The 144,179-nt window shown below is 46.9% G+C and overlaps 3 protein-coding genes and 1 non-coding gene across 7 annotated transcripts; 3 read left to right on the top strand and 1 right to left on the bottom strand.

Annotated features, from left to right (window-relative positions):
- The first annotated feature begins 38,093 nt into the window (after positions 1-38,093).
- On the top strand, positions 38,094-38,166 carry TRNAV-AAC (transfer RNA valine (anticodon AAC)). Its single transcript has one exon. It is a non-coding gene; the product is annotated as a tRNA-Val (tRNA).
- Positions 38,167-38,335: 169 nt separating this feature from the next.
- Positions 38,336-72,097, top strand: MYNN (myoneurin). 3 transcript variants are annotated; one of them, XM_073578906.1, is made up of 8 exons: positions 38,336-38,486; positions 43,770-44,060; positions 54,746-55,500; positions 57,766-57,925; positions 62,157-62,335; positions 63,144-63,227; positions 63,407-63,493; positions 66,559-72,097. In XM_073578906.1, exons 2-8 carry the CDS (start codon positions 43,795-43,797, stop codon positions 66,828-66,830), a joined length of 1,803 nt encoding a protein of 600 aa, XP_073435007.1. In that variant the 5' UTR covers positions 38,336-38,486; positions 43,770-43,794; the 3' UTR covers positions 66,831-72,097. The 3 variants fall into 3 exon arrangements, with proteins under 3 accessions (XP_073435007.1, XP_073435009.1, XP_073435008.1); XM_073578908.1 differs by having other exon boundaries at positions 38,354-38,486; positions 43,775-44,060; XM_073578907.1 differs by lacking the exon at positions 38,336-38,486 and adding an exon at positions 38,497-38,533.
- Positions 72,098-72,867: 770 nt separating this feature from the next.
- On the bottom strand, positions 72,868-117,624 carry LRRC34 (leucine rich repeat containing 34). The gene is made up of 11 exons (XM_073578912.1): positions 117,067-117,624; positions 109,586-109,766; positions 108,830-108,948; positions 89,369-89,433; positions 89,197-89,280; positions 88,966-89,094; positions 83,467-83,562; positions 82,780-82,934; positions 81,713-81,868; positions 75,937-76,063; positions 72,868-73,069 (listed from the first exon to the last, which is right to left on the bottom strand). The coding sequence occupies exons 2-11, from the start codon at positions 109,687-109,689 to the stop codon at positions 72,869-72,871; spliced, it is 1,236 nt and encodes a 411-aa protein (XP_073435013.1). The 5' UTR covers positions 109,690-109,766; positions 117,067-117,624; the 3' UTR covers position 72,868.
- On the top strand, positions 117,132-134,431 carry LRRIQ4 (leucine rich repeats and IQ motif containing 4). Of its 2 annotated transcripts, none has more exons than XM_073578911.1 (6): positions 117,132-117,245; positions 129,915-131,034; positions 132,813-132,986; positions 133,220-133,358; positions 133,449-133,645; positions 133,966-134,431. In XM_073578911.1, exons 2-6 carry the CDS (start codon positions 129,940-129,942, stop codon positions 134,116-134,118), a joined length of 1,758 nt encoding a protein of 585 aa, XP_073435012.1. In that variant the 5' UTR covers positions 117,132-117,245; positions 129,915-129,939; the 3' UTR covers positions 134,119-134,431. The 2 variants fall into 2 exon arrangements, with proteins under 2 accessions (XP_073435012.1, XP_073435010.1); XM_073578909.1 differs by lacking the exon at positions 117,132-117,245 and adding an exon at positions 117,693-117,838.
- Positions 134,432-144,179: the final 9,748 nt, after the last annotated feature.

Genomic DNA, 144,179 nt, shown 5'->3' with positions numbered 1-144,179 from the left:
GATCTCTCTTTCAAACCACATATCCAAGCCCTTTCTGCTTCCTGCCGACTTCAACTCAAAAATATTTCACGGATCCGTACATTCCTCAACCAAGAATCTGCAAAAACCCTAGTCCATGCCCTCATCATCTCCCGCCTTGACTACTGCAACCTCCTGCTCTGTTGGCTCCCCTCTAACACTCTCACACCCCTCCAATCTATTCTTAACTCTGCTGCCTGACTAATCCACCTGTCCCCCCGCTATTCCCCAGCCTCTCCCCTCTGTCAATCCCTGCACTGGCTCCCCATTACCCAAAGACTCCAGTTCAAAACCCTAACCATGACATACAAAGCCATCCACAACCTGAGTCCTCCGTACATCTATGACCTAGTCTCCCGGTACTTACCTGCACGAAACCTCCGATCCTCACAAGATCTCCTTCTGTACTCCCCTCTTATCTCCTTTTCCCACAATCACATACAAGATTTCTCCCGCGCATCCCCTCTACTCTGGAACTCTCTACCACAACATATCAGACTCTCGCCTACCATGGAAACCTTCAAAAAGAACTTGAAGACCTACCTCTTCCGACAAGCCTACAACTTGCAGTAACCACCAATCCACCAAACCGCTGCACGACCAGCTCTACCCTCGCCTACTGTATCCTCACCCATCCCGCTGTAGATTGTGAGCCCTCATGGACAGGGTCCTCTCTCATCCTGTACCAGTCGTGACTTGTATTGTTTAAGATTACTGTACTTGCATGTATTATGTATACCCCTACTCACATGTAAAGCGCCATGGAATAAATGGTGCTATAATAATAAATAATAATAATAATATGAAAGATTATACCTTCGGTGTCTTAATACCCATCCGAGGTACTGTTCACCCCCTCCTGAGTCAAGTTGATATGGGACTGGTCCATAAAAATTTATGGGTTCGGACACCGTCAGACATTTTGTTAGTTATGTTCGGACTCCAGATGGTATTCAAAAAAATTCTACCACCTTATGTGGACAAGAACGTTCTGATTTAGTATGCCGTTATGGAGTTACTAATCCTGTCCAAAGCCGCCCCTGTTGGGAGAATGAGGAGACTACCTGTCCTCTCATTCTCGAGGAACTTAGAGGTTCTCTGTTTTGGCAGTTCAACAATGGAGAGATGTGTCTCCACGTTCCTACTAAACAATATGTCACTTTTCGCACTCCTTCTTGCATGATTACAGGTCTGGCGCGGCCAGCATTGTACTGTACGACCACACCAATTATTGATATTAGAGTTGATGAACAAAAATGGGTTTACCAGCCAGTAGTGTTGAGCAATACCACCCGATATTGAAAAATATCGGATCGATTGTATCGCCGATTCCGATCCCGGAAGTCCCATTCAAGTCAATGGAACAGAAATATCGGAATTGAAAAAAAACCCTTTCTTTCCTTGTAGGTTAATTCTACATGAGGAAAAACAACTAATAATAATGTAGAATGTATTGTGGGAGGTGTAGGAGACATTAAAGCCATAGAGGTTTAGCCCAATCAAATGGAATAGCAGGAATAATTTTTTTATTTTAAAGACGTTTGGAGTTACAAAGATATTGACTATGTTAACCTCTTTTATATTTTGTCAGATATGTATGTTTCACTACTTCCATGCTCTTCACCTTCTTTTTTTACTTCTCCCACACTTTCTCCTTCATCATCCTCAGCAGCATCTTTTTCATCAACTTCTTCTTCACCTTATTCATCTTCTTCTTCTTCTTCACCTTCTTCCTATTATTCTTTTTTTTACATTCTTCATATTCTTCTTATTCAACTATTATTCTTCTTCATATTCTACTTCTTCATCTTCTTCCTATTCTTCTTCATTATATTCTTATTTGTGACAGGCATTCCTGTAGTTGTTATCTATAAAAGTTTGAAGATTACACCTTCCGGTCTGCCTGTCACAAAATATTTACAACAGGATTTGTCCGCGTTCAGTTTGGCCTGCAGCAGCAGGCATTTTCCAGGGGCACCACGAGGAGGAACGGACTCACCTCCATACACTGCTTAGTCTTCTTCTGCTTATAATTTAGATAATATCATTTGCTCTTATTTTTAGTCTTATGCTTAATTTTCTTCTGCTTTTGGTTTTTCTGCTTCTTGGTCTTCTGTCTCTTGTTGTTCTGCATCTTGGTGGTTGTCTTCATGTTCTTTGTCCTCTTGGTCATCTTCTTCAGGGTCATCTTTTTGGTCTTCTTCGGTGTGGTCTTCAGGGTCGTCGTCTTCAGGGTCATCGTCAGGGAGATCCAGAGTGAGAATCAAAAAACAATTCCACAAGCTTGAATTTGGTAAAGTAGCAGAAAGTACAAGAAGGCTCAGGAACTGCCGAGAACCAGCTGACGGTACTGGAACCCGGATGGGTAGCAGAAGGAACAATAGCAAATGGAACTAGCGAGGACCAGCTGACGGTGCTGGAACCCGGAGGGGCAGCAGAAGGAACAAGAGCCAATGGCACAACCGTGGACCAGCTGACGGTGCTGGAACATGGTTACTAAGCAGGAGGTACCTGTGCTCCAAAGCACTACCAAGGACCAGCAGACGTTGCTGGAACTCGGATACCAAGAAGGAGGCACCTAGGCCAAAGGCACTGCCGAGAACCAGCTGACGGTGCTGGAACCCGGATGGGTAGCAGAAGCTACAAGAGTCAATGGAACTACCGAGAACCAGCTGACGGTGATGGAACCAGAGTGGCAGCAGAAGGAACAAGAGCGAATGGAACAACTGTGGATCAGCTGACGGTGCTGGAACACGGTTACTAAGCAGGAGGTACCTGTGCTCCAAAGCACTACCAAGGACCAGCAGACGTTGCTGGAACTCGGATACCAAGAAGGAGGCACCTAGGCCAAAGGCACTGCCGAGAATCAGCTGACGGTGCTGGAACCTGGATGGGTAGCAGAAGCTGCAAGAGCAAATGAAACTAGGGAGGACCAGCTGACGGTGCTGGAACCCAGAGGGGCAGCAGGAGAAACAAGAGCCAATGGCACAACCGTGGACCAGCTGACGGTGCTGGAACACGGTTACTAAGCAGGAGGTACCTGTGCTCCAAAGCACTACCAAGGACCAGCAGACGTTGCTTGAACTCGGATACCGAGGAGGCACCTAGGCCAAAGGCTCTGTCGAGAACAAGCTGACGGTGCTGGAACCCATATGGGTAGCACAAGGTACCCATAATCAACAAAGTTGCAAGGCCGCGAGCAGGACGCAGTTACCGAAACCCACAGTCCAACAGGGGGTGCTTGTCCTATTCGCACTACGGAACCAGCCTTTATTACCAGAACCCGCAGCCCACATAGGAAGCACCGAAACTGCAGGCACCATAGACTCGGCTAACCCGACCGCAACACGACAGGACAACGTATTGGTGGCAAAGTGACGTTGACACTACCCGGAAACAGCAGGCGTGCTGGAACCAGGCTGGGCAGGAGGGAGTGCCCGTGCCAAAGACACTTCCGAGAACCAGCTGACGGTGCTGGAACTCAGATGTGTAGCAGAAGCTACAAGAGTCAATGGAACTACCAAGAACCAGCTGACGGTGCTGGAACCCAGAGTGGCAGCAGAAGGAACAAGAGCCAATGGCACAACCGTGGACCAGCTGACGGTGCTGGAACATGGTTACTAAGCAGGAGGTACCTGTGCTACAAAGCACTACCAAGGACAAGCAGACGTTGCTGGAACTCGGATACCGAGAAGGAGGCACCTAGGCCAAAGGCTCTGCCGAGAACCAGCTGACGGCCTACTTGAAGCAAGTTTTATATCGGTTGTACACTACTACTGATTGTAACCGTGCTCCACTTATGCCTCTGGCTCTACTGTCTCCAGTATTTCCCCTGGCCTCCAACCCCACCAGTTGCTGCTCTGAAATGGCGTCTGCACAATCCACACTTGTTCCTGGGTTACAGGGGCTCTGTCACGTCAGTGGATCCCCTGATGTGTGTCAAGCAAGGTCTCCTGCTCTGTCCACATTCCCACTACTAGTAACTACTACTACAAGTGTTGGAGCAGGAGACTTTGCCGTCCAAACAGCAGGGGAGCAGCTGGCGTTACTGAACCCCACTAACACAGGAGCTAGTGTTTTTCTCTGTGCAGACGACACTTCTGAGCGACAACTGGCTGTGTTGAAGTCCAGGGATTATAGTTCAGGTGGTAGAAACATGAACACAACAGGAGACCTGGATACTGTTGCCAACCAATTATTTATTCGGGAAGAGGACTGGCAAATTCTGGCGCGATCCAGGCCTTGTTCATTTTCAGAAAAGTAAGCCGGTCAAGGTTATCGGAAGATAGTCGCGTGCGACGGTCTGTTAGTACACCACCTGCGGCACTAAAGACGCGTTCCGATAATACACTGGCAGCAGGGCAAGCCAGCACCTCCAATGCATACTGGCTAAGCTCTGGCCATGTATCCAGCTTAGAGACCCAAAACTTGAAGGGGGAAGAGCCATCTGGGAGTACACTGACAGGGCAAGACATGTAGTCTGTCACCATCTGACGGAAACGTTGCCTCCTGCTGACTGGAGCCGTCTGTGATGGTGTAGACAATTGTGGCGGACACACAAAACTTTGCCACATTTGGGCCATATTGGTCTTGCCTTGTGCTGAGGGGCTGCCTCTGCTCCCTCTTTGTGCCGAGTTTCCGCCACTGCCTCGACGCACAGAGCTGCTTTGTAAAGCACTAGCACCACTGCTGTTGGGTGGAATGAAAAACATGATGGATTGCACCAGTGTGTCTTGGTACTCCCGCAGTTTACGCTCCCGGGTCAGCGGTGGTATGAGGCTTTGTAAGTTGTCCCGGTAGCGAGGATCTAGGTGGGTGTACACTCAATAATCAGCCGTGTTGAGAATGTGGGCGATGCGGCCGTCGTTTCTCAGGCACTGCAGCATGAAATCAACCATGTGCTGCAGACTCCCAACTGCCAAAGAAACGCTGTCCCCTGCTTGATGCGTCATCTCTGCCTGCTCTGCATCACCCCACCCTCGCTGTACATACTGACTAGCGGATTGTGTACCTCCCTCCTCTGGAGAGATGTCTTCCTCCTCCATCGACTCCTCCTCATCCTCCTCACAAAGTGTCCCGTGCCTAGGCCTTTGTGAGGAACCACGTAGCGCAGACTGTCCAGAAGCAGATGGCATTTGGGACTCCTCATCCTCCACCTCTTCCAAAACCTCCTCCCTTAGTGCTTGCAGTGTTTTTTGAAGCAGGCAGATAAGGGGGACAGTCATGCTGACTAGTGCATCATCTGCGCTCGCCATCCACGTGGAATCATCGAAGGCACGCAAAACGAGGCAGATGTCCTTCATAGAAGCCGACTCAGTGGTGCTGAAGTGTGACCGGCGCACAGTGGGACTTGTTTGCGCCTGATGCAGCTGGTACTCCATGACTGCTGCCTGCTGCTCACACAACCGCTCCAACATATGTAACGTTGAATTCCACCTGGTGGGTAGGTCACATATGATGCGATGTTCCGGAAGGCGTAATCGGCGCTGCAGAGCAGCAAGGCGCGATCTTGCCGTGCTGGAACGCCGCAAGTGAGCGCACTCTATGCGGACCTTGTGCAGCAGTGCATCAAGATCCGGATAGTCCCTCAGAAAGCTCTGCATGACCAAGTTCAGCACATGTGCCAGACATGGGATGTGAGTGAGGTTGCCTAGGCCAAGAGCTGCCACCAGATTTTGGCCATTGTCACACACTACCAAGCCCGGCTGGAGATTCGCTGGCAGAAACCACACGTCGCTCTCCTGCTTGAAGGCATTCCAGAGCTCCTGCGCTGTGTGGCTTCGATTCCCCAAAGAAATTAATTTGAGTACGGCCTGTTGACGTTTGGCCACGGCTGTGCTCATATCGGTCGTAACAGGCTCCTGCTGCGCTGTTTCTGAGGAACTTGAGTAGGAGGAGGAGTCAATGTGTAGAGACTGGATTCCTGCAATCCGTGGAGTTGGCAGAACACGTACAGCGCCACTCTCCAGATCTGTACCCGGCTCCACAACATTGACCCAATGGGCAGTGAGGGAAAGGTATCGTCCCTGTCCATGGTTACTGGTCCACGCATCGGTGGTCAGGTGGACCTTGCTACTGACGGCATTTAGTAGCGCATGTTGTATTTTTCCCTCCACATGTTTTTGCAGGGCAGGAACGGCTCGACTGCTGAAATAAAAGCGGCTCGGCACGGTGTATTGTGGGACTGCCAATGCCATCAAGTCCCGGAAGGTGTCAGTCTCCACCAGCCTGAATGAGAGCATTTCAAGTGCCAGTAGTTTGGCAATGCCAGGATTCAGAGCCTGTGCTCGGGGATGGTTTGCCGAGTATGGCCGCCTTTTATCCCATGCCTGTGCTACCGATGGCTGTAGAGTGGCCTGGGAGTGTGAGGAGGACTGGGAACTTGGTGCTGTGGGTGGAAGTTCACTGGGTCTCCGGACAACAGTGCCAGAGGTTCTTCCTTGGCGATCCTGTGAGGAAGCCGAACCAGCTGTGTGTGAGCTGGAGAAAGAGGCCCCTCACGAGTTGAAGAGGTGGTAGGTGGTGCTGTACGTTGGCCTACATCTTCAGTGTGTCTGTGTAACTCCACCTCGTGCTTGGTCTGCACATGTTTCCACTTATTTGTGGTATTGAGGTTGCTGACATTTTTCCCTCTTTTGACTTTCTGATGACACAGCTTGCATTTGACAATGCAAATGTCATCTGCAACTGTGTCAAAAAAGGACCACGCACTGCAAGTCTTGGGAGCGCCCGTTTTGCCTTTTGAAAGAGGAATGCTCCTACCGGGTGCCGAAGTGGAGGCTACAGGCAACCAAGTCTGCCCCCTCCCTCTCCCTTCTGTTTTGGCCGTTCGGGGAATTTCTTCCTCAGAGCTGCTCCCACCACCTTCCTGTTCCTCACGCCATGATGGGTCAAGGACCTCATCATCTACACTCCCCTCTTCAAACACCTGCTTCTCCTGGGTTGTCTCGCCAGCACTGTATGCACCAGAAAGTGGTAGCTGAGTCTTGTCATCATCTGATGCGTACTGAGGTGTGTTGACCATAGGCACTGGCCCACCTGCCTCTTCAGATTCCGAGGGACAAAGAAGTTGTGCATCACTGCATACTCCCTCTTCTTCACATTCTTGAATGCTGCTTGGCTGGCCCCCTCTTTCCAAGCCAACAGATTCAGAGAACAGAAGTAGAGACTGTGATGGCTCCTGTGCAGGGCTCTCTGACTGCCTAGGCACTTTGGCAGGTGGTGAAGAGACAGATGGTTGCTCTTCGGTGCTCTGGCCCTGAGAGGATGTGGAAGTCATTGAAGTCGATGCGTTAGCTGCCATCCATCCGACAACCGCTTCAATTTGTTCCTCCCGCAGCAGTGGGGTACGGCGAGGTCCTACAAAGCTGCGCATAAAGGACTGTTGCCTGCTAAAACTGGGGGATGCTGACTCACTGGTGCCAACAGCAGGCACAGAATCCCCACATCCTCTCCCTGCAGAATCCCCACGTCCTCTCCCTGCAGAATCCCCACGTCCTGTCCCTGCTGAAACTCCACGCCCACGCCCACGTGCCTTACTCCCTGCCTTCTTCATCTTGCTAGACTGATAAAGATAGGCAGAAAAGTACAAAGGGGGGGCTTAGTGTGCTTATTCTTGAACAGCTGGTAACAGGTATAAGAAACACTAATTTTATGAAGTGTGTGTGTGGACTACACTTTAATAGGAGCTAATGTGGCCTACACAACTGTCAAATGTAGTGTTTGGTGAACTTTATTTTGTTTTTGTTTTTTTAAAAACTAAAAGGATGTGACCAAAGATTTGAAAGTGATAGTATCACAAACGTTTTGGAGCTATTACAATGCAGGCAGGTAACCTACAATGCACAAGATGAAGCTCCAAAAAAATTGGGTAATACTAATCTGGCTGCAGCTGAAGGGCACAAGCCAGAAAAAAGGCTCCTCTATCTACTCCTACATAGTGTTTGCAACCAACCAATGTAGATGGATACTGATGGATGCACACTAATAGGAGAAAAAAAAGGAGCTGCAATAAAAGAAAAATGTGTGAGGCAGTGACGCACGCTGAGCGGCCTACAACCAGACGTAGCTGCAGGACACACTACTCAGCGTGAGCTGCACTCACACACAGTCAGAGACCTCTCAGACAGCCGTGAACAGTGCAGAGAAGTGGGCACTAGCACTGAAAGGCTGCAGAAAGGCATGTTTAGGTTTTTTCCTCCTCGGTGACCCACTCATAACAGAATCACCAGCCTTACCGCAGATTCTAGGGTACTCAAAAGCAGGAAAAAGTTGTTAAAAAAAAAATTGTCAGAATTTTTTTTTTTATATGTATTTTTTCCTCTTTTTCTCTGGGGCCGTAGGAGGATTTTTTTTCCCTAATGGAGATTAAGCAATTGTCTGATCGTGTGGAGCAACTTGCTGCTGAAGTGCAGGGAATTTCCACCTACCTCATTCCAGTCACATGCTGCTGAACCTAAGATCCCTACTCCTGATGTGTTTTCTGGGGATCGGTCTAAATTTCTGAATTTTAAGAATAATTGTAAATTATTTCTTGTCTTGAAGCCTAACTCATTGGGGAGCTCTGCGCAGCAGGTTAAAATTGTCATCTCCTTGCTGTGCGGCGATCCCCAGGATTGGGCTTTTTCTCTGACACCTGAAAGTCCTATTCTGACTAATGTGGATGCATTTTTTCAAGCCTTGGGGTTGTTGTATGATGAACCTAATGCTGCTGATCAAGCTGAGAGAACCCTGTTGGCATTAAACCAGGGTCAGGATTCTGCAGAGTTATACTGTCAAAAATTCCGAAAGTGGGCGGTCCTTACTACATGGAATGATAGTGCTTTGGCATCTCTCTTTCGGAAGGGTTTATCTGAGACTGTGAAAGATGTTATGGTGGGATTTCCTGTTAGCTCTGGTCTGGATGAATGCATGTCATTAGCCATTCAAGTTGATCGGCGTTTACGTGAACGTAAAACTACACGGGAGGCGCTGCCACCTTTTGAACAAACGACTGAACCTATGCAATGTGATGGGGTTTTGTCTAGGGTGCAACATCAGGAGTTAAGAAGGCGTAATAAGCTGTGTTTTTTCTGTGGAGATGCCTCTCATACTATTTCTGTCTGCCCTAAATGAGAGAAAAGTTTTGCACACACATTTGCTGTGGGCAGTGTACAACCTAAGTTCCTTTTGGCAATTACTCTGATCTGCTCCTTATCCACGTTTTCCACTAAGGCTTTTGTGGATTCAGGAGCAGCGTTGAATCTGATGGATTTGGACTTTGCTAAACGTTGTGGTTTTTCCATGACGCCTCTGCGGACACCTATTCCTTTGAGGGGTATTGATGCTACTCATTTAGCGGAGAATAAACCTAAGTTTTGGACCCAGGTGATAATGCGAGTTACGCCAGACCACCAAGAAAATTGAAAATTTTTGGTGCTGCATAATTTGCATGATACTATTGTTCTGGGTTTTCCCTGGTTGCAAACTCATAATCCAGTTTTGGATTGGAAATCTGGGTCTGTGGTGAGTTGGGGTTGTCAGTGTGTTCTTAGGGACGCTCCTGTTTTCTCCACCTCTCCTCAGTCTCATGATATTCCTGATTATCTGGCCGATTTTTCTGATGTATTTAGTGAGAGTAAGTCTGCATCTTTGCCTCCTCATAGGAGTTATGACTGTGCAATTGAGTTGATGCCTGGGTGTAAATTTCCCAAGGGTCGGCTTTTCAACTTATGAGTACCCGAACATGATGCTATGCGATCCTATATTAAGGAGACGTTGGAGAAGGGTCATATTAGACCATCTTCATCACCTTTAGGTGCTGGGGGTTTTTTTGTGGCCAAGAAAGATGGTTCATTAAGACCGTGTATTGATTATCGTTCCCTTAACAAGATGATGGTTAAATATCAGTACCCGTTACCTCTGATGTCTGATTTATTCTCCAGAGTTAAGAGTGCCTGCTGGTTTACTAAGCTTGACCTCAGGGGGGCGTATAATCTTATTCGCATCAAGCACAGGGATGAATGGAAGATGGCGTTTAATACTCCGGAGGGACATTTTGAGTACCTGGTGATGCCTTTTGGGCTCACTAATGGCCCTTCTGTCTTCCAGTCCTTTATGAATGATATTTTCCGTGACTTTGTGGATAAGTTTTTGATCATCTATCTGGATGATATTTTGATCTTTTCTAGTGATTGGGATTCTCATGTGGAACACGTCCGGACTGTGTTCCGGATTTTGAGGGAAAATTCCCTGTTTGTCAAGCGATCGAAATGCCTCTTTGGTGTACAGAGGATGTCATTTTTGGGATTTATCTTGTATCCATCGACTATTGAAATGGACCCGGCCAAGGTACAGGCCATTTATGATTGGGTTCAACCTACTTCTTTGAAGGCCCTCCAGAAGTTTTTGGGTTTTGCTAATTTCTATCGTAAATTTATAGGTAATTTTTCTGGTATTGTCAAACCACTGACTGATCTGACCAAGAAGGGCGCTGATGTGCTGAATTGGTCTCCTGAGGCTGTCTCAGCATTTCAGGAGCTTAAGCGGAGATTTACTTCAGCTCCAGTTTTACGGCAACCTGATGTCTCACTTCCATTTCAGGTGGAGGTAGATGCTTCTGAGATTGGTGCAGGAGCTGTTTTGTCCCAAAAAGACCCTGTGACTTCTAAGATGAATCCCTGTGCCTTCTTTTCTCGAAAGTTCTCCCCATCTGAACGCAACTATGATGTGGGAAATCGGGAATTGTTGGCCATGAAGTGAGCATTTGAGGAGTGGAGACATTGGTTGGAGGGAGCTAGACATCAATTTGTGGTCCTCACCGATCACAAGAATCTGATTTATCTGAAGTCGGCCAAATGCTTGAATCCTAGACAGGCTAGATGGGCCTTGTTTTTCACGCGTTTTAATTTTGTGGTCTCTTTTCTTCCAGGCACTAAGAATGTTAAGGCAGACGACCTTTCTAGGAGTTTCTTTGCCGATTCTCTTAATGTGACTGAGCCTACTACCATCCTAGGTGAGGGGGTAGTTCTTTCTGCCATTTCGCCCGATTTGAGACGCGCCCTGGAGGAATTTCAGGAGGATAAACCTGAGCATTGCCCTATGGGAAAATTGTATGTTCCTGACCAGTGGAGAAAGAGAGTGATGTCTGAAATTCATTGCTCTGCATTGGCTGGTCATCCAGGTATTTTTGGTACCAGAGATTTGGTGAGTCGGTCCTTTTGGTGGCCTGTCTTATCTCGTGATGTCAGGAATTTTGTACAGTCCTGTGGGACTTGTTTTCGGTCTAAACCCTGTTCTCGTTCTAGTGGGTTGCTGATGCCCCTGCCGGTGCCCAAGAGGCCATGGACCCATGTCTCAATGGATTTTATTTCTGATCTTCCTGTCTCTCAGAGAATGACTGTTATCTGGGTGTTTTGTGATAGATTTTCGAAGATGGTCCATCTTGTACCACTCCCAAAGTTGCCATCTTCCGCTGAGTTGGTGCCCTTGTTTTTACAACAGGTGGTTCGGTTACATGGGATTCCTGAGAACATTGTGTCCGACAGAGGAGTTCAGTTTGTTTCCAAATTCTGGAAAGCCTTTTGTTCCAGTCTGGGAATTCCGTTATCCTTCTCCTCCACGTTTCATCCACAGACCAATGGACAGACTGAGAGAACAAACCAGACCTTGGAGTCTTATTTAAGATGTTTTATATCTGCTGATCAGGATGATTGGGTCTCATTTTTGCCCAAGGCCGAATTTGCGCTGAACAATAGAGCTAGTTCTGCCACTTTGATGTCACCCTTTTTCTGTAATTTTGGGTTTCATCCTCGATTCTCTTCAGGGCAAGTGGAATCTTCGTCCTGCCCAGGTGTGGACACTGTGGTTGAGAGAATGCAGCAGATATGGGACCAAGTGGTGGATAAGTTGTCACTCTCTCAGGAAAAGGCCCAGCGATTTTCCAACTGGCATAGGACCATTGGTCCCCGGTTAAAAATGGGTGATATTGATTGGTTGTCATCTAAGAATATTCCTATGAAGGTTGCCTCTCCAAAATTTAAGCCAAGATTTATTGGACCTTATAAGATTTTGGAGATTCTTAATCCTGTTTCTTTTTGATTGGCTCTTCCAGTTACGTTCAAGATCCATAACGTATTTCACAAATTTCTGTTGAAGAGGTTTGTTGAGCCAGTGGTTTCTATGGCAGCACCTCCTGACCCTGTGTTGGTTGAAGGCAATGTGGAATATGAGGTAGAGAAAATATTGGATTCTTGTTTGGTTAGACGGATACTCCAGTATTTGGTCAAATGGAAGGGTTATGGCCAGGAGGATAATTCTTGGGTCTCTGACTCTGATATTCATGCCAGTAGATTGGTTTGTGCTTTTCACCGGGCCCATCCGGATCGGCCTGGTGGCGTGGATGAGGGTTCGGTGACCCCTCCTCAAGGGGGGGTACTGTTGTGAGTTCATTTTCTGGTCTACCAGTTGTGAGTTCTCCTTCCAGGCTCCCTCTGGTGGTAACAGGAGGTAGTGAGGCTGATTTAATCAGTAGAGATCTGCTAATGAGGATGACGATTGGACCTCAGAAATCTCAGATTGGATTTAAGACAGCCGACGCCCTACTCTGGTGCTGGTGATTCCTTCAGCTTGTCAGGTCTTGTTTCTCAGCTCTGTTCCAGTCAGCTCAAGCTAAGTTTCTTTGCTAATGTTCACACTTGATTTTGTTGTTCTATTCAGTTTTTTGTGTGGTCAGCCAGCCCCGGCTGGGACTGTGCTGAATTTCCACTCTTATTTATCTGTAATTGCCAATTTGCTTTTTGTCCCTTATTAGGTTGGCCTCTTTTTGCTCTGTCTCAGAACATTTCAGAGTGCTGATATAGTGGGAGAAGTCTAGTGACTTCAGGGTTAATTTTGTTATCAGAAGTGTTGAACATTATTTTGTAGGGTTTTGGGGAGATTGCAGACAGTCTCTTTCCTTTCCTCTCCTTTCTAGTTAGTTTGGGCCCCATCGTTTGCTCAGCCTATTTTCCTGCCTGTGTTTGTGTTTTCATCTTGTTTCATCGTCAGTACACGTGTGGGGGCTGCCTATTCCTTTGGGGTCTGCTCTGGGGCAGTTAGTTTTCCCCTTTTCTTGCTTTTGGCTTATTTAGTCCTCCGGCCGTGACGAGGCGTCTAGGTTCATTGTAGGTACGCTCCACGGCTGCTGCTAGTTGTGTGGTTAGGATCAGAGATCTGCAATCTGCATAGTTACCAACCTCTCTGGTTTTTCTGGGCTTACCATGTTTAGGTTTTTTCCTCCTCGGTGACCCATTCGTAACAGTCAAAGTGTGTATACGTGATATTGTTGGTAGAGAACAAACTCATTAAAATGTCAAATGCATGAATTTATGGATCAAATCTGGAAGCAGTGATAAGATTAAGGACAGTAGCTATAGACAACAATGACTTTTATGGGTTTTAATGTTGTTTGGGGAAACGTTAATTAATGTCTTCGTATTATGTCATTATATTCTTTGTTTTAAACCACATGCTTCTCTAGAATTATCATGTAAACGCCCTCTGCGGCAAAATGCAACTTTCTCTGTATTATGTATAAAAAGGCACCCATAATTTAGCACGGGGCCTTTTCATCGCCAGACTTCTCAGTGAATCTTCGCCCATCTGGATTCCTGTTTTGTGCCTGCATGCTTCATCTCAACTGACTTTCTGTACCTGTTCTGCCGTGTGTCTCCTAATAAACCTCAACCTCAGTTTGATAAGAGGATTGTCTACATCTTTTTCCCGGCTCTTCCAGCTCTCAGTAAGGATTTTTTCTTACAGGCAGCAGTACTTACCTGCCCAGGTCTTCGAACAAATGCACTCAGGATGCAGCTGTTAGGGACGGCGGAACGCACTAAAAATATAAATAATAGAAAGTGCGTTCGCCGCCCGGGGTCCACCGTGCAGTAGGTGTAAAGACCGCTGCTAGACAATGGCAGATGCGCTATATGGCGGTACAACACACACGGGTTAATTGCCACTCGTTGTGCGCTGAGCGGACTCTGTTAACACACAGAGGTGCTGTAGGGAAAAAGAAACAAACGCCGAGCCTGTTAGCTTCACAGGTCTCAGCTGGATTGCACGCACGGTATATGGTCACAGGACACGGCCCAGACTGAGGTCGGTGTCCGACTAGACCTCCCCCATGTGCAGCGTTGCTACCGCGGACGCCGGTAAGTGCTGCTAACTGCAGCGTGGCGGTAACTACTGCTGCTATACGATAGTGCCGTGAGCCATGCGCTTCCGGGACCTTCTAGACCTCTGAGATGGACCAATCAGATCAGGAGAAGGACCTGAGCATGTGACCCCCGATCTCCACTGGGAGATTGTCTCGTGGGCATGCCCAGTAGCGCTGCGAGAGGACTTAGCCTCTGAAGTGGTTTCCTGCAAAGCAGGTTGCACTACCATTGCTGGTCCAGAGGTGGCAGCAACATCCAGACCCAGAGAGCTGGTCTGAGCAGGGCGCCTTGATCGCTGTGATTGCTGTGCAGGTTCCTGAGCGATCGGAAAGGAATGGGAGACCGCTGGATGTATGGCTCCGGATTCCTGCTGTGCAGCTGCAGAAACCAGACGCCTAACATTACCCCCCTCCTAGGGCCCCCTCCCCCTCTGAGCCTCACTATGCTCAAAGGCCGTGATCAGGAGCAGAGCGTGGATGTTCTCCACTGGCTCCCAGATCCGGGCCTCAGGACCATGACCCTTCCAGTCCACCAGATAAAACTTTTTGCCACGCACAATCCTGCGTCCCACAATGGTGTTAACCTCAAACTCGTCCAAAGACATGTCTGATGACCCGGCAGATGACTCAGAGAACCGGGCCATGTGAACAGGTTTGAGAAGGGACACATGGAAAACGTCAGAAATGGCTAAATGTGGAGGAAGAGCCAGGCGGTAGACCACCGAGCTGATTCGCTCGAGAACCTTAAAAGGTCCGATGTATAGCAGCCCGAACTTGGTGGACTCGGCCCGCAGCTTCATGTTTCGAGCAGAGAGCCACACCAAGTCGCCGGAGGAAAAGATTGGAGTGGGTCGACGATGTGTGTCGGCGGGTGCCCTCATTCTTTCTTTAGAGGCACGAATAGCATCCTGAGTGCGATCCCAAATGTCGTGAGCCTCCACTGCCCAGTCTGCCACCCTGGAGTCAGCGGAGAACACTGGCATCGGGACAAGGACGCCCGAATGTTGGCCATAATTTAGAAGGAACGGCGTCTGACCAATGGAATCAGCCACTGCATTATTCAGGGCAAATTCAGCCCATGGTAGCAAGGATGCCCAGTCATCCTGCCTGGCAGAGACAAAATGCTGCAGGTACGTGACCAAGGTTTGGTTGGCTCTCTCAACCAAGCCGTTCGTCTCGGGGTGGTAAGCGGAGGACAGGTTGAGCTCAATGCTGAGTAGGCTGCAGATCTCCCTCTAAAACCGGGACGCGAACTGGGGATCTCGATCACTAACAATTTTGTCCGGCATGCCATGCAGACGGAATACATGTTTTATGAACAGTGTGGCAAGACCACGAGCGGAAGGCAACCATGTGAGTGGCACCAGATGCACCATTTTAGAAAAATGGTTGGTGACCACCTAGATGACCGTACTGCCACCAGCAGTCCATGCCAACCATCTCCCAAGGTCTATCCGCCACCGGCAGAGAGTACAATAACCCAGCTGGTCTCTGTCTAGAGGACCTGTTCCGTGCACACGAGACGCATGCTTGTATGTATTCCTTAGTGTCTCGAGCCATGTACGGCCACCAATACGACCTTGCCAGGAGTTCTGTGGTCCGCTTATTGCCAAAGTGACCACCCACCCTGGACGCGTGTGCCCTGGCGAGAACCTCCGGCCGTAGCTGAGGAGGCACAAAGGTCTTGCCCGGTGGCACTGACTCGAGAGCAACTGGAGCCACGGTCGTAAAGCTCTCCAAAGGGAGAATTAGCCATGGCTCAGCCTCCCCTTCCACCGCTGAGACCACCGAGCGCGAGAGAGCATCCACACGGATGTTCTTCTCTACAGAAAGATAGTGCAAGATGAAGTGGAGGGGAAGAAGAGCTACAATCTAGCTTGATGAGAGTTCAACGCTGGGCCGTTTGTAAATAGACCTGATTTTTATGGTCCGTATACACCTGGAAGGGTAACCGGGCTCCCTCCCGGAGATGTCTCCACTCGGAAAAGGCCAACTTCATTGTTAGCAGCTCCCTGTCCCCGATGGAGTAATTCTTCTCCGTCGGTGAGAAGGTCTTAGAGAAGAAGAAGCAGGGATGCTTCTAACCTTGAGCATCCTTCTGGAAAGGGACTGCTCCTGCACCGACGGAAGAGGCAACCACCTCCAGGATAAACGGTTTATCCACATCGGGACGGTGTAAAGATGGGAGCGCCAGCAAAATGGGATTTTAGAGACGAGAAGGCCTTGGAGACCTGTTCAGACCAAGGGTTAGGATTAACTCCTTTGTGAGAGCAACCAAAGGAGCTACCAGTGTGGAGAAGTGAGGTATGAACTGACGGTAATAGTTGACGAACCCTAGGAAGCGCTGCACCGCTTTGAGTGAGTGTGGTTACTGCCAGTCCATTACCGCTTGCAATTTGGCAGGATCCATAGCCAACTCCTGGGCCAAGATGATGTAGCCCAGGAACGGCAAGAACTCCTGCTCAAACTGGCACTTCTCCAGCTTGGCGAAGAGAGAGTTCGCCCGCAGATGGTCGAAGACCCTGCAGACGTCTCTCCTTTGGAAGGTCAAATCTGGCGAGAAGATGAGGATGTCATCCAGATAGACCACCACCGAGGTGGAGAGCATATCGCGGAAGACGTCGTTGACGAAATCCTGGAAGACAGCAGGCGCATTACAAAGGCCGAAGGGCATGACCAGATATTCGTAGTGGCCATCCCTGGTTTTAAAGGCTGTCTTCCATTCGTCTCCTTCGCGAATGCGGATCAGGTTGTATGCCCCCCGTAGATCTAATTTCTTAAAGATCCGGGCCCCTCGCAACCTGTCAAATAGCTCAGAGATTAATGGGAGAGGGTATTTGTTTTAACTGTTATTTCGTTGAGACCTCTGTAGTCAATGCAGGGACGTAACTCTCCACTCTTCTTCTGTACGAAGAACCCTGCACCAGCCGGCGACACCGACTTTCTGATAAAACCTCTAGCCAGGTTCTCCCGGATATATTGAGACATAGCCTCTGTCTCAGGGAGTGACAGCGGATACACACAGCCTCTAGGACGTTCCATGGCTGATAGAAGATCTATCGGGCAATCATAAGGACGGTGCGGCCGGAGCATCTCCGCAGATTTTTTAGAGAAGACGTCCGCGTACTGGTGGTAAGGTTTAGAAAGCGCGGAGAGATCCGCAGGCACTTCAGTGGAAGCTACCTGAACACTGCCCCTCAGGCACCTTCCCTCACAGTCCTTGCTCCAACCCAGTATATTCCCCGAAGCCCAATCAATATGAGGGGAGTGACAGCGGAGCCAGGGAACTCCGAGAAGGACCTGGTCAATGCCATCTGGCAAAAAGAACAAGGACAGAATCTCACGATGAGAGGGTGAGATTGAGAGCCCGAGTGGGGCAGTCTGGTGGGTCACCTGAGATGGTAAAGGTGCACCATTAACCACCCTGATGGTCAGAGGCTGGGGCAGTAACACCAGTGGAATAGCGTGTTTCTAGGCGAAGGTCGAGGACATAAAGTTCCCCTCAGCCCCAGAATCCACGGTAACCTCTACCTCCCAGGTGGAGGCCCCGCTATCTAATGTCCCTTGGAATACCGGTTTGGGAGAAAAGGGTTTCATATTTGTCTGACCACCACCTACGACCACTGGACGTGATCGTTTTTCCGACTGCAGAGGACACGTGCTAGCCGAGTGACCAAACTGCCGGCACTGGTAACAACGTGAGGAGCTTCGCACCGGACGTACCTTGGGGCCGGCGCGAGACACCTCCATAGGTTCGGAGGATGTAAGCTCCTGAGCAGGAGATCTTAGCGGCTCGGTGAAGGTGGGAGCAAAGTTAACCCTTCGTCTGGATTGCGCACGTTCCAGCCTGCGCTCCATAAACTAGAGATCAATGCGGGTGGAGATGGCAATCACTTCCACCAGACTTGTGGGAACCTCTCTGGTTGCTAGAGCATCTTTGACATGCTCTGCTAACCCTCTCCAAAACACAGGGATGAGTGCTTTATCGGGCCACTCTAGTTCGGAAGCCAATGTCCGGAATCGGACGGCATAATGGCTGACCAAGAGAGACCCCTGTGTTAGGGCCAATAATTGGAGAGAGGTGTCGTGCGTGATCCATGGTCCCAAAAATACCTGCTTCAGAGCCGCGAGGAACTGAGCAGCCCCCTGAAGCACGGGATCATCACGCTCCCACAATGGCGTTGCCCACTCTAATGCCCTGCCAGATAAAAGAGAAACAATAAACCCCACCTTAGCCCGCTCTGTAGGGAACAGTGCAGCCAGTAACTCAAGCTGGATAGAGCACTGACTCATGAATCCCCTACAGGTGGCGCTGTCACCCGAAAACTTGTCGGGGAGCGGGAGGCGAGATATTGTCGGCATAGGCGTGAGTGTGGGCACGCATGAGACAGCTTCTGCGACTGCCTGAGCAGCGGCTAGCGTAGCATTCGCAGCTGAGGTGGAGCTCTCGATAGCCACCAACCTGCTCTCCAGCTGCCAAATGTACCGCTGCAGCTGATGCAGGTCTGCCATTACTAGCCAGACCCTGGCGCTAGTATAATGTTAGGGACGGCGGAACGCACTAAATATAAATAATAGAAAGTGCGTTCGCCGCCCAGGGTCCACCGTGCAGTAGGTGTAAAGACCGTTGCTAGATAATGGCAGACGCGCTATATGGCGGTACAACGTGCACGGGTTAATTGCCACCCGATGTGCGCTGAGCGGACTCTGTTAACACACAGAGGCGCTGTAGGGAAAAAGAAACAAACGTCGAGCCTGTTAGCTTCACAGGTCTCAGCTGGATTGCACGCACGGTATATGGTCACAGGACACGGCCCAGACTGAGGTCGGAGTCCGTCTAGACCTACCGTGCGTGCAGCGTCGCTACCGCGGACACCGGTAAGTGCTGCTAACTGAAGCGCGGCGGTAACTACTGCCGCTATACGATAGTGCCGTGAAGCTTGACACCATTGGACGCTAGTGCAGAGGTGCGGTATGCACTGTGGCCTATAGCTTGCCACTGACTATCTCTCTAGTTCCCTATCCACATACATAATATCAGAGGGAAGGGGTTTTATAATGAGTCAGTCACCATAATCATACATCCGTCACCATTCACACATAGCAAGTATACAGTCATGGCCAAATGTATTGACACACCTGCAATTCTGTCAGATAATACTCAGTTTCTTCCTGAAAATGACTGCAAACACAAATTCTTTGGTATTATTATCTTCATTTAATTTGTCTTAAATGAAAAAACACAAAAAGAATTGTCCTAAAGCCAAATTGGATATAATTCCACACCAAACATAACAAAGAGGGTGGACAAAAGTATTGGCACTGTTCGAAAAATCATGTGATGCTTCTCTAATTTGTGTAATTAACAGCACCTGTAACTTACCTGTGGCACCTAACAGGTGTTGGCAATAACTAAATCACACTTGCAGCCAGTTGACATGGATTAAAGTTGACTCAACCTCCGTCCTGTGTCCTTGTGCGTACCACATTGAGCATGGAGAAAAGAAAGAAGACCAAAGAACTGTCTGAGGACTTGAGAAACCAAATTGTGAGGAAGCATGAGCAATCTCAAGGCTACAAGTCCATCTCCAAAGACCAGAATGTTCCTGTGTCTACCGTGCGCAGTGTCATCAAGAAGTTTAAAGCCCATGGCACTGTGGCTAACCTCCCTAGATGTGGACAGAAAAGAAAAATTGACAAGAGATTTCAACGCAAGATTGTGCGGATGTTGGATAAAGAACCTCCACTAACATCCAAACAAGTTCAAGCTGCCCTGCAGTCCGAGAGTACAACGGTGTCAACCCGTACTATCCGTCGGCATCTGAATGAAAAGGGACTGTATGGTAGGAGACCCAGGAAGACTTCACTTCTTACCCCGAGACATAAAAAAGCCAGACTGGAGTTTGCCAAAACTTACCTGAAAAAGCCTAAAACATTTTGGAAGAATGTTCTCTGGTCAGATGAGACAAAAGTAGAGCTTTTAGGGCAAAAGCATCAACATAGAGTTTACAGGAGAAAAAAGAGGCATTCAAAGAAAAGTACACGGTCCCTACAGTCAAACATGGCGGAGGTTCCCTGATGTTTTGGGGTTGCTTTGCTGCCTCTGGCACTGGACTGCTTGACCGTGTGCATGGCATTATGAAGTCAGAAGACTACCAACAAATTTTGCAGCATAATTTAGGGCCCAGTGTGAGAAAGCTGGGTCTACCTCAGAGGTCATGGGTCTTCCAGCAGGACAATAACCCAAAACACACTTCAAAAAGCACTAGAAAATGGTTTGAGAGAAAGCACTGGAGACTTCTAAGGTGGCCAGCAATGAGTCCAGACCTGAATCCCAAAGAACACCTGTGGAGAGATCTAAAAATGGCAGTTTGGAGAAGGCACCCTTCAAATATCAGGGACCTGGAGTAGTTTGCCAAAGAAGAATGGTCTAAAATTCCAGCAGAGCATTGTAAGAAACTCATTGATGGTTACCGGAAGCGGTTGGTCGCAGTTATTTTGGCTAAAGGTTGTGCAACCAAGTATTAGGCTGAGGGTGCCAATACTTTTGTCCGGCCCATTTTTGGAGTTTTGTGTGAAATGATCAATGTTTTGCTTTTTGCTTCATTCTTTTTTGTGTTTTTTCATTTAAGACAAATTAATTGAAGATAATAATACCAAAGAATTTGTGTTTGCAATCATTTTCAGGAAGAAACTGAGTATTATCTGACAGAATTGCAGGGGTGTCAATACTTTTGGCCATGACTGTAGTCTATACTAGCGCATGGCCGAGCGGACATGCGGGCCTTTTATAGCCATGCGCTTCCGGGACCTTCCAGACCTCTGAGATGGACCAATCAGATCAGGAGAAGGACCTGAGCACGTGACCCCCAATCTCCACTGGGAGATCGTCTCGTGGGCATGCCCAGTAGCACGGCGAGAGGACTCTGGAGTGGTTTCCTGCAAAGCAGGTTGCGCTACCATTGCAGGTCCAGAGGTGGCAGCAACATCTAGACCCAGAGAGCTGGTCTGAGCAGGGCGCCTGGATCGCTGTGATTGCTGTGTAGGTCCCTGAGCGGTCGAAAAGGAATGGGAGACCGCTGGATGTATGGCTCCAGATTCCTGCTGTGCAGCTGTAGGAACCTGACGTCTAACAGCAGCAAACCCATGTAGTAAAGATGGCGGCAACAAAGGTGCAGAATACTAACAAGACAACCACTCATAGCTTGCCAATTCATGGAGGGGGTCATTGCTCAGTATATCATTGCACAAAAGAGGTTTGTATAGGGTGCTGTTCCTGAGCTATAGGAACATAAAGGCTTGTCAGTTTGCCATAAAACATGTTGATGATCCCCAAGACTTTTGGGAGAATACTTTGTGACATGAAGGAAGGTGCATGTCCCATTACATCTGGCGTAGAAGTAACATGGAATTTCAGAAAAGGAACATCATACCAAGAGTAAAATATGATGGTGGTAGTGTGATGGTCTGGGGCTGTTTTGCTGCTTCAGGACCTGGAAGACTTGCTGTGGTAAATGGAACCATGAATTTTGATGTCTACAAATTACTCTGAAGGAGAGTGTCCGGTCATCTGTTCATGACCTCAAGGTGAAACACACTTGGGTTATGCAGCATGACAATGATCTAAAACACACCAGCTAGTCCACTTGTGAATGGCTTAAGAACAACAAAATTAAAGGGAACCTGTCAGCAGTTTTGGCCAATATAAGATACGGCCATCACCTTTCAGGGCTTATATACAGCATTCTACAGTATAATGCTGTAAATAAGCCCCCAGTCCAACCTGGAGGAACTGAAAAATAAGTTTTATTATACTCACCAGCGGGGTGGTCCGGTTGGATGGTTGACGCTGGTCTTGGAGCGGCGCCTTCCATCTTCTTGCAATGCCGCCCTCCTGCTTGTTTCTTGTGGATGACGCGACCCTGCATCATTCACACAGGCTCCCCAGCATTGCGCTTCAGTGCAGGCGTACTTCTCTGCCTTGTTGAGGGCAGAGCAAAGTACTGCATAGGTGCCGGAAAAGTCAGGGAGGCATGGCACCTGCACACTGCGCTCTGTTTTAAAACCAAATGAGGGTATGTAAAGCAAAATCAGCTTTCTCACAACTCATCAGGAAAAGTTTTATGGAAATGTACAACCCCTTAAAGAAAATGTACAAGTCATTTAAGAAGGAGGAACATTTATACAGTGATTACAGTGCCTTGAGAAAGTATTCGGCCCCCTCAAAGTTTTCAACCTTTTCCCACATATCATGCTTCAAAGATTTTGTTTTATGTTTGGGATCATTGTCTTGTTGGAAGACAAATCTCCGTTCCAGGCTCAGGTCTTTTGCAGACTCCAACAGATTTTCTTCAAGAATGGTCCTGTATTTGGCTCCATCCATCTTCCCATCAATTTTAACCATCTTCCCTGTCCCTGCAAAAGAAAAGCATGCCAAAACCATGATGCTGCCACCACCATGTTTGACAGGGGGGATGGTGTGTTCAGGGTGATGAGCTGTGCTGCCTTTACGCCAAACATATTGCTTGGCATTGTTGCCAAAAAGTTCGATTTTGGTTTCATCTGACCAGAGCACCTTCTTCCACATGTTTGGTGTGTCTCCCTGGTGACTTGTTGCAAACTTTAAACAACACTTTTTATGGATATCTTTGAGAAATGGCTTTCTTCTTGCCACTCTTCCATAAAGGCCAGATTTGTGCAGTGTACGACTGATTGTTATCCTATGGACAGACTGTCCCACCTCAGCTGTAGATCTCTGCAGTTCATCCAGAGTGATCATGGGCCTCTTGGCTGCATCTCTGATCAGTCTTCTCCTTGTTTGAGATGAAAGCTTAGAGGGACGGCCGAGTCTTGGTAGATTTGCAGTGGTATGAGACTCCTTCCATTTCAATATGATCGCTTGCCCAGTGCTCCTTGGGATGTTTAAAGTTTTGGAAATCATTTTGAATCCAAATCCGGCTTTAAACTTCTCCACAACAGTATCACGGACTTCCCTGTTGTGTTCCTTGGTCTTCATGATGCTCTCTATGCTTCAAACAGATCCCTGAGACTATCACAGAGCAGGTGCATTTATACGGAGACTTGATTACACACAGGTGGATTTATCATCATTAGTCATTTAGGACAACATTGGATCATTCAGAGATCCACAATGAACTTCTGGAGTGAGTTTGCCGCACTGAAAGTAAAGGGGCCGAATAATATAGCACGCCCCACTTTTCAGTTTTTGCATTTCCACAAAAATTTAAAATAACAAGTAAATTTCGTTCAACTTCACAATTGTGTCCCACTTGTTGTTGATTCTTCACCGAAAATTTACATTTGGTATCTTTATGTTTGAAGCATGATATGTGGGAAAAGGTTGAAAAGTTCCAGGGGGCCGAATACTTTCGCAAGGCACTGTAAATCAAAGAGAAGGTGTGACCCTTCTACATCATGGTTGAGAGATTACCGTATGTTGACTCTGAATCCACTATAATCTACAGAAGCGTCACACCGTCTTGGGGAATGTGCACACGATAAGTACTTGTGCAAAGTTCCACCTGCAGCAGCCAGATGTTACAGTATAGCGGATGGTATTTCAGGAAATCCCATGCCCACTATGCATCCACAGACGCTCGCGGATCACCCGCAGACCGCAGCATGTCTATTTATCTTTCGGTTATATAGCAGGGGTATCTCAAACCAATGTCAGATATTTGGAGGTAGCAAATTGGTATATCATGAACTATAAAACATAACCTTTAATGATTCCTTAAAAACCATACATCAAATCAAGACAAACATGTGCCAAAGTGCAATTGTGTAGTGCTCTATTTAAAAACAAACCGTTATGTACTTTATGAGGTACCATATGGCCCTAGACATTACCGTATTTCTTGTCCAAATATTTGTAAACCTGGACTCTCGGACCTTATGGGCCTTATATATATATATTCATATGCCAAAGGGCCTTTATGTCATCAAAATTATTACTTGTTAGACATATACTCAGCCCGTATACAAATAGCATAGCGTGTGTACAGCACCGGTCAAATGCATAATCACCTCATCAGCAATTTACCACTGAAGAAACTAAAACCGCTGTACTTATCTTTGGACGCTTCTATAAATAACGGATGATCAGGTAAAGTCCATCTGAAAACCCCAGAATCATGACCCGATCTCCAGATTTGTCACCCAACGCGTTTCATCAATGTCTGACTCATCAGGGGTATTGTGACATCTTTTTCTAGCGCATAGTTCGGCTATTGTGAGATAGCTGCCTTTTATAATTCGCGGCATACCGCGGCTTATTGCCGTTTCCGGTTGCCCCGTTCAGTACTTCCGGTTTGCGCATGACGCCGGCATCTGCTCAGGTAACTTGCCCCACTTCCTGGGTTTTCCTACGCAGGCGCCGCGCGTCATGTTGGGACAGGAACCGACCCTACCCTGCCCCACTTCCTGGGCATAACCGGGCCTGTCGGTCTGCATATCAAAATATTGCGTGATTGGTCTAAGCAGTCACCTGACCATCACGTACCATTAGGAGCCGCTCACTTTGTTTTACTACATCAATCTAATAGTGCGGCTTCATTTACTCAATCATAAAATGTTGATTACGTCCCCCTATCATTATTTATACGGGATCTGAATTATTAGGTCATTTTATGATTGCATAGGCGTTATGAATCAGTACAAAACGCCAACACCCATATTATGGACATTGTCAAGGATTATCTTGTGAAAAAAACAAATTCTTAACACCCCATCGTAGGGAAAGAAACAAAAAAAAGGAAAAAGAAATATAATCAGGGTACCATCTGCAAATTATGTATAATGTGGAATTTGTTCAATTATTTTGTTGCATGCCTAATAGGGGATACCACCAACCTCCATGTATCTGTAGGAATTATAGAAAGGGTGCCCACTAAATCTGGCCCTAAATGTCCCTAACTGACTGTTCCCTACCTCACGCGGAGGTTGGCACCCTAAATTCCTGCGCAATGGCGCCCCCACTCCTCGTCGGCTCTCCCTGAACTAAAAAGCCCTATTGAAACTCCCTACAAGAAGGAAGAAAAGGATAGTGTCTCGTTCAGTCCTTTGGGATATACAGATTGTAATGAGAAAATCCAATATGCTTCTCTTTGGAGTATACGTTTATCCCAATCACCTCCTCTTGGATTTTGGGGAACCTTTTCTATGCCCATGAAGCTGACCGCCTTCACATCACCCTTATGTCTTTGATTGACATGAGTGGCTACCGGTGTATCACGTTTAAGAATTATATCTCTATGGTGTTCACCTACCCTCACCCTCAGCTCCCTCTTGGTCTTGCCGATGTATTCAAGGCCACAGCTACAGGTGATTTTATATACCACTCCTATTGATCTGCAGTTAATGAATTGACCAATACGGTAGATCTTTCCTGTGACATTGCTCTGAAATTCTTTACTTTGGTGAATAGAGGTACAATATTTACAGCTACCACATCTGTAACACCCTTTCGGCTGTGTACCTAACCATGTTGGGCTGTATGAGGTTTTCTGGGTATGATGGCTGCGGACCAACCTATCCCTCAAGGAGCGGCCCCTCCTAAATGTAATTTGTGGATTATCAGAGATCAAGCCTCCAAGATCTTTGTCCATACATAGAATTGGCCAATGTCGGTTCATAATGGCTCTCAGCTCATTTGCCCCATTGGAAAAAGTGGTGATGAACCTTATGATATTGTCTTCATTGGTTTGCTGTTTGGGTATAAGTAGTTCTTTTCTTTCCTTCTCTACCGTAGATTTATAAGCCCCTTTAAGAATGTCATCTGGGTATCCTCGTTCATGAAAACGAGATCTAAGGTCATCTGCTTGTCTCTTAAAGTCTCTCTGATCAGTACAGTTCCTTTTCATGCGTAGGTACTGGCCTTTAGGAATACCTTTTTTCAAGGGAACTGGATGGCTGGATTCCCATCTTAGAAGGGAGTTCGTAGAGGTAGGTTTCCTGTATGTTTCTGTAACTATACGGCCATTTTCTCCCCTCTTAATGACTATGTCCAGGAAGGGTAGTCTATTCACACTAACCTCACATGTGAAGCTAAGACCAATATCATTTATATTAAGATCTTTCACAAAGGTTCTAAAACTGTTCTCATCACCTCTCCAAATAACAAATACATCGTCGATGTAGCGGAGCCATAGCACTATTTTATCCTCCGCCACATCAACCTGCTCACCAAAAACGACATTTTCCTCCCACCAGCCCAGGAGCAAATTAGCATACGATGGCGCACAGGGATTGCCCATCGCAGTGCCCCTGAGCTGATGGAAGAACCTGCCATCAAAAAGAAAAAAATTTTTTGTGAGACAGAATTCTAAGGCTTGCATAACAAACAGGTTATGTCTCTTACATTGGACGCCCCTTGTCTTTAGGAAATAGTCCGCAGCCATCAGACCTTTATCATGGGGAATGGATGAGTACAAGGCTTCTACATCTATTGAACCCAATATCATATCGGTGTCCAATTCGATGTGGTCAAGTTTCAATAAAAGGTCGGTGGTATCCCTTGTATAGGAACTAAGTGATGTAACAAATGGTCTTAAAATTTTGTCTACATATATACCCAGATTTTGGGTTAGACTTCCTATACCCGATATAATCGGTCGGCCTTTCAAGGGCGAAAGGCCTTTATGAATCTTCGGCAGAGCATAGAATGTTGCCACAGTCGGGTGTTGTGGAATCAAAAATTCTTTCTCATTTTTATCAATGAGTTTTGCTTGGAGGGCCCCATTCACCAACTTCTTAAGATCATTCAAGAAAGTGTTAGTGGGGTTATGTTCCATTCTTTCATATCCCATAGATCTATCTAACAATGAGTAGCACATGGTTTTATATTGTGCTACATCCATCAATACTATATTTCCCCCTTTATCTGCGGGCTTCACTATTATAGTATCGTCTCTCTCTAGCTCCAGAAGCCCATCCATCTCAGACTTGGTAAGGTTATGGAATCGTCTTTTTTTCCTTTTATCCAATTCCTTGATATCTCTAGATACCAAGTTGGCAAATATGTCAAGGGCCCCTATATCGTTGCTAATAGGTGGCATTTGTTTGCTCTTATTTTTTAATTGTGTGAATGGTCCCTCACCCAAATCGTTGGGATTCATATCCCCCAAATTGAACAAAAATCTCACATCGTTAAGTAGGTCTCCCTCTATACCCAATTCAGTGCAGCTTTTTTTATCCATATTGATAAAATGTTTTTTCCACTTAAGTTTACGAATGAAGAGCTGTAAATCCTTAATCGTTTCAAAACATTCAAGATCTGATGTTGGGACAAAAGACATCCCCTTACTGAGAACCACCATCTGTTCCTTACTTAGGGATTTCGAGGAAAGGTTAATTATATGATTGTCTATACGGGGTTCCTGCCGTTGAACCTGTTTCTTAATGGGTAGCTTATGTCTAAAAAATGATCCCTCTGTGGGGAACCTCGACCAGATCCTCTCCCCGCACGTAAACTCCCCCTTCCCCTTACTCTCCCTCTTCCAAGTTTGTACCTCGTTTCTGAATCAGAAAACTCAGCCTCTGAAGATGATAAATCTGTCTCCTGCGATCTGTTAGTTTTTCCGTAATACACTGAATATGCTTTATTATCCCTGAATTCTTGTAAATCCCGGATAAAATATCTATGCTTCCTTTCTTTCAGATGATATTGAAATTTTTCTATAATGTTTTGTAGGCTAGATTCTTTCACCGTAAATTCGGCCTCTGCAGAAAATTTCTTCGTAACCTCTATCTGCTCTCTCAAACGTTCATTAATGTTATTTAACATACACTTCTCCTCCTCAAGGAGTATTTTCATAAGTTTCAATGAGCTATCGGTTGCTTCTTTCTCTAATTTGGCCAATAGTGTTGTATTCTTATATCTATAACCAAAGTTAATTGATATTCTAAGATGGCGGGGAACTATTCCTGCTTTTATATAACTTTCCAAGCTCTGTACCTCCCACCACGAAGTGACCTGTTCTTTATAAACCTTGGTCAACTCTTTAAAAGCAGCACTGAACGAGGGTATGTACTTTTTCTGTGTATAGGTACCATCTGAAAATACATCTTTCGCTTCATTGATCCACTGATTGGTGTCTATTCCTGTAACAAGAAATCCTGCCATGTCCAACTATTACAAATATATAGCAGGGGTATCTCAAACCAATGTCAGATATTTGGAGGTAGCAAATTGGTATATCATGAACTATAAAACATAACCTTTAATGATTCCTTAAAAACCATACATCAAATCAAGACAAACATGATTGAGGCTTGATCTCTGATAATCCACAAATTACATTTAGGAGGGGCCGCTCCTTGAGGGATAGGTTGGTCCGCAGCCATCATACCCAGAAAACCTCATACAGCCCAACATGGTTAGGTACACAGCCGAAAGGGTGTTACAGATGTGGTAGCTGTAAATATTGTACCTCTATTCACCAAAGTAAAGAATTTCAGAGCAATGTCACAGGAAAGATCTACCGTATTGGTCAATTCATTAACTGCAGATCAATAGGAGTGGTATATAAAATCACCTGTAGCTGTGGCCTTGAATACATCGGCAAGACCAAGAGGGAGCTGAGGGTGAGGGTAGGTGAACACCATAGAGATATAATTCTTAAACGTGATACACCGGTAGCCACTCATGTCAATCAAAGACATAAGGGTGATGTGAAGGCGGTCAGCTTCATGGGCATAGAAAAGGTTCCCCAAAATCCAAGAGGAGGTGATTGGGATAAACGTATACTCCAAAGAGAAGCATATTGGATTTTCTCATTACAATCTGTATATCCCAAAGGACTGAACGAGACACTATCCTTTTCTTCCTTCTTGTAGGGAGTTTCAATAGGGCTTTTTAGTTCAGGGAGAGCCGACGAGGAGTGGGGGCGCCATTGCGCAGGAATTTAGGGTGCCAACCTCCGCGTGAGGTAGGGAACAGTCAGTTAGGGACATTTAGGGCCAGATTTAGTGGGCACCCTTTCTATAATTCCTACAGATACATGGAGGTTGGTGGTATCCCCTATTAGGCATGCAACAAAATAATTGAACAAATTCCACATTATACATAATTTGCAGATGGTACCCTGATTATATTTCTTTTTCCTTTTTTTTTGTTTCTTTCCCTACGATGGGGTGTTAAGAATTTGTTTTTTTCACAAGATAATCCTTGACAATGTCCATAATATGGGTGTTGGCGTTTTGTACTGATTCATAACGCCTATGCAATCATAAAATGACCTAATAATTCAGATCCCGTATAAATAATGATAGGGGGACGTAATCAACATTTTATGATTGAGTAAATGAAGCCGCACTATTAGATTGATGTAGTAAAACAAAGTGAGCGGCTCCTAATGGTACGTGATGGTCAGGTGACTGCTTAGACCAATCACGCAATATTTTGATATGCAGACCGACAGGCCCGGTTATGCCCAGGAAGTGGGGCAGGGTAGGGTCGGTTCCTGTCCCAACATGACGCGCGGCGCCTGCGTAGGAAAACCCAGGAAGTGGGGCAAGTTACCTGAGCAGATGCCGGCGTCATGCGCAAACCGGAAGTACTGAACGGGGCAACCGGAAACGGCAATAAGCCGCGGTATGCCGCGAATTATAAAAGGCAGCTATCTCACAATAGCCGAACTATGCGCTAGAAAAAGATGTCACAATACCCCTGATGAGTCAGACATTGATGAAACGCGTTGGGTGACAAATCTGGAGATCGGGTCATGATTCTGGGGTTTTCAGATGGACTTTACCTGATCATCCGTTATTTATAGAAGCGTCCAAAGATAAGTACAGCGGTTTTAGTTTCTTCAGTGGTAAATTGCTGATGAGGTGATTATGCATTTGACCGGTGCTGTACACACGCTATGCTATTTGTATACGGGCTGAGTATATGTCTAACAAGTAATAATTTTGATGACATAAAGGCCCTTTGGCATATGAATATATATATATAAGGCCCATAAGGTCCGAGAGTCCAGGTTTACAAATATTTGGACAAGAAATACGGTAATGTCTAGGGCCATATGGTACCTCATAAAGTACATAACGGTTTGTTTTTAAATAGAGCACTACACAATTGCACTTTGGCACATGTTTGTCTTGATTTGATGTATGGTTTTTAAGGAATCATTAAAGGTTATGTTTTATAGTTCATGATATACCAATTTGTTATCTTTCGGTTGCTAGTCTCCGTAAGAGAAAGTTCACCCGTAAAATGTAGTGGACGTGGTGAATCCGCACGGTTCAGTGATCACATGCGGAATGTGTTCAAAAGAAGGCAGCGCTTTGGACGCAGCGGACATGCACTACGTCCAAAGCGCTGTTACTTCTGGATCGTGAGCTCCCAGCTGTAAGGGTATAATTAGATTTTCGGACCTCCTTGGGGCACTGTTTTTGGGATCGCTGGGGGTCCCTGTGATCAGGAAGTTATACTTGAGTTCTGGCCACTAGGACCCCCAGCAATCTCAAAAACAGAGGCCTGAAGAGCCTCATTCCCCATGTAAATTCATAGGTCCTGATTCATCAAAGCTTTCACAATAGAATTCTGGTGTAAAAGGTCTAAAAAGTCACAAAATTTAGGCGCAACTCCGAGTTGTTCCTACATTTTGTGAATTTTGGCATCTTCACGCCAATTTCTCCCAGCTCTGCCAAAATGGGCAAAGCTGAGGTGGGGCGGGCAGGAGCGTGACGCCACAGCCCCTCTAATCGATGATGACCTGTGGTGATCCATGCTGCAGAAATACAACTCCAGTACCTGTATGGATTGGAGATTTCCAATGTGGTGCACAGAGGTGCACGTCACTTGTCAGATGCTTCACATTCCTGAATGGCGGGCTCCTCTCTATGAAACAGGGGCATCTGAGTTTAGCAGCCTCTCATCAAGACTGGTGAGACTTACAATGGCGGTCTTGATGAATTGGGCCAATATTGTACTGTTAGGGTATGTTCCCACGGTCAGCAAATGCTGCAGGTTGGACACTGAGTACATCCGCAGTGTCCAACTCACAGTGGCCAGATGTTACAGCATAGTGGATGGGATTTCAAGAAATCAAATGCCCACTATGCGTGCACGGATGGCTCCGGCTTACCTGCGGAGACAGACCGCAGCATGTCAATTTATATTCACTATCATTTGATGTGGTAAAACCGCATTGTCTTCCTAGTCACATTGTTAGCGTGGCTGGTCTGGAGCCGGAATCTCCAGGAGTGGATCCTCTGGGCCGTGGCACCGAGGGGCCCCGGGCGGGCTGCCAGGTGGAACCGACCCCTATACAGGGACCGTTAGGAGCAGGCCCAGGGGTTCGAGTACCATGGTAGCCGGTACCGAGAGGGGCGGCTCAGGATGGACTGGAGTAGGAGTGTGGGACTGAAGTGTAGATGACAGAACAGAGCTGGAACACAGGAGACAGGAGTGGAGTAAGACTGTAAACTAGAACGTGGAGGGACTGAAGTGTAGATGACAGGACAGAGCTGGAACACAGGAGACAGGAATGGAGTAAGACAGTAGACTAGAACGTGGAGGGATGGCTGGGGCAGGAACACAGGAGACAGGATTAGAGGAGGATGGAAGGACTGGAGCAGGATGGAACTGGAACACCGGAGGCAGAACTGGAGTAGGACGAAGGACTGGAGCAGGATGGAACAGGAACACCGGAGGCAGGACTGGAGTAGGACGGATGGACTGGAGCAGGATGGAACAGGAACACCGGAGGCAGGACTGGAGTAGGACGGAAGGACTGGAGCAGGATGGAACAGGAACACCGGAGGCAGGACTGGAGTAGGACGGAAGGACTGGAGCAGGATGGAACAGGAACACCGGAGGCAGAACTGGAGTAGGACGGAAGGACTGGAGCAGGATGGAACAGGAACACTGGAGGCAGGACTGGAGTATAGCAGGGGACACGGATAGCTGGACTGCGAGGCTGGTGCAGGGAGCACACGAGAATGGGACTGTGAGAATGCAGAGAGCACAAGAAGAAGCGAGGCCCAGTGTGCTAGGAAACACAACGATCAGACGCCTCCCTCAGGGGGAAGCGGCCTGATATGCCCCTGTCTGGTCTGCCATTGGTCAGGGGGTGCTTCCGGGTCAGGGCATAGCCGGAGCACAAGAAGCAGAAGGGAGGCGTGGCTGTGGCCTATGGCGCATGCGCATTGCATGCAAAGACGCTGTCGGCTGCGCGCCTGTCAGAGGTGACCGCCGTGGCTGTCTGGCAGCGAGGGGCTGCGGCGTGGGAGCGATGGCCGGGTGAGTATGCAGAGACGGCGTGACACACATGTGTATTAACTGCGGGAAGTGCAGCTTACTATGCATGTGTACTAATTTACATAATGGTGAATCTCGTGACACAGCCGGATGTACACGACACAGAAAGTGGAGGAAAGTTGGTAAGGATCAAATAACCATGAACCTTACCAGCCTGATAATACCATGGTTTGCAAAAATAGTGGGATTCCCTCCCAAAAAAATAGTGTGCGGTCCCCCTATTTTTGTTAACCAGCCAAGGATAAAGCAGACACCTGAGGTCTGGTATTCTCAGTCTGGTGAGGTCCATGGATTTTGGCCCTCTCCAGCCTAAAAATAGCAGCCGCCTCACAATTGGCTCATCCAAAAAAGCACCAATTGTGGCACTTTACCCGGCTCTTCCCACTTGCCCTGTAGCGATGGCAAGTGGAGTTCGTATTTGTTGGATTGCTGTCACCTTTGTATTGTCAGGTGACATCAAGCCCATGGATTAGTAATGGAGAGGCGTCTATAAGACACCTATCCATTACTAATCCTAGAGTTATATGATAAATAAAGACACAGACACCCAGAATAAAGTCTTTTAATTGAAATAATGACGCACATTCCTTTAATAGAGCTTAAATAAACCATACTTACTGCATCGCCTATTCCACCGATGCCCTTGTCTTCTGTAAGATAATTAAAATAAAAAGGCAACAATAGCCTTACCTGTCCGCCAATAAGATATACATACTATCCCACGAAGAGTCCAGCTCTGCTACATCCGGATGGCATGCTGAACAGTGGCATTATGCCACCACTCACCCTGACATCCAGAACACAGCTGAGCTTGAAGATTATCACCGGAGATAGCTCGGTCCCCAGCAGTCACGTGCACTGCAGTTCTCGCGGTCAGCTGATTGTGTGAACTTGGCTAGTGACCGGAGACAACCCCGTTCCCGGCGGCCACGTGCATGGCAGTTCTCATGATCAGCTGCTTTACTTCCAACTGAAACAAGGTACATTATTTAAATTAGTACACATGTGTAGTAAGCTGCGTTCCCGCACTTAATACGCATGTGACTAAGAAGATAATGCAGTTTTACCGCATCTAATGATAGTGAATAGGTAATTTATGCAGCGGAGATTGAGCGTCTCCGCTATATAAATTGACATGCTGCGGTCGGGAAAGACGCGCCGCATGTCTGTCTCCACAGGTAAGCCGGAGGCAACCGTGCACGCATAGTGGACATGGGAGTTCTTGAAATCCCATCCACTATGCTGTAACAGCTGGATGCTGCAGGTTTGACGCTGCAGATGTAAGCATTGTCCAATCCGCAGCATTTACTGACCGTGAGAACATACCTCAATATATCTGCAAACAGGATATCACTTTTTTTCCTACCCTGAAGCCAACTTTCAATTAGCTTTACTTCAAGTGACAAAATAAACGCATGCAATGAAATAACGCATCAAAAACGCATGCAATGAAATAACGCATCAAAAACGCATGCAATGAAAAAACGCATCAAAAGGCATATAAAAATGCAGGTGACCTCAGCTGCAGATTTGGTGGATTTCACCACCAGATTCAATTTGAATCTGGTGATTTCACCTGCGCCAAATCCTGAGCCGTTCCTGACCGTGTGCACATACCCTTAACCCCTTCACCCCCAAGGGTGGTTTGCACGTTCATGACCGGGCCAATTTTTACAATTCTGACAACTGTACCTTTATGAGGTCATAACTCTGGAACGCTTCCATTGATCCCGGTGATTCTGACACTGTTTTCTCGTGACATATTGTACTTCATGTTAGTGGTAAAATTTCATTCAAATAACTTGCGTTTATTTGTGAAAAAAATGGAAATTTGGCAAAAATTTTGAAAATTTTGCAATTTTCCAACTTTGAATTTTTATGCCCTTAAATCACAGAGATACGGCACACAAAAAACTTGATAAGTAACATTTCCCACATGTTTACTTTACATCAGCACAATTTTGGAACCAAAATTTTTTTTTGTTAGGAAGTTATAAGGGTTAAAAGTTGACCAGCGATTTCTCATTTTTACAACACCATTTTATTTTTAGGACCACATCACATTTGAAGCCACTTTGAGGGGTCTATATGATAGAAAATACCCAAATTTGACACCATTCTAAAAACTGAACCCCTTAAGGTGCTCAAAACCACATTCAAGAAGTTTATTAACCCATTAGGTGCGTCACAGGAATTTTTTTGAATATTTAAAAAGAAATGAACACCTAACTTTTTTTCACAAAAAAAATACTTCAGGTTCAATTTTTTTTATTTTACCAAGGGTAACAGGAGAAATTGGACTGCAAAAGTTATTGTGCAATTTGTCCTGAGTACGCTGATACCTGATTTGTGGGGGGGAACGACTGTTTCGGCGCATGGCAGAGCTCAGAATGGAAGGAGCGCCGTTTGACTTTTTCAATGCAAAATTGGCTGGAATTCAGATCGGACGCCATGTCACGTTTGGAGAGTCCCTGATGTACCTAAACAGTGGAAACCCCCTACAAGTGACCCCATTTTGGAAACTAGACCCCCCAAGGAACTTATCTAGATATGTGGTGAGAACTTTGAACCCACAAGGGCTTTACAGAAGTTTATAACGTACAGCGGTACAATTAAAAAATCATATTTTTTCCACAAAAATGATCTTTTCACCCCAATTTTTATTTTCCCAAGGGTAACAGGACCCTAAAAGTTATTGTGCAATTTGTCCTGAGTACGCTGATACCCCACATGTGGGGGTAAACCACTATTTGGGCGCATGGCAGAGCTCGGAAGGGAAGCAGCGCCATTTGACATTTTGGCTGGAATTGAGATCGGACACCATGTCGCGTTTGGAAAACCCCTGATGTACCAAAACAGTGGAAATCCCCCACAAATGACACCATTTTGGAAACTAGACCCCCCAAGGAACTTATCTAGATGTGTGGTGAGAACTTTGAACCCCCATGGGCTTCACAGAAGTTTATAACATAAAGCCATACAATTAAAAAATCATATTTTTTCCACAAAAATGATCTTTTCACCCTCAATTCTTATTTTTCCAAGGGTAACAGGACCGTAAAAGTTATTGTGCAATTTGTTCTGAGTACGCTGATACCCCACATGTGGGGGTAAACCACTATTTGGGCGCATGGCAGAGCTCGGAAGGGAAGCAGCGCCATTTGACGTTTTTGGCTGGAATTGAGATCGGACACCATGTCGCGTTTGGAAAACTCCTGATGCACCAAAACAGTGGAAACCCCCCACAAATGACACCATTTTGGAAACTAGACCCCCTAAGGAACTTATCTAGATGTGCGGTGAGCACTTTGACCCCCCCAGTGCTTCACAGAAGTTTATAATGCCCGGGCGTGAAAATAAATAATTCGTATTTTTTCCACAAACATGATCTTTTAGTCACCATTTTTTTATTTTCCCAAGGGTACCAGGAGAAATTGGACCCCAAAAGATGTTGTCCAATTTGTCCTGAGTATGCTGATACCCCATATGTGGGAGAAAACTACTGTATGGGCACATGTCGGGGCTCGGAAGGGAAGTAGTGACGTTTTGGAATGCAGACTTTGATGGAATGGTCTGCGGGTGTCATGTTGCCTTTGGAGAGCCCCTAATGTACCTAAACAGTGGAAACCCCCCACAAATGACACCATTTTGTAAACTAGACCCCCCAAGGAACTTATCTAGATGTGTGGTGAGCACTTTGACCCCCCCAGTGCTTCACAGAAGTTTATAACGCCCGGGCATGAAAATAAAAAATTTGCATTTTTTCCACAAACATGATCTTTTAGTCACCATTTTTTTATTTTCCCAAGGGTACCAGGAGAAATTGGACCCCAAAATTTGTTGTCCAATTTGTCCTGAGTATGCTGATACCCCATATGTGGGAGAAAACTACTGTATGGGCACACGTCGGGGCTCGGAAGGGAAGTAGTGACGTTTTGGAATGCAGACTTTGATGGAATGGTCTGCGGGTGTCATGTTGCCTTTGGAGAGCCCCTAATGTACCTAAACAGTGGAAACCCCCCACAAATGACACCATTTTGTAAACTAGACCCCCCAAGGAACTTATCTAGATGTGTGGTGAGCACTTTGAACCCCCCAGTGCTTCACAGAAGTTTATAACGCCCGGGCGTGAAAATAAAAAATTCGTATTTTTTCCACAAACATGATCTTTTAGTCACCATTTTTTTATTTTCCCAAGGGTACCAGGAGAAATTGGACCCCAAAAGTTGTTGTCCAATTTGTCCTGAGTATGCTGATACCCCATATGTGGGAGAAAACTACTGTATGGGCACACGTTGGGGCTCGGAAGGGAAGTAGTGACGTTTTGGAATGCAGACTTTGATGGAATGGTCTGCGGGTGTCATGTTGCCTTTGGAGAGCCCCTAATGTACCTAAACAGTGGAAACCCCCCACAAATGACCCCATTTTGAAAACTAGACCCACTAAGGAACTTATCTAGATGTGAGGTGAGCACTTTGAACCCCCAAGGGCTTCACTGAAGTTTATAATGCCAGGGCATGAAAATAAAAAAATCGTATTTTTTCTAGAAACATGATCAATTAGTCCCCAATTTTTTCATTTTCCCAAGGGTAACAGGAGAAATTGGACCCCCAAAAGTTGTTGTCCAATTTGGCCTGAGTACGCTGACACCCCATATGTGGGAGAAAACTACTGTATGGACACACGTCGGGGCTCGGAAGGGAAGCAGTGACGTTTTGGAATGCAGACTTTGATGGAATGGTCTGCGGGTGTCATGTGCGTTTGGAGAGCCCCTGATGTACCTAAACTATTGAAACTCCCCACAAGTGACCCCATTTTGGACACTAGACCCCCCACGGAACTTATCTAGATGTGTGGTGAGCACTTTGAACCCCCAAGTGCTTCACAGAAGTTTATAACACTCGGACGTGAAAATAAAAAAATCATTTTTTTCCACAAAAATGATATTTTTGCCCCCAATTTTTTATTTTCCTAAGGGTAACAGGAGAAATTGGACCCCAAAAATTGTTTTGCAATTTGTCCTGAGTAGGCTGATACCCTACATGTGGGGGTAAAACACTGTTTGGGCGCATGGCAGAGCTTGGAAGGGAAGGAGCACCATTTGACTTTTTCAACTCAGAATTGGCTGGAATTGAGATCAGACGCCATGTTGCATTTGGAGAGCCCCTGATGTGCCCAAACAGTGGAAACCCCCAATTATAACTCCAACCCTAACCCCAACACACCCCTAACCCTAATCTGAGCCCTAACCCTAGCCCTAACCCTAGCCCTAACCCTAGCCCTAACCCTAAGGCTGTGTGCACACGCTGCGGATTTTGCTGCGGTTCCGCAGCGGTTTTGGCTGCTGCGGACCCGCAACTGCTGCGGTGTACAGTACCATGATTCCCTATGGGAATCAAAAACCGCAGTGCAGACGGTGCGGAATTTTCCGCGCGGATTATCTGCGGTTTTCAATCCGCAGAAAGAATTGACAAAAATCCGCAGCGTGTGCACACAGCCTGAAAGAGGCCTTGAGGAATAAAAAGGTAGAATTCCGCATGTGACAGACTATGTATAGCTACATTGAGCGGGCTCTGGCTTCTGTACACAGCCTTCAGCACCATATACATGGAGGTTTCCGTAGTGTAGTGGTTATCACGTTCGCCTAACACGCGAAAGGTCCCCGGTTCGAAACCGGGCGGAAACATGTTTTTATCTACCCTGCATTTTTTTTAATTTTAATTACTTTTTCTTATTGTTCCTTCATTTCTCACTTCTGTTTTCACTCCGTCTCCATCTCCGGTGTTTAACCCTTGTATTACCATGTATAGCGCTGTGCGTATGTGCCCGGGTGCTTCTTGTGCCGGTCACGTGCCTATACACTGTGTCTCCACCAGAGATGCCGCTCTCTGCTCTACACTACACTGCACAGCCAGCAGCACTGCTCCCGAGGATCCAAGAGTTAATGAGCTCCAGTGACGTCACCCCGTTACGCCATTCCTGCTACAACAATGGCTGACTGGTGAGGTGAGCGGCGCTGATGTTGGGGGTTATCCTCGCTGCGGGGACACAGTGTAAACACTGCCCGCTATGACCTGTGCTCACTGTGTGGTGGTCGCCAGAGCTGCTCTCCTGTCTGTGTGGAGACCCCCCCCCCCACAGCTGCCGACCTGTCTGTATGGTGGCCCCCCCCCCCACAGCTGCCCTCCTGTCTGTATGGTGACCCCCCCCCACAGCTGCCCTCCTGTCTGTATGGTGACCCCCCCCCCCCCCACAGCTGCCCTCCTGTCTGTATGGTGACCCCCCCCCACAGCTGCCCTCCTGTCTGTATGGTGACCCCCCCCCCACAGCTGCCCTCCTGTCTGTATGGTGACCCCCCCCCCCACAGCTGCCCTCCTGTCTGTATGGTGACCCCCCCCCCCACAGCTGCCCTCCTGTCTGTATGGTGACCCTCCCCCCCCCCCACAGCTGCCGTCCTGTCTGTATGGTGACCCCCCCCCCCCCCACAGCTGCCCTCCTGTCTGTATGGTGACCCCCCCCCCCCCACAGCTGCCCTCCTGTCTGTATGGTGACCCCCCCCCCCACAGCTGCCCTCCTGTCTGTATGGTGTCCCCCCCCCACAGCTGCCGTCCTGTCTGTATGGTGACCCCCCCCCCCCCACAGCTGCTGCCCTGTCTGTGGTAACCCCCCCCCCACAGCTGCCGTCCTGTATCTGTATGGTGACCCCCCCCCCCCCCCCACAGCTGCCGTCCTATCTGTATGGTGACCCCCCCCCACACAGCTGCCCTCCTGTCTGTATGGTGACCCCCCCCCCACAGCTGCTGTCCTGTCTGTGGTAACCCCCCCCCCACAGCTGCCATCCTGTCTGTATGGTGACCCCCCCCCCCCACAGCTGCCCTCCTGTCTGTATGGTGACCCCCCCCACAGCTGCCCTCCTGTCTGTATGGTGACCCCCCCCACAGCTGCCGTCCTGTGTCTGTATGGTGGCCCCCCCCCACAGCTGCTGTCCTGTCTGTGGTAACCCCCCCCCACAGCTGCCCTCCTGTCTGTATGGTGACACCCCCCCCACAGCTGCCCTCCTGTCTGTATGGTGACACCCCCCCCCCACAGCTGCCCTCCTGTCTGTATGGTGACCCTCCCCCCCCCCCCCCACAGCTGCCCTCCTGTCTGTATGGTGACCCCCCCCACAGCTGCCCTCCTGTCTGTATGGTGGCCCCCCCCCCACAGCTGCTGTCCTGTCTGTGGTAACCCCCCCCCACAGCTGCCCTCCTGTCTGTATGGTGACACCCCCCCACAGCTGCCCTCCTGTCTGTATGGTGACACCCCCCCCCCACAGCTGCCCTCCTGTCTGTATGGTGACCCCCCCCCCCACAGCTGCCCTCCTGTCTGTATGGTGACCCCCCCCCCACAGCTGCTGTCCTGTCTGTGGTAACCCCCCCCCCCCCCCCCACAGCTGCTGTCCTGTGTCTGTATGGTGACCCCCCCCACAGCTGCCGTCCTGTGTCTGTATGGTGACCCCCCCCCACAGCTGCCGTCCTGTGTCTGTATGGTGACCCCCCCCACAGCTGCCGTCCTGTCTGTATGGTGACCCCCCCCCCCCACACAGCTGCCCTCCTGTCTGTATGGTGACCCCCCCCCCCACAGCTGCCCTCCGGTCTGTATGGTGACCCCCCCCACAGCTGCTGTCCTGTCTGTGGTAACCCCCCCCCCCACATCTGCCGTCCTGTGTCTGTATGGTGACCCCCCCCCACAGCTGCCGTCCTGTGTCTGTATGGTGACCCCCCCCCACAGCTGCCGTCCTGTCTGTATGGTGACCCCCCCCCCACAGCTGCCGTCCTGTCTGTATGGTGACCCCCCCCCCCCACAGCTGCTGTCCTGTCTGTGGTAACCCCCCCCCACAGCTGCCGTCCTGTCTGTGGTAACCCCCCCCCCACAGCTGCCCTCCTGTCCTGTCTGTGGTGACCCCCCCCCCCCCCACAGCTGCCCTCCTGTCCTGTCTGTGTGGTAGTCGGACCCCACAGCTGCCATCGTGTTCTGTGTGGTGGCCCCCACAGCTGCCATCCTGTCCTGTCTGTGCGGTGGCCCCCACTGCTGCCGTCCTGTCTGTGCGGTGGCCCCCACAGCTGCCGTCCTGTCTGTGCGGTGGCCCCCACTGCTGCCGTCCTGTCTGTGCGGTGGCCCCCACTGCTGCCGTCCTGTCTGTGTGGTGGCCCCCACTGCTGCCGTCCTGTCTGTGTGGTGGCCCCCACTGCTGCCGTCCTGTCTGTGTGGTGGCCCCCACTGCTGCCGTCCTGTCTGTGTGGTGGCCCCCACTGCTGCCGTCCTGTCTGTGTGGTGGCCCCCACTGCTGCCGTCCTGTCTGAGTGGTGGCCCCCACAGCTGCCGTCCTGTCTGTGTGGTGGCCCCCACAGCTGCCGTCCTGTCCTGTCTGTGTGGTGGCCCCCACAGCTGCCGTCCTGTCCTGTCTGTGTGGTGGCCCCCACAGCTGCCGTCCTGTCCTGTCTGTGTGGTGGCCCCCACAGCTGCCGTCCTGTCCTGTCTGTGTGGTGGCCCCCACAGCTGCCGTCCTGTCCTGTCTGTGTGGTGGCCCCCACAGCTGCCGTCCTGTCCTGTCTGTGTGGTGGCCCCCACAGCTGCCGTCCTGTCCTGTCTGTGTGGTGGCCCCCACAGCTGCCGTCCTGTCCTGTCTGTGTGGTGGCCCCCACAGCTGCCGTCCTGTCCTGTCTGTGTGGTGGCCCCCACAGCTGCCGTCCTGTCCTGTCTGTGTGGTGGCCCCCACAGCTGCCGTCCTGTCCTGTCTGTGTGGTGGCCCCCACAGCTGCCGTCCTGTCCTGTCTGTGTGGTGGCCCCCACAGCTGCCGTCCTGTCCTGTCTGTGTGGTGGCCCCCACAGCTGCCGTCCTGTCTGTGTGGTGGCCCCCACAGCTGCCGTCCTGTCCTGTCTGTTTGGTGGCCCCCACAGCTGCCGTCCTGTCCTGTCTGTGTGGTGGCCCCCACAGCTGCCGTCCTGTCCTGTGTGGTGGCCCCACAGCTGCCGTCCTGTCTGTGTGGTGGCCCCCACAGCTGCCGTCCTGTCCTGTCTGTTTGGTGGCCCCCACAGGTCCTGTCCTCACCTCAGAGGTCAATGACAATAACAGGCAACCTCTATACACAGGTGGCGGCTGGGGCTCCCAAGTCCCAGTGTGTACAGTGCCCACTGCCTCATTCACTTCCATGGGACTGTCTGAAATAGCTGAGCTGCTGGTCCCATAGATGTGGATTGAGAGTTGTCACACAGGCGACTATGGCTCCTCCGATCCTGTACAATTCTAGGATGTTCTGTCCTGTAGGTTTAATAATAAAATGTACAGACTGGATGGAGCACTGCTGTCCTAATTCACTTCTTTTCTGCCGTAACTGATGATTTTTCACGCGCTCTGATCACAATTACATTATGGCTCCATTCCTGTTGGTTTCTGAATGTTCTTGACGGGCAGAGACATTTTGTCAAGTACAAAGCACAAACTTGACAGATCCATTACATATCTTATAGAACTGGTATTTTACATGAATCACATTGGGCATGGATCTTCCAAAAATGGAGCCCAAGATGTCTATGAACAGAGCCCAATCTTTGTGCATTAATTGGTGTAAGCATGTATGTATGCAGTCTTAGGTCGGGTTCACATTAGCGTTTCATTCCGTAGCGTGGTGCTGCGGACGTCTTTCCTTAAGCTCCACCTACTTCCACATGCGTCCTGCGTATCTATCTTTAACATTGTGTCCGCGTGGGTCGTTTTGACATGCCCGTCAAACACGTTGCATTTTCTTGCGTTACCCAGGCACGTCAAAATGACAGACGCATCTGCATACAACGCATGTCCCTGCGTACACAATGTTAAAGATAGGTAAAGATAGGTACGCAGGACGCATGCGGAAGTAGGCGGAGCTTAAGGAAAGAAGTACACATCACCACGCTGCGGACTGAAACGCTAATGTGAACCTAGCCTTAGATAACTGTGACACTTCTTAATACCTCATTAAAATACATGCCTGACTGAATACACTTTGTCTTGAGGCTTGTTCACACACTGCATTTTTTCATATCTGCTGAAAGCGCTTTTCCCCCTCTTAAATGAATGGGTAAAACATGCAAGTATAAACATGTAAAATCGTACTCATTTTACGCAACATTTCACCAGCCAAGACTCAGGAGTTTGTCTAAGGCCTGTTTCACATTTCCGTTTGTTGCCATCAGTCAAAATCTGCCGTTTTGCAAAAAAAACGGATTCTCCATTTTTTTTTCCCATTGACTTGCATTAGCGGCGGATTTTGACGGATGGTCATCCTTTGGATCCGGTTTTTGGCGTCCGCTGACTTCAGTGGACGGACAATGAAACGTTTTTTGTCTGCGTCAAAATAGCAGATAGCAACGGATCCGTCGCTATCCACCATTTGTTATAATGATCGCCTATGGGCGGCGGATCCGTTGCCAACCGTTTTTGACAGAATCCGACAACGGATCTGTTTTTTGACACTGAGCATGCTCGGAAGAATTTCCTTGCCAGTAATCGAACCCCAAATTCCGTTCTGGCGGCAGAAAAATCTCTCTCTCTCCTTTCTCTTTTTTCCTGGCTCGTGTTCCTTTAAATTTCCACCACTATCTGATAATGCGGATCCATAAAAAAAAAACGGATCCGGTGGCCTCTGTTTGTGCCACAACGGAAACGGGTCCGTTTTTTCACATTCTGGCGGATTTACACTGACGTCAAAAAACGGAAATGTGAAAAAGGTCTAAGATGATCCAGCCATAAACACCGGTACAAAGTATGTTTTTCAATTCTAGTTTTTGGTTTAGGAATCTTTTTTACACAAAGAAAGTACATGCTGCAAAAGCACCATCACATGTGCTACTGACATGAGATCAGTCCGTTAAGATGATGGATTCAGGCCTCTATTTATGGCCGGGATCACACATGTGAGAAACTCGGACGAGTCTCGCATCTTAATACCCGGCGCTCGGAGTGGAGCGTGTGACTGCATGTATTTCTATGCAGCCGCGCACTCCGATCCGAGTGGTGGCGGCAGTGCCGGGTATTAAGATGCGAGACTTGTCCGAGTTTCTCACATGTGTGATCCCGGCCTAACTAACTAAAAAGGGAAGGTCCCCAAAATGTCACAACAGCTGGTGGCGGGTCCCCAAAGCAGCGTCTCTGCAGAACTTGGTTGAAAACAGGATTTTTTGGACTGATCTTACGCTGGGAGACTGATGAAAGAATCTTTTATTTTGTCCAATTTCTGTATATATGTTCATTGTGATCTCTTCTTCCAGGTGAGACATCCCAGGCCTCGCTATCATGGCCCGTCTTGAGCACTGTACACGGTTGTTGGACAAATTAAAGACGCAGCAAGAGGCCGGCTTCCTGTGTGACTGCACCATTGTGATCGGTGACATCCAGTACAAAGCTCATAGGAATGTGTTGGCTTCTTTTAGTGACTATTTCAGGGCCCGTTTCAAGGACGCCTTAGACTGCAGCATTCTTCTTGACCAGAAGGAAGTGACAGCAGCTGCTTTCCAGACAATGCTGGACTTCATTTATAGCGGTAACCTACATGCTGACAGGTGAGGAGCTTGTCTTTTACCTTACCTATAAAGTTAACTTTGGAATGAAAGTGATGGTTAATTTTATTTCTATCAAAAATCTTCCACAATACTGAGAAGTAAAGCAGATCTGTCAGTAGATTTCACAGTACTAACTTCATACAATACTAAATACATCTTAGACCTGATGAGGCTGGTGTATGTATTTTTTTTTTTTTTTTTAATCCATTTCAGAATGGCTGTGTAGTCCTTTATGAAAATTTGACTCAATCTCCACCCTCTTTGCCTTATTGACAGCTCCTCAGTGTCCCTAATCTTCCTCTAACTGCTGAGATCTCACTGCTCAGTACAGGCTGCAGCTGTCAAGTCAGGCTGGGTGAGCGGAGAATAAATACCTTTTGTCTTATGAGAGATTTCAGTCTATAGCTGGACCCGTTGAAGCGCTTGCCGCGCGAAACTGCCGTCGTCCATCTTCCTTTCCCTGCCCACCGTTACACACCTGCTGTTCCTGTGGACCTTGTTTTAACCTTATAATGGTATAATAAAGTACTCCGTTTTTTACTGCATCTGGGTGAGTGCTGCATTTCTCCATGTTATATACACATAATTGGTATTTCCGCGTTCAGAATCGCCCAATCTATCAATAAAAAAAAGGATTAACCTGATCGCTAAACGGCATAGCGAGAAAAAAAAGTCAAAACGCCAGAATTAGGGTATGTGCACACGCTGCGGATTCCGCAACCAAAAACAGCTGTGTAGACGGTGCGGATTAATCCGCGCGGTTTTCCTGCGGTTTTGAAACCGCAGAAAGAATTGACATGTCAATTCTTTCTGCGGAATCCGCAGCGGTTTCCTATCTCCACCATTGTGGAGATGGTGAAACCGCAGGACCAAACCGCAGGCTAAACCGCAGATAATCCGCAGGTCTTTTGAAAAGTCAAAGATGCTATAGGATTTTTACAGGATGAAAATGATGAAATGGTAAGACAGGATGTTGAGAAGGCTGAACTTTTAAATTCCTATTTAAAAGCTTATTTATTATATTAATAATAAGCTTCTATATAATAAATGGAGCTTATTTTCCATTCAAAAAGTCAAATAGCGCTCCTTCCCTTCGGGACCCTGCCGTGTGCCCAAACAGTGGTTTATGACCACATATGAGGTATCTGTGCACTCAGGAGAAATTGCCCAACAAATTTTAGCATTCATTTTATCCTGTTGCCCATGTGAAAATGAAAAAACTGAGGCTAAATTTTCTAAATTTTTGCCAAATTTCTGATTTTTTCACAAATAAACGCAAAATTTATCAACCTAAATTTACCACTAACATGAAGCCCAATACGTCACGAAAAAACAGCCTCAGAATCGCTAGGATCCGTTGAAGCGTTCCTGAGTTATTACCTCATAAAGGGACACTGGTCAGAATTGCAAATGGCCAGGTCATTAAGGTCAAAATAGGCTTGGTCATAAAGGGGTTAATGTCAGCCCACAGCTGTCTGCATAGTCTTTGCTGGTTATTAACCCCTTCTCGACCCAGCCTGTTTTCCCCTTTCTGACCCGGCCAATTTTTACAATTCTGACCACTGTCCCTTTATAAGGTAATAACTCTGGAATGCTTTAACGGATCTTGGTGATTCTGAGGTTCTTTTCTCGTGACATATTGTACTTTATGATAGCAGTAAAATTTATTCGATATGACATGTGTTTATTTGTGAAAAAAAATGGGAAATTTGGCGAAAATTTTGCACTTTTCCAACTTTTACTTTTTATGCCCTTAAATCAGAGACTCATCGCACAAAATAGTTAATAACATTTCCCACATGTCTACTTTACACCAGCACAATTTTGGAACCAGAATTTTTTCTGTTAGGAAGTTATAAGGGTTAAAAGTTGACCAGCGATTTCTCATTTTTTCAACAAATTTTACAAAACCATTTTTTTTAGAGACCACATCAAATTTGAAGAGACTTTGAGGGGTGTGCATGACAGAAACTACCCAAAAGTGACACCATTCTAAAAACTGCACCCTTCGAGGTACTCAAAACCACATTCAAAAAGTTTATTAACCCTTCAGGTGCCTCACAGGAAATTTTGGAATTTGGAAGGAAAAAATAATCATTTACTTTTCTTTCACTAAAATTTTCATATAGACCTAATTTTTTTTTACTTTCGCAAGGGTAACAGGAGAAAATAGACCATACATTTTGTTGTGCAATTGCTCCTGAGCATGCCGATACCCCATATGTGGGGGAAATTTACTGTTTGGGCGCACGGCATTGTAAAATTTCATGCACTATTTAGCGGACGCCATGTCGCGTTTGAAGACCTATTAATGTGCCTAAACAGTGGAAACCACAAGTGACACCATTTTGGAAACTAGACCCCTTAGGGAACTTATCTAGATGTGTATTGAAATTTGCAAATAAAGTCCGTGGAGCCTCATTTAAGAATCTCAAACATGGGACTAGCCCTTTAAGTCAATATCCAGCTCTTTACGAGTTTACAGATATGACAAGGGAAATACCAAGGCCAGGTATCCATCCACAGACAGCTGTTTCGGGGTGTTGCCCCCCATCAGTGTGGAGTAGGATTCTGGCTAGGTGGGAGCAATGCCTAGTAGACCAACATCACAAAACAATCACTGACCTCAGGGAGACCAGTCAAATAAAACACTGTGGCAGCTGGCAAAGGCGCCCAATCAGTGAAATCCTAGGTGGTGATGTCTGTGGATGGATTGGTATTTCCCTTGTCATATCTGTAAACTCGTAAAGAGCTGGATATTGACTTGAAGGGCCACTTAATATGGTGGTTTCCGAAAGGAGCCGCCCCTTGGCTGGGTCCTTCCCTGGAGGAAGATCTGGCTAGTCCCGTGTTTGAGACTCTTAAATGAGGCTCCACGGACTTTATTTGCATATTTGTATTTCCCAGGGAGCATTGCACCTAGGATTTCACTGATTGAGCGCCTTTGCCGGCTGCCGCAGTGTTTTCTTTGACTGGTCTCCCTGAGGTTAGTGATTGATTCTAGATGTGTATTGAGCACCTTGAGCCCACAGGTGCTTCACAGATGTTAAGGGTGTGTGCACACGCTGCGGATTCTGCTGCGGTTCCGCAGCGGATTTGGACGCTGCAGGCCCGCAGCAGTTTTTGCTGCGGTGTACAGTACCATTATTCGCTATGGGAATAAAAAACCGCAGTGTAGACGGTGCGGATTTTTCTTCACGGTTTTCCTGCGGTTTTGAAACCACAGAAAGAATTGACATGTCAATTCTTTCTGCGGAATCCGCAGTGGTTTCCTATCTCCACCATTGTGGAGATGGTGAAACCGCAGGTCTTTTGACCTGCGGATTTACCTGCGGATTTTAAAAAATCCGCGCGGCCAAATCCGCACCCCATTCCGCAGCGTGTGCACGTAGCCTTATAGCGTGGCGCCATGAAAATCAAAAAATGAAATTTTTCCCAGATCTTTTTTTTCATAAGGGTAACAGGAGAAATTGCTTTGTACAATTTGTTCTGCAATTTCTCCTGAGTACACCGATACCCCATATGTGGGGGGGAAACCACTGTTTCAGCGCACGGCAGGGCTTTTTTTTTTTTTTATCTACAGCATTATATAATAATATAACTCGTTTTTCTATCTTTCCGGTTACATCGGGTGCTTATCTACAGCATTACAGAATGACCACATCTCATAGGGGAAAAAATAGGTGACAGATTCCCTTTAATTATTGGGGGAACATACTTCATTTTTTTTAGATGGTCCCCAATTTTAATAGCCAATAAAGGCTAAATATACAGCTGTGAGCTGATATTAATAGCCTGGGAAGGCTATAAACATCTGCCCCCATCTTCTTTCCCTCTGCTTTAAGAAAATTACGAGGGAGCCCATACCATTTTTTTCAGAAAAATAATCTTTAAATAATTAAATACATGTACAGTAAGCTGCACACACACCGTAGTAATTGTATGTCACTGACATCTGTATATCTATCTATTCTATGTGTATATACTGTAAGTAATCCAGCTATTCTATCCTGTCAGCTCCTGCTGTAATTTTACAGTACATGGCTGCTGAATTGCCGGCTTTTCTTCTATGTAATATGTATACTGTACATATACTGTATATGTATGTGTCACTAACATCTACGTATTCTATGTGTATATATCTATTCTATCTATCCTATTCTGTCGGGTCACGCTGTGATTTTACTGTATGTGGCAGATGAATTGCCAGCTTTTCAAAGGAGATCGGTGTGTATAAATGAGACAGCACTCACATGGTCCAAGTGCTGTGCGTGTTTTTTTTTTTTTTTCTCACACCCATTGACTTGTATTGCTGGATGCGATCCGATTACAATTGCAGCATGCTGCAATCTTTTTTCCTGTCCGATTGTGATCCGATCCGAGCTGAAAAAAAACTTGCAGATGACCACTCAATGATAGAATAACATTAGACTGAATGCAATCCGATTTTTAATTGGATTACATTCGTCTGATTTCATTGCAAGTGTGAATGAGCCCATAGATTGTAAAAAAAAAAAAAAAGGCACAGCCAGAGTAAAATCCTTTAATTGAAAGAAACACACAGACTCCTTTATTTGAAACAAAAATAAAAAAAGCACATCTATACTCCCCTTTCTCCTAATCCATTGAAGCCCATGTCACCTATAAAAGAATAATAATAATAAACAACCATATCCCTCTCCTCTCCGATGTGAAGATAATCCATACTGTCGCACTACGGTCCGGATGATTTGGATAGAGGTCACATGAGTGATGCAACCACTATCCCCGCCAGCCATAACACACTGACACACACAGGAGCATAATCGCTCCTGCAGTGTGTAGTGCTGCGCTGCCGTGAGAAAGTACACCGGAGTTCAAACCTGTTGAATCTTGGTGACGTCAATTATGGCACCGCTCGCTGCATGAGAAAGTTCTCACACAGCGAGCTGTGCCGTAATTGAGATCACCAGGATTCATCAGCATTGAACTCTGGTGAACTTTTCATGGTAGCTCAGCACTACACACTGCAAGAATGATTATGTTCCTGTCAGTGTGAGCCGGGTGACAGGCATCGCAGTCGCCAGGGACGTTGGTAGGGTCCTAAAATATTTGCTGCTTAGGCCCAGTGTATTATATTGAGTTTTCAGAGCCACACACTTTACAACATATTGACAGTTGAATGTCACTGACACTAACGAGTATGGGCAGAATTCTTGATATTTTGTTGAATTAGGTAAAAATTGAAATGACATCTGACAAGAAATAACACTGACATACTGTAAATGCACGGTACTACTGTACAGTGATGTAAAAACACTACGATTACCTTCATACAGTTACTGAATAACATGGCTGTACAGCTTCTATATAAGAATACCGTTGTGCAGTAACTGAATAACTGTCAGCACAGGTCACACTACATTTTTTAAAGAAGGGTAAATATACTCCTTTTAGTATTTTTGAAGAGTATTTTTATCCAAGGAGGAGTGTGTAATTTGTAATAAGTGTAAGTTGAAGGTATACATAATATAAAGAATTCGTTATTGAAACTTCAAAACATTAATATATTTCATCAACTGAGATGATTCCAAATCAATATTATATGGTACACTAATAATTAGAAAGAACACAGTGGGCTCCGTCGTAAAAGCCGACAATCGTGATGATCCTATTCCCATGTAGTGACGGTCACTGTTGTATTCAATTGCGTAAACGGAAGCAGGCGAAGCTTTTTAATAATCTAGGGGCTATGATTAAGGGGAGCCGGCTGTCAGGATCCCCCTGACCTTAGAATTAGGTGGCTATAGATCAAAAATCTTTAAGTGGAATTGTACAAAGTTTCAAAGTTATCCCCTATCCATGCTTATTCTTTCCCTTCTCCTGTCCACCTTTCTTATGTCTGTTATTCCTTCTAATTTTCAGTGCTGCCATCTAGTGTATGTCTGCGCATTTATCTAAAGAGTGATTTGGCTTCTCCCACCCGTCTGTCATAATTGTACATGAAACTGAGGCATCACAACATGCTGTGCTATGGAGTAGAGGAAAGCAGTTGTTGCTTCAGTGTGTAGACGTGATGTTTTTTGTCTGGGAGGGGGGCAATAATAATGGCCCTTCCCTAGACTATTAATATCAACTTGCAGCTGTCTGTTTAGCCTTTCCTGGTTATTGAATGTAGAGGGACCCTATATCATTTTTTGGAAGGGGGGGGGATCTACAATATAATTACCAGCTAAGGCTAAACAAAAAGCTGGGTGCTGATATTAATAGCCTGGGAACCATTATGGCTATTGGCCCGTTCCTAGCTTATTAACAATATTTTTTTAATTTATTAACAAGAACAGTAAGGTCACATCATAGCAACTGTTTCTCTTGCTTTGCAAGTGCCGGACTGATGAACTCCTGCGAGTCTGGCACTCCACCATTGAACAGTCCGGCACTGAAGCTATTGTGAGACCCAGTGGCTTGAACTCGGTTAACCTTCAGGTTACCAGAGTTCATAGCCACCGAGTCTCCCGGCAGCTGTGAGGCCCGGAAACCTCATGGAAAACTTTGAGAGACATTTTAAGGTTAAAGGAGTTAACAGCTGCTAGAGCATTTGAAACCTGTGAACTAAGGTTTCCTTGGGTGTGTATTTTCCTGTACTTGTTAATAAATAAAAAAAAATAAATGAAACAAATGGTATGTGGTCCCCCATCATTTTCTGAGCACCAGAGGGAAAGCTGAGGGCGGATGATGTTAATATTTTGGGAACGGGCCAACAGCCATAAAGGTTCCCAGGCTATTAATATCATCTCACATCTTTTTGCTTAACTGGTTATTATAGGGGTGACCCTCCCCCTCCAAATAAATGACATGAAGTCCTCTCTATATTCAATAACCTGCAAAGGCTGAACAGACAGCTGTGGGCTGATATCAATAGCCTTGGAAGGGCCATGATTATTGGCTCCCTCCCATATTAAAACATCAGCTCTAAGGGTACCGTCACACATAGCGACTCACCAGCGATCCCGACAACGATATCAACATGTCAGGATCGCTGATGAGTCACTATGTGATCGCTGGTGAGCTGTCAAACAGACAGCTTCACTTGCGATCAGCACCAATGACGCCGAGCGCCCGGCGTCGCTGTGTACTTTAGTTACCAGCGCGCTGATGCAGGGAGCTGGTAACTAAGGTACACATCGGGTTTCTAAGGGACGTGTGTCACTTAGAAACCCGATGTGTACCTTAGTTACCAGCTCCCTGCATCAGCGCACTGGTAACTAAGGTACACAGAGGGTTTCTAAGCACCGCACGGTGCTTAGAAACCCTGCGTTTACCTTAGTTACCAGCGGATCGCTGGTCTCCCGCCTGTCACACGCAACGATGCATGAGGGCCAGCGGGAGACCAGCGATCAAAGAAATGTCCAGGGCTTTCCAAGAGCGATCAGTGATACCGGCAGGGGGGCCGGTCGCTGATCACTGTCACACACAGCGATCTCGCTGGTGAGATCGCTGTTGCGTCCCAAAACTTGTGACTCAGCAGCGATCTCGCTAGCGAGATCGCTATGTGTGACGGGGCCCTAAACCTCCCCAGAAATGACTCCTCAGTGAGATGCACCAAATCTGACATTTAGCCTTGATCTGCCATCTTGCCCTGGTGCGGTGGCAAGAGGGGTAATATTTGTGGGGTTGTCAGCTTTGTATTTTCAGCTGACGATAAATACAGGGGTTAGTATTGGAGAGGTGTCTATAAGTTAGATTGTTAAAAATACACAGCAAAAATAAAGTCCTTTATTTGAAATAAAAATGAAAAAGCAGTTATATTGTTATACTCACTTTACGCCTAATCCATTGAAGCCCATGTCACCTGTAAAAAACAGAAACTAATAAACATAATACTCACCTTACGCCTAATACGCCAATGCCCATGTCCCCTGTAAAAAAGAAAAATAATAAACAACCATATCCCTCATCTGTCCGACGTGAAGATACCGTATTTTTCGGACTATAACACGCACTTTTTCCCCAAACAATTTTGGGGGAAATGGGGGTGCGTCTTATAGTCGGAGTATGCTTAAAAGTAGTGTGGCAACAGCAGGAGTCGGGCGATTCTGCAGCGCTCCCGGTCCGACGCTACAGGGCGATGATCACATTCCCTTCCCATACTGGTGCTGCAGAATCGGCGGTGCTCGGTGGTGCTGGGGGGGCTTCGCCAGCATTTGTGAAAGCCCGGAGGCCCCCTGCACAACCATTGCTGTGATGCGGTGGCCTCCGGGAAAATGGCCGCTGGGGATGGCGCATTCTCAGATTAAGATATCGGCAACAAGATGTTGTCTCCCGAGATCTCGGGATGGGATCTCGTTGCCGAGATTTCAATCTGCTGCAATGCTGTGGCCACCAGGAAAATGGCCGCCAGGGGAGGCGCATGCTCAGATTGAGATCTCGTCTCCCAAGATCTCAATTAGAGCATGCGCTGCCCCTGGCGGCCATTTTCCTGGAGGCCACCGCATCGCAGCAATGGATGTGCGGGGGGCCTCCAGGCTTTCACAAAATGCCGACGGAGCCCCTGCACCACAGAGCACCGCCAAACCTGCCGCACCAGCCTGGGATGGGATTTCCCGGATGCCACCGCATTGCAGCAATGAATGTGCGAGGGCTCCAGGCTTCCAGAAAATGTCAGTGGAGCCCCCGCACCACTAGCACCGCCGAACCTGCCGCATCGGTCTGGGATGGGAGTCATATCGCTGGACCAGGAAACACCCCCTGTGACTTCCCCCCCCCCCCCCCGGTAAGCTGAATTCGGACTGTAAGACAGACCCCCATTTGACACATTATTTGTTTTTCTCTCTCTTTTCCTCCTGAAAATTTAGGATGCGTCTTATGGTCCGGTGCGTCTTATAATCCGAAAAATACAGTAATCCATTCTGCCCCACGACTATCAGGATGATTTGGATAGCGGTCACATCAGTGATGCAACTGCTATCCCCATAAGTGTCTAGCGCTGAGCTGCCGTCAGAAAGTTCGCCGGAGTTCAAATCTGATGAATCCCGGTCACCTCACTTACGGCACCACTTGCTGCGTGAAAACTAATGATCTTACTGGCGATCAGAGCCTGTGTTTGCCGCACTCTCATGTAGATGACAGCGTGGCAAACAACGTATGTTCGGACCCCCTATTCATCTGTATAGGGTTCAGGTATCTGAACCAAACTTATTTTTAGATGTTCAGGTGGATCGAACATCCACGAGCTCGCCCATCACTAGTTGCCACTCGTAACTGCTTTTCATAGTTTGCATTATTATGGAGCCTGGTTGCCTCTTTGCAGTGATAACTTTTCTAAGTTGTTTTCAACACAATTGTTTATTACACTGCAGGCCTCCACAAAGTGGGAAAGTCATCACTGCTCAAGTAACATTTATAGAACACAAGCAGTGAGAGTTTTGCTGTATACATCACATAGGAGACGCTGAGACTGCTGCATACTTCACATAGGAGACACCGAGACTGCTGCATACTTCACATAGGAGATGCCGATTCTGCTGCAAGCTTCACAGACGCCGAGGTTGCTTCATACTTCGCATAGGAGACGCCGAGGTTGCTTCATACTTCGCATAGGAGACGCCGATGCTGCTGCAAGCTTCACAGACGCCGAGGTTGCTTCATACTTCGCATAGGAGACGCCGAGGTTGCTTCATACTTCGCATAGGAGACGCCGATGCTGCTGCATACTTCGCATAGGAGACGCCGATGCTGCTGCATACTTCGCATAGGAGACGCCGATGCTGCTGCATACTTCGCATAGGAGATGCTGAGGCTGGTGCGTACTTTGCATAGACGATGCCGAGGCTGCTGACTACTTTGCATAGGAGACGCCGAGGCTGCTGACTACTTTGCATAGGAGACGGCTAGGCTGCTGTGTACTTTGCATGGGAGATGCTGAGGCTGCTGCGTACTTTGCATAGACGATGCCGAGGCTGCTGCGTACTTTGCATAGGAGACACCTATGCTGTTGCTTACTTCGCATAGGAGACGCCGAGGCTGCTGTATAGATATCACATAGAAGTTGTCAAGGCTGCAGTATAGACCTCACATAGGAGACGCTGTGGCTGCTGTATGGATATCACATAGGAGATGCCGAGGCTGCTGTATAGACCTCTTACTGAGTGACGCTGCTCATAGACATCAAATAGCCATACAACCAATTTTTCTGTGTTGTTTTTCAGAGGGATATTTTTTGCAGTATTTTTTAATGTTCCAAAAGTTTAGCTCTATGTGCTGTGTTACAGCACCATAACACACAAGGACTGGTGTGTTTTTTTTTACCTGTACTAGAAAGCTATGTTTTCTGATGATTTTCTACATTAATCAGGTAAAATCCTGTGGGTTGTTATTACTCACTGTTTACTGCAGCTTTCTTAGTGTCAAGTTCAATTACTCACGTAATAATGAATGATGGTGCAAATTATTATTAAATAAAGGGAATCTGTTTTTTGCTGGCCAGTCTGAGAACAGCATGATGTAGAAGCAGAGAACCTGATTCCAGCTATGTGTCAATTACTGGGCTTCTTGCTGTAGTTTTGTTAAAATCCATTTTTTTCTGCTCTAACCTGGAAAGCAATGCTCCTCTACCCTTTTGAAGACTGTTATTTCATACCATGATAAAACGTTGGTATGATATGTCAGTATAACTTGCATTAAACATCTTACTAAATTTCATACAGGTGTCATTTAGAAGAAATCCTTACTGCCGCAGAATATTTGAGGTTAGAAGAAGTCGTTCTAACGTGTAGAACTAAACTGGACTTTGCTATGGTGAAGAAATGCTGTAATGCAGAGCTGTCTCCTGCTGAGGCCTGCCCTGACATCAGTACATATCCAGTACATACTGCAACAGTGGAGAAGAGAAAAGATATGTGTCGATCTAAGAAGATGACAAACAGAAAAACTGCAAGGAGCAAAAAGTGGAAAAGGAAAATACCCTGTACCCAAAACCAAAAACCTCCAAGAAAGATGGAACAGCAGAAATCTATGTCGGACTCCTGCCTGCCTGTCTATAATCTGGCAGACTCTCTAGCAGATCATCATCCCACTCAGGAAAAGGATAACTGTTTACTGCCAAGCACGACTGTTCTGGACTGTGAAAGCCTTCCTCCAGAAGCAAATGATGCAGTGGTCACATCACTGAACCAAAGGCAAGTCAGGCTGCCACAGCACGGTGCACTGAAGGAACACTGTATGGCGGATATTACAAGTGCATCTAACATGTGCAGGTTGGACGGTATAGTGAAAGAGGTAGATGAGAAATACTTTAAGAATAAACCAACGTGCAGTATTTGTGGAAAGGTTTTTTCAGAAGCCAGCAGTCTTCGGCGACACATGCGGATCCACAAAGGTGTGAAACCTTACGTGTGTCATCTATGTGGAAAAGCTTTCACTCAGTGTAACCAACTAAAAACTCATGTACGGACCCATACAGGTGAGACAATTAGACTTGCTTAAACCCACTAATGTTATTTTTTGGGCCATAATCAACAGTTATTTTACTGGTTTTCCAAGTTCAGAACATCTCTACCATAGGCCATCAATATCCGATGGGTAAGTGTTCGACTCCTTACAACTCCACCAGTTGGCTGTTTGAAGGAGCCACAACACACTGTGTCCGCTGCAGCCTCTTCTGCACTTTTTACCATGTGCACCTTTTTAAATGTTTGTCTCGTTCACTGAACATTGTCCTTTTCACTTAAATGGGTTCTTCAACAGTAAAATATATATTTTTAGGCATTAATTTATTAAAAATAATAGCATAGCTGCTGCTACATAGACAGCTTGCATGTAAACAGAGCAGTGGAGGCTACAGCACTAGCAATGCAACAGTACTAGTGAGGGTGCTGAGTGTAACTAAACCTGCTTTTTAACTGCCTAGTTCATACCCTTTTAGAAGCTGCTTTAAACAGCTGCTCTAGTAATTATGTTCACATCACATTTACCCCCATGTCCAGTGGCTCCGTTGGAGCTCATAACCAGTGCAAAAATGGGATTTGGGCGTATGCGCTGATAGAGCCATTAACTAGTCGACTGCATCTTGCTGCCCACCTCAACTAGGTGTATACAGCTGAAAATGATGCATGACCGAGAACACTGTTGATGTGGGAACCTGTGTGGAAGCTTTAGGAGAAACTCAAAAGGTTTCAAACATTTGCCAGTTTTGATCAAAGCAGAGAGTCGATCTATAGGAGGCAAGGGCACACATCCAGTGTCTGTTAGTGTACCGGCTGGTCCACACTCTGATGGCCAGCCATAAGTCTTTCTTACAACCACAGAGCTATGAAAATGAGTATGACTGTACATTACTTAAGATAGAAGACATTTTAATTGGGGAAAGAAAGTATTTTAGTTGGGAACAACAAGGTCATATATCATGGAAAGTGTTGAATTCCTTGAAAACTGGTGCTGCCCAGTTTCCTATGCCTTCTGTAACAAAGAACGCTTATCACAAAGACAACTCCATATCAGATACAACACCCCGTGTTATTGATTTTATGAATAACTCTTATAAAGCTAATTTAAAAACACTAAACTATCAAAGATATATAAATTGTCTAAATAATAATCAAAGTAAAGTATAAATATTTACCATAACACTGTGACTCCGTCTGCATCACTATATTTAATGGCCCTATCAGTACATCCGAATCCTGTTTTGAGGGGGCTCAATTTATGTAAGCCCTGCCAGAGCCACTGAATGTAGCTTGGAAATCAGTACTCATAAACATTATTTACAAAAACTTCCCTGTCTGAATATGGGGCATGGGAGCAGCGTTGATCTTATAGGCGGAGCGCCTGTAAATATTAGTACACATTGTTTTTGTGCTCCTGCTTATTCACTGGTGTGAACCTGGTAGCATTATCTGTAATTTTACAGATTGAAGATGCAGATCAGTCACTGTCTCTCATTACACGTGCTGCCTGTCCTCTCACCCCTTACACTGCAGAGAGATTGCGTGCCAATGCTGCTGTGATCTCAGGCCATTATTAGACAGCCAATTCCTTTACACAGCTGTTAATTCCTCATTTGGGTAAGATGTTCAAGCTACATGCCTGTAAAGATTAGTTAAAGGTTTGCAGTGAATCAAGTCTCTTCCTACTCTGCTCCAAGAGAACGATGCCAGTACATGGCGTACAGCACTGGTGAGTCAGGTTAGACATATACCTCTACATGCTGAGTTTCATATCATTAAGGCCTATTCACGTGACAGTATTTCTCATCCGCATGCTGTCCATTAACAAAAAAATGGGACAACACATGGAGCCATATGGTTGGAACATTTCACTCATCGGTTTTTGTTTTTTACGGATCCGTATGCCCATTTCATTAAGCTCAGTGTATGTACTGTTTTGATGCAATTTTGGGGATCAGACCTGCCCATGCAATTTATGAGGCTGTGTGAAATACTAATGAAACCCATCCGCTTTTAATACTTGTGGCAAAAATAGTCGTCTCACCAAAGGGCTTTAAAAAAAAAAATGTGTAGAAGCTATTCCTGGACCTTTCCCTTTAGTAAATTGCTTAGTGGTCCTTTAATTGCAGTGTATAGGCACATTTTTATTGTTAGGAAGCCAGAGAAACGCAAACAATAAGACATGCCCTATAAGCATTGTGTACAAGTGCAGAAAATCTGATCCATTCATATTGTTATTACCGTCCAGATCTCAGCGGCTTCCAATTGTGCTCTGGTTTCAGGAGAAAAGCCTTATCAGTGCAAGCTTTGTGATAAAGGTTTTGCTCAGAAATGCCAGTTGGTCTTTCATAGCCGCATGCATCATGGAGAAGAGAAACCCTATAAATGTGACATGTGCAATCTACAGTTTGCCACTTCTAGCAATTTAAAGATTCATGTCAGGTCAGTAACAATAGTAATGTTCTAAGAGGTGCGCCTGAAATATACAGATGATATATCCGACCAGCTAGGCACACAGTGTTAGGATTTTCCCCACTTTTGCAGGATTCTGCGTTCTCAAAAATATTTAAAGGGATTGTTTGGACAGAAAGGAATAGTCTGCAGTCACTCTATGTATACAACCTCAGACTTATGATTCATGACCTTATGCTCTGCAGACACTGTTGCGATTCCTCGTTGAGGTGGGCAGCCACGTAACCACATGCATGTGATTTGCATACTTATGGTCATGTGCCGACTAAACTTGCCAAGCTTTTCTCAAAACAAGAGAATTGGGAGAAGCGGGAGGAGTCTAGTTGGCAAGTGACCTTAAGTCTATAAATTACATAAATGTGGTCATGTGACTGCCCACCTACTGTCGTGATTCGGCAGTCTGCACTCACAGAGTGAGTATAGACCTTTCTGCTAAGACTCGGCAACCCCTTTAATGGTATAGAAGTTTCTCTATTTTTTGTATTCTTTGTGCCTTTCTTTACTTTCTGTGTTTTCAGTTGTGCTGTTTTTTATTTGTGTTTATTATGTTTATCATAAGCCTTAAGTTCACACTTCTGTTCAGACTTTGTTTGCGTGTTCCTTTATTAGGAACAGACAAATGGAATTTAATTTCTAAAATGCATCTGTTCATAACCGGTGCAAACAAAAGCAGAAGGGCCCCACTGATTATTACTGGGTACGATTGGGTTCAACTCCATGTCTGTTTTTGAAACCGAAATAAAAAGTCCTTCATGCTGCTCCTTTTTTCAGATCCACAAACACATATAAGGGAACCCAAAAGGACCCCATAATAATCACTGTCATAGAATGGTAGAGTTGGAAGGGACCTCCAGGGTCATCTGGTCCAAACCCTGCTCAAAGCAGAATTTACTAAATCATCCCAGACAGATGTCTGTACAGCCTGTTTGAAGACTTCCATTGAAGGGGAACTCACCACCTCTCGTGGGCTCCTGATCCACTTATTGATCACCCTAAGGCTATGTGCACACGTTGTGGATTTGGCTGCGGATCCGCAGCGGATTTAGCCTTGCGGATCCGCAGCAGTTTTCCATGTGGTGTACAGTACCATGTAAACCTATGGAAAACAAAAACCGCTGTGCACATGCAGCATGTCAATTCTTTGTGCGGATTCCGCAGTGTTTTTGCACCTATTCTATTATAGGAATCCGCAGGCAAAATCTGCACAGAATCTGCAGAAAATCCGCACTAAATCCGCAGGTAAAACGCAGTTCTTTTTACCTGCGGATTCTGCAGATTCTTCGTGGAGAAATCCGCACAGCAATCCACAACGTGTGAACATACCCTAAGGCCTGTTTCACACTTCCTTTTTTTGTGATCAGTTGAAATCTGCCAAAAAGGAAAAAAAGGATCCGTTTCCGTTGTGTAACAAACGCATGTCAGCGGACCGTTTTTTGGACGGATCCGCTGAAGTTGCAAAGGGCAGGAAATTCAAAGGAGCCGCGGTCTGGAAAAGGAGAGAGATTTTTTGATGCGTTTTTTTCTGCGCGTCCCCAGTCTCATTGAAAATAGCTAAAAACGCGGACTTTTCCGCAGAATTAATGAGCATGCTGCGTTTTTTACCGTGATGCGTTTTTTCCGCGGGAAAAAACGCATCAATATGCACAAAAAGTGCAGAATGCAATAAAATGAATGGGATGCTTCCTATAAGCCATTTTTAAGCGTTTTTGCCGGTAAAAACGCGAAAAAAAGGTTTACGTGGGCACACAGCCTTAATGTTTTTTCTCCAGAAAAAATCATCTGTGATCCCATGTTGTCTTGTCTGTATCCTTTCTTTTGCTTCCTCCACTGCCCAGGAGCTGTGGTATGATCAGACCATTTCCCTGCACGGTCAGACACAGCCATTACACAAAACATTGCAGGGGCACATTTATAAGATTATGTCAGCACAGGAACATTTTATTTAATCACATCCAATTGTGGAACTTATTATTATTCCAAAATCAAGTGAATAAAATCAACTTTTGTTGGTGGGGAAAAACCCCCATTAAGTCTTCCTTTTAAACACCATCCCAGGATTTTTTTTATTTTACCTCTGGAGTGATGACATTAATCTACAGTGCCTACAAGTAGTATTGATCCCCCTGCAGATTTAGCAGGTTTGATAAGATGCAAATAAGTTAGAGCCTTCAAACTTCACACAAGAGCAGGATTTATTAACAGATGCATAAATCTTACAAACCAAAAAGTTTTGTTGCTCAGTTAAATTTTAATAAATTTTAAACATACAAGTGTGGGTCAATTATTATTCAACCCCTAGGTTTAATATTTTGTGGAATAACCCTTGTTTACAATTACAGCTAATAATCGTCTTTTATAAGACCTGATCAGGCCGGCACAGGTCTCTGGAGTTATCTTGGCCCACTCCTCCATGCAGATCTTCTCCAAGTTATCTAGGTTCTTTGGGTGTCTCATGTGGACTTTAATCTTGAGCTCCTTCCACAAGTTTTCAATTGGGTTAAGGTCAGGAGACTGACTAGGCCACTCCAACACCTTGATTTTTTGCCTCTTGAACTAGGCCTTGGTTTTCTTGGCTGTGTGCTTTGGGTCGTTGTCTTGTTGAAAGATGAAATGACGACCCATCTTAAGATCCTTGATGGAGGAGCGGAGGTTCTTGGCCAAAATCTCCAGGTAGGCCGTGCTATCCATCTTCCCATGGATGCGGACCAGATGGCCAGGCCCCTTGGCTGAGAAACAGCCCCACAGCATGATGCTGCCACCACCATGCTTGACTGTAGGGATGGTATTCTTGGGGTCGTATGCAGTGCCATCCAGTCTCCAAACGTCACGTGTGTGGTTGGCACCAAAGATCTCGATCTTGGTCTCATCAGACCAGAGAACCTTGAACCAGTCAGTCTCAGAGAGAGACTTGACATGACGCTTTGAAAGTAAAGGTACCTTACGGGCTCGTCTGGAACGGAGACCATTGCGGTGGAGTACGTTACTTATGGTATTGACTGAAACCAATGTCCCCACTGCCATGAGATCTTCTCGGAGCTCCTTCCTTGTTGTCATTGGGTTAGCCTTGACTCTTCGGACAAGCCTGGCCTCAGCACGGGAGGAAACTTTCAAAGGCTGTCCAGGCCGTGGAAGGCTAACAGTAGTTCCATAAGCCTTCCACTTCCGGATGATGCTCCTAACAGTGGAGACAGGTAGGCCCAACTCCTTGGAAAGGGTTTTGTACCCCTTGCCAGCCTTGTGACCCTCCACGATCTTGTCTCTGATGGCCTTGGAATGCTCCTTTGTCTTTCCCATGTTGACCATGTATGAGTGCTGTTCACAAGTTTGGGGAGGGTCTTAAATAGTCAGAAAAGGCTGGAAAAAGAGATAATTAATCCAAACATGTGAAGCTCATTGTTCTTTGTGCCTGAAATACTTCTTAATACTTTAGGGGAACCAAACAGAATTCTGGTGGTTTGAGGGGTTGAATAATAAATGACCCTCTGAATAAACTTTTCACAATTTAAAAAAAAATTAAACAAAGAAATAACATTCTTTTTTGCTGCAGTGCATTTCACACTTCCAGGCTGATCTACAGTCCAAATGTCACAATGCCAAGTTAATTCCGAATGTGTAAACCTGCTAAATCTGCAGGGGGTTGAATACTACTTGTAGGCACTGTATGTTCCCTGACCCTATTATAGTTAACGGTCACTGTCTTCAGCTGTTCCCAGTCTCCGCTTCTATCCCTCACCACCATCTTGTGACTACAACTTCTGACTGACCGGAAGAAAGAAGTAATGGTCACAAGCTCCCAGTGTTAGTCTGAGCGCCTTATTCTGGCTTCATTCTGGGTCTGATAATTTTCATTGCTCACCCAGCAAATACTGGAGTGATCTGGCAGATCACAGCTTGCAGAAGACTATGAGAGCAGCGCTGATAAAAGATACTCACCAGCAGTCTTCATAAGACTAGAGGCAGGGAACTTGGATTAGTAGCACCATTCTAGCACTGCAATGCAAAAACTGTTGGAGTGGAGCTTTAAAGTTTGGCCACAATCAGTCAGTATTGTACAGATAGTCAGAAATGGTTGAAAATGGATGTGATTATGCTGCCCTATGTGGTTAGATCAAGAATACAACATTTCAAGTTCTGTTGTTGAGGTACCTTGTATAGCTAAGATTTTTCCTGTTATACTAAGGCCTTATTTTCCCCTTCTCAGAAAACACAGTGGAGAAAAGCCATATGTCTGTGACAGGTGCGGTCAGCGATTTGCGCAGGCTAGCACCCTGACCTACCATGTGCGGCGACACACAGGAGAGAAACCGTATGTCTGTGACACATGTGGAAAAGCTTTTGCTGTCTCAAGTTCTCTGATTACTCATGCAAGGAAGCACACAGGTAACAGAAATCGGATTCCATAGTGTGTATAATCCCACAGCAGTACATGCCATTATTAAAGGTTTCATTTTGGTGTTCTTTCATTCATATGTTTTAAGTGTTTGCACAGTAGAGCAGGAGTCGGTACAGGTTACAGCATAAAGCTGGTCCATTGCTTCAGATAACGGAATACTGAGCTCCTGACCCACCATACACATGTACACTCAATGAAAAGAAGGGACTAATTCAGTGAAATAGCTCAGACCAGAAGTATGAAATAAAAATGTCATCTACGGGTTATAAAGGATGGTGAATATTTCTACTAAGGGCATATTATATGTTGAACATATTGAAATTATGCGATTACCTTTCCTTGTCATCAGGAGAAAAATTCTGTACATGCCCTTGTAGTTTATGTAAAAGGGAATAAACCTTTCGGCGGATTCATCGTGGTCTTAGTGCGATAATGTTTTTCTGCTGTTTTCCTGCACAATCACTACGACGCAGTCGATTGTAATGGTCGCTGCTTCAATCTCCCCTCCTTCAGAAAAATGTGACATCCGGAGGAAGCGAGAGCAGCCGCAGCTCACACTTTCTTGGGGAGTCAGATTTGTTTGAAGAAGGAGAGATTTAAGAGACCGCTGATTGGCTACAGGGCTCGTGTGATACAACAATGTCATCCAAGCCCTGCGACAGCCAGTGCCAACGGCGCCGAACCGGAGAGGAGTATAGCGGTAATTATTTTACTGGGGTTAAACATAGTGATTGAGAAGGGGTTGTCAGAGTAGTGGACAAACCCTTTAATGTACACTTACTGTCCAATTTGTAGGGGAGAAGCCTTATATCTGTGGAGTTTGTGGCAAGAGTTTCATTTCTTCCGGAGAACTTAACAAACACTTTCGGTCTCATACAGGTAGGTGACTGTGGAGATTAGTTTACAAGTCTTGTTATTGCAGAATCGATCAGTGCAGTCCGTATAGAATTCAAAAGCTCAAAATGTTTAATCTCTAATGATGGGATACTAAGGCCCAGGGCATATCTACAAGTAGCTGTGTATGATGCTTTACATTAACCATACTGTCCCAAATACAGGAGAAAGGCCTTTTGTCTGTGAAGTGTGTGGAAACTCGTATACTGATGTGAAGAATTTGAAAAAACACTCACTGAAAATGCACAGTGGTAAGTCCAGTATAGTTTTATAAAAACTTCTGTAATTCCTGGGAATTTTCAAGCGTCTTTCTCTGCAGTCCTGGATTGGAGTGGTAATGTGCAGCCCTGTTGTCCAGCCTGGTGGGGGGGTCTCGGTGGTTAGATCCCCATTGATCAGTAAGATATTTTTTTATATACCATGGATTAGGGTATAACGTTCAATCTTGGTAAAACCCCTTAGTAAGGCCGGTTTCACACTAGCGCATTTTCAGCGCGCGCACGGCCGGGGGTAGCTCCGCCCCCGATCCGGCTCTGCCCGGCGTGCCCGCCCCTTCCTTGTAGCGCCGCCTCCTAGCGGACAGCGGCGCCTGCGATCGGCGCACCCTATCTTTAGCATAGGGTGCGCCGATCGTGCGCAGGCCGTGCGCTAGTTGCGCTTTGACCTGCGCTGCGCACTTTTGACGGTGCGCCGTGCGCGCCAAAATCAAACTTTTCGGATTTTGGCGCGCACGGCGCACCGTCAAAAGTGCGCAGCGCAGGTCAAAGCGCAACTAGCGCACGGCCTGCGCACGATCGGCGCACCCTATGCTAAAGATAGGGTGCGCCGATCGCAGGCGCCGCTGTCCGCTAGGAGGCGGCGCTACAAGGAAGGGGCGGGCACGCCGGGCAGAGAGCCGGATCGGGGGCGGAGCTACCCCCGGCCGTGCGCGCGCTGAAAATGCGCTAGTGTGAAACCGGCCTAACCGGACCAAATTTTTGAATTCTGACCATTGTCACTTTATATAGTAATAACTCTGGAACGCCTAAACAAATCCCAGTGATTGAGATTTTTTTAGTGGCACAATAAAAATTTGATAATTGTAAATCTAGGTTGCTCATTTTTATTAATAAGTACAAAACATATCAGAAATTTGACAAATGTAAAAAAATAAAATTAAATTTTCAAACTTTGAATAATTATCCCTTTAACCCGTTCCTTACCAATGACTGAATAGTACCTCATCGGTAAGGTTCCCCTGCTTTGAGGTGGGCTCCGGCGGTGAGCCCACCTCAAAGTCGGGACATGTCAGCTGTTATGAACTGCTGACATGTGCCCTCAATAGACGTGAGCGGAATCGCCGTCCGCCCGCGCCTATTAACTAGTTAAATCCCGCTGTCAAAGCTGACAGCTGGCATTTAAATAGCACTAACGGCCATCGGGCCGGAAATGAGCTCATCGACGACCCCCCCCCTTCCCGTCACGTGATCGGGGGTTCGGCGATGTTTTGCCTGGACAACAACAGGTCTCATAGAGACCTCTATGGTTGTTCCAGGCAGATGGCTTTGAGCGCCGCCCGGTGGTCGGCACTCAAAGCACAGCAGTAAATCTGCTACATATGGGCGATCTGCTCATCGCCCATATGTAGCAGAGCCGATCAGGTTGCGCATGCTTCTAGCATCCTATAGAGGCTATTGAAGCATGCCAAAAGTAAAAAAAAAAAATGTTTAAAAGTAAAAAAAAAAAATAAAGTAAAAAAAAGAACGTATTTGCACAAAAGTGGTATCATTAAAAACGTCAGCCCGGCACTCAAGAAATAAGCCCTCACCCGACCTCAGATCACGAAAAATGGAGACGCTACAGGTCATAGAAAATTGTGCAATTTTTTATTTTTTTTTTAAGCAAACTTTGGAATTTTTTTTCACCACTTAGATAAAAGAGAACCTAGACATGTTTGGTGTCTATGAACTTGTAAAGACATGGAGAATCATAATGGCAGGTTAGATTTAGCATTTAGTGAACCTAGCAAAAAAGCCAAACAAAAAACAAGTGTGGGATTGCACTTTTTTTGCAATTTCACCGCACTTGGAATTTTTTTCCCGTTTTCGAGTACACAACATGGTAAAACCAATGGTGTCGTTTAAAAGGACAACTCATCCCGACTCTAAGCCTGTTTCACACTTCAGTTGTTTGACGTCGAAAAAAAACGAATCCACCATTTTTTTTTGGGTGGATCCGCCTTTTTTCCCATAGACTTGTATTAGCGGCGGATTTTGACGGATGGTCATCCGTTGCATCCGTTTTTGACAGATCCGTCATAATTTTGGCATCCGCTGTCTGGAGTGGACGGACAATTAAATGTTTTTTGTCTGCGTTAAAACAGCAGATAGCAACGGATCCGTTGCTGTCCGCCATGTGTTATAATGGCCGCCTATGGATCCGTTGCCAACCGTTAATTGACGGAATCTGCCAGCTGATCCGCCTTTTTATACTGAGCATGCCCGGGAGAATTTCCTTTCATGAAATTTAGCCCCAAAACCCATTGTGGCAGCAAAAAAATCTCTCTATCTATCTCTCACTTTCTCTTTCTCTCTCTTTTCCAGAGTCCTATTGCTTTAAATTTCAGACATTAGTGGCTGAAACGGATCCATCAAAAAAACCGATCCGGTGCATCCATTTGTTGTCAAACGGAAACAGATCCATTTTTTTTTTACTCTTTGGCAGATTTCAACTGACGTCAAACAACTTAAGTGTGAAACAGGCCTAAGGCCGCTATTTGGCCATGAATTGCCATCGCCCACATCAGGACCACACGATCGTGATCTCTGGGTGCCGATAGGGATAAAGAGGGAGCCCCCATCCTCTGGTAACCATTTATAATACAAAGTCACTATTGTCAGCAGAATTTAAGGGGTTAAACAGATATGGATGTTACCATCACAGAACGTGGCTTTTGCAGCAAGTTGTCAGCTAATAGTGTACAGCTGACAGCTGCTGGATTGTCATCTCTATGGGGATGCTATTCTCTTATATCTCAGGTCAGTAAAAAGACCTACTGCTGGTCATTGAGGGGTTAATGATAAAATGATCACAGAATGTTTACCATTCAGAAGCTGATGGCATGTGTTCAGTGTCACTGCAGTTGGATCATTCATTACATGGGGCCATGTGCAATCAATAGGCGCCCAGACAATGCAGATCATCCTCAACAAGAGGTGCTCTTTGTATTACCTCTCGCTAATAGGTATGACTCTAAACAGGAGAGCTGCTTTTATCATTTCAATTTCTGTGGAACAGCAATTGAAAAAGGTGTTTTGTTGTTTTTTTAACATTGAAGGCACAGCAGGAAATGAAGAGGAAGACGAGGCAGACCCTACTGACAGAAGCATTAATGAAGAAGACCCAGCAAACAATAGTTCAGCCCCAGACTGCCTGGATTTGAAGCCGTCCGAGCTCTTCCTACCTCTCACTCTCCACATTGGCCCAGAAGACAATCAGATGTTGCTGCCTGTTACAGATAATCAGTGTGTCTCTTCTGATGCTTTGCTGAGGACATCGGTCAACAGCTATTCAGAGCCACAGTTTATATTTTTACAGCAAATGTACTGACAAAGAATTGTCTAAAATCACACAACATACTTTTCCTAGCAGATGCAATACAGAATTACTGTAGCAGGAGCCTGAGCTGGAGTTTTTGAGCTTCACTTTTTGCTTTTAGAGAGGTTTTAATTTATGTGATGTAGATATTTAATATACCTTCATCATTTTCTCAGTGAAGTTTTACCAGCGCATTGTTGTTTGCCAGGCTTATTATTTGATGTGAAATTACTTGCTGTGATGGAATAGATTGTTTGCAGAACTGTATCTTGTTTGACGAGCATTTACACCTATTGCTGAGTTTAGACAGGCCAATCGGCACCATTAAACTGCTGATCGGCTACAATCAGGCGATTGGTGTTCAGAGGCTTGATTACCACATGTCTACCACAATTCCATTGCACACAGAACAGTTGTTAGTACAATCATTCTGTGCACATAAAATATTTCCTCAACAGCATGCCTCTTGGTTACACAGGACAATGTGCTGCCGAGAACATCAAGCAAGCTTTTTGCTCTTTCATCTGGCGATTTCCAGCCTTTTTAGATAAGCCTAGAATCGGGTAGCAAGCTTTCTCAAGAATACTTGCTCCTGATTATAGACCGGTGTATATGTTCCATAAACTTAAACCTCTGATCTGGGTATTTGAGGACATTCGCACATTGCAGCAATGGAAGTCACAGTAGCAGGCTTTCCAAATTATATAGCTGTGCTCTATCACAAAATCGTGCCAGTAAAGAAACCTCTTCATAAGGTTTGTTTTTGCAGACAGACCTGCGGCACGATACAACTGCCAATCGGTAAACTTTTATCGATCGGCGGTAACTTGACTTCCTGTTTACACAGTAATACCAAAGTAAAGATCAGCACTGAGCGATCTTTACCACCACAAATGGTACAAGTTCACTTTCCCCTGCCTCCAAGCTGCAGGGTGCATGCGAATGGCATCATCATCTCAGTTAATGAATACCCAAATAATCCCATCCGTTTTCTCATTAATATTCTTCTGTATGTGAATACATTCTCTCACAGATAATCAGAACTGTACAAAATATAAAGAACTTTAATTAATTTTCAATAATCGAAAGGGATATATGGATAGATCTGCTGTGCTGCTGGTCAAGAAGAAATCCAATGGAGATGATGGCGTTGAAAACAAAGAGCAGTTTTATTAATTTACAGGACCCACCCTAATGTCTAGTATTCCAGTTGCAAATATTGATGCATTTTTATCCTGTACTGATAGCAGTCCTGTAGCAGAAATAAATATGTAGGCACTATTCTAACCCTTCTTCTGTATCTTTTTGGTATCTTTATTTTGTAGATCCAGTGAGGTGGTTGGACTGTAGCGGCTACGATCACAGGTTGATTGCCAGCATTTCATGACTGTCCCCTCAGTCGCTCAGTATAAAAATTTTTTTTTTTTTAGTTTTGTTAAAGTATGCTGCTTTTTGGTAGGTACACACATGCTGCTGACAGAGATTTTAAAGTGGAATAGGGGTACATTTGTTTTCTTAAGACATTCGGTGGGTTAATGCAGCATTAGAGTAACTGTCTGTTGTAACGGAATAATTGTAGGTCTTCTGGCCCATTTTAGGCCACTCTCTTGCACTACAGTATTCTGTAATACCCAGCTGACAGAGTGTTGCACATTTGCTGTTGGGTCTGCAGGCTGTCAAAAAAAAATTCCTGGTGTACAGTGCAACATGCACACTGTATTTAATTGAAAGAGTACGGCACCTCGTGTAATACGTTCCATCAGATTAGGATACCCAACAAGGATATTAACTACTTAATGGTGTTTAAAGTGTCGGCAAAGAGAATGATCAGGCAGTTAGGGTAAGTTCACACGGGGCGTTTTTGATGCTTTTTTTGTGCAGCAAAACCTGATTTCTTGGCAGGAAAGAAGCTGCGGCAAAAATGCAGGCTTAGGTGCGTTTTTTTCATGCGTTTTTGTGTCTCTTTGTGCAAGCTAATAAAGTTGAGTGCCCCCAGAGGAAAAAAAAAACTTCCTGTAGAACCTTACCTCCTTTGAAAAGCCAGCAATTCAAGTTCAAATCACACTGACAGGGAGGGGGATGGTAAAATTACACTGACAGGGAGGGGAAATGGTAAAATCATATTAACAGGGGATGGATGGATTACCTGAGGTACCCTCTTTACTGTCATTTTCCCACAGTGAAGAGTTCACCTCAGGTTAGGCTGGCAGCGAGCACAGACTCAGTGAGGTGACGTCACTGAGTCTGTGTTCGCTGCTGGCATGAACTCCTGTGACCTCAGCATCGTCATTTTCCCACGGTGCTGAGGTCACAGGAGTTCATGCCGGCAGCAAGCACAGACTGAGTAAAGTCACCGCTACTCACTGAGTCTGTGCAGGCTGCTTCTCATTCATTCACCAGTAGTTTACAGCCAGAAGCAGTCGCATTAGCACCGCTCCCAGTTGTAAACTGATTAACCCCCTGAGATGGATTTACACCGTGGGACTTGACTGTACGCCGGACAGGTATGGGATATTGTTGGTTTATTACTTTTAAGTTTTTTGAAGGAGAACAAGGGCTTCAATATTGGAATAGCAGTTTAATAAAGATGGAAAAAATGTGTGTTGTATTCTTTCATTAAGACTTTATTCTTATTGTGTGTTTAACCCTTTAGCAACTCTAGGATTAGTAATGGACCGGGGTCTTATTGCCACTTCTCCATTACTAAGCCGGCTTAATGTCACCTTACAATAGCAAGGTGACATTAACCCCTTATTAATCCCACTTGCCACCACTTCCCACAGGGCAGTGGGAAGAACCTGACAAAGCTCCAGAATAGGCGCATCTAATAGATGCGCCTTTTCTGGGCAGCTGCAGGCTACTGTTTTTTAGGCTGTGGGGGGCCAAGGTCAATGGCCCCTTACCAGCTTGAGAATATCAGCCCTCAGCTGTGAGCTTTAGTCAGGTTGGTTGTCAAAAATGGGGGATCCCCACAAATTATTTATTTAAAAAAAAAACCAGCGTGGGGACCCCTCTATTCTTGAGAACCAACCTTGCTGAAGCTGACAGCTGAGGGTTGCAGCCCCCAGCTGTAAGTTTCGTCTGGCTGGTTCAAAAAAATAAGGGGGACCCCACGCTATATATATATATATATATATATATATATATATATACATACATATATACACACACACACACACATATATACACAGCGCAGGAGCGGCAGATGAATGCTCCCATCCACCGCTCCTGCTCTCACTGCAATTAGCGGCTGTAGGTGTCAGATGATGGGAGCAGTAGTCCCATCATCTGACACTAGTAACCAGAGGTAAACTTCATACCTCTGATCACAGTTGCAGGCTTTTGACAGTGTGAGAACTGCAGCTCTCTAACCGGTGGGGAAGACTTCCCTGTGATCAAAAGCGGTGTTTGCCACTCTCATGCATATGACATTGTGGCAAACACTGTATTGTATTGACCCGAACCCCATTCATTCAATTGAAAAAAAACAGATGTAGTGATGATGCGAAATAAAAGGTGTGACCAGTTTTTATCTTGGGCTTCTTTTACACTTGCCGTGTTTTTGCTGCCCCAATAGATTTCTATGGGGCCACATAAATACATCTGAGCACCGTGTCCTGTATGGCTGTGAGGACCTTATATACGGCCATGAAAAAATATCAAGCTTGCCTCCATTTTAAATCAATGGTACCACAAAAACAACGGAAGCTTGTTTTTGCGGTACACTGTATTTGCGTATCGCCGGTTTTTTCCCTGCAAATTGTTACAACAGGGAAAAATGGCGATCCGAGAAGGTTTTCTGCAGAAGACCGCAAAAATCACGGCAATACGGCCCGTAAAAACGGGCTGCAAAAAAGACGGCATGTGTAAAAGAAGCCTTATGTGTATGTCTACCACAGACATCTGATATTGTAGAGATTTTGCCATGTTTTGTTAGCCTGCTTGATTGTTTATCTATGAAATAAGGGAAGCGATAATTAGAAACAGACCTATTGTTTAGATCAGGTTTTTGTTAGCTGACCTGCATTTCTAAAACATTTTTTGCAATGTTTTTTTTCTTTGCGCTATGTAAAATCTGCATTAAAAAAAAGAAAATAGAAATCTTGTAACGTTCACAGTGGCCACTGTGGCTTTTTTAGACTTCCTGTTGTTTCAGGAAACAACACATGTACATAGCCACACTGATGATACCCCAGCCATATCTTTTCTAATGAACCTGTGAAAAGGTCATTGTGAAGGAAGGAGGTACAGGGTCAGCTGTGACGTCACCTATTGTTAGTGCTGGATCCTTTATTCAGCTGTGCATAAAAGTTTCACCTATCATAGTAATCCTGCCTCTGTTAATAAAGAACCTGCTGAAAACTGTTCCTGCAAGGACAGGATATGAGTTTCCACTGGCCAGTGAGAAAACTGCAAGATTACTATTTTTTTTTTTTTAAATAAAGATTTTGATATGAAAAATAAAACATTGCCAAACACTTAAATGCATGTAACACGTAAACCATAGGTCATTTTCTGATGGCAGCTTTTTTATTTTAGGTTTAAAGCCAATTGTGACTAATGTAGATAAGGTTGCCTCTTGTTTTAGGTGGCTTTCCTGGCTGGACAGACAGAATTCCATTGATTCGGTAAAGCACCTGCAGCTTAGGATTTACAGTAGTTGCAGCCATAACTGATTTTTCATATTATATTTTCACAATCACTTCTGCAACTTGATAGATCTGCAGCTGTATAGATAGATGTTATACATGACTAGATTTACTATAAGATGCTATCTATAACATGACGTCACAATCTCCGTTCACGCAATAGGTTGGATATAACTTTTTACAAGACTCATAGGTTTCAAGTCACGTGTGCATCATAACTGCTTCAATATCAATCACAAGCAATCGTGTCAGCTCACCTGTAACTGCATCACACAGGATTTACCCATTTTGTATACAATAAATGGCTGACACCGGCATCCTCCACCCCTCACATATAGTGGCCACAAGGGTTTGAATGAACATACTAGGTGCCTTAATGTTGTTTTTTAACTGATAATTAGGGTGGCATTATGGAACAGTATGTTTTGTGTGCATTGTCTTCTCATGATTTCAGCTTGTCATTTTGATGAATTATGTGCAATAAATTCTAAATAGTTCACTATAAAGAATGACTTGCACTATAACAATTTTGGTAGTGTTTTAGATGTGGTTGAGTCTATTGGTACGTCTGCTTTGTGATAGCTGCATTTTTATTGTTTTAAATAAAATTGCATTTTCTAAATCACATAACATACTGTGTGTGTGTGTCCTTATCTGATAAACAGTAGACATAATTTGGCCTAATATACACTAGCATCGCTGTGTACACTGCGGGTGCCAGGCTATTCAGCTGCCCTGGCTGCTGACTCCGCTGGCCTGCGCTCTGCTTCACACACAGCCTGCGCTCTGCAGGACTCTGCTGTGCACATCAGCACAACACCAGACTGACACTGATTCTGCACCTGTACACCCATACCTCTTACTACAGGGATTGGAACACAGAACCTGTGGCCTTCAGCTACATGGAAAACTCGGACCGGAAATGAAACGGACTGCACCACTAACATACTGCAATCAGTTTCAAAACAGACATTCCAGAGCCTGTTTTCCCTACATCTGTCTTGGACAATAGCCTTTCCAAGACTACACTTGTTTTTTTTTATTATTAAACTGCATTACAGTCACCACTATGCCCGTGACTGCTATGCACATCTATGGACTTCATACGTCTCCATGCACATCCTGGGGAGAACACACAGTGACTCCTACCTGTGACATCAGTCACTGCTTCACCATTGCAATCCCAGCTTCGCCTGTGACCGCAATGCATTCCCGTAGGCTAAATACAAGCCAAGCGTAACCTGGGGATAACATATAGCGCCCCCTAGCTGTAACGGGTCACTGCCTCACAAGGATAGTAAACTACAAAAGAAACTCAAGAAGCATTTGATTCCAGTTTTAATATGGTCAAAATGATAAAAGTTGCATGTATTCAAAAAAGATTTGACTTCAATTAGGCCTTTAGAAAGTATGATTATTTATTATTGTGAGACTGGAGTTGTTTACAGGATCATCTGAAATGCCATAAGTTGGAGTCCAGTAATAATGCTTCTTTAGCCCATGAAAGAGTTCTGCAAGGTAGACACGACCGTCAACCACATACGGTCGTACATCTGTTGAGGAGGAATCCAAGCGACCAGTCAAGAGAAGCTCTGAAAATGCCTGAAATGGTACACACGTTACTAGGGTACATATCCAGAGACAAAAAAAGTGGCACTCACCATTCCTTTTTTTTTTTTTTTTTTTTTTTTAAAAGTAGTCTTTGATCTAAAATCAAATCTTGCCATATCAGACAATGTGATTTTCTGGATTTGTTTTCTCATTTTGACTCTCATAGTTGTGGTCTACCTATGATGTCAATTACAGGCCTCTCATCTTTTTAAGTGGGAGAACGTACACAATTGGTGGCTGACTAAATACTTTTTTTCCCACTGTATATATAAAGTAAGTTGTTCAGTTGTATGGTGCCGAAGACTCTTTGGACTATTTATCCAGAAACATACCACCCTTAATGGCAGACCATGCAACCTCTAAGAGGCAATGCGCTCCACTGACATCAAAATTTCAATGGTATCGGCATCCCAAGAATGCAGAAACCATTGAATTGAATGGTATAACAGGGTGCTCTCTCTTCCACCATTCAGCCCGAGTGTGATATCATTGCAGGGGGTGCAATGATGTCACCAGATCACACCTGTTGTGCGGTACCTAAGTTTGCACCATGCACAGAGTGGAGAACAACATTGGGAAAACAGGGCTAGGTGAGTAGTTTTATTTTTTAAGTATGTGTGGAAGGCCACAGTACTGTTTGTGGAGGCCATGATGCTGTATATGGGAAATCTATGGTAACTTCATACTGTGGGGGGCACTTTAAGGGCACGTTGCTATGGTGGTATTTCGCTGTGTTGGGGGGCTGTAGGAGGCATTATACTATGTGGAGGGTCATCATACTTTGATAAGCACATTGTAGAAGAATCATAATGTGTGGAGAATATTTTGAGGGCATGAGACTTTGTGTGTGGGGGGGGACTGTGGGGGAAATTGTGTGGGATATTTCACTTTGGAGATAATATACTATTTGTCAAGGGAATCATAGTCTATGAGGTAATGAAAGGGGAACTGTACTGGGTGAGAACACTAAGGGTGTGTGCACGCGCTGCGGATTTTTTCTGCAGAAAAATCTGCATCGCTTGGCAGAAACCGCATGCAGTTTTCCCTGCGGCTTCCTATACTTTGTCCAGCAGAATTGATGCAGATTCTATTGCGGTTTGGACTGTGCAGATTGGAGAGAGAGAGAGACGGTTTGGGCTGTGCGGACTGGAGAGAGAAAGAGAGAGAGACGGTTTTGGGCTGTGCGGATTGGAGAGAGAAAGAGAGAGACGGTTTGGGCTGTGCGGATTGGAGAGAGACGGTTTGGGCTGTGCGGACTGGAGAGAGAAAGAGAGACGGTTTGGGCTGTGCGGACTGGAGAGAGAAAGAGAGACGGTTTGGGCTGTGCGGACTGGAGAGAGAAAGAGACGGTTTGGGCTGTGCGGACTGGAGAGAGAAAGACGGTTTGGGCTGTGCGGATTGGAGAGAGAGAGAGACGGTTTGGGCTGTGCGGATTGGAGAGCGAGAGAGACAGTTTGGGCTGTGCGGATTGGAGAGAGAGACAGTTTGGGCTGTGCAGATTGGAGAGAGAGAGACACAGTTTGGGCTGTGCGGATTGGAGAGCGAGAGAGAGAGACGGTTTGGGCTGTGCAGATTGGAGAGCGAGAGAGACAGTTTGGGCTGTGCGGATTGGAGAGAGAGAGAGAGAGAGACAGTTTGGGCTGTGCGGATTGGAGAGAGAGAGAGACAGTTTAGGCTGTGCGGATTGGAGAGCGAGAGAGAGAGAGAGGGTTTGGGCTGTGCAGATTGGAGAGCGAGAGAGACAGTTTGGGCTGTGTGGATTGGAGAGAGAGACGGTTTGGGAGTGCAGATTGGAGAGGGAGAGATATTTGTATGTTCGTTTTTCCCGTAACAAAAACTGCAGCTGCGGTTCCGTAAAAAAAGAAGTGACATGCTGCGGAAAATAAACCGCAGCAAATCTGCACAGAAATTTCCGCAGCATGTGCACAGCGGATTTGGTTTTCTGTAGGGTTTACATGGTACTGTAAGCCGCATGAAAACTGCTGCGGATCCGCAGGACCAAAACCTCTGCGGATCCGCAGCAAAAACCACAACGTGTGCACACACCCTAAGGGGCTACAGTAAAGGCATACTTAGTGTTTACATGCTGCATTACATGTTCCTCTCCATGTTTTTAAAAGTTGGCCGGTATGAGTCTATATGCTGCTGAATATTTTTCTTACAGGTGTTGGGAGAGAGGGACACAATTAGGCGTTTTCCTGTGATTTCTATGTACGCCCCTCAACATATTCACATTCAAGCACTATCATGAAAAACAATACTATAAGGTGTAAACTGTCGGTAAGACTTTCTGTAAAACTAAACTAGAGTGACTTGAATATTACTGCCAGAAGCTTACAGAGATATTGGGACTTTTTTGTGGCAACATGTACAAGAAGGGCGGCGATATTCGTTGTGACATTTGAGCTTCTGATGTCAGTGATATGCCACATTGGGGGGAAATCCACATGTGATTTTACATTTGTGCAATTGTTATCATTTATGCTGTGAGATTCATGATGTAACGGTTATCACCATTGAAATAACCTTCCTCTATAGTGCTTCACATGTATTTTTCTGAGACCACAGTAGATCTAAACTAGAACTATTCCAGCCTGTGCAGCACATCTCCATTTGTCAGAAGCAAAATTACATTACACTCTTTAACTAGTATGGATCTTAGTTGCTATGGGTCTGCACCTCTCTTTTGACTTGAGGAATTAATCTAAACTACCTGTTATGCTTTCCTATTACTTACACTCTTAGCATAATAAAGGTAAAAGTTTTTTTTTTAAAGTGTTAGTCTCAAGGTTCTCGATTCAATGATATAAGAAACATTAAAATAAACCCAAGATAATACAGTGGCATAGTATACATACCTGACAGGCATCTTCATCAAGTACATTCCCCCAAATGTAGATGTATTCTAGTCCTTTGTTTAGCTTAACAGCAGCAGCCAAAGCCTTCAGACCTTCTCCTGTGATATTGTTACTGACAATTGCTAGCCTAGTGGTTAAAATACAGATACTATCATAAAAAGGATTAAAGACTATACCTATAGCCTCACATTGTATAAAAGGATATTGCTGATCAGTCTACATTGAATTGCAGCAATGATTACCTATCTGGTTACACTCTGAGAGCACTTTTCTGATTGGTTGCTGTTGCTCCCAAATAATTAGTTGGCCATGATTTGCTCCCACCTGTCCTTACATACTATGTAGGAAGTCCTAGACACGAGTTAGTAGCTTAACATATACATAAAAAAAAAATCCCTTGTTACAAAAAAGATAAGTCCATCTCCATGAAAGTTATGTAAACTCGACCTGACCACAAGGTAGGGTTAGGGGTTTGATGATAACCACGCCCCAAAGGGTTTAACACAGGCAAGAATTGGGGATGCGTAAGCACCCTAATTATCCACCAAGTAAATATGCTGGTGATCCAGGTAATCAGATCGTTAATGCCATAATAATGATCATTTTGCCCCACAACTGTTTAATGGTCTTTTACACAGGTCAACAAACTAGCATCAAATGACCTGCGCATAGTTGATCAGAGCTTGTTAACGGCGTACTGACGGGATCAAATTGGCAGATCTAAATGCACCATAAGCTTACTAGTTGAAAGACTGGTTATTAATACATTCTATCAATATAAACCTCTGTATGGATGGCCCACCTCTTTGGGGTTCGTTGTCATTATTAAGACATTAGCTGTGGGTATGGATAGACATTCTTATTAATGCCTTATTATCAGCATCATGCAGGAATTATCCCACCAACCCAACTCACAATAAGCAACTTACAGGAGGACGTCTCACCACCTTCTGCAACCTTCTATCACAAAGAGCTTTGTGTACTCACCCAACCTTGTCTAGAACACCCTACACTTTCAGAAGATGTTAAGCAGGTGACCATGGTACAAACTAACCCCCCCAACAGGACTCAACCAGTCAAAATCTAGTGCATGTAGGGGTCGTCACATCATTTACAGCCTCAGCCTAACTCTATCAGCAGTGAACGGGTTGTGAGGGCAGCATTTTTTATGACTTACATAGAATCATAGAACTGTAATAATAATAATAATAATCTTTATTTATATAGCGCCAACATATTCCGCAGCGCTTTACAGTTTAACAGTTTCAAAACACAAGTCATAAGTAACAACGCTAACAATACAATAATTAAAGCAAAATAAGACGACCCTGCTCGTGAGAGCGTACAATCTACAATGAGGTGAGGGAGATACAGAGTACAGGTGTGTATTTACAATGATGTATTTACAATGAAGGTCCAGCCATCTTGCAGGAGTGAAGGATGGATGGAGATAGTGAATGTGCTACGCACGCACACTTACACAGAGAATGACTTTGATTAGTGAATGTGATAGGCTGCTCTGAACAGGTGTGTTTTGAGGGAGCGTCTAAAACTATGCAAATTGTGGATAGTCCTGATTTCTTGGGGTAGAGCATTCCAGAGGATAGGAGCAGCACGGGAGAAGTCTTGGAGTCGGGAGTGGGAGGTACGGATTAGTGCAGAGGTTAGTCGAAAGTCGTTTGCAGAGCGCAGCGATCGGCTAGGCCGATAGAAATGAGAGAAGAGATGTAAGGGGGTGCCGCACTGTGGAGAGCTTTGTGGGTGAGAACAAGTACTTTGAATTGGATCCTATAATGAATGGGCAGCCAATGTAAGGTCTGGCGAAGAGCGGACGCGTCCAAGTACCGATTACCCAGATGGACGATCCTGGCTGCTGCATTGAGTATGGACTGGAGAGGGGATAGTCGAGTGACGGGGAGGCCAATTAATAGAGCGTTGCAGTAATCCAGGCGAGAGTGGATCAATGCAACAGTGAGGGTTTTTGTTGTTTCCATAGTGAGAAAAGGGCGGATTCTAGAGATGTTCTTTAGGTGTAAGCGGCAAGAGCGGGCAAGAGATTGTATATGGGATGTAAAGGAGAGATTGGTGTCAAACATAACACCCAGACAGCGCACCTGCTGCCGGGGTGTTATTGTGGTACCACCCACGGAGAAGGAAATGTCAAATTTAGGGAGGTTAGTAGACGGCGGGAGCAGAAGAAGTTCAGTTTTGGAGAGGTTGAGTTTCAGATAGAGAGCGGACATGATATTGGAGACTGCGGACAGACAGTCACTGGCGTTCTGTAGTACAGCGGGGATAAGGTCGGGGGAAGACGTGTATAGTTGTGTGTCATCAGCATAAAGATGGTACTGAAAGCCAAATCTGCTGATGGTCTGTCCAATTGGGGCCGTGTAGAGAGAGAAAAGAAGGGGGCCAAGGACTGAGCCCTGAGGTACCCCGACAGCAAAAGGAAGAGGAGATGACGTGGAGCCAGAGAACAAAACACTGAAGGAGCGGTCAGAGAGATAGGAAGAGAACCAGGAGAGTGCAGTGTCCTTAATGCCTAGTGACTGGAGCCTAGAGAGTAGGAGATGGTGGTCAACAGTATCGAAAGCTGCAGATAGGTCAAGAAGAATGAGCAGAGAGTGGTCACCGTTACGTTTTGCTGTCAGAAGGTCATTGGTCACTTTGATGAGTGCAGTTTCAGTCGAATGTAGAGGGCGGAAGCCGGACTGTGAAGGGTCTAGAAGGGAGTGAATGGAGAGGTAACGGGTAAGGCGGGAGTAAACTAGGCGTTCCAAAAGTTTAGAGATGAAGGGGAGATTGGAGACTGGTCTGTAGTTGTTTGTGCAGGATGGGTCGAGAGCAGGTTTCTTTAGTAGTGGAGTAACGATGGCGTGTTTGAAGGAGGATGGGAAAATGCCCGAGGAGAGGGAGAGATTAAAGATTGTAGTTAGGTGGGTTGTGACGACTGGAGAGAGAGACTGGAGGAGATGTGAGGGAATGGGGTCGGTAGTGCATGTAGTCGGACGAGAAGAAGAGAGGAGTCTGGAGACTTCTTCTGTTATGGGATCAAATGTGGAGAGTGAGCCAGGGGAGATGTAGGAAGGGATGGGAGTCACAGCACTTGGTGGTTGGGAGCAGATTTCTTGACGGATATTATCTATTTTTTCTGTAAAGTGGGAGGCCAGGTCATCAGCACAAATGTCTGTGATAGTAGAGTTGGAAGGGACCTCCAGGGTCATCTGGTCAAACCCCCTGCTCAATGCAGGAGTCACTAAACCATCTCAGATAGATGTCTGTCCAGCCTCTGTTTGAAGACTTCCATTGAAGGAGAACTCACCACCTCTCGTGGAAGCCTGTTCCACTCATTGATCACCCTCATGATCAAAAAGTTTTTTCTATTATCTAATCGGTATCTTCTCCCTTTCACTTTACATGAATAATCATGGTGCAAACATATCAGGCACTTCTTTAGCAATTCTGCTTCCTAGCTGGGGTTATCAGCAACTCCTTTTTCTCTATGAGGCTGGACATCACCACAGCTTTTATGTGGTATCCTTCCCCATCTATGTGTGCTGATGCTGTCTCCCACATCAACTTTCTCACTCCAGGAACGCATCTACCAATCTCTCCAGTGGCATACATGGATCCTCCAGCTCTACCTAGTTACATCTGCAGCAATACAGGACTGTATGACTTTGGGGCTACACTGCCCTGACTAGGTGCTTATATACTGGGTTCTCCTCTTTGGAGTGTAGCAGCGCACAGCGCTTCCTTAAGCTCCAATTGCCATTCCCCTCTTTCCTCAACTTCACAGCATCTCCAAGTGGCAAGTCTATTTTGGCAGCCCACAGCAGGGATCCGGCAGACGACCATGTCCATATATCATCATCAATTTCGCTTAAGGGCTCATCTCACTTAAAGTCCTCTAGTCTGTGCACATTCCAGGGACCTCTCCACAGCAGAAAAAACACAATATTCTATATAATCTATAATAATAAATGCCCTAAGCAGCTTCCGGTTGTAACAACTTCCGTCCAGTTGTAACCGGTGACGTCACCACACACACGCACATGTTAACCCTCAACACACCACACCGCCTCAACACACACTCCTCTCACCTTTCACCTCCACTCACGTCCACTCACTCTTTCACTCCACATACGTTCCTTTCTCTCACTCAGTTTCTCATACTCACACCGTCATCGTCGCTGCCCCGACATCTTCCTCCGCCGCCGCGATCCTGGATCCAGACGTTCTCCAGGCCGCCGACATGTTCTTGCGGCGACGCCATCTTGGATTTCGTGAAATCCCGCGATATTCAAGATGGCGTCGCCGCAAGAACATGTCGCTGGCGTGGACGACTCGGGATCCAAAAAGATGGCGTCGGCGAAATCTCGCGAGATTACGCCGACGCCATTTTGGATCCCGATGTCGTCCACGCCAGCGACATGTTCTTGCGGCGATGCCATTTTGGATCGGCGAAATCCCACGATAGTCAAGATGGCGTCGCCGCAAGAACATGTCGCCGGCGAGGACGACGTCGGGATCCAAAATGGCGTCGGCGAAAACGCGCGAGATTTCGCCGACGCCATTTTGGATTCCGACGTCGTCCACGCCGGCGACATATTCTTCCGGCGACGCCATCTTGACTATCGCGGGATTTCACGATACTCAAGATGGCGTCGCCGCAAGAACATGTCGCCGGCGTGGACAACGTTTGGATCCAGGATGGCGCCGGCGGAAGATGATGTCGGGGATCGTGGAGCAGCGGCGATGACGGCGTATGAGAGACGGAGTGAGAGAAGGGGTCGTATGTGGAGTGAAAGAGTGAGTGGAGATGGTGAAAGGTGAGAGGAGTGTGTGTTGAGGAGTGTGTGTGTTGAGGGTTAACATGGCAAGAGGTGTGATGCTATCGCATCCTCCCGATGCGATAGCATCGGGCCATAATCTAGTATAATAATAAATGCCCTAAGCAGCTTCCGGTTGTAACAACTTCCGTCCAGTTGTAACCGGTGACGTCACCGCACACCTCTTTCCATGTTAACCCTCAACACACCACTCCTCAACACACACACTCCTCTCACCTTTCACCATCTCCACTCACGTCCACTCACTCTTTCACTCCACATACGACCCTTTCTCTCACTCCGTCTCTCATACTCACGCCGTCATCGCCGCTGATCCACGATCCCCGACATCTTCTTCCGCCGGCGCCATCCTGGATCCAGACGTCCTCCACGCCGGCGACATGTTCTTGCGTCGACGCCATTTTGGATCGGCGAAATCCCGCGATAGTCAAGATGGCGTCGCCGCAAGAACATGTCGCCGGCGAGGACGACGTCGGGATCCAAAATGGCGTCGGCGAAAACTTGCGAGATTTCGCCGACGCCATTTTGGATCCCGACGTCGTCCACGCCGGCGACATGTTCTTGCGGCAATGCCATCTTGATTATCGCGGGATTTCACGATACTCAAGATGGCGTCGCCGCAAGAACATGTCGCCGGCGTGGACAACGTCTGGATCCAGGATGGCGCCGGCGGAAGAAGATGTCGGGGATCGTGGAGCAGCGGCGATGACGGCGTGAGTATGAGAGACGGAGTGAGAGAAGGGGTCGTATGTGGAGTGAAAGAGTGAGTGGAGATGGTGAAAGGTGAGAGGAGTGTGTGTGTTGAGGGTTAACATGGCAAGAGGTGTGATGCTATCGCATCCTCCCGATGCGATAGCATCGGGCCATAATCTAGTGTTTTATAATTACAAATACTGACATTAAATGTGAAACACAATACTAACGCTTTGAGGCTACAATCGTTTAACTGAATGGCTTCAGCAAGGTAGATAGCCCCTTCATCCTCCATCCTGTTTGAGGTCAGGTCTAAGATTTCCAGTGTTGTATTTTTCTTAAGTAGTTCTGCCAAACACTTGATGCCATCACGGGTTATTTTATTGCTGGAAAGGTAAAATAAATGCAAATTTGTTAGTTTACTTCAGGTCTACTCACAAGTAAATGCACTTATGGCTGTGGCCACACAATCAGTATTTGTTCAGCATTTTTTCTCAGCATTTGTAAGCCAAAACCAGGTGAGGAACAATCAGAGGACAAGGTGTAATAGAAACAAGTGCAACAATTCTGCATGTTTGACCCACTCCGGGTTTTGGCTTACAAATACTGATGTGAAATACTGACTAAATACTGACAGAGTGGTCGTAGCCTTAAGGGGTTTCTCAGCTATTGACAATTCCTAGACATCAGAAAGGTCCACTGACTGTAAGCTGATCTCAAAGAGTCCTACAGTAGAGACGCCCAGTGATCAGCTGTTATCGGTGGGAAAACATGGCAGTAATTGCAAAATTTTCCTGCGATGCCAAAACAATAGAAAGCATTACACAGAAAGTTCCAAATCTATGTGATATTTGTGAGATGCAGGACAAGACAGGTCTTCCAAAGAAACACATGGGTATACTGAATAGGGGACCCACTCTATAGGGAATCCACTTTTATTCTATGGTTTTCAAGGAGTCTGTAAAGGTTACTTGACTGGGGTTTTTGCTGCTGCTGGGAATTTATACTGGTTATCATTCTGATCAAATGCTGAAAAATGTGCATGTGTGTCTCAAGGGAATGGGTATATGTCTCTGTAGCTGAGTAAAGAAACAGAAGACTTACACAGTCTGCTAGAAAAGCCATTTTTCCACATTGTGGTTGTAGTGCACTTTTAGCTGTGATTATACGGTGATACTGTGACAACCAGAGCAAAATAATACAGTACAACTACAATCTGTGACCACACTGTCTAATCGTAGTACCTAGATATGGAGCACCCATTTACACCACCGGACAATGCTGAAGTACACCTTACCAGCTTAGATCTAGGTATCTAAGTGTTTTGTTTTCGTGTAAGGCTTCACAAAGACGCTCAACTCCAGTATCTGTCATCTCATGTTTTGACAGATGGATCTCCTGCAGAGTATTGTTCACCTTTAACATCAGAGACATATGAATGGTAGTATCCTCCTTAAAAAAGAAAAAATACAAGTATGCTGTTATAAGGTACAGCAAAGTTCCCTGTAAGGGGTTTTCCATTTTTAATTTTCTGTAGAGAGGTTTCAACATGTGGTATGTGGAAAAATAAAATCATCAACCTTACTTACCTCTGGCACTCCAGCACTGCCTCTCTGCTGCTGCCTCTCATCTTTGTTCACAGGGCGACACATCCTGACTGTAGCACGTGAACCCAGCAGCCAATCACAAGGCTCAACAGCCATGCCAAGTCATGATGTCACCGCAGCAGCCGGTGTCAACAACAGTGGCATAGAGGCAGTGCTGGAGGAGTGGAAGGGGGTAAGTAAGATGATTTTGTCACATATCATGCCACAACGGCGGCAGAGCAAAAACTATGACAAAAGCGCTAGTGATGCTGCTTCAGACAAAAACACTGTTTTTTTTTTTCCAGAAGTGGCTTTGCCTAGGAAAAGCTCGACAGGTCACCGGCGTCTTAAAGACTTCGTCTGCACATACCCTAAAAGAGTATACTATGAGAACCTACCTGTAAAACATAAAATAATGGCCGGTTTAGAGTTATTGATTTTATCGAATTGTTGTGCTTTAGGACTGTGGCGAATGCTATCAAGCTTTGAATACCCTGTAAAGATCAATGAGAAAAAGTCATGAATTTTACAAGAGCCTATTCCGATAAGAGTATGCCAACATGAAAAGTTTTACAGTACATGTTAATATTTTTGTGGATGTGTCTGAACATAATGTCACGAAAGTGACTGACCCGGTATGAAACGACCCAACAGTAGGTCGGTCACCAACAGCACAACAAACAAGGGAACATTGGGGACACAATTACAACGGAGGGCCCTGCGATAGGGAACGGGGAAATGGACAACTCCTGCACTCTCCTAAGGATGTGCCCTGATCTCCCTGACGTCCCTATACAGGTTTTTTCAACCTGTCGCCGAGCAGGATACCTAAGCCCTCGCTTGCCCTGCACCTTGGCAAGTGAAGAGACTGCTCCCACCGCTGCACTAATACAACACAAGGTAAGGATAGACAGACAGCAAAAGGAACAGGGTAACAAAAATACAACGCTTAGCTTTCTGCTGTAAAGCACCGCACAGCAGGATAATGACACCAGATTCACCATAAACAGCTGAGGCACCACTGCTCCCAGCAAGCTCCTCCCTGCGCGGTCGCTGCAGAATGACCTCTAACACAGACGGATAGCTGATGCATCAGGTGACCTTTTGAAGGAAGGTGGGAGTGGCCACCACCTGCATCAGCAAACTCAGCAGCAATGTAATTACACCAGCGGCCACTGGGGGAATAAACTGACATTAACCCCCGACGGCCTGAAAGGAAAAAAGTTTTAATGTGGGAATCCAGTTCTGCCACGGATCCAAAAATGGATTGTGACACATATTGCTAGAGAGCTGACAGCACAAGAGGTCCCTATAGTTTAATTTTAAAGAGATAAAAGCGCTGCATGGAAAGAAGTCATATTCTGTTATGAATTCATGAGAAAAAACCTTTGTATGCCTCACTATGACATCAAAGGCATACTGAGGTTGAGCATGTCTGCATAGATCTGTACTTCTCCGATTCAAAGTCTTTAAAATCATACACGTTCATATGTTTTCTATAAAAAGACAAAAGTGCTAATACTTTAGGGAAACTAACTTTAATGCGGTTGACCACTATTTTTTATTGATGACCTATCCTAAAGATATCTGATCTGTGGAAGTGCAAAACCTGACACCGATCCACTGGCACTGGCGGAAGTACTTGATCCTGCCAGAACACGAGTACTGTTGTTTCTATAGTGGCAGAGGCCGGGTACTGCAGATCTACGCCCTATTCAAATGAATGGGGTGGGACTATAGTACCCAGCCATGGCCACTATAGAACTGGACCCTTGCAGGGTGGCTAATAATGAGGGAAATCTGGCCTGTTTATCAAGCTCCGAGCTCCAGGGGGCCCCTGGCCAGATTGCCCTCATGTGCGGTAGGCGGGGAGAGATCCCCACAGCTCTGCTGCCTACATGGGAAAATGGCAGCGGAGTGGAGCTGCAGCGATCTGTCTTGCTTCCTGCCTGCGCTTCCTGTCTCTCTCACACAGACAGCAGTGCCACTGGATGACGTCATCAATCAGCGGCCCGCTGTGCCAGAGAGTGGAAGCTGCCAGCGATGGGAGCGGAGCTATGTGTGTGTGTTTTTTGTATGTACGTGTGTTGTGTGTGTAGACATGAGTGGTGGTGTGCGTGTGCATAGCGCTGCCGAGGAATGTGCAGAGAGGTGAATGGTGCTGAGTGTATCTTTGTGTGTGTGTAGGTGGTGGAGATGGCAATAATGGGGTGGAGGTGATGGGGAGAAGGCAATGATGGGGTGGTGAGGGAGGAGGAAATGATGGAAGTGGTGAAATGGGCAAGGATGGGGGAGGAGGAAATGATGGAGGTGGTGGAATGGGCAATGATAGGGGTGATGGAGAGGACAATGATGTGTTGGCAGGGGAGAAAGCAATGATGGAGGTGGTGGAAAGGGCAATGATGGGGTGGTGGGGAAAAAGCAATGATGGAGGTGTTGCAAAGAACAGTGATGGTTTGGTGGGGGGAATGCAATGATGGTGGTGGTGGAAAGGACTATGATGGTGGGGAGGAGGAAATGATGGAGGTGGTGGAATGGGCAATGATGGGAGTGGTGGAAAAAAAATAATGATAGGGTGGTGAAATGGGCAATGATGGGGTGGTGGAGGAGAAAGCAATGATAGTGGTGGGGGAGAAGGCAATGATGGAGGTGGTGAAGAGTGCAATGATGGGGTGGGGGAGAGGACAATAATGGGATGCAGGAGAGGAGGACAATGAGGGATGTGGGGGATTGGGATGAGAGGAAGGGGGACTTATAATGGACTTAGGAACAGGGGGAAGACATTATTATCGCTTATTATGTCTATCACATTCCCTTAGTATATAGTGTACATACTTATGTATAACACAGTCCCTGAGTATATACTGTACTCACTTATTATGTATAATGCTAAGAATCCTTAGTTACATAGTTTCCTTTTTTATTATGCATAACACCATCCCTTATTACGTACCATCCTCTCTAGTTATATATGGTGCCGTCCCTTATTATATAACTTCCTCTGCTGTTATGTGTCACGCTCACGCCCTGACTGGTGGGCGTGAGCTGGGGGGTTGTGGCCCCACTACCCTGGAAGGTGCGTGACTAAGACAGCTGCCTTGGTCTTCTCTAGAGCCTCTAATGGTGAGGTCTGGCTTGTGCGGCAGGCAGCTCCCAGGTGCCACTCCAGGGTGGTGTCTGGCTGTGGCTGCTGATTCCACTTGGGGAGACGGTGGCACAGCAGAGACACAGGGCAGGCTGGCACGGCAGAGACACCGGGAAGGCTGGCACGGCAGAGACACCGGGAAGGCTGGCACGGCAGAGACACAGGGCAGGCAGGTGTGGTGTACAAAGGAACAGGTAGGGACCTGTTCACACAGCAGGTGCAGGTACTGGCCGGAAGGAATGGAATATGGAGGAACAGGTAGGGTCCTGTTCACACAGGAGGTGCAGATAAGGGTACTGATAGGAGGGAGTGGAATATGACGGGACAGGTTTGGACCTGTTCACACATGAGGAGCAGGTATGGGTACTGACAGGAAAGAGTGGAGTATGATGGAACAGGTAGAGAGCTGTTCAGACAGAAGATGCAGAAACTGGTTCAGGAACTAGTACAGACGGGTAGGACAAGGATCCACAGGATACGGAACGGAAACGGAGCAGAACCACAGGGTTGCGGAGCAGGGTAGAACCACAAGGGGCGGAGCAGGGTAGAACCGCAAGGCTGCGGAGAGAAACTGCAGTTTGCAGCAAGAGGTTCTGCGGCAGCAGGTGCCATAGAGAAGGCGAGCAGATGGGAACCACAGGTATATGGAGAGAAGCTGCAGCAAGAAGTTCTGCAGCAGCAGGAGCGGAGGAAAGCGTAACCACAAGGTATGCGGAGAGAAGCTGCAGAAAGAGGTTCTGCAGCAGCAGGAGCTGAGCAAAGCGGAACCACAAGGTATGCGGAGAGAAGCTGCAGCAAGAGGTTCTGCAGCAGAAGCAGAGCACAGGCAGAACAGAGCGGAACCGCTAGAGTACGGAACATAAGGAGACAGGGAGGACACCAGGAAAGACAGCAGGGAAAGGAACCACAGACAAGGAGACTGACAGACAGAGGTAGGACAGAGTTCAGACAGGGAAACAGTGTGAGACAAGGTACAGGGACCTAAGTATACACAGATACAAAGCTAGGCTTAGACCAAGACAATACAATTAGTAATGGCACAGGGACCAGGAAATACTGCCTCCTGGAGGCAGCAAGACAGGTACAAGACAAAGCTAAGACAAGACACAGAGACCAGGATATTCAGCCTCCTGGAGGGCAGACAGAGAGAACCAAGCAAGGCTAGGAGAAAAACCTCCAGAGAAGGCGATACACAGAAGAGGACCTGGCAGGCTCAGTAGCAAGATACTAACTGAGTTAATGCTCAGGCCAGGTTCAGTGGGTGGAGCAGCCTTAAGTAGTATAGGGCTCTTGATAATTAGTCAGGGACACACTAGCCAGGTACACCCTGACTCTATAAGAAACAGAGAGTTCCGGCGCTGCACCACTATACACACAGCCAGGAAACATACACAGAATAGAGAGGAGACAAAAGTCACATAACATGGAGCTGGCAGCAGACAGAAATCACAGCTTGGCCTGGAGCAGTGAGCAAGTTGGTGAGTGGGGAATGGGAGGCCATGTAGCAATGCCGGTAGGGTTGTTACATTATGTACAGTGCTGTCTCTTAGATAGTGTATTCTTGTTAATTTGTTATTCCCAGCGCCCTCTCTTTTTAGATATAAAATGACTGCTCATGGAGAAGCTAGTGACCAGACGACCAGTCCATCAGCTCCTCCATTAGAAAAGAAGCTTTCCCATGCTCCATCAGCCGTCATTGCATTATACAGCTAACAAGTCAGGAGGGTATGTAATAAAAAACAGGGCTCTATATAATCCAATGTGTAAGGGGCGGTACAGTACATAAGAGAGGGCACTGTATAATAAGGGACAGTAATATACATAATAAAGGAGAGTATGTAATATATATACACATGTGTGTGTTGCTATATATATATATATATATATATATATATATATATACACACACACACACACACATACACAGGGTGGTCCAAAAGTAGGTGGACAGTATGTGTAAAAGGGGAAAGAAACATTTCCTAATAAATGGATTGGCCGAAGAGGCCCACTTGATTGGCCGGGACGTTCACCCGACTTGACTCCAATGGATTTTTTCTTTTGGGCTGTATTCAAGGACAAAGTTTATAGTCAAAAACCAAAAAGTGTCAGTGATTTGAAAAATTACATAAGAGATGCATATCAAGTAATTAATACCCAAAGAGACTTGTGCAAAAATGTTTGTCGAAGCGTAAGAGGCAGACTTCAAAGCTATGCAAGTTGTCACGGAAAACAGTCTGAGCACCTGCGCTGATAAAATGTAAGGGCTTTTGTATTATTGTTCAGAATAAAATTCAATTGTCAATGTTATGCTTGTGTTAGTAAATATAATTTTATATATAAATCAAAATAAATGTTATGATTTTCTGTCCACCTACTTTTGGACCACCTTGTATATATCCATATATCCATAAAAGGAAGGGGGCCCAGACACATTTCTTGCACAGGGGCCCCAAGCTGTCAGTGTCGCCTCTGTGCCATGCCTTAGGCCAAAAAAAAATAAAAAGGAAATCTTCTTTAAGGGTGTATACACAAGATCTTTCTCAAACGGTTTCTATATGGAGATACTGCATGGTGAGCATTAAGCCAAAAGATTTTCATATGGTAAAGTATCTGCATATTTCTTTTGTGAAAGCACATACCTTGTTAAACACTATAAAACTCTACAGCAACAATAGTTATAACTACATATCATTAATGATTATATAAGTCATGAATAACCTATGAGATGCTTTATTCCTGAACTTGGACATACCAGGTCACAGTCTCCAAGGTCCAATTCTTCAAGAGTTGAATTTATTTGCAGCATTGCCGCAAAGAACATTCCTCCTTTGTTGCCAATTTTGTTACCCGTCATTCTTAGGCTTCTAAGTTTGTTATTCCTCTAAGCAAGAAAATGTAAAGTAAAAATAGAAAAATATACAAAAGTCATACCACTTTTTTAAATTTGTAAAATGTACTGAAACAAAGACCAAAGCCTACTTACATACAAAGCTTTAGCAATTTGTTCAGCACCTTCTGTTTCAATATCATTCCCCAGAAGATTTAAATAAACCAATGAGCAATCATCCTGAGAGACAAAGAAGTATAAAAGTACAATATGTCAAAGTTTAGTGACCGACAACAGGCATGCTGTCATTCTGCTTCTTGTGACATACCTGGAGAAATTTGGCAGTGTACACTGCACCGCTATTAGTCAAGCTGTTGAACCTAAGATCAAGATCTTTAATAAAAAATAAAGATGAAAATAAAATAAACTTCTTCTATAAAATATTATTAAAAACATTTTCAGACGACACATTTGTAATACTGAATTGTAATAAAAGGAAGATGATTTCTGATCTATCTACAGGTGCTTCTCACAAAATTAGAATATCATCAAAAAGTTAATTTATTTCAGTTCTTCAATACAAGAAATTAATCTCATATATAGAGTCAGTACAAACAGAGTGATCTATTTCATGTGTTTATTTCTGTTAATGTTGATGATTATGGCTTACAGCCAATGAAAATCCAAAAGTCATTATCTCAGTAAATTAGAATACTTTATAACATAGGCTTGAAAAAATGATTTTAAAATCTGAAAAGTTGGCCTACTGAAATGTATGTTCAGTAAATGCACTCAATACTTGGTCGGGGCTCCTTTTGCATCAATTACTGCATCAATGTGGAATGGCATGGAGGCGATCAGCCTGTGGCACTGCTGAGGTGTTATGGAAGCCAAGGTTGCATTGATAGCAGCCTTCAGCTTGTCTGCATTGTTGGGTCTGATGTCTCTCATCTTCCTCTTGACAATACCCCATAGATTCTCTATGGTGTTAAGGTCAGGCGAGTTTGCTGGCCAATCAAGCACAGTGATACTGTTGTTGTTAAACTAGGTATTGGTACTTTTGGCAGTTTGGACACGTGCCAAGTCCTGCTGGAGAATGAAATTTCCATCTCCAAAAAGCTTGTCAGCAGAGGGAAGCATGAGGCTATGTGCACACGGTGCGGATTCTGCTGCGGATGCGCAGCGGTTTTGGCCCTGCGGTCCGCAGCAGATTTAGGTGAGTTGTACAGTACCATTGTTTTCAATGGTAAACTAAAAAACGCTGTGCACATGCTGCAGATTTTTCCGCGTGGATTTGCTGTGGGTTACAATCCGCAGCATGTCAATTCTTTGTGCGGATTCCGCTGCGGTGTCACACCCCATTATGAGGTGCAAAACCGCAGGCTAATCCACAGATAAACCGCAGGACTTTTGTCCTGCGGATTTTTCAACAAAATCCGCACAACCTAAAAACTACGTGTGCACATACCCTGAAGTGCTCTAAAATTTCCTGGTAAACGGCTGCGCTGATTTTGGTCTTGATAAAACACAGTGGACCTACACCAGCAGATGACATGGCTCCCCAAACCATCACTGATTGTGGAAACTTCACACTAGACCTCAAGCAGCTTGAATTGTGTGCCTCTCCACTCTTCCACCAGACTCTGGGACCTGGGATTTCCAAATGAAATGCAAAATTTACTTTCATCTGTAAACAACAACTTGGACCACTGAGCAACAGTCCAGTTCATTTTCTCCTTGGCCCAGGTAAGACGTCTTTTGGTCAGGAGTGGCTTGAGACAAGGAATGCGACACTGTAGCCCATGTCCTGGGTACGTCTGTGTGTGGTGGCTCTTGATGCAATGACTCCAGCAGCAGTCCATTCCTTGTGAATCTCCCCCATATTTTTGAATGACCTTTTCTTAACAATCCTTTCGAGGCTGCAGTTATCCCAGTTGCTTGAGTACTGTGCCGACTCCTGGAGTGGACCCTCTGGGTCGTGGCACCAACCCGCCCAGGGCGAGCTGACCTAGTGAGGACCACCCCCTATACAGGGAGTGACAGGGGCAAGCCAAGGGGGTTAGGTACCACGACTGCTGGCACCAGAAGGCCGGCTCACAGGAGACACGAGTGAGTATGTCTGCAGGAATGTGCAAAGTGGGATGCGTGCAAAGGAGCACGCCAAAATACAGAGCTAGACAGCAGGTGCGCCAGGAGGCACAAAAGAGTACTGGAACGGAGTACAGGATAGAGCGAGTGACAGGAGGCAGAGTGCAGGTTCAGAGCGTGTGCCAAGAGGCACAGCAGAGTACTAGGCAGAATACAGGTTCAGAGCGTGTGCCAAGAGGCACAATAGAGTACAAGGCAGAATACAGGTTCAGAGCGTGTGCCAAGAGGCACAATAGAGTACAAGGCAGAATACAGGTTCAGAGCGTGTGATAACAGGCACAATAGAGTACAAGGCAGAGTGCAGGTTCAGAGTGTGTGCCAAGAGGCACAATAGAATACAAGGCAGAGGACCCGAATACAGCGCACAGCCAGGCAGGGACACGGCAGACCAAGCCAGGAAGTACAACAATAATCAGGCACCTCCCATAGGAAGAGGTAGCCTGATATAGCACCTGAGTCCTAGAACTTCCGGGTCCTCCAGTATCATAGAGAGGACAAGACCAAAGACAGAGCTGGGCAGAGCGCGCGTGCACACTGGAACATAGCGTAACCACTGAGCTAGGAGCGAGAGGTGCGCGTGCGCACCCGACGGGACCCTCGGAGCGGCCACGGCACCAGAGGTGGTGACGACGAACCCGAGGTCCCGCCCCCAGGTGGGAGCAGCGTGACAGGCAGCGTGACTGTACTCCCCCTTTACACCCCCTCTTTCTAAGGCTGGAAAGGAACTTAGACAAAATCAGAGAAGCATGGATATTCTCTCTGGGTTCCCATGACCTTTCTTCAGGACCATAGCCACGCCAGTGGACCAGGTACTTTAAAGTGCGACGCACTACCCGAGAGTCAACCACCTTGGACACCTCAAACTCCAACGTGCCATCCACCAAGACGGGAGGTGGTGGCACGGGAGAAACATCAACAGCACCCACGACTTTCTTAAGTAACGCCTTATGAAACACATTATGTATCTTGTATACGGCAGGTAACTCTAAACAAATTGCCACAGGGTTGATAATTGCGGAGATCCTAAATGGACCAATGAACCTGGGCCCCAACTTAAGCGATGGTATTTTGAGTTTGATGTTCCTAGTAGACAACCACACCCAATCACCCACACACAGGTCCGGACCAGGCACACGTCTACCGTCAGCCACACGTTTATACCTAGAACCTACATTCAGCAAGCGCTGCTTTACTCTCCTCCAAACGGATGACAATTGTGCTCCCAACTGGTCCTCCTCAGGGATGCCCACAGAGCTCCCTTGGCGCAAGGTACAGAATTGGGGATGTTGACCATAAACACAAAAGAAAGGAGATTCCCCAGACGATTCCTGATAATGATTGTTTATCGCGAATTCAGCCAGAGGAAGAAATGCAGACCACTCATCCTGATTGTCAGACACAAAACAGCGTAAGTATTGTTCCAGGTTTTGGTTCATACGCTCAGTCTGCCCATTCGACTGAGGATGGAAAGCCGATGAATGAAACAATTTAATCCCTAGGCGTGAACAAAAAGCTCTCCAAAATTTTGCCACAAATTATGTACCTCTATCAGATACAATGTCAGACGGGACACCATGAAGTCTGACCACCTCGCGAATAAATACCTGAGCAAGGGTCTTCGCATTGGGCAAAGATGGCAAAGCAACGAAATACGACATTTTAGAGAACCGATCAATATTACCAGAATGACCGTGTTCCCAGCCGAGGAGGGCAAATCCGTAATGAAATCCATGGAAATCTCAGTCCATGGCTTACTGGGCACAAGGAGAGGATGCAATGTGCCAGCAGGACGGGAGTGTGGTGTCTTGGCCCGTGCGCACGTGGTACAGGCTGACACATATGAGGCCACGTCCTGCCGGATTTTGGGCCACCAAAAATGACGCGATACAAGTTCCAGAGTGCCCTTAACTCCTGGGTGACCCGCCAGGACAGTATCGTGATGTTCCCGTAACACTTTTAAGCGTAGGTGTAGTGGCACAAATGATTTATTAGGAGGTAGATCCGGCGGTACCTCCACCTGAGCATCAGCAATCTCTGCCTCAACCTCTGTCGTGAGAGCCGAGACCACAACTCCCTTTTGGAGGATAGGCACCGGATCCTCACGTGGCTCTCCACCCGGAAAACATCCGGACAAGACGTCCGCCTTAGTATTGTTAGAACCTGGTCGTATGTCACAAAAAAATTGAACCGGGTGAAGAATAACGCCCAGCGAGCCTGTCTGGGGGACAGGCGTTTAGCAGACTCTAAATAAAGCAGATTCTTATGGTCTGTTATAACAGTAATCTGATGGACAGCCCCCTCCAAGACGTGTCGCCATTCCTCAAATGCCAACTTGATGGCCAACAATTCCCTGTTACCAATATCGCAATTACGCTCGGCCGGCGACAGTTTCTTGAAGAAGTAGGCACACGGATGCAATTCGCCCAAGGATGGACCCTGAGACAGTACCGCCCCCACTCGAACCTCAGATGCATCCACCTCCACGGTAAATGGTAGGGAGACATCAGTCTGAACAAGGATGGGAGCTGAAGCAAAACTGTTTTTGATTAATTCAAACGCGCGCACAGCAGCCTCAGACCAGTCAGAAAAATCGGTACCTTTTTTAGTCATGTCGGTGAGCGGCTTAGCAATCATAGAAAAATTCTTAATAAATTTCCTATAAATAGTTGGAAAAGCCCAGGAATCGCTGAAGCGCCTTGAGATTATCAGGCCGATCCCACTGCAGCACCGCTTGCACCTTAGCGGTGTCCATTTTAAACCCTGAGGCGGAAATTACATAACCCAAAAAAGGTAATTCTTGGATGACAAATACACATTTCTCAAGCTTGGCATACAGCTTGTTTTCCCTGAGCAACTGCAACACCTGCCTAACATGCTCTATGTGTGCATCACGGTCGCGTGAGTAACTAAGAATGTCATCAATGTATATAATAACAAATTTCCCCAAGAGATGAGAAAAGACATCATTTATGAAATGTTGAAATACTGCTGGCACGCCCGTCAACCCAAATGGCATCACCAAATTCTCAAAATGACCCTCAGGGGTATTAAATGCTGTCTTCCATTCATCCCCTTGACGGACTCTTATGAGATTGTACGCCCCCCTGAGGTCAAGCTTGGAAAACCATTTGGCACCAGACACCTGGTTGAACAAATCGGGTATCAGTGGCATTGGGTAGGGGTCACGAACCGTAATCTGGTTGAGTTCCCTGAAATCCAGACACGGGCGTAATCCGCCATCTTTCTTCTTGACAAAGAAGAACCCCGCCGCCAATGGAGATGATGAAGGCCTGATGCGCCCTTTGCTTAGACTTTCTGCAATGTATTCTTTGAGAGCTTGCCTCTCAAGACCTGAGATATTAAACATCCTGGCTTTTGGTAACTTGGCCCCCGGTTTTAACCTAATAGCACAGTCATAGGGTCGGTGAGGTGGCAGCTCTGAACAACCTCTTTCAGAAAATACATCAGCAAAGTCCAGCAGTGGCTCCGGAATGCTGGGAGTCACAGCGGAGATACATGTGGCCAGACAACTCTCCTGGCAGTATCTGCTCCACTGAATTATGTCCTGGGTTTTCCAATCAATCACCGGATTGTGCATAGACAACCATGGAAACCCCAGAAATACCTGAGCAGGTAAATTACTGAGCACCTTACATGTTACCCGCTCAGAGTGTAGGACCCCAATGTGGAGTTTTACATCAGCCACAAACTCTTTAATCTCCCCTTGTGAGAGAGGGGAGGCATTGATGGTAACCACCCGGATAGGATTAGGCAGCGTCTCCACCTTAAATCCCGCAGTACGCGCAAACTTTTCATCAATGAGATTAGCGGCTGAACCACTATCTACAAATACAGTAATCGACAGCTCTTGGCCCCCGATAACTACCTTGGCAGGGAGCATACACTGGGAGACCACCACGGAGGATATGCAAAGGCTCAGACTAGACTCCTCCAAACCCTCTGAGCCTAGCAGTTTTCCGCCGGCACGTCTTTCTTAGGTACCTGGGGGCAAGCATTAATAAAATGTCCTTTTTTGCCACAAAAAAACAGACCCCTTGCTTTCTGGGCAAGGGACATTTATGCTTGTTATTATGTGTATGTGATATACCAGCGATCTGCATAGGTTCCACGGATTCACCCGAGGCAACCTCACCAGAGACTGCCCCTCCCCCCACAGGCAATGTCTCCTGCGACCTCTGACGAAAGCGGCGATCAATGCGTACTACAAGCACCATAGCAGCCTCCAGAGAAGCGGGAGTCTCATACATTAGCAGATCTTGTTTAACCCTTTCAGAAACCCCATGCAAAAATTGACTCCTTAGTGCAGGGTCATTCCATTGCATGTCCACAGCCCAGCGACGAAATTCCGTACAATAATCCTCCGCCAGTCGCTCACCCTGGAGTAGAGAGCGTATTTTAGACTCTGCTAATGCCAGTCTGTCAGGATCGTCATAGATTAAACCCAGAGCAGAAAAAAAAAAAGGTCTACGGACTCAAATGCAGTTGAATCAGAAGGTAGTGAAAAGGCCCATGCTTATGGATCACCACCCAGCAAGGAAACTACCAAGCCCACACGCTGAGCCTCATTTCCTGAGGAGAGTGGACGCATGCGAAAATACAATTTGCAGGATTCACGAAATACAACGAACTTACAGCGATCACCAGAAAATCGTTCAGGGAGAGGTAACTTAGGTTCAGCTGCCCTGACTGCTGCCTCAGTTTGCACAGCAGGAACTGACAGGCCTTGATGCTGGACCGCCCCCCTCAGTTCAGTGACCTGTATGGACAGAGCCTCCAGCTGCTTGGTTATGGAGACTATAGGAGCAATGGTAAATAATTCCTTTTTTTTTTTTCTTCTCTTCTCTTCTTTTTGGGCCGACTATAATGTCATGGGAAGCCTAGGTAACTTTAGGCTGAAACCCCGGGGCCCCTGCGGTGTCCCTCAGACTAGGGGAAACCCTGTCTGTCCCTCAACCCAGGGTTTACACTGAAGGTGTGCCTGCCTGGGCCTCCACCCTGTCCTTGTCTCCTGTCCAGCCCTAAGCTGAACCCACCACCCTCCACCCAGTGAGGAGACCAAACACCAGACCCCACAAATAAGTATGGGCAGGGATAACGGAAATGCACCACACCGCGTACACACAGGGGAATACAGTAATGTGCAAGGGCAACCAAATAATACAACACAGGGAGGCAAAATGGCAACAATGGAATATACTACACCAGCAACCGTATGCTCCTTAAACCACCACTCCAGACCGGTATCGCTTAGCACAAGGCAAGAGCTATAGTCGGCGACGCCCATAGTCACACAGGGCAATTTAAAGACAGAGGGCGTGGCTAAGCCATCAGCCAGAATGACAACCTGGTTAACCCAATCCAAGCCGGATCAGAAGATCAACCAGCGTCGCTGAGAACCATGTGGTAGGATGGGGTATTACCGCTGTCTGCCGGACACCCTGGTGCGAACAGTGTCCGACATGACACAAGCATTTGGGTTAGCCCCTTTGCGGATTAGGGAAGAGATAGGACGAACCAACGAAGAAAAATGGGAGACGAACTGCTGATAGTAGTTCGCAAAGCCGAGGAAACATTGGATTGCCTTCACTCCATGGGGCCGTGGCCAATCGAGAACGGCAGACACTTTCACTGGATCCATTCGTAGACCGGAGTCTGAAATAATGTACCCCAGAAATGGCAAGGACGTTTGTTCGAAGACACATTTTTCGAGCCTGGCGTAAAGGCGGTTCTCCCTTAAGCGCAAGAGGACTTGGCGAATGTTTTTTCTGTGAGCAGACAGAGCAGCGGAAAACACGAGAATATCGTCTAAGTAGACTACCACGCAGGAGTACAGCATATCCCGGAAGACGTCATTCACGAACTCCTGGAATACCGCTGGGGCGTTGCAAAGGCCGAAGGGCATGACCAAGTACTCATAGTTTCAGTCTCGGGTGTTAAAGGCGGTCTTCTACTCGTCACCGGAGCGAATGCGGACTAAGTTGCAGGCCACACGAAGATCCAACATGGTAAAAATTTGTGCTCCTCTTAGTTGGTCGAAGAGCTCCGGGATTAGTGGTAGTGGGTACTTATTCTTGACTGTGATATCGTTCAGCCCTCAATAGTCTATGCAGGGATGAAGGGAGCCGTCCTTCTTTTTGACAAAGAAGAATCCCGCTCCTGTGGATGGAGAGGACTTGCGGATGAAACCCCTGGCTAGATTCTCTTGGATATAATCTGACATAGCTTGGGTTTCCGCAGGCGAAAGCGGTTAAATTCTGCCCCTGGTGGGGTAGCGCCAGGAACGAGGTCAATTGGGCAGTCATATGGACGATGAGGAGACAGAGTCTCAGCCTCCTTTTTGTCGAAGACATCCGTGAAAGACCAATAAGCCGACGGCAGACCTGCAGGTGCCGAGGTCGGACAGGTAAAGTTCATGGGATGGACGGACGACAAGCACTTCTCCTGACAAGATGGCCCCCAGCGGAGTTTGTCACCCGACCGCCAGTCCAGGGTTTGCTCATGAGTCCGTAACCAAGGAAGACCAAGAAGCAGTCCGTGAGACATAGTCGACAGGACATGAAAGGAAATCTTCTCCTGGTGCAGAGCTCCAATCTGCATCTCAATCTCCTCGGTGATATGGGTAACGGTCTCCTGCAAGAGTTTACCATCGACCGAAGCAATTACCCGAGGAGTCTCCAGGGATCGGACAGGAATCCGGGTATTTTTCAACCGCCTCAAGCCTAATAAAGTTCCCTGCCGCTCCTGAGTCTAAGAACGCCTCTTCAGAATAGCGCTTAGAGTCCACATGCAACAGAACAGACACGATCAAGGGCGGAGAGGAGTCACGTATACCCAGGGAGGCCTCTCCTACCAATCCTAGGCGGAGAAGTTTCCCGGCTTCTTGGGACAGGAGCGAGGGAGATGAGAAGGCCTTCTCTCTCTGGTTGATTAACGGGCACGCTCTTGGAACCGCAGGTCTATGCGTGTCGCCAGAGAGATCAGATCCTCTAAAGAGGTGGGGGTATCCCGACCTGCCAGTTCATCTTTGATCTGACCAGACAGACCACGCCAAAAGACCCCTACGAGGGCATCGTTGTTCCAACCGAGTTCGGAGGACAAGGTACGAAACCGGATGGCATACTGTCCCACCGATAGGGTACCCTGATGGAGGTTAAAGAGGGACTTGGTGGTGGAAGACAGACGGCCTGGTTCGTCGAACACCTTGCGGAAGGTGTCAAAAAAGGTGGAAAGCTGAGAGACGAGAGGATCATTACGCTCACAGAGGGGATTCACCCATGCTAACGCCTACCCCTCTAAGTGGGAAACAATAAAGGCTATCTTAGTGTACTCTGTTGGATAGTGCTGCGGCAAAAGCTTAAAATGTAACTGGCATTGGTTCAAAAATCCACGTCAAAACTTAGGATCACCACTATAACGGGGTGGCTTGCATAAGCGCGGCAGCGGGTCTGGGGCCGAGAACAGTGCAGAAACGGATTGTATGGAAAGGAGCCGATTCTCTACCGACGCCATATAGTTGAGGATATGGACCTGGATGTCGCATTGCTGCGTGAGTTCTTGCTGGAGGCAGGCCAACTGGGAAGCATTCCCAGGGTCAGAGGACTGAATGGTCAACAAACGGGACTCCATAGATTTCAGAGAGGACACGATCCTAGTCTGACTCTCCGGAGGGACACCAGTTCCTTTTGGACAGGCGCCGCAGTACCAGCGGAGTCCATGGCCTGATTATACTGTGACGATTCCTGGAGTGGACCCTCTGGGTCGTGGCACCAAACCGCCCAGGGCGATCTGACCTAGTGAGGACCACCCCCTATACAGGGAGTGTCAGGGGCAAGCCCCAGAGGGTTAGGTACCATGACTGCTGGCACCAGGCGGCCGGCTCACAGGAGACACTAGTGAGTGTGTCTGCAGGAACGTGCAAAGCAGGATGCGGGCAAAGGAGCACGCCAAAATACAAAGCTAGACAGCAGGTGTGCCAGGAGGCATAACAGAATACTGGAACGGAGTACAGGATAGAGCGAGTGCCAGGAGGCACAACAGAGTACCAGGCAGAGTGCAGGATCAGAGCGTGTGCCAGTGTCAGGAACACCGCACTGCACTTGCTCACTGAGCCAGTGCGCGTGTCCTGAGTAAAGCGAACTGTGCTCAAAGATACCTGTGGAGCGGGCAGCAGCCGAGTAGGTGCGTACTTCAGAACAGCAGGACCTAAAGCATGTGACTGCTGGGGGCGTGGCCTGAGCTCCAGAGAGCTAGGAGCTGCAAGAGAACTCCTAGCAGGGTAACTGCGAGACATAGTTACCAAGGGGCATAGACAGGGTGGATAGTCAGGACGTAGCCAATGAGTAATACACAGAGATAGCTGCAAGGTATAAGCGGGGCGAGCAGAGAGTAGTCAGATCACAGGCAATGAGTCATACACAGGGAGGGTAGCGAAGTACAGAATCAACAGGCAAACTCACAACGGGGAACAGAACCAGGTCAGAACCATATAAACAAGCTATAACAACGAACAGGCACACTCGGCCAAAGGCAAAAGTATAACTGACAGGGATTGGAGCTTCCCAGGGGTTTAAGAAGCTCTCCCAGAACCATAGAGAGGCCACAATCATTAACCCCAGGTGTGCAGGTCAAAACCTGCACTGAGCTCCAGACATTAACCCCTGATGTGCAGCTCAAAAACCTGCACTGGGATCATGACAGCCAGGAGGCACAATGGATTACAAGGCGAAGTGCAGGATCAGAGCGTGTGAAGGCACAACAGAGTACAAGGCAGAGTGCAGGTTCAGAGCGTGTGCCAAGAGGCACAGCAGAGTACAAGGCAGAGTGCAGGTTCAGAGCGTGTGCCAAGAGGCACAATAGAGTACAAGGCAGAGGACTCGAATACAGTGCACAGCCAGGCAGGGACACGGCAGACCAAGCCAGGAAGTACAACAATAATCAGGCACCTCCCATAGGAAGAGGTAGCCTGATATAGGACCTGAGTCCTAGAACTTCCGGGTCAAGTCCTCCAGTATCATAGAGAGGACAAGACCAAAGACAGAGCTGGGCAGAGCGCGCGTGCACACTGGAACATAGCGTAACCACGGAGCTAGGAGCGAGAGGTGCGCGTACGCACCCGATGGGACCCTCGGAGCGGCCGCGGCACCGGAGGTGGTGACGACGAACCCGAGGTCCCGCCCCCAGATGGGAGCGGCGTGACAGGTGGCGTGTCATGTACCTTTTCCTACTACACTTTTTCCTTCCATTCAACTTTCCATTAATATGCTTGGATACAGCACTCTGTGAACAGCCAGCTTCTTTAGCAATGACCTTTTGTGTCTTACCCTCCTTGTGGAGTGTGTCAATGACTGCCTTCTGAACATCTGTCAAGTCAGCAGTCTTCCCCATGATTGTGGAGCCTACTGAAACAGACTAAGTGTAATGATGTATAGTAGGTTTCTATGAAGACAGTGGCTAGATGATAGAGTCACAGACACAGGTATACGTGAAAGTAGTTTGTATTAAACAAGCAGCACAGAACAGCACAGGTGCTGGCGGAGCCAGACAATGACAGCAGCAGAACTCAGTCCAGTAGATAGCAAGTTGCACACCAGCACTATGTAGATGTAAGCAGACACAGTCTTAAGAATGCAGGCAAGGACAGTCACTTAGCCCTCTCCCTTGCGGGAGGGGAATCTTCGAGCACAGTGCAGTGGCAGAGAAAGTCACTAGGTAATTGATACTGAATGTGTAAAGGTAGCAGGGATAAGTCTCTCAGGTGAAACGCACACAGCAGTCAAGATCTTCAGCGCATACCGTGAGTGCTGTAGGAGCGGTGAGCGGTGGAGGCAGGGCTGGAAGGAGCCTTCAGGCAGACACCGTCAGAAGGTCCAGGCGGCGGCGGTTAGGCAGCAGGTAATCCAGGTGGATTCAGAAGGAAGGAAGGAGGTAGCACAGCGTGCAACTCCCAGCTAGCAGATCAGGTACAGGACGAGATATACAAGCAAGGTAGTCACGTCCAGGAAAGCTATTTAAACCCGGCGGGCGGGACCAACAGGCGGTGATGTCACAGGAACCAGTATGGCCGAATGAAGCCAGGCTTAAGGGCAACAGTAAGGGCAAAGTCCGGAACACAGCAGAATAGGAACGATGCTTACATTATTCCCCCCTTAAAGAATGTCCTCCGGACAATCTTCGACCAGGCTTGTCCGGGTACCTTAGATGAAACTGCTCCAGCAGCCGCGGAGCACAGATATTCTCCACCGGTTCCCAGGAATTCTCCTCGACAGAGTATCCTTGCCACTTGACCAGGTATTGCAGCTTCCTTCTGAAGATCCGTGAATCCAGAATCTTCTCCACGACATATTGTTCATGTCCATCAACGAGCACTGGAGCTGGAGGAGAGGAAGTACGCCCTGGGAAGGAATTTGGTACAACTGGCTTTAGTAGGGAAACATGGAACACCGGGTGAACCTTCCAGGCAGGGGGCAATTTCAGACGCACCGCTACCGAATTCACTAGAGCCACGATCTTGTATGGCCCTACAAACTTCTGTCCAAGCTTGACAGTCGGTGCCCTCACCCTCAGATTCTTGGTAGACAACCAGACCGTATCTCCCACCTTATACACCGGAGCCGGCCTCCTGGTACGATCTGCTGCTCTCTTATACCTCTCCTGCGCTGTCGTCAAGGTGGTCTTTAGAGCTTCCAAATTCTGCTGTAAGAAGGAAAGATGGTCAGACACAGCAGGCACTGCAGCCTCCTTGGGCAACTGCGGCAAGATGCTTGGGTGGTAACCCTGATTAGCAAAGAACGGTGACTGCTTAGTCGAGGAGTGCTGCGAGTTGTTATATGTGAACTCTGCCAGGGGAAGCAGATCTACCCAATCGTCCTGCAGATGACTTAAGTAGCAACGGAGGTACTGCTCCAGGGTCTGATTCGTACGTTCCGTCTGTCCATTGGTCTGTGGATGGTAAGCCGAAGACAGACTTACTCTAATATCCAGAGCCGCGCAGAAACACCTCCAGAACCTAGACGTGAACTGCACCCCACGATCCGAGATCACCTCATCCGGGACCCCGTGCAGACGGACCACCTCTTGAATCAACAAGTCTGCAGTCTGTTTTGCTGTGGGTAATCCAGCGCAAGGGATAAAGTGTGCTGCCTTAGTGAGGCGGTCCACGACCACTAGAATGGTGTTCTTACCCTTGGAGACCGGTAGTTCAACAATAAAGTCCATTGAGATGGATCTCCAGGGACGAGATGGTATAGGCAAGGGTTGTAACAACCCGGAAGGTGACGCACGAGGCGTCTTGAACCGAGCACATACCTCGCAGGATGACACGTATCCCTCCACGTCCTTCCGGTACGAAGGCCACCAGAAGTACCGAGCCAGGAACTCTTGGGTCTTCGTTATTCCACGATGTCCCCCAATCTTAGAATCATGGATCAGTCGGAGGACTTCAAGTCTTGTCACTTCTGGTACATACAGCCGATTCTCCTGTAACCACACTCCTCCACTGAAATTTAGGCTTACTTCGGGGGTAGGTTGCCTTAGCAACGGATCTGCTGCGTATGCTGCTTTGATCTCAGACAGAAGATCCTGATGATGGATTGCAGAGATGAAATGAGCGGGAGACACAACAGTACTAGGAGACGACTCAATCACTTCCTCAGGAGCAGCAATCCTAGATAGCGCATCTGCCTTACCATTCCGTGCCCCCGACCTGTAGGAGATGATGAAGTTGAATTGGTTTAGAAACAAGCTCCAACGTGCCTGACGTGGGTTCAAACATCTTACGGACTGCATGAATTCCAAGTTTCGGTGGTCGGTAAGAACTGTAATTGGAGTTGAGGACCCCAGCAGCAAGTGTCTCCACTCCTTGAATGCCGTCACAATCGCCAGTAACTCCTTGTTCCCTACGTCATAGTTCTTCTGCGCCGGGGAAAGCTTCTGAGAAAGAAAGGCACAAGGATGAAGAACTGCCTTCTCACCTCCTCTCTGTGACAACACTGCGCCGATGGCGACATCCGATGCGTCCACCTCAAGAGTAAAGCTCAGGTCTGGGTCTGGATGTCTTAAGATGGGAGCCGACACAAATTTGTCCTTCAGCCGTGTGAACGCCTCCTGGGCTTGCGGAGTCCACCGGAACGGTACCCCCTTCTTAGTCAGTTGGGTGATGGGTGCCACAATCTCAGAGAAGTTACGGATGAAGCGCCTATAGAAGTTGGCGAATCCCACAAACCTCTGAACTTCTTTCACCGATCCTGGCGCTGGCCACTCCTGGATCGCTCTGGTCTTTTGATCGTCCATCTGGAGACCCTGTGGAGAGATGACATAACCGAGGAACTGCACTGTTGCCCTGTGGAACTCGCATTTCTCCAATTTGATGTAAAGATGGTTATGCAGCAGGCGTTGCAGCACTGTCCTCACGTGGAGCCGATGTTCCTCGAGATCACTGGAAAAGATTAAAATGTCATCGAGATACACAACCATAAATACATCAAGCACATCTCGGAAAATGTCATTAACAAAATGCTGAAAGGTTGCAGGAGCATTTCGTAGTCCGAACGGCATGACCCGTGACTCGAAGTGTCCATAACGACAGCGGAAGGCCGTCTTCCACTCATCTCCAGACCGAATTCTCACGAGATTGTAGGCTCCCCGAAGATCCAGTTTGGTGAATATCTTAGCCTGCTTCACCCTCTCCAGTAGTTCAGAGATTAAGGGTAGCGGGTGCCGATTCATGACCGTTACCTTGTTTAAATCACGGTAGTCCATGCAAGGACGCAGACCCCCGTCCTTTTTCTTCACGAAGAAGATTGGTGCACCTGCAGGAGAAGTAGACGGTCGGATGAAGCCCTTGGCGAGATTCTCGTCGATGAAGTCCTTCAAGGCCTTTAATTCAGGACCAGACAAAGGGTAAATACGCCCGAATGGCATCTCCGCCCCAGATACCAGTTCTATCGGGCAATCATAAGGCCGGTGGGGAGGTAACATATCTGCCCTCTTCTTGTCACATACCTCTGCCAGATCCTGATACTCCGGTGGTAATTGTCCCTCAGTCGTAGCTACTACCTTGGGGATAGCAGCGACCTTAGGAATAGCGGGGTTGCTGTTAGAACTTGGAGGGAACTGCACTTCCCTGGTCTCCCAGTTGATGCGAGGATTCTGAACCTGGAGCCAAGGTAACCCCAGGATAATAGGGAAGTGAGGAGAAGATATTAGTAAAAAAGACAAATGTTCCACATGTTCCTCTCCAATGCATACCTTCACCGACTCAGTCTCCATGGTTACCGGTCCAGATGTAAGTGGCGACCCGTCTACTGTCTCCATCAAGACTGACGACTCCCTCTTCACTGCCCTGATTCCATGCTTCCTTGCAAACGCGATATCCATGAAGTTCCCACTGGCCCCGGAGTCCAACATGGCGGCGCTCTCGACACACCGACCCTGGAAGCAGACCCTCAAGGATAGGTAATAGTGGGAATTCTTCTTAGTAGCGGAGTAGGAGGAAACGACGGATGTCATCGAGATCACCACTGTGTTCAATGGAAGAGATGCCAGCGAATTCATATCGGCAAAGTCCAGGTCTCTCTGATTGTCTCTGCCCCCCGAATTGTTCAGATCTAGGACGCAGGACTCCCCCGCCTCGGAGTTACAATCAATGATAGCTGCAGCCGTCTTACGTCTCCTGACTGGACACTCGGAGATGAAGTGACCGGTCCCCCCGCAGTAGAAGCACAGGTTTTCCTTAAAGCGATGCTCCTTGCGGGCATCAGGAGGATTTCTACGTACGGCATCCACCTGCATCGGTTCGGGCTCGGGATTCCTCCTGCTGGTGACATCTCTGGAGGGAGAAGAGAACAGAACAGTGTTATTAAACCGTAGATCAGACCAGCGCTCCTGTCTGCGCTCGGAGAGTCGATTGTCAATGCGGATGCAGTGATTGATGAAGTCCCCAAGAAGCACGGGCGAGTCCCCGCGTGCCAGTTCATCCTTAACTGCCGTAGACAATCCCCTGCGGAAGATGGCCTGCTTGGCTGCCCCGTTCCAGGTGGTGTCTAAAGCCCATCTACGGAAGTCCAATGCATACTCCAGCACCGAACGCTTCCCCTGTCGAAGGGTCAGCAGCGTCGTCTCAGCAGTATTAGCTCGGTTCGGATCAAACATCTGCGTCATTGCGGCAATGAAATTGTCCATAGAGTTAAGCAGGGGGTCGTCGGTCTCAATCAAAGGGTTGGCCCATGCGAGCGCCTTACCAGACAGCAGCATGACTATAGTCAGAACTTTGGAGCGTTCAGTAGTGAACTGTGGGGCATGAGCAGCAAAGAAGATCCGGCACTGGTTCAAAAATCCTCGGAATTTATCCCTCTCACCAGCGAACCGGAAGGGTGGAAGCTTCGGGAAGGTCGGTGTAGTATCCCGGGCAGCACCTGCTACCTGCGCGGCTGGGGCCTGTTCCAGAGCAGCAATCCGATCGAGCTGCATAGGAATCGCTTGCTCCAACGCCAGAACACGATCACCCTGAAGAGGAGCTGCTTGTTCCAGCGCCGTAATTTGATTTGCCAGTCGTTGCAACTGTGCCTCTGCTGCCCCGGCGTTGTGTTCGATACGTTGCTCCAGCGTGTCCAGCTGGGTCCTAATGCCTGCCACATCCTGCCGTATCAAAGCAAGCTGCTTGCTTACACGTTTCTCCAGGGACTCTACACCTGCGGTCTCCATATTGGTGGCTTGTATATCCTGTAATGATGTATAGTAGGTTTCTATGAAGACAGTGGCTAGATGATAGAGTCACAGACACAGGTATACGTGAAAGTAGTTTGTATTAAACAAGCAGCACAGAACAGCACAGGTGCTGGCGGAGCCAGACAATGACAGCAGCAGAACTCAGTCCAGTAGATAGCAAGTTGCACACCAGCACTATGTAGATGTAAGCAGACACAGTCTTAAGAATGCAGGCAAGGACAGTCACTTAGCCCTCTCCCTTGCGGGAGGGGAATCTTCGAGCACAGTGCAGTGGCAGAGAAAGTCACTAGGTAATTGATACTGAATGTGTAAAGGTAGCAGGGATAAGTCTCTCAGGTGAAACGCACACAGCAGTCAAGATCTTCAGCGCATACCGTGAGTGCTGTAGGAGCGGTGAGCGGTGGAGGCAGGGCTGGAAGGAGCCTTCAGGCAGACACCGTCAGAAGGTCCAGGCGGCGGCGGTTAGGCAGCAGGTAATCCAGGTGGATTCAGAAGGAAGGAAGGAGGTAGCACAGCGTGCAACTCCCAGCTAGCAGATCAGGTACAGGACGAGATATACAAGCAAGGTAGTCACGTCCAGGAAAGCTATTTAAACCCGGCGGGCGGGACCAACAGGCGGTGATGTCACAGGAACCAGTATGGCCGAATGAAGCCAGGCTTAAGGGCAACAGTAAGGGCAAAGTCCGGAACACAGCAGAATAGGAACGATGCTTACACTAAGGAACCTTTTTAAACACTCAGGAAGCCATTGCAGGTGTTTTTTGTTAATTGTTCTAATTTACTGAGATAATGACTTTTGGGGTATCATTGGCTGTAAGCCATAATCATCAACATTAACAGAAATAAACACGTGAAATAGATCACTGTTTGTAATGACTCTATATAATATACTAGCAGGCGTTGCCTGGGCATAGTAACCAACAGTGGTTAGTTATAACAAATTATAATGACTATATTGCACATAAAAACATTTCACATCATATATTCAACACTACAGATTTGCAACACAAATTAACTAAACAATTACGAAAGTATTGATAGTATTTTATTTTCAACTCATTCAAGAGCTTTTTGATAAACAACATGTGTATCTGTGTATATAACCCTATCCTGTGTGATAATTTCTGCTGAGCTGTGTACCTAATCCTCTCCTGTGTGATACTGCTGAGCTGTGTATCTAATCCTATCGTGTGTTACTGACTGCTCAGCAGTGTATCTAATCCTATCCTGTGTGATTCTGACTGCTGAGCAGTGTATCTAATCATAACCTGTGTGATACCGTCTGCTGAGCCGTGTATCTAACCCTATCATGTGTGTTACTGACTGCTCAGCCGTGTATCTAATCCTATCCTGTTTGATACTGTCTGCTGAGCTGTGTATCTAATCCTATCCTGTGTGATACTGACTGCACAGCTGTGTATCTAATACTATTCTGTGTGATACTGTGTGCTGAGCTTTGTATCTAATTCTATTCTGTGTGATACTGTCTGCTGAGCCGTGTATCTATTCCTATCCTGTGTGACACTGTCTGCTGAGCTGTGAATCTAATCCTATCCTGTGTGATACTGACTGCTGAGCTGTGTATCTAATCTTATCCTGTGTGATACTGACTGCTGAGCCATGTGTCTAATCCTATCCTGTGTGATACTGACTGCTGAGCTGTGTATCTAATCTTATCCTGTGTGATACTGACTGCTGAGCCATGTGTCTAATCCTCTCCTGTGTGATACTGACTGCTGAGCGGTGTATCTAATCCTATGCTGTGTGATACTGACTGCTGAGCCGTGTATCTAATCCTATCCTGTGTGATATTGACTGCTGAGCAGTGTATCTAATCCTATCCTGTGTGATACCGTCTGCTGAGCCGTGTATCTAACCCTATCCTGTGTGATACTGACTGCTGAGCCATGTACCTAATCCTATCATGTATGTTACTGACTGCTCAGCCATGTATCTAATCCTATCCTGTGTGATACTGACTGCTCAGCCGTGTATCTAATCCTATCCTGTGTGATACTGACTGCTCAGCCGTGTATCTAATCCTATCCTGTGTGATACTGACTGCTCAGCCGTGTATCTAATCCTATCCTGTGTGATACTGACTGCTCAGCCGTGTATCTAATCCTATCCTGTGTGATACTGACTGCTGAGCCGTGTATCTAATCCTATCCTGTGTGATACTGTCTGCTGAGCCGTGTATCTAATCCTATCCTGTGTGATACTGTCTGCTGAGCCGTGTACCTAATCCTATCCTGTGTGATACTGAGCTCCCCCTACAGACAGTGTCAGAGGGTGGTCTGTGTTGGCACGGTAATAAATTGTGTTATTTCCAGCTTTACGGAAGGATGATAACACCATAGAAATGATAAGAATAATAGGCAAAATTATTTGGTGAATTGAAACGCACGGGGTTAAAATTTTGCCTCACAACATAGCCTATGACGCTCTCGGGGTCCAGACGTGTGACTGTGCAAAATTTTGTGGCTGTAGCTGCGACGGTGCGGATGCCAATCCCGAACATACACACACACATACATACACTTTTTCCCCATTATGTACATAGGGGCAAAATTGTTTGGTGAATTGGAACGCGCAGGGTAAAAATTTCGCCTCACAACATAGCCTATGACGCTCTTGGGGTCCAGACGTGTGACTGTACCACATTTTGTGGCTGTAGCTGCGACGGTGCGGATGCCAATCCCGGACATACACACACACATTGAGCTTTATATATATATATATATATATATATTAGATGAGTTTCACTTTTTGAACTGAAATAAATTAACTTTTTGATGAAATTCTAATTTTGTGAGAAGCACCTGTATCTAGCTATCTCTCCATAGTATATTAGACTGTCATTCAATAAAAAAAAAAATGCAAAAAAATCACCTACTTGTTATGAAACTATTTTGTTTCAATACACGGATAATAGCCAGAAAATCTTCATCTGTAACACGTTTGACATCCAATAGTCGATTATTTCCACATATTTTCAATGTAGACATATACTGCCTAGATAAACGCATTGGTTAATTAAAGGGTTACTCTCATTTTGTTAAATCCATAAAAATGCAAAGTACTTGTAAAAAACAATGAATTTTATTGTTTACCACTCATCGCTTAGGCCATCGCTATAGTCTATCAGCGGCAGCCAGTCTAATGGAGGTAAGGAGGACAGCGCTTACACACTCATTTCTGTAGAGCTTGTATGTGCTGCCCTCAAGCTGGCCAGACTTACTGCCACTGAGCGCCTTCAATGCTGCAGAGGTAAAACTGCCTTTTTTTCCCAGCTGTATAGAGCGCAGCGTTTGGTCCTGTAACACAACAATGCAGTTGGTTCAAGCAAGAATTAAGTCACCCCTGACATACCGGACACTGGGTGGCAGGAAAACTGTGCACTTTTAAAGGACAATTATTGGACAACCCCTTTAATAAAGAAGTCTATACATTTTTATAAAAATGAATATGTAAGAAAAAATAACAAATTTAGGCTATTGGTAGAATAGATAAAATGTGTTGACACTATAGTTGACTCTGGATACACTAAAATGTAATGTGCATTTTTATAAGACTTCAATCAACCTGATTTCTTGATAAAATGATGCTATTAATGATGATATTTCAATATCACTTCATATAAGGTACTTACTCAGGTTGCTCACTTTGTCTGAACACTTCTTCAATGAAGTGGTTGACTGGTTGGTTTAGTTCTGTGCATGCCATATTATACTGCTGGCTCAGACCTGTGGTCATGGCTGAAGAAAAGGCTACTGGTACTCAGTCTGCAATCTGTTAGTACAAAAGTAATGTTCTGCAGATCCGTAAGAAAGCTGAAAGTAAAAAAAAAACAATATTAATTCATTTTGCTGACGATTTTGACTGTGCAAATATCTTTCTAGTTCTAGAAGTAAATGAAAAGGGAGTAACCAGCCCCGGAAAATCAGTCAGTATCTGGTGCGGCCACCATTTGCCTCATGCAGTAGAACACATCTCCTTCACATTGAGTCGATCAGGTTGTTGATTGTGGTCTGTGGAATATTGGTCCTCTCCTCTTCAATGGCTGTGCGAGAAACTAAATACGCTGCAACGTGACGTGATGGTCGTGGATGGAAGGCACAACAATGGGCCTCAGGATTTGTCACGGTGTCTCTGGGCATTCAGAATGGCAATGCCCCTGGTTCATTGTCCATACCATGACCCCACTGCCAACATGGGCCACTTGATAACAACGTTGACATCAGCAAACCGCTCACCCACATGACGCCCTACACGCAGACTGCCATCTGCACTGTACAGTGAAAACTGGGATTCATCCGGGAAGAGAACACCTCTCCAACATGCCAGACGCCATCAAAATGTGAATATTTGCCCACCCCGGTTACAACGATGAACTGCAGTCAGGTGGAGACCCCGATGAGGACGACAAGCATGTAGATGAGCTTCCGTGAGACGGTTTCTGACAGTTTGTGCAGAAATTCTTTAGTTATGTGGGACGATTGATGCAGAAGCTGTCCACGTGGCTGGTCTCACAATATCTCGGAGGCGAAGATGCTGGATGTTGAGGTCCTGGGCTTGTGTGGTTACACGTGGTCTGAGGTTGTGAGACAGGTTGGATGTATTGCCAAATTCTCTGAAATGGCTTTGAAGATGGCTTTTGGTAGAGAAATGAACATTCAATTCATGGGCAACAACTCTGGTGGACTTTTCTGCAAAAGAAAGGAGAGGAAATCCCAGCTGCTAAAAGATCTGTTTATTGAATAAAAAGTAAGACAGCTTTTTGATAAAGAACACAGTGTGAGTGTTCGAAACGCGTCAGAGACAATCATGTGAACTCTGTCTTACTTTTTATTCAATAAACGGATCTTTTAGCAGCTGGGATTTCCTCTCCTTTCTTTTGAATTAATCACACGCTGGACTACGTGATCCCTTGCTCCCACACACCACTGGCCAAGTGAGCTGGTGAGATCTTTTTCCTTCCCTTGTTCGGACTTTTCTGCAGTCAGTATGCCAACTGCATGTTCCCCCAAAACTTGCAACATCTGTGCACTGTGCTGTGTGATAAAACTGCACATTTTAGAATGGCCTTTTATTGCGGCCACCCTAAGGCCAGGTTCATATTGCGTTAACCCAGCCCGTTCAACACTTAGCATTGACGGGCTGCATTAACGGTATAGCATAACGCGATCGCGTTATGCTATACCCGCTAGCGCAGATGATTCATCTGTGCTAGCGGTGACGGAGTCTCAGACGCTGCAGCCCACGTCCGAGGCTCCGTCACTGAATGACAGTACATCTCGAACGCATGCCGCTTTACGGCATGCATCGCGATGCACCTGATAATGAGGGTTAATGGCAGCGTTAACGGACTGTGTTACACCGCGTTATGCCACGGTGTAACGCCGTCCGTCTAACGACTGCCATAACGCAGTGTGACCCGTCACCCCTGTGCAATAGTCACGCTGTCTCATCCACATCTGTGAGGTGGATGGATTATCTCCACAAAGGAGAAGTGCTCATTTAGACACATTTGTGAACAATATTTGAATGATTAAGGCTACTTTCACACTTGCGTTTTTTTTGCGCTGCGCGCGCAGTGCAGACGCACATAAAAAACGCATCATGCGTTTTTAATGCGTTACCTTGTTTTTTGCGCATGGTTTTTAAAAAAAAAACACATGCGTTTTGAAACGCTGACGTGCGCATGACTATGCGCACGTCAGCGTTCCCATAGAGTTTAATGTGTGTTTGGGTGAATTCCGGCACATTGCGTGCGCATGCATTTTTTTGAGAAGGGTCGGACGCACCAAAAATGTAACAGGTTGCATTTTATGCGCCTGGGCACACACTACAAAAAACGCATGCGCGTCCAAACGCATGACAATGCGCACCCATGTTAAATATAGGGAAAAAACGCATGCGCATGTATGCGCAAAAACGCAGCGCAAAAAAACGCAAGTGTGAGACCAGCCAAGGCCTTTTGTGTACATAGAAAGAGTTGTAGACCTTGGAGTTCAGCCCATAAAAAATAGGAGCAAAAACAAGAGTTGCGTTTATATTATAAAACTGATGTTTGTTTTTCGGCTGTTTTTAATGGATGTCCATATACCTGTATGGCCGAGTCCGAGTCTAATGGATTGTAAGACAAGCTCTATGTCTGTCGGTCTGAAAAACAGATGTGTGAGTTTCGCCTTCCAGCTTCATAGTTCTGCCATTGGTTCTGTGTGTAACAAGAAGTACGCTGCACTGTAAGAAATTTAGCCCAGGGGATGCCGGAAAGACATTCTACAGGTTTACACTAGGAGCATGGGGATCTAATGTGTGTCCCCCATGGGCTTACACCAAACCTATGATAAAAACAAGATTCATAGAAGTTTATGGCTACATTCAGAGCAATCACTGGCTGCATATACAGGCGTCTCCACCAGTCTGCACTGGGACCTGATCTTACCGTAATCAGTGACATTGTGTCAGGTGGTGTAGGGCATCTGTACTAACAATATACTGCGCTGTTTCTTTATCATTTTTGGGACTATCTCACAAATCCGTATGACACGGCCGAGTGCTTCTGATGTTTTATCTGATAGAATAACACTGGGCGGAGAGCTATGTACAGATCCATGTGCAGATCTGTGATTATTTTCCCATGCCGATTTGGCATGAGAAAACAACTGCAGCATGTTATGAATGCATTCGATGATCGGATCCATACATGTCTATGGGTGAGTGCGAAACATCAGATTGCACTCATATGTCATCTGAGTGCAGTCCAATGTACCCTCAAAGAGACAATAGAGAGATGGAGAAATTAAGTTCTCCATCTTCTTCACACTTGTGCTGCGATTCTGTCATGCACGAAAATCAAATGACAGTAAGATGAAACTCGAGTGTCATTAACATAATCAGCCTGATTCTTTCGCATTAGGGAACATACACCAGTGTGAGCGAGCACCTATAAAAATAATAATCTTTATTTATATAGCGCCAACATATTCCGCAGCACTTTACAGTTTAACTGTTCCAAACATAAGTCATAAGTAACAACGTTAACAATACAATAATGAAAGCAAAATAAGACGACCCTGCTTGTGAGAACTTATAATCTACAATGAGGTGGGGGAGATACAGAGTACAGGTGTGTATTTACAGTGATGTATTTACAATGATGGTCCAGCCAACTTGAGGGAGGGAGGGATGGATGGAGATAGTGAATGGGCTACACATGCACACTTACACATAGAATGACTGTGATTAGTGATAGGCCGCTCTGAACAAATGTGTTTTGAGGGAGCGCTTGAAACTATGCAAATTGTGGATAGTCCTAATTTCTTGGGGTAGAGCATTCCAGAGGATTGGCGCAGCGTGGGAGAAGACTTGGAGTTGGGAGTGGGAGGTACGGATTAGTGCAGAGGTTAGTCGAAAGTAGTTTGCAGAGCACAGCGGTTGGTTAGGCTGATAGACAGAAATAAGGGAGGAGATGTAGGGGGGTGCTGCACTGTGGAGAGCTTTGTGGGTGAGAACAAGTACTTTGAATTGGATCCTTTAATGAATGGGCAGCCAATGTAACGATTGGCGAAGAGCGGACGCGTCCGAGTACCGATTAGCCAGATGGATGACCCTGGCTGCTTCATTAAGTATGGACATGGAGAAGGGAAAGTCGAGTAATGGGGAGATCAAATAATAGAGCGTTGCAGTAGACCAGGCGGGAGAGGATCAAGGCGACAGGAAGGGTTTTTGTTGTTTCCATGGTGAGAAACGGGTGGATTCTAGAGATGTTCTTTAGGTGTAAGCAGCAAGAGCGGGCAAGAGATTGTATATGGATGTAAAGGAGAGATTGGTGTCAAACATAACACCCAGACAGCGCACCTGATGGCGGGGTGTTATTGCGGTGCCACCCATGGAGAGGGAAATGTACGATTTAGGGAGGTTAGTAGACAGCGGGAGCAGAAGAAGTTCAGTTTTGGAGAGGTTGAGTTTCAGATAGGGAGCGGACATGATGTTGGAGACTGCGGACAGTCACTGGCGTTCTTTAGTACAGCGGGGGTAAGGTTGGGGAATGACGTATATAGTTGTGTGTCATCAATATAAAGATGGTACTGAAAGCCAAATCTGCTGATGGTCTGTCCAATTGGGGCCGTGTAGAGAGAGAAGAGAAGGGGGCCAAGGACTGAGCCCTGAGGTACCCCGACAGCGAGAGGAAGAGGAGATGACGTGGACCCAGAGAACAAAACACTGAAGGAGCGGTCAGAAAGATAGGAAGAGAACCAGGAGAGAGCGGTGTCCTTAATGCCTAGTGACTGGAGCTTAGAGAGTAGAAGATGGTGGTCAACAGTGTCGAAAGCTGCAGATAGGTCAAGAAGAATGAGCAGAGAGTGGTCACCATTACGTTTTGCTGTCAGAAGGTCATTGGTAACTTTGATGAGTGCAGTTTCAGTCGAATGTAGGGGGCAGAAGCCGGACTGTGAAAGGTCTAAGAGGGAGTGAGTGGAGAGGTAATGGGTAAGACGGGAGTAAACTAGGCGCTCCAAAAGTTTAGAGATGAAGGGGGGATTGGAGACTGGTCTGTAGTTGTTTGTGCAGGATGGGTCGAGAGCGGGTTTCTTTAGTAATGGAGTAACAATGGCGTGTTTGAAGGAGGATGGGAAAATGCCCGAGGAGACGGAGAGATTATAGATTGCAGTTAGGTGAGTTGTGATGACTGGAGAGAGAGACTGGAGGAGATGTGAGGGAATGGGGTCAGTAGTGCATGTGGTCGGGCGAGAAGAAGAGAGGAGTCTGGAGACTTCTTCTTCTGTGATGGGATCAAATGTGGAAAGTGAACCAGGGGAGATGCAGGAAGGGATGGGAGTCACAGCACTTGGTTGTTGGGAGCAGATTTCCTGATGGATATTATCTATTTTTTCTGTAAAGTGGGAGACCAGGTTGTCAGCACAAATGTCTGTGATAGGGGCTTGTGCTTTAGGCCTGTGGAGGGAGTGAAAAGTGTCAAAAAGTTTCTTGGGGGGGTTGTTGGCTAGTGAGGAGATCAGGGGGGTGAAGTAGATCTGTTTGTCGAGGTGAAGGGCAGTGTTATAGGTTCTTAACATAAATTTGAAGTGGATGAAGTCTTCTGGTGTGCGGGTTTTTCTCCATAGGCGGTCGCTGGAGAAGTTGAGTTTGCGAAGTGAGCCAGGGCTGTTTTACTCTGTGCTTAGAGGTTCTGAGGGTGAGGGGAGCTACTTGGTCACGGGTGCTTCTAAGAGTATCATAGTGATGAAAGCTAGATCAGGACAGGAGAAAGAGGAGATTGGGGACAGTGATGAGTGTAAGGAGTCTGAAAGAGTCTGTATACAGCCGAGCAGCCTCCACATACAGTGCAGTCTGTATACAGCCGAGCAGCCTCCACATACAGTGCAGTCTGTATACAGCCGAGCAGCCTCCACATACAGTGCAGTCTGTATACAGCCGAGCAGCCTCCACATACAGTGCAGTCTGTATACAGCCGAGCAGCCTCCACATACAGTGCAGTCTGTATACAGCCGAGCAGCCTCCACATACAGTGCAGTCTGTATACAGCCGAGCAGCCTCCACATACAGTGCAGTCTGTATACAGCCGAGCAGCCTCCACATACAGTGCAGTCTGTATACAGCCGAGCAGCCTCCACATACAGTGCAGTCTGTATACAGCCGAGCAGCCTCCACATACAGTGCAGTCTGTATACAGCCGAGCAGCCTCCACATACAGTGCAGTCTGTATGGAGCCGAGCAGCCTCCACATACAGTGCAGTCTGTATGGAGCCGAGCAGCCTCCACATACAGTGCAGTCTGTATGGAGCCGAGCAGCCTCCACATACAGTGCAGTCTGTATACAGCCGAGCAGCCTCCACATACAGTGCAGTCTGTATACAGCCGAGCAGTCTCCACATACAGTGCAGTCTGTATACAGCCGAGCAGCCTCCACATACAGTGCAGTCTGTATACAGCCGAGCAGCCTCCACATACAGTGCAGTCTGTATACAGCCGAGCAGCCTCCACATACAGTGCAGTCTGTATACAGCCGAGCAGCCTCCACATACAGTGCAGTCTGTATACAGCCGAGCAGCCTCCACATACAGTGCAGTCTGTATACAGCCGAGCAGCCTCCACATACAGTGCAGTCTGTATACAGCCGAGCAGCCTCCACATACAGTGCAGTCTGTATACAGCCGAGCAGCCTCCACATACAGTGCAGTCTGTATACAGCCGAGCAGCCTCCACATACAGTGCAGTCTGTATACAGCCGAGCAGTCTCCACATACAGTGCAGTCTGTATACAGCCGAGCAGCCTCCACATACAGTGCAGTCTGTATACAGCCGAGCAGCCTCCACATACAGTGCAGTCTGTATACAGCCGAGCAGTCTCCACATACAGTGCAGTCTGTATACAGCCGAGCAGCCTCCACATACAGTGCAGTCTGTATACAGCCGAGCAGCCTCCACATACAGTGCAGTCTGTATACAGCCGAGCAGCCTCCACATACAGTGCAGTCTGTATACAGCCGAGCAGCCTCCACATACAGTGCAGTCTGTATACAGCCGAGCAGCCTCCACATACAGTGCAGTCTGTATACAGCCGAGCAGTCTCCACATACAGTGCAGTCTGTATACAGCCGAGCAGCCTCCACATACAGTGCAGTCTGTATACAGCCGAGCAGCCTCCACATACAGTGCAGTCTGTATACAGCCGAGCAGCCTCCACATACAGTGCAGTCTGTATACAGCCGAGCAGCCTCCACATACAGTGCAGTCTGTATACAGCCGAGCAGTCTCCACATACAGTGCAGTCTGTATACAGCCGAGCAGCCTCCATATACAGTGCAGTCTGTATACAGCCGAGCAGTCTCCACATACAGTGCAGTCTGTATACAGCCGAGCAGTCTCCACATACAGTGCAGTCTGTATACAGCCGAGCAGCCTCCATATACAGTGCAGTCTGTATACAGCCGAGCAGTCTCCACATACAGTGCAGTCTGTATACAGCCGAGCAGCCTCCATATACAGTGCAGTCTGTATACAGCCGAGCAGTCTCCACATATAGTGCAGTCTGTATGGAGCCGGTGTACATCCTGTGTCTCCCTGACATAATATGAGTATTACTACAGCACATGCAGTTACCTGTAACCGTCCTGTCCCTGCCGGTCTCTTCCGCTGTCTGTTGTCTCCCGGTTGCCATGGCAGCCGCCGTACACTGCTCAAAGCTACTACAGCTCCACACTCACAAGACTGCGGTGAAGAGCGGGCTCGGTGAGCACACTACACCGGCGGGCTCACTACACGGTGGGCACAGAACTCCGGTAGGCACATTACACCAGCAGCCGTTCTTCCCCCGGTTATCGCTGAGTTGTTGTGGGGCAGCGCAGGCGCAGTTGTGAGATCCTGTACTCAGCACACATCACACTGTTCGGGGGTCGCAAGTTTAGGGGCTCCCGGTGTAGTCGGAGGACTGGTAATGCCGGCGATCAGGGTGACACTGGGATGGAATGGCGCTGGTGTGCCCTGTGCTGGACAGCAGAGCCAGGACCATTCTTGTTGTCTTGTGGATTTTTTGGTCTTTTTTCCTATACACACACTAAACTAAATCTAATCAACCTTCGGTGTGATCGCCCTTTGCCTTTAATCCTTCTAGGTGCACCTGCACCAAGTCTCTGTGCCGCCATATCATCGCTCCCAGGGCTCCTTGTTCTTCTTTACGCTGAAGATAGTTCTTAAAGGGAACCTGTGTCACGTGAAAAAACACTATTACCCTGCAGCTGTGGGGTCAGTCTGCAGGTAAAATCGTCACTAAAGAGAGCGCCGGCTGTAATGCTGGAGCGGTGGTTACGCAGAGCGGTGACTGGCACCACGCCGAACGTTACCAGGAGGAATACCTTTCATTTCTTCCCCGCAGGTGGGCTTTAATTGTAGCTGCCGGGCAGCTTCAGAACACTCTTAAGGGTGTGTGCAAACGCTGCGGATTCTGCTGCGGTTCCGGCCGCTCCAGGTCCGCAGCAGTTTTTGCTGCGGTGTACAGTACCATTATTCCCTATGGGAATACAAAACCGCAGTGCAGACGGTGCGGATTTTTCCACGCGGTTTTGAAACTGCAAATTTGCCATCTCCGCTGCAATTTGCCATCTCCTCCATTGTGGAGATGATAATCCGCAGGTAAACCACAGGTCTTTTGACCTGCAGATTTACCTGCGGATTTTACAAAATCTGCGCGGCCAAATCCGCCCCAATCTGCAGCGTGTGCACATACCCTAAGTTCCTGTAAATTAACCCCATATCTACAAGGTTAATAGCGTTTTTTTCATGTTAGGTTCCCTTTAATGACATTGACTGAGTATTTGGGGTCCTTGTCTTACTGCAGATTAAATTTGCAGCCAATCAGAAGCCGCCATGATTCTTACATGACGACAAGTATCTCTCTGTATTTCTCAGCATTGAGTACACCAGTGATCATGACCAAATTCCCAACTACATTTGCTGAAATACAGCCCCAAATTTTCAATAACTCTCCACAATGCTTCACTGCTGTCCCTACTCTCCTTCTGTTACAGGCAAATATTTTACATTTGACTCATTAATCCAGTTCACCTGCTGCCATTTTTATGCACCCCGCTTCCTATGTTTATATAAAGTCATGGCCAAAAGTGCTGCCACCCTTGAAATTATTCCAGAAATGAAGTATTTCTCACATAAAACTATGGCAATTACACATGTTTTGTTATACACATGTTTATTTCCTTTGTGGGTATTGGAACAATACATATCAACAGAGGAAAAAAGGCAAATTGGACATAATTTCACCCAAAAATAGGCAGGACAAAATTGTTGGCACTTTTCCAAGATTGTGCGTAAACAACTTTGTTTCAAGCATGTGATGCTCTTTCAAACTCACCTGTGGCAAGTAACAGGTGTGGGCAGTATGAAAATCACACCTGAAACCAGAAAAGGGGAGACGTTGACTCAATCTTTGCATTGTGTGTCTGTGCTTTCGGCCATGACTGTACAGAGATGAGCAAGGCCTCTTTCACACATCCGTTTTTTGCCGTCAGGCGAGTTTCGGCTATTTTTAGTAAAACCGGATCCGGCGAAATGCAATGCCGGATCCGATTTTTTTCCCCCATTGACTTGTATTAGAGCCCGATAGCCATGCGGTTCGTCTGGTTTTTACCGGATCCGGCAATATGTCTCTATCCGGCATCTGGAAAAAACGGCAACTGCAACTTTTTTGTCTCCGGCGAAAAAGCCACAAGTGCCAGATTCGGCGCTTCCGGCTTTTTAACACAATGAAAGTCTATGAGCACCGCAATGCGCCGGATCCGGCCAAAGCCGAATCCAATGGCCGGATCCGTTTTTTTTTGGTCTGAGCATGCTCAGTAGCCCTGCCCACAGCAAATATATTTAAACCATGACACTGGGACCCTCAGCCACAGCCAATATGCCAGCAAAGAGAGGAGCCAGCCGTAGGAGAGTACCGCACCACCCCAAATGGAGTCAAGGGACCTTGCTGAACCGGCAGAGGAGAGTCCACCAGCAGACGACAGACGGTAATTATCACATCCCCCATTCCTCAAAAATTTAACCAATTTTTTGTCTTTCAGCCAGGGCCATGGAATATCAATATATTCATTGGCCCTTTGTTTCTCTTTATTCCCCAGCAGCAACAGGAACGGAGTTTGGCCGGCAGCAGGACACCACATCATCCTCTTTTGGGAGCCCTCCCTCGCATCGTCAGCGTTTAACGGTAATTTTTTATTTCCACAATCCATCATCTATGGAATATGTCTATTCATTGGCTTTTATTTCAAAACAGGAATCACAAGCTGAAGAGGAGCTCCCAGAAGAAGAACGAAGGGGTGGACAGATACCTGGAGTGGGCTCGCAATTGGTAAGTTTCCTGCATCAAACGCAGAAACACAACATCACACAACACATAGAAAACAATTTAGTGCAGACATCACACAACAAACAACACATATGCCTACATCCAAGCACATAATTTTTTTTTTTTCTAGTCTTCCGAATCTGGTGCTCGGCCAAGAGGTCCGCGCAGTGCCTCCCAGTGTTGTCGGCGTGAGCGACGCGGCGGTCACCATCGTCTAAGTATAATTTTTTTTTTTTTTTTTTACATTTCCTAGTAGTGTGGAGGCTAATGTTGTGTGGTTTTTTTTTTTTGTTTTTTTTTCCCTCTCTCTTTTTCTTTAACAGGCTTCACAGCGTGCTCCTGACTCTTACGGTGAGGAGGGGGGGGATTGACGTGGACCTCCTCATCGATCTGGTCAGAGAAAGGGAGCCGCTGTGGAATATGGGGGGGACCGCCGCCATGCCGATCTTATTGCGACCCGTCGGCTCTGGGAGGAAATCTGTTCGCTCCTAGTGGACCGCTGGGAGGACCTCGATGCTCGGGCCAAGATTCAAGAGCGCAAGTATATACAGTTCCGGTTGCTGGATGTAAAGCAGTGTTTCCCGAACTCCAGTCCTCGTGGTCCCCACGGGTCATGTTTTCAGGATTTCCTTTTGAGCAACACTATGGAAATCCTGAAAACATGACCCCTGGGGACCATGAGGAGTGGAGTTTGGGAAACACTGATGTTGTATACTAACCACTTTGTTTTCTCGTTTCAGGGGAGAGAATTGTGAAGCGGTGGCGGTCTGTGAGGGATCGTTTCAAGAAGGAGTTCAACAAAGAGATGCGGACCCAGAGTGGATCTGGAGGACGCAGGAGCAAGTACAAGTACACACGAGCCCTGTCATTCCTCCAGGCAACAATGGTCACCAGAAGGTAAATATTACACACCCCATGTAAAAAAAAAAAAAAAAAAAAAATACATGTCTAATTTTTTTTTTTCTTCAGCCAGGGCCATGCCATGTCATTATATTAATTGTATTTTTTTTTTCTCTTTATTCCACAGCACGGTGACCAGCACTCGGGAGCCTGCACGGTTGGACCCTTCTGGGGCGATCCCTGAGGAGACCGGCACCAAGGGACACTTCGACCACCCTGGCCCATCTGCACCTTCCCAGCCTTCCCTCACATTCGATCCATCTCTCCCATCCACCAGCGCTGGAGCATCGTGGCCGCCTACATTACATGAATCCGCTGGTGAGACGATCGCTTTCCCTTTACCCCACCCACTGCCGCTGCCACCTCTAGTACGTCTGCGGGTACTGGGCGGCATCGGCAGAGGGGTCAGGAAAAGACCTATGCGCCCGAGTTCTTGCATCTGAATGCATCTTTCCAGAACTGTCTTAAAATTTTGTCAGAGCACATTGCCGCAGGCTTTCAGCAGATCAACTCTGCCATTCTGGAGTTGAAGACACTTCTGCAAACCATGAATTCAGAAGGCAAGAAGTTCGCCAAACCACACATTTTTCAGGTCTGTAGTGGAGCGCATGGAAACGCTATCTCCTAGCCAGCAGATGCATGTAATGCATTCGTGCCACGCTGCTCTACTGCAGGTTGCCTCCCAACCGCCTTCCCCCACCCCAGGAGTTCCTCCACCTGCACCCCCTCCAGCCACTGTCCCTCCTCCCCCTCCTATTCAATACCAGCAACTTCCCCACTTCCAGCAACCTGCCCCGTACCACTTCTCAACCACATCATCTGCTACTCCAGTCCCTGCTCAACCCTCCACATGTCCACCCATTCTATTTCTTTTTCCACCCCTTCACCTCTAACTGTTCCTTCCCCACCACCATCCCAGTCCTCTCTCCACACTCCCAATGTCAAAGTGTCCCGCAGCCCCTCCAGCAGTATTTCCACCCCACACTACACTAATTTATGATTGTGTGTCGACAATAAAAATACACGTTTTTCGGGTTTAAAGCTTTATTAAAAATGTTTCTATTGAAATTGACAAACATTTTATTAAAAAAAAAATGGTTCAATAAAAGTTAAATCGTTAGATTACAATTGTTGTCTGTCATTTATTTCTGCGGCTAAATATGTTTACACCAAAGGTAAAATATTGGGTATAGAAAAGGTAAGTTATTGGGTATACTAAACAAGGTACATAACTTTGGGTAAAAGGTAAATAAATGTTACCTTTTGGCCACAGTTGTGTCTCTGATTGTGTTTTAGGCAAAGTATTTCACCTTTTAGCCAAAGTTGTGTATCTTGTTGGGGATTACCTAACAATTGTGAGGTAGCACTGTTATTCAGTTAGGGGATACTCGCTAGGCAGCGAACAAAACACATCCGGCACCAGGTTTTCATAAACTCATAACAATCCATGTGGTTTATTCAGCAGCATAAACCCATAGAAGCAACATAAAGTTCATATACAGCATAGCGTCCATTATAGCTTCAATCTGGTTATCCTTATATTACACAGGCTCTTCAGCCTCAGTGTTATCTCACCCACGTCAGGGTCACTCATGGTTCCTTCACCATCATGCGGCAGACGTCCATTCCCTCCAGGGAATTACAAGGCAAATGCAGCCATTAACACAGCGTTCACTTGCTGTCAGAAGGCAGCCCCATCTCACTCAGACGGGACCAACCGGGTCCCAGCATTCACCCCCTGTGACCTACCCTGGCCACATTATATGGTTCATAGCCCTGCCCACCGGGTCACATGACTCTCCTCATCACAGGTCCTTCAAGCATTTACACACACTTTACAACAGTGTTCTTTAAACACACCTCCTGGGTGGGTTTGTAGGTAACTGGCCTACCCATCTCCATAGTTACCTGGAGACTTCTCCCTGACACATTAAAGCAGCACCTCAGCAGTATCACTGCTGATCAACACATAAGTCTCCATCTCAAAGCCACCCACTTTGAGATACATAACGGCCATTCAGTATTCTGCCATTCATCCTTTCTCCTGGGACATCCACACAGCGCCCCCTTGCGGACACAGTGGTTACTACACCACATACCCCCCCCTCTGTTCAAACTTGTGTGGTTGAACACACAACATTACACCAGGGTCTCGCGACTGGGCACTCGCTACACCTTGCCCTACAGGTCGAGAGAACCGTCTTCGTCTGTCATACGGCCTTGTTCCTACGTTAGACCTCCCTCGCCTCCAGCGGTCAGAATATCGGTCATTGGCTTTGACCCTCCAGTCACGGTCTGTCTGCGTCGTCAGACACTGGTTAGTCACCATCCTTTCTCTATCTAAGCGTCCTGTAAGAAATGGTACCCCACCACATCTAAGTTTACTTTTCAATGCATTAACCTCACAGTTCTTTGCATCTGCTGTCTCTGTAGCAACCTCCAGTTCACACTGTAACCTACGGTGCAAAGTATTGGCACGTTGAGCCTTTTTCTCTGCTTCTTCCACCTGGCGTTTTCAACTGTTTCAGACGCACATCATTTCCCTCCACAAGGGCTTTGTACTGCTCAGAATTATGACTTTCATCATCCATTTGCCTTAGTACAACCTTCAGATTTTTATTCTCCGTACGACGTACTTGTTTGCTAGCAGATTATCGCACTTTAATTTCTACATCAAGCTGTTCCTCCAGTAGTGCAACCTTTGCTTCTAAGTCCTTATTCTGGTGAACTAATTGCTGACGGGCACTCTCATTCTTCTGAGCATTACTACGTTCTGTCTTCAGATCAGCCTCCATCTGGTCAACCTGAAGTGTGGCCTTTCTCAGCTTGTCATTGGCTAATTCAACGTTGCCGTGTTCTTCCTCCACTTCTTCATGCTGAACAATGCGAGACTCTAACCGCCTCTTTTCTTCCAAAACCAGAGCACCTTCACCTCTGTTGTTGGCAATCACATCAGCCAGTTCATCTCTTTCCTGCTGTGCTTGTCTTTTAGCACACTCTGCAGCAGCAAGCTCCGTCTGCAAATGAATAACCTCTGCTTCCATACTTTTCAGTTTCTTTTTGTCTTCACACTGTTCCTCATTCAGGCCTGGCCGCTGTAAGTCTTCGTCCCACTTCTTCTCCCGCAGAAGACCTCTTACAGTTTCTGTTAGTACTCCTACCTCTTCTCCGAGGGACTTATTCAGACCTTGCCACGACGCCAGGTGACCTTTCAGCTCGAAGACTTCTTTCTCTAGGTCATCTAGTCTGTGCTCCCTTTCTCTCTCAGAGCCACAGTCACCCCTAGAGTCTGAGTCACACCGATCATCCGAGTCAACCCTCCAGTTACCCTCTGACCGTGTGTCCACTCCAGTCACCTCATCTCCCAGCCCATCATCTGTCTTGTCACGAGACGTCAGGTCCGTCAGTTGGGCAGATGTACTTCTTCTTCCGGTCAGTACTACCTCTGACCTGTCCACGTCAGGAGCAGTCACTGTCTCAATACCTGTTAGCCCAACAGTAGAAACGTCTCCAACCTCCTGCCATATGTCATCAAACACGACAAAGTCCCGGCCCCTCTCCAAGGCATAGACTAAGTCCCGTGGTATCCAGCCCCCTTGGCACTCACCACCTTAGGTCCCCTCAAACATTACTCTGTCTACTGCATAGTTCACAGTGACCCCATGATTACAGCAAACCCTGGCGTTTTTCTCGGTCAGAGATAAAACGAGCGGAGTTCCTGTCAGAGTCACCTGACTCTCTGAGTCCAGTCTACCAGAGACTCCTTCCCGGTGCAGCATCACGGTACACACCTGTGGCCCGTCATTATCCGGAAAATACATGCCGCACTCCTCAAAACTCATACAGACACACTGCGGTTCCCCAGACATACCCACTGAGGCAACCAGTGCTGCCATTTCCTGAACCACCCCAATTTGGGTCGCCGCCCCCTCCTGGGACTCCACCCCTTTTTGGGTTACCACCCCAATTTGGGTCACCGCCCCTTCTGGGACTCCACCCCCTTTTGGGCTACCACCCCGATTTGGGCCACCGCCCCCTTTCAGGATTTCCCATGTCCGTTATACCGGTCTTCTCAAACCACAGTTCACACAACACAGTTTGTCTCTTTTACGATAAAACACAAGTCCTTGTTGGCACCACCACAGCTCCTGCTGACACCAATCACCGACACCACCGACTGCTGTTCACACACAGCTGCTGGTGTCCTCTTTGTAACCCCGCCGATTTACAGGAAGCCGCTTGTCACCTTCTTGACTCCCACTGAGCCACCGCAGGCTGAGTTGAGAAAAGAAAAAAAAAAAAAAAACCCACACAAAAAACTCACGTGTCGTTTCTGTGTGCTATTCAGGACGTACCATCTCCGCCTGAGACCGTCCAACACAGGGCGCACCGGGTGCTATTCAGGGAGCTGACCCTCCTCCCAGGGTCTCCCAACACACCGGCCACCAGGTCCAGGGCCTCAGCAGGTGCTATTCAGGATGTCCGTCCCCTCCTGAGACCGTCCAATACTCATGCCTCACCAGGTCCAAGGTTGCAGCATGTGCTCCAGGGATCCGATTCTTCTCCCAGAACCTCCCAACACTGACCCTTCAGGACCTTGCTCACTGAACCCTCCAGGTACACAGTCTTTCCCACTGACCCAGGTTAGTACAACACGAACACCTGTCCGTTACCTGTGTCGGCCACACAGATCCTCGGATACCTCTTCTCCACAGAGGCACCCTATAGCAATCACCAGTCTTTCTCCTGGGGAAACGGCCGCACTGAGTTCACCGATCCGGACAGTGCCTTACTCACTAGGCCGCCCCACGGTTCCAGAACCACAGCCGGGCAGTGGCTTCCCCAACCGTCAGCCTTCCTGGCTCAGCGTTGCCAGCACTGCAACATACGCCTTTGGAAACCGTTGCCCTTAGCAACTGACTTTGCAGTCCTCTTCCGTTGCTCCCAGCAACAAGGCTACAACAATGCCCATAGCTTTCTCCACCAATTGTGAGGTAGCGCTGTCATTCAGTTAGGGGATCCTCGCTAGGCAGCAAACAAAACACATCTGGCACCAGGTTTTCATAAACTCATAACAGTCCATGCGGTTTATTCAGCAGCATAAACCCATAGAAGCAACATAAAGTTCATACACAGCATAGCGTCCATTATAGCTTCACTCTGGTTATCCTTATATCACACAGGTCAAGCAAATGTCCATTACACAGGCTCATCAGCCTCATTGTTATCTCACCCACGTCAGGGTCACTCATGGTTCCTTCACCATCATGCGGCAGACGTCCATTCCCTCCAGGGAATTACCAGGCACATGCAGCAATTAACACAGCGTTCACTTGCTGTCAGAAGGCAGCCCCATCTCGCTCAGACAGGACCTTCCACACTGGACCAACCAGGTCCCAGCATTCACCCCTTGTGACCTACCCTGGCCACATTATATGTTCATAGCCCCACCCACCCACATGACTCTGACCTCATCACAGGTCCTTCAAGCATTTACACACACTTTACAACAGTGTTCTTTAAACACACCCCCTGGGTGGGTTTGTAGGTAACTGGCCCGCCCATCTCCCTAGTTACCTGGAGAATTCTCCCTGACACATTAAAGCAGCACCTCAGCAGTATCACTGCTGATCAACACATAAGTCTCCATCTCAAAGCCACCCACTTTGAGATACATAACGGCCATTCAGTATTCTGCCATTCATCCTTTCTCCTGGGACATCCACACAGCGCCCCTAGCGGACACAGTGGTTACTACACCACACAATGTACACAACTTTTGCTAAAAGGTGAAATACTTTGGCTAAAACAAAACCAAGGCACAACTGTAGCCAAAAGGTAAAAAAAAATTGATAAACCACAACAAGATAGACAACTTTGGTTGGCAAAGGTATATTGTTGGTACAGAAGGTACATGACTTTGTTTAAGGGCAGAAATTTATCAAACTATGTCATCCTGCCAGTCTATTCTTCCTTGAGGTGACATAAAGTATTGGGCAAAATTGTCCCTGATTCGTGAAACCGTCACAGAACTTCTATTGGTAATGTTATGGTAATCTTGCAAGGTGGTTTCTTCAGAGTGGTCCTCAATGGAAATGGGTTCCTTGCAGATAACAAAATTGTGCAGGACCACTCAAGCTTTGATCACCTCGTCCACAGTTTCAGTCTTGAGGTTGATCGCAGTCAATAGGACCCGCCATTTGGCTGTCAGAATACCAAAGGAGCGTTCCACCATTCTTCTTGCTCTTGTGAGGCGGTAATTAAAAATGCGTTTTGTTGTTGTCAATCCTCTGCTAGAGTACGGTTTCAAAAGGTGTTCTGACAGCTGGAAGGCTTCATCCCCTACACAGACAAATGGCATAGGTGGGCCAGATGTTTGCAGCAGCGGTCTAGGGGGTGGGAACTGGAAGGTGTTTCCATACAGTTTACGCCCCATGGCAGACAGTTTGATAACTTGAGAGTCATTGGAGCGGCCATAGGCCCCAATATCAACCGCAATAAATTTGTATTCCGCGTCAGCGATGGCCATGAGGACAATGGAAAAATATTTCTTGTAATTGAAATATTCCGATCCCGATCCGGCTGGCTTTACAATGCGGATATGTTTCCCGTCCACCGCGCCCAAGCAATTCAGAAACTGACATATCTGTAGAAACTTGTCAGCAATTTCAATCCACCTCTCTGTTGTGGGCTCTGGTAAAAACTCATCAACTAAAGAGTCCCACAGTGCACGGCATGTGTACTTCACTATTCCAGATATGGTGGAAATCCCGAGTCTGTACTGGAAATGCAGTGACGAAAGGGATTCTCCAGTTGCAAGAAATCTGTGGGGAATTAAAAAAAACAAATTAGTTCAAAATCACAGCATTACATACCAAAACTCAGCTATAACACTTGGAGATACAAACTACCACCAACAAGATTGCAGTGAAAGTGTGCTCTGATGCGAGCATATCCAATAAATGTGGCTTACCTTAAAGTCACCATCAGACGCTCTGCGGGTGAAACAGAGAAGCGGCAATAGGTGTCCGCTTTTCTTATGAGGTGTGCAATGCGCTCCACCAAGTAATCAAACTTCTCCATTTTCATCCGAACATATGCGAAAAATGTATCCGGGTTTCGTCTAAGGTCCATGCAGAGTGTAGAATAGACCCCACGCGTCATTCTCTTGGCTGTGATGGGTTGGATCCACAAGCGTCGTCTACGATGCCTGATGCGCTGCTGTCTCGCTCTCTCCTTCTCCAGAACAATCACCCTCAAACGATTCGCCTCCGCTATAAAATCCGCCAAATTCTTCAAAATATTTCCAATCACAACATCCATCTTCGCCAGTAACTTGCTCTTCTCTCCAACCTGCACTTTCTCCTCTACAACCTGTCAAAGAAGGGCTGCAGGAACACTGTATATATAGGTTTTCAGTAGCCAATCACGTTTGTAAGCCCCCAAGGGGCGTTTAAAAAACCGAATCCATCGAAATCCGTCGAAAAACGGATGAAACAGATGAGACGGATCCGGTTTTTGGTCGGATGCGCAAGACGGATCCGGCAGAAAACCGGATCCGTCACATCCGGTTTTACATAAAATTTGACGGATCCGGCGCGATGCCGGATCGCGCCTGACGGCGAAAAACGGATGTGTGAAAGAGTCCTTACTTGACCTTGTTTCCATGTTGAATATATAATTTGTGGCTGCAATTCTTCCATGAAAACCACGTTTGGCCTGACTTCCCGAAACAGTAGACTGGTGTAGCTGTAGTTCTCGGCTAATCACACTGCGGGTCATTTTCTGGTTTTGAAGAGAAGTAAGTAAGATGTGTCTTTTTCCGCTTAAGCTCTTGTTTACACGCGCATATAACTCAGCCGAGTGTATCTAATGTTTTATGAGATAGCTCTTGGACTAATGTTATACTATGGGGCAGTGCATCTCTGCATTATTTTCTCTTGCCCATTCGAAATGAGAAAAAAAATCGCAGCATGTTGCGAATGGCTCCACAAATTGGATCGCATTGCATGTACCCATTCAAGTGTATGAGTGAGTGTAAAACATCGGACTGCACTCAGATGTCATCCAAGTGCAGTCTGATTTATGCGAACACAGGCAACGGAGAAATTAAGTTCGCTGTCTTCTCCTCACCTGTGATACGATTTTCTAATGCAAGAGAATCAGATCACAGTAAACTGACAGTCGGGTCAGGCTCTGTCAGTTTGAGCTAAGTGTCGCCATTACCACAATTGATACAATTCTTTCGGAAGAGAGAATCATCGTTCATGTGAGTGAACCCTTAGTCTCCTTGGCCAACTACTGAGTGCTGGATTATATGTCCCTAAGACAACGTGACGATAAGATAATTTTTTGTTTATGATAATAGACAAGACCTTTAATTTACCTCTACACTGTTTCACTGTTTCTGAACAATGCCACTCTACCAAAACCAATAATACCACCATATACGGGATAAATAATACCGTCAGGTCATTGCCACATATGAGTCACCACAGAGGCCATAGAGTGACCAGACAATACCACCATACTTATCGTTGCCAAAAAAACCCTGTGCTAAGTCCAATATTATCACCATACAGTAACCATATAGTGGTTGACATCAGTTCTACGCCAGCGTTCTGCATATTTGATCAGTTATTACAGTGACTCATAGGTGACATCCTCTCTGTTTGGACTTTTACACTTTGTTTCTAGGGTTCTAGTTGGGCCACTGACACCACTATGCGCCTCCCGCTAAATAAATTAGTGCCTTTGCCTGGTGGTAAAAAAAAAGTCTGCTTGTAATTCTGCATGGAAAATCCTTTTGCAAGAACAGTACTGTGAAAACTCTTTTCAAATGGAGATAAACATTTTTTCCAAACTTTCCATAGAGCGTCAGGTATCCAATAGAGGTCAAAAGAGAGTCAATCCTGTATAAGTCTTTGTACTTTTATGTGGTATGGAATAACGATTCCATGCAAAGGTATCAAATAAAATAGCATATTGCGCTGACTTTTTGTCTATATACTGGAAGACTTTTAACATACGCCAGGAGATCCCCCCCCAGTAGATGCCTCCAAATATTGTGGATGAAAATATTGCGCGAACAGAGGCTTACTACCTTTATACATTTTATTAGAGAACCTTTACATAAGACATCACTGATTTTTACATTTAAGATATCTAATTCTTGTAATCTTATTTTGTATAGACATACACAAACTGGATTTACCACCATGTCCGAAGTAATCGAATGCCTGCCTGCTAGGATGCTCAATGTTCGCTTTTCAAATACAGTGACTTCTGTTTTTTTGGACACCAATGAGCAGATATTGGAGACCGTTCAAGAGAACCAAGAATCTGAGTTATTTAACCCTGTGAGATACCGTGTCCTCTTCATGGATTCTGCTCAACAAAAGCACACTGAAATTCCTGTCTCCATTTTTGATCTAGAGGACCTTGAAGAACTGCACTTAGAGAAGAACCATATTGAGGTCATCCCAAAGGAGATCTGCCGTTTCCAAAACATCAAAGTCCTCTATCTGAATAATAACAATATTCTTAACGTTTGTGAGGAACTTGGAGAGCTGAAGAATCTCCAGAACTTAGACCTTAGCAACAACCCTCTAAATTACGACTCATTAGATACCATAAGCAAGATCCATCAACTTCGTGAACTGAGACTTTACAACATAAGCCTTGAAGAGTTCCCAGTTGAGCTTTGTAAGCGCCTTTATCATTTACAACTACTTGGTTTGTCCAACAACAAACTGAAGTCTCTTCCTCTTGAAATAACTAACTTATTACACCTGAAAGAACTATATCTACAGCATAATGACTTTACGTTGTTTCCCATACAGATATGTGCTCTGAGAGAGCTGGAGGTGGTGGATTTAGAAAAAAATAAGTTGACATCTCTACCGGTTGAAATTGGATCTTTATCTAATCTTGTTAAACTGTTCATAAGTTTCAATAAACTTTCCTCCATCCCAAAGACACTCTGTCAGTGCAAGAAGCTGGCAGTTCTGGACCTCACTGGGAATCGCCTGCTAAAACTTCCTCATCTTATCAGTGAACTGAAAGACCTAAGTGAACTGGGGCTGTCAAATAATGACTTAAAAAAGCTACCATCTAGGATATGTCATTTACAATCCCTTGCTGTCCTTTATCTGAAACACACTGGCTTGTCTATGTTACCTGCTGGATTTGCAGAGCTGGATTCCCTCCAGACACTAGATCTCAGCCAAAATTGCTTTACTGAGTTCCCGCTTGAAATTTGTGGTCTCAAGAATCTTCAAATGTTATCGATGGATGACAATTTATTGAGTACAGTAAGGCCATTTTATGTAACACAACTAGTACATTTCCTTACATGAATTTTATCTCCTCCTTCTTTTTCCGTTTTCCTTAGTTTTAGATGGCCATAATAGGGAAACAGGGTCCCTGTCATAATGGTCTTTGGAGCCCTAATAAATTTTACATTTTATTATGTATTGACCTTTAATTCCTTTAGTTCTGTAATTGTATTTAAAATTCATGTCCCCAAGTTTGAGTCAAAATACGTTATCTTCAGCAATACCGAGATTTTGGATCACGACTACCTGCCTCCACCATAGCAACTGCCTGGAGCATTGTCATAATCTACGCAAGGTGCTATAACTGTAGAAAAAGACATGGAGCATCATGAGGTGATAATTTTTTGTGTTACTTGGCACCAGCTCTCCTCTCATTTGGCACTGTTTTTAAATTAGCAGGAGACTGCAAAGAGGTTCTGCCTATTGCGCTATAGTTTTGTGACTGAGACCATGTGGAATGAGAGCTTTTTGAGCATTTCACTTGATGTTGGTCCTCTGTGGTGAGCCACTATTGTTGCTTTGGTGGTGTGCCTGTAGGGTGGGTTGTCCTGGAGCCGTGGGGGCTTTGCCTTGCCGCATGGGTGAAGTAGGGCACCAAGTCACTCCCCCTGTTGGTGCAGTATTGTTTCAGCGGTGATCACCTGAGAGTCCTTTACGGTTGGGAACCCACTGAGAGGTTCGCCATAATGTGGCAGTGGGGTTTGTATATACTGATCATAATGTTAACTAAGAACCTCCATGTTTAGTTTTGTAAATTTTTTTGCTTCGCCACAGTAGATCAATGTATAAATTTGGGATGTGGAGTCCATGTCTTTTTCTACAGTTATAATATAATTACATCTTTGTATAAACATAATCCACGAGTGCCTACCAGTAATGTGACAAAGCTGGCAGTCATCAAACATTCAGTAATTTTGGTACATAATAATTTGCAAACTTTTCCACACCTAGACAGAAGCTTTGGAAAATGAATAAAAATAGGGTTTTTTTTTTACCTTTACTGTTGTAATATATAGTTAGATTGTTAGTAACCCGAAATTATACGTAAATTGGAGCAGGACAGACAAAAAATAATAATATTGACTTCATTACTCACCTCTGAGGTCACCCGCTATTTGCTACTCTTGTTTCTGCTATTGCACGCTGCATCTTTGGCCTTTTCACTATAAGCCAGAACATCTAGCTGCGTCCACACCTTGGTGGTCACTGCGCGCTACAAAATCATGATGTTGTGACATCAAGACGTGCCCAGCCGCGACCTTATGATGCCCACTGACCTCCGAGGCATCAAAGAGTTTGGAAGTCCTTGCCTATAGCGCAGCGGCCAGAGATCTGGTGCACAATGATAGAAAGAAGATAAGTGGGCGGCAGATAACGAGTATTTATTTATTTTTTGTACCAATATTCACCTCATAACTCACCTCTCCAGCCACCTCGCTGCTCACTGTCCAGTCATCTTTCCATCTTCATGTGCCTCTTCTCCAACCTCTTCACTGTAGTCGAGGACATCCAGCGGCTTCCAGGCCTTGGAGGTTACTGATCGTCACAAATTCACAGCACACGTCTTGACATCACAATCTTACACCATGCATTGACCTATAAGGTTTGAACGCGTCCAGAAGCCCTGGCCTATAGTGAAGAGGTTGAAGATTCGGCTTTGAATGGCGGATGTTTGTAAGTCAGGGACTGCCTGTAATTTTAGTTTATTTGCTGAGAGGAGTATGTAATGAATATGAATTGTGTTCTCACTCCAGATTACACCAGACGTGAGATTCTTAAAAACACTGACATATTTTGGAATCTCTGGGAACAGATTTCCTGCCTTCCCTGAAGAAGTCCTGCAGCTCGAATCTTTGGAAAAACTTTATATCGGACAAGATAATGGCATGTGTCTTTCAAGTCTACCAGACAACATTTTTATGCTGAAGGTACAACCATTTTTAATATTATTTTATAAATCGATTTCTTAAGATATAATATAAAAAAGGCTAAAGCTGCCCAACACATGTCAGGCCGCCAAGTATCACAGGCTGCGGTACTGCTCTAGCGCATCGCAATATAATCAAAGTGATGTAGTTGCACCACTCAAAGCTCTTAGTACATTGCATATTTAGTATATTTTTAGTGAGTGTTGGAATTTTTTATCATTTGTTCCATCTAGAATTTGAAAGAATTGTATATTGAAAACAATAATCTGGAATTTCTGCCATCCACATTGAACTTTCTACACCACCTTGAAGTTTTGGATTGTCACAATAATAACCTGAAGAAGCTACCTGATACCATATGCCAACTTCATGGTAACATACTTTTTGTATTACTACTGTATTGTGTTTCATGTTATAATGTAAGTAACGTGAATCTGCAAATTATTCCTTTTATCTGCTCAGATTTGCACAAATTGCTTCTTCAAAGTAACCATCTGACCAGTCTACCAGATAATCTGGACATGTTACTCAAGCTGGACCTACTCTCAGTAGATGGCAATCCAATGGTAGAGCCACCGGTAGATGTGTGCAGCCTCGGCAAAAGTGCTGTATGGGAATACTTACAAGAAAAAAGGAGAAAACATGCTTTAGCAACAAAGGTACCAATAATGCTGTAAAACTGTATGGACTCAGCCTCTTGAAAGTTAAGTGTAAGTGTCCATATCCATTATTCTGCACCCACATATTTTGATGGAACCGGCAACCACCTAAAGGGAAAGTAAGATTGGATATGTTGGATTTTAACTCCCAATTTCTTATTCTCGTAGGAGAAAAGCTGCCATCAGAGGTGTCTGACAGCATCTTATTCTCTCCCCGTTAGAATGCATGCATGCTCAACCAGTTATTTAAAAGTAAGCAAACTTATTTGTATTATTAAAAAAAATGTTTTTAATTTCTTTTTTTTTTTTTTTTTTTTAAGATCCAGGCTTTATGGCGTGGCTTTATGGTAAGAAAAGGACTGGGACCATTTGTTTATCTTCTCCAGAGTGGGAAAAAAGGAAAGAAATCAAAAAAGGATAAAAATGTGAAGGGAAAAAACAAGAAGAGTGATCCAAAAGGAATGAAAAAGTAGAAAAGTATCACAATAACATAAAAGATAAATGAGATAAAGAGAATGCCGTACTTTAAATCCAATAATATATTCCAATGCTTTTTCGAATTGTATGATCCACAACTGGGAAGACACATCTGTACTGTGTCAAAACGGATGGTAGACATAAACAAGATTATTTCCTGCAGTTGTGATCTGACAGGTTTTTCTCTGAAAAATTAGCTATGGCTGTTAAAGCAATTCTTCTGTACTTTCGTAAGAACATTGTTAATTTCTCACTGAGAAGGTAAGAGTTGTTGACCCAAAAAAACAATATAACTCTGTGTTCTTAGCATCTTTGAATATTCCTGATTTCAGATGCTTTAATCGTTTTTATCTCATTAATTTTTGCGCGGGTGAGAGTAACATCAGCCTGTGTACTGTGACATCGGTGGTCGTGCCCGCCGATGCCCCTTTAGCGGCGGTGCCCGCCGCAGCTTCCTCTCACCTGCGTCTTCCGGTTCGCGCGTTCCTCCGCGCTGCTTGCCGCTCTGCTGCGGGTAACCGCGACGGCCTTAGGCCGCGCACGCGCGTTCCCCCGGCCTCTTCCGTTGGCAGGGGGCGTCGCTAGGGGAGGGTCTGTAGGGCGCACTTCCGGTCTCCGCATATATCAGGCGTCCGCTCTATTCTGAGGGCGCCTGATGATTGTTTGTGACTTGCAGCACCCATCGGCCCTACCTTCTTCTGTGTACCCTGCCTATCCTTACTGTTCCTTTGTCTGCCCTGTTCCTGCTCCGTGTCTGTCTGCCTGTCCCCTTCCTGTGGTCCTCGCTGTACCTTTCCTGTAGGCTTCCAGCCATTTCCTTCTGCCCTCCACCTCGCTACTCCTGCTCTGTCTGCCAGTCCTCCGAGTCGTCCCTGCTGGCTCCGGCTGTCGCGGTTCCGCCCCCTGCGGTCCTGCCCCTAACGATCCCTGTACAGGGGTCGGTCTTCACCAGGTGTGCTCGGCCCAGGGGCTCCGGATCCGCGATCCAGAGGGTCCACTCTTGGACGTATTAGCCAGAGGCGTCACAGTATCATCAGGCCATGGATCCCGCCGGTGCCGCAGCCGCCACACAAAAGGAATTGCTTTTCCTTCGTGAAAATCAGAACCGGATAATGTCCTTTATGAAGTCTATGGACACCCGGTTGTCCGCCCTGCAGACCTCTGACCCCGGGCACGCTCCTCTCTTAGTCAGCCTTCAACAGGAGCTCGCGCAGCAGCGCGACGCCCAATCCCACATCTTGGGTTACATGGCATCCGTGGATGACCGATTGCTGGCCCTGCAATCCTCTGCTGCCGCTGCAACTTCCTCCCCGGATGTAGCCTCTACTCCGGCTCCCCGTCTGGGTAAACCCCCCAGGTACAGCGGAGATCCCAAGTTATGCCGGGGTTTTTTAAATCAATGCAGGCTACATTTTGAGCTTGCCCCCCTTCAGTACCCTACTGACCGCGCCAAGGTGGCGTTCGTTGTGTCCCATCTTGAGGGTGAGGCCCTGTCCTGGGTGAACCCCTTGTGGGAGAGAGATGACCCCGTAGTGCTAAATTTACAGACCTTCTTAGAAACCTTTCGCAAGGTATTCGATGAACCGGGTCGCTTAGCATCCTCCACTGAGGCCCTTTTTAACCTCCGCCAGGGTTCCCTCACAGTGGGGCAATACGCCATCCGCTTCCGGACCCTCTCTTCTGAGTTAGGGTGGAACAATGAGGCTCTTGTGGGAGCCTTTTGGAGAGGCCTCTCCAGTAAGATCAAGGATGAGCTTGCCGGGCGAGACACCCCCACCACTCTGGAGGACCTTATTTCGCTGGCCACTCGCATAGACCTACGCTTTCAGGAGCGCGCTCGAGAGGCAGTCGGAGAGAGAAGGTCCTTTAGGCTGTATCAGGCTCCTGTCCCCCGTTTCCCTGTATCTCCTGTTAGCGCCGCTCCTGAGCCTATGCAGGTTGATCGTGTCAGACTGTCCGAGCAACGCCGCAGGGAGAGGATGACCAAGGGCCTCTGCCTGTACTGTGGAGGGGCCAACCATTTTGTGCGTTCCTGTCCAGAGAAGCCAGAGAGGTCGGGAAATGCCTCCACCTAGGTCAGGTAAGAGAGGACCCCCTAGGTGATCAAAATTCCTCTCTTCCCCTTACTCTTTCAGCTTTGCTAATTACAGGTCGGGGGCGTGGGTCTGTGGAGGCGTATGTGGACTCGGGTGCTGCCGGTAATTTCACCCGCCAGGAGGAGGTTGACAAACTCCAGATTCCGGTGTTGGTATTGAAGAACCCTCGTGCTATTTCCTCCGTTGATGGTAAACCTTTACCCGGACTCATCACCATGATTACCGTCGAAGTAGATCTTCAAATCGGAGCTCTCCACCTCGAAAAGATAGCCTTTTATGTCCTGCCACAACTAGCCCATGCTGTTCTCCTAGGACTGCCCTGGCTCAGACGGCACGAGCCTGTGATTGACTGGCGCTCTGGGGAAGTTCTCCGTTGGGGGCACTCCTGCCAGGAGCACTGCCTACGGGCCCTCACGCGTCCTCGTCCATGCTTGAAGCCTGCCGACCTCCCGGGCTTACCCGCACCCTATCACACGTTTGCCGACGTGTTCAGCAAGAAGGAGGCGGATTCCTTACCCCCTCATCGCTCCTATGACTGCCCTATCGACCTAGTTCCTGGTGCCACTCCTCCCAGAGGGAGAACTTATCCTTTGTCCCCAGCAGAGACCTCGGCTATGTCGGAATATATACAGGAAAATCTGGCCAAGGGGTTCATCCGGAAGTCCTCGTCCCCTGCGGGCGCAGGTTTCTTCTTCGTCCGGAAGAAAGATGGGTCCCTGCGACCCTGTATTGACTACCGGGGCCTGAACAACATCACGGTTAAAAACCGGTACCCGCTCCCGCTGATTCCTGAACTCTTCGACCGGCTGAGGGGGGCCAGAATCTTCACGAAGTTGGATCTGCGGGGAGCTTACAACTTAATCCGAATCCGAGCGGGGGACGAGTGGAAGACGGCCTTCAATACCCGGGACGGCCATTATGAATACTTGGTCATGCCGTTCGGTCTCTGCAATGCTCCAGCGGTGTTTCAGGAATTCGTAAATGAGGTGTTCCGAGACCTACTCTATTCCTGCGTGGTGGTGTATTTGGACGATATCCTCATTTTCTCGACCGACCTCTCCTCCCATCGGAGAAGTGTACGCATGGTCCTGCAGCGCCTTCGAGAAAATCGTCTTTACGCCAAGATCGAGAAGTGCCTCTTCGAGCAAACAGCGTTACCCTTCTTGGGGTATATCATCGCGGATTCCGGTCTTAAGATGGATCCGGACAAGCTGTCCGCGGTACTCCAGTGGCCTCGTCCGGTTGGCATAAAGGCCATCCAGCGTTTCCTCGGCTTCGCTAATTATTACCGGCAGTTTATACCCCACTTCTCTACAGTCACCAAGCCCATTACGGTCCTGACCCGTAAGGGGACGAAGCCTAACGTCTGGCCCTCTGAAGCCGAGGACGCCTTTCTTGCCCTGAAACGCTCGTTTGCTTCTGCTCCGATTTTACACCGTCCAGTGGCCAGTAGGCCCTTCATTCTGGAGGTTGATGCCTCCTCCACTGGAGCTGGGGCAGTTCTCTCCCAACAGGCTCCATCTGGACGTCTTGTCCCCTGCGGGTTCTTCTCCAAATCCTTTTCTCCGGCGGAGTGCAACTACTCCATTGGGGACCGGGAATTATTGGCCATTAAAATGGCGCTGGAGGAATGGCGATATCTGCTCGAGGGGGCAGTGCACCCCTTTACTATCTTCACGGACCACAAGAACCTGGCCTACCTGCAATCTGCCCAGAGACTCAACTCCAGACAAGCCAGGTGGGCTCTGTATTTTTCCCGTTTTGAGTTTAAGCTCCACTTCCGGCCCGGCAGTAAGAACATCAAAGCCGATGCGCTTTCCAGGTCTTTGCAGCCTCCAGAGAGGGAGGAGGATCCATCATATATCATCGAGCCGGCTAAGGTTATCTCCGTGGCCCCCGTGAGTTTCTCTAACCCTCCGCCTGGCAAGACCTTCGTCCCTCCAAACAAACGCCTGGAAGTACTGCGCTGGGGACATTCTTCCAAGGTTGCTGGGCACGTTGGGATTAAGAAGACTCTTTTGCTTCTTTCCCGGTATTACTGGTGGTCCTCTCTCCACCAGGATGCAAAGGACTTTGTAGCCTCCTGCAGGTCTTGTGCTCAGAACAAGGTTCCAAGGACTCTCCCCTCCGGCCTCCTTCATCCGTTGCCTGTCCCAGAGGCTCCTTGGCAGCAAATCGCCATGGATTTCGTGACTGATCTGCCTCGCTCGGCTGGGTGTACTACCATCTTAGTCGTCGCTGACCGCTTTTCCAAGATGGCCCACTTTATTCCCTTAGTCGGACTGCCATCTGCCCCAAAGTTGGCCGAAATCTTTATCCACCACGTGTTCAGGCTACATGGTCTCCCTCTGCGAATCGTGACCGATCGAGGGGTCCAGTTTACTTCCCGATTCTGGAGGGCCCTCTGTCGGCTCCTGGGCACGTCTCTCGACTTCTCTTCAGCGTATCATCCTCAAACCAACGGCCAAGTGGAACGGATTAACCAAATTCTGACCACCTACCTACGCCACTTTTCTAACGCTCATCAGGATAATTGGGTCTCTCTTCTACCTTGGGCGGAATTCGCTCATAATAATCATTCCAGCGAATCAACGTCCAAGACACCGTTCTTTGTGGTAACTGGGCTAAATCCTGGGGTTCCATTGCCCTTTTCCGCATCGTCTGGAGTTCCTGCAGCAGACACTCTCGCCAAGGAGTTTTCGCAAATCTGGAAGGAGACCAGAGAGGCGCTCGAGCTAGCCAACGTCCGAATTAAGAAACACGCGGACAAAAGACGAAGGGATCTACCCCCGTACCAGCCCGGGGACAAAGTCTGGCTTTCTACCAAACATATCCGCCTGAAAGTCCCTGCTTACAAATTAAGTCCTCGGTACATCGGGCCTTTTGAAGTACTTGGGCGCATTAACAGGGTAGCCTACAAATTGAGGTTGCCGGCGTCACTCCGGGTCCCTAACGCCTTCCATATCTCGCTCCTTAAACCTGTGGTCTTGAATCGGTTCCAACCAACCTCCATGTCCCCTCCCTCGCCAATTTGTTCTGACAATGTCTTTGAAGTAAAGGACATCCTGGCTATGAAAAGGGTCAAAGGTAAGACTCTTTTTCTTATCGACTGGAAGGGTTTTGGCCCAGAGGAGAGGTCCTGGGAGCCCCGAGAGAATGTCGATGCCCCCCTTATCATGAAAAGATTTCTAACCAACCTCAGAAGGAGAGGGCATATGGGAGGGGGTACTGTGACATCGGCGGTCGTGCCCGCCGATGCCCCTTTAGCGGCGGTGCCCGCCGCAGCTTCCTCTCACCTGCGTCTTCCGGTTCGCGCGTTCCTCCGCGCTGCTTGCCGCTCTGCTGCGGGTAACCGCGACGGCCTTAGGCCGCGCACGCGCGTTCCCCCGGCCTCTTCCGTTGGCAGGGGGCGTCGCTAGGGGAGGGTCTGTAGGGCGCACTTCCGGTCTCCGCATATATCAGGCGTCCGCTCTATTCTGAGGGCGCCTGATGATTGTTTGTGACTTGCAGCACCCATCGGCCCTACCTTCTTCTGTGTACCCTGCCTATCCTTACTGTTCCTTTGTCTGCCCTGTTCCTGCTCCGTGTCTGTCTGCCTGTCCCCTTCCTGTGGTCCTCGCTGTACCTTTCCTGTAGGCTTCCAGCCATTTCCTTCTGCCCTCCACCTCGCTACTCCTGCTCTGTCTGCCAGTCCTCCGAGTCGTCCCTGCTGGCTCCGGCTGTCGCGGTTCCGCCCCCTGCGGTCCTGCCCCTAACGATCCCTGTACAGGGGTCGGTCTTCACCAGGTGTGCTCGGCCCAGGGGCTCCGGATCCGCGATCCAGAGGGTCCACTCTTGGACGTATTAGCCAGAGGCGTCACATGTACAATGAACACTCTTATTACACATCTCTCGCATTGTAGAACGCTGTCTGCCTGTGAACACAGGCTTTTAGCGTCCGCCGATCGGTACATATTTACCAATTGGCTGGCGCTACACGGTGAATTTGGCCACGACACCGGTCGTGCAACCATAGATTTGATGTTTTGATGATACATTTCAGCAAAGGACAAGTGAATAAAGGTGCATTGCTACTCCAAAGGTACTATGACAAGCATATGGCAAAAAAGAAACTGTCTAAAAGCCTGTGTACGCAGGCAGACTGCCATAGATGATGCACACTAACTGATCTGTAATAGATTTTTTAGTGTGTATAGGCTTCCATTGTCCTTGGAAACACGAGTCATATTTACACAGGATGACACACTGTCGAGAACGATTGTAGACCGTGTACCGAGATGGCCTCTCCCAGAATACAGCGAGCTGATTACAAAGAACACGACCAGGCAATTTGTTAAGGAACTAGGTTTTTACTAACAATGAAAACTGTGTTACCCCTGAAATAGCAATAAAGAAACACAGTTAACTATCACACACACACATAGCCCGGATCAGCTAGGACCGCTGCGCTGCACAACCGATAGAACGTGCTGGGCCTATCGGATACACTATAATTTGCCTAACTTGTGGTTCTGCTTAATGTGGACTTACCCAAAGCAAGGGTGTAATTAGATGAGTGCAAGAGGCGGCCCCTGCAGTGGTGCAGCACAGAGATTCACAAACTTAACAACTCTCTAAAATTACAATTCTATTATGCGATCTATACACAATCTCACCCATTGAGGGGAGTATCTAGCTAAGGTTCACACAGCCCTCTTAGCAAACAATGTCTTTAACTGAGAATTTAGGTTTGGTGCCAAACTCTTTCTAAAGTCTGCATGCATGCACCCACCGGAATAGCTGTGGTGGGGCCTGAGCTCAGGACTTTCCAGCCATTAACTGAACACAGAATTGGCTGTCTAATCGCCTGAACGGCCGTTTAGCTGGGAGACTGTGGAGTGGATCCTGGGCTTGTCACCTGGAGCGCAGTTTTTGCCTGACAGGCTAGCAGAAGGCCATTCACACCACAGCTGATGCTTTGAGTGTAATCTAAATCTGTATCCAACCGTAGTCGTCTCCCCAACGTGAGTCTTCCTCTCTGATAGGAATCACAGGGACAATTGCACCTTTCCTCGGTAATCTGACCAGTTCCTAGCACTCTACACACACCCGTTCTTCTTAACTCTCCTGTGCTCTTATCACATCTGTCTCTCTCTAACTGCATTCCAAGATGGCCGCCTGCAACTCTCTGTCATCCTTCAGTTTTCCATCTGTCGCTGGGGGCAACTCAAACTGGTTCTCTCCCTGTGTGCCAACTGACATACAGGTGGCAGTCTTATAAATCTGCATACTGATGCCATCTAGTGGCTAAAATGCCAATAACATATTTTATGTTTACACAGGTAAACAGGTGTGGAGTGGGACTCTCCAACCACCCCCTCACATGCCACCCCACTAGAGGTTGGCGTCCTGGACACACCTTCTCAGATGAAAATGTCCTGCACATAGCGTTATGGGGTACACCTGTGGTAGCCGAAGTTGTTCTTCGCAGTCCCGGAGTTGTTGACCCCCCCAGTGCACTCTCGCTGGGTGTTACGGCTGCGACCGTGGAGGTCCAGGCACACCTGGCGTGACGGCTCAGCACATCGGCTGAGACACGGACAGCACAGGACCAGGAACACCGGTGTGGCAGCACAGGTCATTGGCTGATCAGATCCAGACAGAGCCGTCACCGAGGAACAAGGCTGGAGACTCTCCGGAAGCACAGAGGAGGAGCCCATCCAGGAACGCAGGCGAGACCGACTCTGGAACATAGGCTGCACCACGGACCAAACATCTGGACACAGGCTGGACATCAGGACACAGACAGGACATCGGGAAACAGACAGGACACGGGAAGCGGTCATCAGGTTCCAGACATGAGACACAACCTTCAGGCACAGTCAGTGATCGTTAGGCACCAGACAGTGGACACCAGACTCCAGACATCGGACACGATCTCCAGGCACCAGGCAGTGGTAGTCAGGCTCCGGGCACCATACAGCGGTCGCCAGACTCCGGACATCGGACACAATCTCCAGGCACCAGGTAGAGATTGTTAGGCAGCGGACGTCAGGCTCCAGGCTGCGGCCGTCTGGTTCCGGTCATGGGACCTAGGAAGGAACTCAAGCAGGATGGTGCAAGCACCGCCGGATTGGACCGGGGCCGGACAGAGCTAGCTCCGCATAACAAGCTGAGCATAGCGTAGTAGAAGCTCAGCAAAAACACCGAACTCCAACTTCAGAAGACGAACCCAGGTTTGTTCACAGGATTCCAGTCACAGGAAACTCACAGTCACTGGGTACATGGTTCCAGACACAGAGCGACTTCAGGAACATAACACAGCAGGAATCAGGACAAAAACTATGGTACCAACACATAGACAGGACAGGTCCAGGGACAGGACATCAGCTCTTCTAGAACTCATCGCAATCAGAGCAGGAGCTGAACACAAACACACATGGCAAAGTTAAGGAACTTAATGCGAAGCTCTGGCAACGCCCAACAGGAAAGAGGGAGTTTATATAGGAGCTGCCCTCAGCAATAGGCTGGGGACAGCAATTCAGGTGCACACAATAACCCTAATAAAAGCAGGGAAAGTGTGGCCGCACGCACCCTAAGCACAGCAGAAACCATTACAGCACAGTCAGCACAGGAACTGAGGCTTAAGGCACCTGACAGCGGCTGCAAGCCTGGACTCATGTGGAAAGTCATGCACCAGCTGCAGAGGACCTTGCAACCCGTGGATAGCTTCCACAGTGGCAGCCAGGTACCGCACATGCGGATGGTCATGCAGCTGAGCAAAGACATCACATGTACGGCTACGCAGCAGAGCAGGGAACTGAGCAGCATCCATATAGGTAACAGACAATAGTATCCCAGCTAGTTAGGGGAGAGGAGCAAAGAGTTAAAGCAGAGACATGCAGAGTAACACCAGAGAAACAAGGTATAAATCCACTGGCGTTACACTGGGAACATTCACAGGTTGGACTGGGGCAGTCATCTTTCCTGTATATCGTCTCTGTGGGGAACCACAGGTTGTGAAATAGTCTCTCTTGCAGGCAATATTGCAACAGATGGGCCCTCAGTCTGTAGGGAAGCAGATACAGCCCACCAATCATCATCTATGGGTGGGTCCACTCTCCCTGACTCAGGTTCAGGTGCCGCCTCAACAACCACAGGTTCTTCAAACTTGCATCATCGCAGCATGTTGCAATGGAGATTCCACCTCATACACGGGAATATGGGGCTGCACCCTCCTTTTCGCCACATCCTGCCTCCCCACTGGTCATCTAACTTCCCAAACCACTTTTTGACTCGGACTAGCACTCTTTCCCATGGAACAAACACTTCCCTCTGTACTGTGATTTTATGGACCCGTAGAATCAACAGCAAGGCGTGAAACAGCCGTAGTCCGGCAGGTCTCATTATTCATGAAAAAACTCCCCTGACACCTGCACCTCTGCATATATCAATGTAACCAATTTTATGGATTAAAACCACAACTTGAAAGAAGGATCTGGTGAATGCTCTTTTTCTTGTTACCTTTTCTGATATATTTCCCTTTGTACTGGTCTCTGGTCATGATGTGTCAGCTGTCTCAGCCAATCACCCACCACTCTGTGCACCGTTCTCAAGCGCTACTGTTGCTCCTGGGCCCACACGGTAGTAGTCCAAGGAGGATCAGGTGTGGGATCAGGCATGTGTAGTTCTTCAATTTCCCCACCTGCCCACCCGAACATTAGCATGTGGGGCGAGTACCAGGTTGTGCTGTGCACTCTAAAATTGTAGGCCAACATCAGATCAGGCAGGTACTCAGGCCAGCATGCTTTTTGATCATTCTCCAGGGTTCACAGCATTTGCTTGAGGGTGCAGTTGAAAAGTTCACACGCACCATTGCCTTGCGGATGATAGGGTGTCATCCTAGACTGCTCAATACTATACAGGTGATACAGTTCCTTCATTAAGGTACCCTGGAAGCATGCTACCTGATCAGAATGAAA

This window comes from Dendrobates tinctorius, unplaced genomic scaffold (genome assembly GCF_039654945.1).
Source record: "Dendrobates tinctorius isolate UK_male_01 unplaced genomic scaffold, ASM3965494v1 ptg000060l, whole genome shotgun sequence".
Lineage (NCBI taxonomy): Eukaryota > Metazoa > Chordata > Amphibia > Anura > Dendrobatidae > Dendrobates > Dendrobates tinctorius.
Note: the sequence above shows the minus strand (reverse complement) of the source record. Positions and strands in the feature narration are given on the sequence as shown.

Bases quoted from the DNA above. Each gene is read 5' to 3' on its own strand.
- MYNN (XM_073578906.1), top strand. From the start codon at position 43,795: ATGGCCCGTCTTGAGCACTGTACACGGTTGTTGGACAAATTAAAGACG. The intron at 44,061-54,745 runs GTGAGGAGCTTG...AATTTCATACAG, and splicing joins GGTAACCTACATGCTGACAG to GTGTCATTTAGAAGAAATCC. The intron at 63,228-63,406 runs GTAGGTGACTGT...TCCCAAATACAG, and splicing joins ACACTTTCGGTCTCATACAG to GAGAAAGGCCTTTTGTCTGT.
- LRRC34 (XM_073578912.1), bottom strand. From the start codon at position 109,689: ATGACCACAGGTCTGAGCCAGCAGTATAATATGGCATGCACAGAACTA. The intron at 108,949-109,585 runs GTAAGTACCTTA...GCGTTTATCTAG, and splicing joins AGACAAAGTGAGCAACCTGA to GCAGTATATGTCTACATTGA. The intron at 89,281-89,368 runs GTATGTCACAAG...TTTGTCTCTCAG, and splicing joins ACACTGCCAAATTTCTCCAG to GATGATTGCTCATTGGTTTA.
- LRRIQ4 (XM_073578911.1), top strand. From the start codon at position 129,940: ATGTCCGAAGTAATCGAATGCCTGCCTGCTAGGATGCTCAATGTTCGC. The intron at 131,035-132,812 runs GTAAGGCCATTT...TTCTCACTCCAG, and splicing joins ATGACAATTTATTGAGTACA to ATTACACCAGACGTGAGATT. The intron at 133,359-133,448 runs GTAACATACTTT...TTATCTGCTCAG, and splicing joins TACCATATGCCAACTTCATG to ATTTGCACAAATTGCTTCTT.